This window comes from Macrotis lagotis, chromosome 6 (genome assembly GCF_037893015.1).
Source record: "Macrotis lagotis isolate mMagLag1 chromosome 6, bilby.v1.9.chrom.fasta, whole genome shotgun sequence".
NCBI lineage: Eukaryota > Metazoa > Chordata > Mammalia > Peramelemorphia > Peramelidae > Macrotis > Macrotis lagotis.
In genome coordinates this window covers 174,174,264-174,318,442 of record NC_133663.1, presented here as the reverse complement: position 1 = coordinate 174,318,442, position 144,179 = coordinate 174,174,264, and positions in this window count along the sequence as shown.

Below are 144,179 nucleotides of genomic sequence, written 5' to 3'. Positions count from 1 at the left end.
AATATCTAATGTTAATATGGTACTTTAAAATTTACAATGAATTTTTCAAACACAAGAACAGTTTGAGACTGATACCAACCCTGTTAGGTTAATTTTTGTTGTTCAGTCAATTCAGTTGTATTTGACACTTTGTGATCCCATTTGGGAATGTCTTGGCATAGATACTGGAGTGGGTTGCTATTTCCTTCTTCAATCTTATAGAAAAATAACATTACCTATATTGTTATACCTCTTTACTATGTAAAAATTGAGGCCTAATAAAGTTAAAAATCTGTTAAAATTGGAACCCAGGCTTTCCTGACCTCAATTCCAGTGCATTTTTTTAAAAAAAAAATTTACTCCATGCTGTTTATTTGTATATAGACATAATATATAAAAACAAAATTATTTGTATTGAAAGGTTTTTGGAAATCATATGAAGGGGCTCTAAGCTATCAGACTGATTAATGAAAGACTTTTTTTTGTTTGTTTTGCCACGAATATGGATGCTTTGAAAATATTTTTTCTGGAAATGCATTTTCAATTTTACTTATTTTTGATAAAAAGAAAAAGATTACTCCCGCATCCAAACTGATTCCCAGTTTTAAGTGAGGCACCTTGGGAGGTTCCATTAGTTCTTGTAGGCCACCAGAGCACTATTTAGTAAATTGCAGCTTCAGTGAATTAAACAGAACTCTGGGGATCCCAAAGACCTAATGTAGCTTCCCAAGGTACTAAATTTATAAGCAAGGAGTAAGTGAACTACTGCAAGTGACTAACTCAACCAAAAGTATTAACTTCCTCAAGCTTTAGCAAAGAGTTCATAGTTTAAATCAAAGCATTCTGCTGCAAAGCAATTTTTGTATTTACTCATTTTGGCATATTCAGTTTTAAAGGATTGTTACTTTAAAAAAAAAGAATTGTCAACACCAACAGCTATTTGATTCCTTAAGAGATTAAGATGAAATATGCCCCAAATTTCCATCAATAATAAATCCTTAACTGGAATTATAATGAGCCATGAGGGAAAATCATTTTAGTGGAAAATAAGAAAGCTAAACATTAACTGCTAGAGTTGCTTTGTACCTTTTTTCCCCCTCCAAATTCCTCCTACATGATATCATTCCCAGTATATTTTCAAATACATATTTCTAAAGAAATTACTTTTTGCTTAATATTAAATCCTAGGCAATTAGATGCAAAACTGTGGGTGAAGCAACATTAATGTTGCCAATTTAAACACAGAGAAGCAAAACACTTCAGGAATTGAAATTCTGACAGCAACATTAACTCCACAAGCTGAAAATACAAATAGTGCATACATACATAATTCCCTTTCTATATATGTTGCATACATATATATATATATATATGTATATATAATTTTTATAGTAGCTAAGGAGATTTAAGCACTATCTATGAATTACAGATCTCATATCACCCTGTTAGTGATAGTAGCAGTGAAAACCCTCGTTTAATCCTGGTTTTCTGAGGTTTGGGGGTGGAAAGTAAGAAGCAAATCTTACAGTGTCCCTCTAGATCAGAGCTTAATAAGCTTTTTTAGTGTCATAAGCACCTTTGGCAGTCTGCTGAAGTCTATGGATACCTTTTCAGTGCATTTTTTCTAACATATTAAATTTAAAATGAAACCAATTATATTAAAATTAAACAATCAGAATAATAAAAAATGTATGATTTAATAACATTTGACCTTTTTATTAATGTATCATATAACAAGATGACATTTAAAAATAGATATGTAAAAGTTAAGTTTTATCTTTTAAAGACATATCAGCTGAAGGTTGTCATTGTTTGGCTTGAATAAGAACATTAAAATATAGGATGATCCTTTACAAGACAATGTGCATATATTAAGGTAATATTGGATATCTAATTAATTTCTATTTTTTGGTGGGGGGAGGTTAAAATTCTGATTCACAGGAGAAACTAGAATTTCATACAACTTTTTGAATTAGGTTGCCATAGTAATGTTTTTCCTGTCAAGATCAATTTGTATGAATCAAATAAATGAATGAAAACAAAACAAAACAAAAAAACAACTCTCTAATCACAGAACTTAACTTTTAGTGATATAGTTATTTCAAGGAATAGATTTTTTTGAAAATGCCTTGTAGCTCAAATGATTTTTTTTATTATAAAGACCTTTTATCAAAAAGAGTAAGGCATTTTCACTTTTACAGTTTTACAAAATGTGAACAGTAAAAACAACTTCTGTATATTGAACAAGAAGCGATCATGAATAGGCCATATTTGAAACTAAGATAGATGTCTGAGTAACTAATACAAAAAACATGATCCCATTTGGTGGAAAAATCACTTCTAGGCACAAGTAGGAAGAATGACTTATCTTGTCTAATAACTAGGGATTTCAAAATGCTGATGAATCTACAACCACAATATAGTAAGAAAATCTTGGTGATCTCTATTGGTGGAAAAGTCATGACTATTTCTCATACTATGGTAGATATTGCATTCATAATTGAAGAAACTAAATTTTAGTTTGATTTTAGTGAAATTAAAGTTTTTTTTCTTTTAAACTAAGTTCATGGAAATTTGATCTAGAACAAACTTCAAAACACTTTTCTTAGGTATGACAAACTCATTACTCCAAAACTCCTTTATATGCAGAATTGCTTCATAGCAGAGCTGAATTTTTCTCAGGTGAATGGAGAAGCGAGTTATTCAGCTATGTGAGAATTTAAAAAAGGATAATCAATAAAGTGTGTTACTCCTGTGACAAAAACAGATTACAAAGATAACATGCTTTAAAATCCAGAGGGGGTCTTTGGTGCCAAGATGGCAGAATTAGGAAGTAGTCCCTGCATCCCTCCCAAATTCTCCTCTAAACAACTACAAAAGCACCTCCTAGAAATGGTCTAGGAGCAGGGAAGCAGCTGATCAGGACACCAGGAAAGGTCTGTCTCTCTGATGTTCAGGGGAGCAGTAGCAGCAGCAGCAGCAGCAGCAGCAGGAAGCCTTCTGCAAACCAGATGCCTCCTAGGCAAGTGAGCTATCTGCATAGTGTGACATGTTCACACCCCACACTCCACACTTTAGCAGAAGTCACCATCCGCATCAAAATTATTCCTCCAGGACCATTGACCAGAAAGACTATAAACCATAGCAACACAAGCAGCAAGGCTGCAACTAAACCCCACAATCAAAAAAGGTCAATAAGAATCTCCCCATAAACCACTCCAGTACCAGCTAGAAGGGAAATCTAAAGTCCAGAGGGGAAAAAAAAACCCCAAAACAAAACCATGCAGCTAAGCCCTGAATTTCAGTGAAAGCCAGCATTAAGATCTAGAGACTCAGCATAAAAAGCATGGGACATTGCAGGATCAGACCCCAAATTTCACACGAAGACAACAAATCATTTTAAAAAAGCAGAAAAGTGAACCAAAAAAAATCAAAAATCAAAAAAAAAAAACTTAACTATAGAAATTTGCAATGGAGATAGTGAGGATCAAGGGATAAACTTAGAAGAGGATAATGTTGTAAAAATGGCTGCATGTTAAGCCTCAAGAAAAAAATGTAATTTGGTCTTAGTTTCAAAAGGAATTCTCTAAGAACTGTAAAAGAATTTTAAGATGGAAATGGGGGGGGAAGAAGGAAAATGGGAAAAGAAATGAGAATAATGCAAGAGATTCATAAAAGAAGAACCAATAATATGGGAAAAGATCTGCAAGCATTTATCAAGGAAAATAATGCCTTAAAAATAGAATTGGCTAGGGGCAGCTAGGTAGCGTAGTGGATAAAGCACTGGCCTTGGAGTCAGGAGTGCCTGGGTTCAAATCCGGTCTCAAACTGAGACACTTAATAATTACCTAGCTGTGTGGCCTTGGGCAAGCCACTTAACCCCATTTGCCTTGCAAAAACCTAAATAAATAAATAAATAAGCAACAAACTAATAAATAAATGAATGAATGAATAGAATTGGCCAAGTGAAAAAGAAGTAAAAGAAAAATCCACTAAGAAAATAATTGCTTAAAGTTAGAATTGAACAAACAGAAACTAATGATTCTATGAGATTTCAAGATACAAGAAAATAAAATTTTAAAAAGTAGGAAAATAGGAAAAAAAATATGAAATTTTTCATAGAAAAAAACAACTAATCTAGAAAATAGATCAAGAAAGGATTATTTTGTATTACCTGAAAGTCATGATTTAAAAAAAATCCTGGATATCTTTCCAAAAAATTACCCAAAGAAAGGTTCCCTGATATATTAGAACCTAAGGGCAAAGTAGAAATTGAAAGAATTTACTGACCACTGCCTGAAAGAGATCCCAAAATGAAAACTCTCATGGATATCATAACTAAATTCCAAAACTCACAGATCAAGGAGGAAGTATTGCAAGCAACCAAAAAGAAACAATTTAAATTTTGTGGAGTTACAGGTGGAATTACACAGGGTATGGCAGTTTTCAACATTAAAAAAAGAAAGGGCTTAGAATATGATATAATGGAAGGTAAAGGAGTTAGGATTATGACCAAGAATCATCTAGCCATCAAAATTGAATATAGTCCTTACAGGAAAAAAAATAGCTATTTAACAAAATAGAAAACTTTTAAGCATTACTAATTAAAAGATAAGAGCAGGAAAAAAATGACTTCCAAATATAAGGGAAACATAAAAATGTAAAAAAAAAAAGAAGAAATAGGAAAACAAAACTTCCATAGTTTAAACTGTTTCTATTTCAACATGGTAAGATATATTGATAACTCTTAACAACTTTATTACTTTCAGAGCAATTAGAAGGTGTATATGAAACCAGAGGGTGTGAATATAAGATGACTTTCATGGTATGATACTCCCTCAAAACAAAATAAAAGGAAAGGGAAGAAAATTGCATAGAAGAAAGAGGGTGGAGATTGAATGAAATTACTCCAAATTAAAAAGATTTATATAAAAGTTATTCTAACTTATACAAAAGTTTATACACATTCAAAAGCTTATATAAAAAATTGAACATATCTTAGGACACAAAAACATTACAACGAATTGCACAAAAGCAGAAATAGCAAGCTCATCTTTTTTTCAGATCATAATACATTAAAAATTACATTCAATAATGGACAGTTGATCAAGTAGGACAAAGAACAAACCATAGAAATATTCAAACATTTAATTAAATAATATGACAACAATGAAACAGTAATATCAAAATTGATGCTATGACACCAAAGCCTTACTTTGGGGAAAATTTATATCTCTCTAATTGATTACATCAATTAAATAAAGAAAACGATCAATGATTTGAGCATGCAGCTAAAAAAACACTGAAAAAAGAACAAATTAAAAATTACCAATAAAACACCAAATTAGAAATCTTGAAAAATCAAAGTATAAAAATTAAATTGGGCAGCTAGGTGGTCCAGTGGATAGAATACTAACCATAGAATCAGGAGGACCTGAGTTCAAGTTTGAATTCAGTCACTTGATCTCGGGCAAGTCATTTAACCCATTGCCCCAATAATTAAAAAAGAAAAGAAAGAAAAAAGAACTAACAAGTAAAAGTATAAGTTGAAAAAATTATTTCAAAAAGGAAAGATGAAATTCAAAAATGAAAGGGATGAACTACCACCAATGAAGAGCAAATTAAAAAATCATTAGGAGCTAATTTGCCCAATTATATGCCAGTAACCTTGACAATTTACATGAAATGAATGAATAGCACAAAAATATAAATTATCCAGAATAACAGAATAAATTAAATATTTAAATAAATTCTAATATTAGAAAACAATATTTGAACAAACCATCAATGAACATCCTAAAAAAATCCCCAGGATCAGATGAATTTTCAAGCAAATTCTATCAAATACTTGAGGAATTCATCCCAATATTAAAAAAAAAATTATTAGGAAAAATTGACAAAGGAGGAGTCTTACAATATTTCCAGTATAATATCTAAACTAGTAAGTGCCAAAACAGGGAAAGAAGTTTAACAACTAATTTCTGTAATGAATCTTGAAAGAAAAAAATTTAATAAAATACTAGCAAAGAGTGTGCAGCAATACATGACACAAATTATAAACTATGACTAGGTAGAATTCATATCAGGAATGAAGGGTTAACTGGATATTATGGAAATGATTTAGCATATCTATTTTCATGATAAAATCAATAGAAATAAAAAAATATCTCAATGGGTACAGCAAAAGCATTTGATAATATGCAGTAACCATTCCTCTTAAAAACACTAGCATTAAAAGGAGCTTAACCATCTATGAATGGGGATAATTTAGAAGCTTTCCTAGTACAAACAGGGTTTCACAAGGATGCTCATTATTAACTCTATTACTTAATATTGTACTATAAATGTTATTTAAAGGAATAAGAGAAGAAATTAAAGTAATTTGAATAAGTATTGAGTAAACCAAACTATTGCTCTTTGAGGATGATATGATATAATAGAAGATCTTAGAGAATCTATCAAAAAACTACTTAAAAGACTTCAACAAAGTTGATTTTTATATATTACCAACAAAATCTAGTAGCAAAAGATAGAAAGAGAAATCCCATTTAAAATAACTGTAGACAATATAAAATTTGGGGGAGTCCCCCTGCCAATACAAACCCAGGAACTAGATGAACACAACTATAAAACAGTTTTTTACACAAATAAGGTCAAATCTAAACAATTGGAAAAGATACTAATTGCTCATGGATTGGCAATGTTGGATGTTGAAGAATATGTGGGACAACTGGAGACACTTGGTAAAGTTCTGAACTGATCCTATCATTCTGAAGAGTAACTTGGATCTGTGCTCAGAGGGCTATAAAACTGTACATACACTTTGATCCAACACTACTACTGCTAAATGTATATCCCAAAGACATCCAGAAAAGCAGGGAAAGGACCTCTTTGTACAAAAACATTAGTTGCAATTCTTTTGCTGATGGCTAAATTAAGGAATGGCTAAACAAGCTATGGTAAAGTATGATGAAATGAGCAGTAAAAAATGGCAGGTAGAATGATTTCAGGGGAAAAAAAACCCTGAAAAGATGTAAACTGATGCATAGAGAAATAAAACATCTAGGAGAGTATTATACACATTGAACAGTGATATTGTTTGATGAAGAACTGTGAAGCTTTACCTCCCCTTAGCAATACAATGGTCCAAGCTAATTTCAAAGGACTAATGATGAATTTCTTCTTTCCTTTTTTAAATCAATTTTTCCTATATGCCTCTATAACACATTAAAGCATGCTATTTTGCACTTTCTTTCTTTTGTTTTTCTCTTTTAAATGTTTTACATGATTTTACATAATCTTTATTAGATTACTTTCCTTCTCAAGGAGGTGAGAGGGAAGGAACACAGGGAGGTATTGAATTTGTATTTTAAAAATTTTAAATAAATATTACAAAACTAAGCAAAAACACAGAGGAGACTATCAAACACATGGCTGTCTTTTATTTTCTTCAATATTCTTTTTGTGGTGGTTTGTTCTAATTTTTCTTTTAAAATTGCCTCAACAACTATAGTTAGAGTACAAAAAAGCTGAAAGGATAAAAAAAAAGGTGAAAGCCCTTTAAATTATATATATATTAATAGAGAGAGGTTATGATAGGATAGAAGAAAAAATAATCTGAGTTGAAACAAACTTCCTAGCTACTGTCTAAGTATTTTTGTTTATACTTTGTTTAAATATCACCTGGGAAGATACTCTGAAGCAGTCCATTTAATTTTGGGATAATTTTAATTGTTAAGAAAATTTCTTTTATTCAATCTCAATTTGATGTGCTAGTTTTCTCAACCATTTCTTCTAGTGATGCTCCTTAAAGTTGTAAAGTTTAATCTATTTTTCATATAACATCCCTTAAAATGTCCTTGTCACCAATCATCATCTTATTAAGCCTTTAGCTTTAATCTCTATTTCCTTCAAACAATCCTTGTATGACAAACACTATATTTTTATGTAAATATGTCTTCATTGATGTTTTCTATTTCTTAATCTTAATAATTATCCCAATTATTACTCTGAAAAATTCTTCCAAATGCCCTTCACATTTAACAAAAATTTATTTGAGGAAATAGTAGGGGTTTTTGGATAATAGTGTTTTTTCTCTTACTTTTTTTTTATTATTTTCTCAATTACATGCAAAGAGCAATTTTTAACATTTGTTTTTTAAATTTTTAACATAAATTATTTCCTTCACTTCTCTTCACCTTCCTTGAGAAGGCAAGTGATTTGATAAAGATTAAACCTGTGCAATCATGCAAACATTTCCATATTAACCTATATACCATGACCTCAAGACCTTTCACCATCCAATTTATTCTTTTGTGAATGTTCTTCTTTATATCAATAATCTTCTTAAAATTCCAAACTTCAAAGTCATGTTCTAGATGAAGTTTAGCTATTGCAGAGAATATTGTTCAAATTGTTCGGTATGAAATACACTATGAAATATATTGAATTGATAATGTACAATTAACATTTAGAAAAAAAGATTATTCAGGGGCAGCTAGGTGGAGCAATGGATAGAATAATGGCCTTCCTATCAGGAGGACCTGACTTCAAATTTCGTTTCAGACACAATAATTATCTGGTCTTGAGTAAGTCACTTAAACCCTATTGCCTTAAATTTAAATGAATTAAAATTGATTATTTGTGTATTGACTTGTAAAATTGACTATGTATAAAATATTAAAAATGACAGAAAGTCAACCCAAGATTACATGATAAGATATGTAGTGGCAATATCATCATTTATATCTCCTTCTATAAGATTTATTTATTGTTCTCTTCACAATGAGGGTTTCAATGTTTGAATTGATGGTGAAGGAGGAAGAAACAGCTGATGTCTAAACATGGTCAAATGTTTTTATTATCAATATTATTCAATGAAAATGAAAAAAATTCCTCCCTCTGTACCCCCCCAGCCCAAGTATGTAATTATTATAGTCCAATATTCAATGCAATGCAATTATAAAGAAATAAAAAAGAAGTGAGTAATCCTTTGAAATTCTATTGTTTCAAGATTTAACTTTTATCCTTTAATTGGGCTTCTTTTGAGTTTTGGAAATGTAATTTCAAATTCAACCAAAGTGGTAGAATTTTTTCCTTAATGCTTTTATCTATTTGAATGCAAGAACAAATTGTACTATAGAAATGGCTGAAAAGAAGTCTCATGAAATTTGCTTTTGTTTATGCTGATTCACTTATGCAGATACAAAAGATTAAAAGAAATATTTCTGCTAATTTCTTCCATAAATTTGTGGGACACATTGGCACAAAATTAGGGAATAATACATAAAATGTGTTATATGGCTGATGATAAACATTTATGATTAAAAGATGCAGTATACAATAGAGGAGAGATAGCTTGCTTTAAACCAGGAATACCTGGTTTCAAGTGCTTCCTCTTTCACATACTATCTGTGTGACCCTGGCATGTCTGGCAATTTCCCAATGCTCTAGGAAACTCTCCAGGATTATAAATAGTAAAGCAGTTGCCAACTTGCATTGGTAGAAAGAATTTTCTCAAGTTTACTGTAGTGATGAGATCACAAGTTCATGCTATCCATCTCCTCCTTCTCTTTTTCTCATCACATCTCTCTCTCTCTCTCTCTCTCTCTCTATGTATGTATATATATATATATATATATGTATGTATACATACACATGGCTATGTACATGTGCACATGTATACATTCACAGTTAAATAATCTATGCATGCTTAAACATAGACATGCATTTGTATATACAAATACATAATTATGGGTAGCACTACTATGCAGAGATAAATTATTTTGATTGCCTTACTACCACTTTTTAACATAAATTTCAGTTATATTTTAGTCAAAGTGTGGCAGTGCCACATAGCCGACAAAACTAAACACCTTCAGGCATCTTCAAAGCAAACTAATCCTGTCGTAGATTCAAAGAGAGTTCCAAGGACCAACAATATAGTTTATGTAAATGGGAATCCTTTCAAAAGAAATCATATGGTAAAGCATGTTGACCATCCTTTAGAGCAGCATTTCTGGGTTATCCCAGGTTCTTCCCTTAAAAAAATGCTTCTTGGGGGCAGCTAGGTGGTGTAGTGGATAAAGTACCGGCCTTGGAGTCAGGAGTACCTGGGTTCAAATCAGGTCTCAGACACTTAATAATTACCTAGCTGTGTAGCCTTGGGCAAGCCACTTAACCCCATTTGCCTTGCAAAAAGCTAAAAAACAAAACAAAAAATGCTTCCTTTATTTCCACAGTACTTGCTCTTGCCAAAGTCTGGGATGTGCTTCTCCAGGAACTGAAGGACTAAAAACCTGTTTTCAGGATATGACATATCAAGGTTCCATTTTGATGCACCCTAAATTATAATATTAGAACAAAAGTTGAGAATTGTTTTTGAACAAAAATAGGAAGATAAAATGTTTGTCTTTGAAATTAATGATAGCTAAGATATGGGAAAGCATTTAAGTTTTATTGAAAGGTGATTAAGTCATTCTCCTTATTCAATGGGTTATATACACTTCACTAGAATATGTGATAGGCCAATAAGATGCTAGTGTTAAATTTAAAGTGGCACACCGAGAATGTTCTTAGAATATTTGCATAGTCATGAATTTTCTTGGAGCACACTTGGGTAAATAAAATTTACCCAAGCTGAGGAGTGAAGTTGTTGAAGCAAGCCCTGCCTCTGGCTAACCATTTTCCTTTAATATACTTATACATATTTTGAATAGTTTCTAATTTTCTTTTCAAAAATAGGAAGAAATTATTTTTCAAACATAGTTATACTTTCCAAGATGATTTCATTTTATTTTCTGAAGGAGTATGTGTGATAGGTTTTGTGGTGAGAGTTGAATGGGGTGGGGTGCTGACTGGTACTCATGGAATTCAAAATAATTTTCTTAAAGGAGCTTCTCCCTTAAATGAGAGCCTATTTTGATTGCAAAGTGTGTAACAATTTTTTCCAGGTACTTTTTAATATACATGTTCAATCTGGCTTATAAATAAGGTTATCATTAAAACATGTTTGAAAATTTAATTGATGCTCTAATTGGGCTTCACAAGTCTAAACCAGCTTTCCCAAATATGCAGAGATTAAGCATTTCTGTTGTTTTGAGACTTGTTCTTTGTAGGTATTTGTGCTATTTAGTGACATTGTCCTGCTTTGTAAGAAGTCTTTTGGTTTTTTGCATCTCATTTATCTATAGATCACAAACCAAAAAATAGCCTTCAGAGATACACCACAGTTCAAATTTTAGATTACATATTATTGTTCTTTTGACAACAACAATAACATACTAGAGGTAAAATTCTGAAATAATTCTATTCACTCTTATTTTATAATATTTAAAATAAATTATTTGATTTTTATCAGTCCACAACTATAAATTTAATTATTTGCAATAAGGATAGGGGAAAAAAATAATGTATCCAATATCTTTATTGGAAAGGCCATCAGTGGAAGTCATCTAGGAGGCTCTCTTTATAAACAAGTATCATCTCTATGATTGCTCAGTAATTCATCATGTACTTTGAGGTTTTGAGAGAATTATTTTCTTTTTGCATTTGTCCAATTGTATTTTCTAATGATTTGTTTTCTTGTTGCAAGGTGTTAATTTCTCTTCCAAATTTTCCAACTAATTTTCCAGCTCCTTCCTTATTTGTTCAAGGAAGGATTTCTGTGCTGGAGAGCAAGTAATATTCTCCTCAGGGCTTCTAGGTCTTTCTGAGTTAGTGTCTTTTCCTTCCAAGAATTTTTCTATGGGTGCTCCTTTGCACTGGTCTTTTTTCATTATCCTAAAATCTTGTGTTGGGGAGGGGTTGGTTCACAGGGATTTGGTGTTGGGATACCTAGAGGCTTTACTCACTGAATGTAATGTCTCCAGATGGCAGTAGGGGGTGCTGGTTGCTTTCTCTAGAGTGTCTGTGATCTTGATTGAGGGCCTCTCCCTTGACCTAGAGCAAATGATTGAAGTTGTTAAATACTTTTGTCTTCAATTAGTGGTGGGCTCTACCCTGGGGTAAAGTCATCCCTCTCCCTATAGTCAGCTGAGGTGGTTCTGCTGTTTGGCCTTACCCTGGGGCAGAGGTGGACTATCATTGTATTTGTTCTGGGAAGAGGTGTCAGCTTAATTGGAGGTGTGGACTCTGAGTTCCTCAGGACCAGAGGAGTCCAGGGATCACTGTCTGCAGCTCTCCCACATGGGAACTTTCCTTCTAGCCCTGCAGGCAAGGTCTCAAGGGTCAGTGCTGACACCAATACTTCTGCTCCCTAGTTGACCCAAGCCCCCATGGTCTATCAGGCTCTAGCTCCAGGGCTCATCAAGCAGGTCAGGTTCTTGGACCCTCAGGCTCCCACACTCCACTAATCCACTAATCAGGCTAATCCTATGCTGATCCAGGCTCCCAAGCTCTCACAGGTTGGTTGATCCTGGCAGAGTGTAGCTTCTGTGCCCGGACTCACCCACGATCTTGGAATTCAGATTCTGAGGTGGATGTTCTTCTCCTTGCTTTTCTTTCTGGGTTTTGTCAATCGGATTTCTGTTAATAGGTTTGTTTCATATTATTTATAAGGGAAGATAAGGAGAATTTCGAACTGTGCCTATCTTCTTTCTGCCATTTTGGCCAGAAGTCCCCTCCTGATAATTTTTAAAGTTTTGTAAAGAATTTGTAAAACTAGATTTTCACTTCATCCAATCCTTCTTCTGTAGAACAACTTTAAAAATTATTGGGAGGACACAATCAAGTATACCACTCCTCCCCCCCAACCTACTTCTCTTCTACAGATTCAATATTTCAATACCCACATTTTCATCTTTCATTCTTCACATGAATTTGTCTCTTTATCAGTCATCCTTTGAGTTTTTTCCAGTTTGTAAAATCTTTAAATATGGCACCTATAACTGAAGGCAATAAGTCAAATATATAGATTGATAAGAGCAGAACACTTTATTTCTCAGACTATTTTTCAAATCAACCATTTTCCATATTCATATTTTGTATTAAATTTCCTATTCATATTCAATATCTAATAGAACTATATATGAATAAAATGGATTTTAGTTAATATCTACCCTAGGACTTCTTAATTTGAGGTTTGTGAGTTTTTAAAAAATATTTTGATAATTATAATTCAACAGAATTGATTGTAATTCTATATATTTTATTTTACTCATATTTAAGATAAGCAAAAGATTCTAAGAAGTGGAGGTGAGGTGGAGGAAATTCTAGGTTTAGAAAACCATTTACTTTAAAGCTGAAAGAGACAGTGGCAAGTTTGGGTAATAGTTTAGTTGCAGCAGCCAAGTTCCCAACTTCTATACCACCGACTCTAAACAAAAGCATCAGAGTTGAGTTTTAACAAATTTTCCAAAATTTGAAAGGAATTCAAAAACTCCTACAAAGTCTTTTAATCTTTTTATTACATAAAAGTTTCAAATTTTGACAGAAAGTTCACCATTTAAAGTATTCATATAAAACTCTAATCTACATGTATTTCATTAAATTAAGAACTTTATATATAAAAGATAAAACCATTGGAATTTTGTACCTCTATATGAAAATCAATTGTTTTTAATTAAGGAAAATAATTTATTCTAAAACCCAGAATTGAATTGAGTTCAGTGGATTGAATTAGCTTCAACTAATTGGTATTTTATGCCCTGCATTTGTTTCTGTTGTCTTTGGTCTGTTCCCACTGTGTCTGTAAAACCATAGATAAGCAGCGAGCAGCAGTAGTTTTAAACCACCACTGGAGACCAGAGAGAAGCTCTCTTTCTCTTCTTTGAAACTGATAACCTCTTTCCCTTAAACAGCAGGGATTATCAATTCAGCCCTTCCCCTGGCTCTAGATAAATTCAAGAAGGGCACAAAACTGCAGATCATTTAATGGGGAGATCACTTAATTTTATGCTTTGCCCTTCAAGTTCACCTGCCCTCTCTACAGTGAATTATAAACCAAGAGAATGAATAACAAACCAATAAAAAGGACCTTAGGGATTATCTCATCCAGGGCTTCTTAAAATAGGGTTCTATAAACTTGTTTTAAAAATATTTTGACAATTATATTTTAATGACTTTTTAAAAATCCTTTATAGTTTTATGCATTTGAAAGGATTCATGTAAGAAAGGGTCTGTAGGTTTCACTCTACTTCTAATAGGTTTTCTGACAGAAAAGAAGTTAAGAATCCTCATTTTTATCTCACCTGATTTCATAGACAAGGAAATTAGTACCAGAAAGGATTATAATAGAGTATTTATTTGCTTTTATTGAACTCTTTCAAGAGGGTTTATCTTTATAGATTAATTCTCTGATGGGTTCTTCCTCTCCAGTTTAAGGGGCAGAGGGATATTTTCACAGTCCTTTCAAATTATAAATGTGAAGAAATCCTGTGTGTCATCCAGTCACACACTGACCAACACTTAAGCATTATCTCCTTCATTCTTAACTACTACAGTGAAATATTGTGGTTTAACAGTGAACATTCTTTTTACCTGAAAATAACTTTTCATCCTTTTTTACCTAAAAATAACTCATATTGAGCAATGTATATCTATTACTATTGATGATAAACTAAGTTGCTTGTAGTTTACCATTACTTTGGCTGTTAAACTAAGTCACTTACCTTTTAAACCAGAAATCATAGAGGTCATGGGTCCTAGATCACAAGTTTGAGAGATTGAAGGATCTTAGAAGTCAACTAGTCCTAATCCTCCATTTTACCAACAGGGAAACTGAGTCTTAGAGATGTTTAATGATTACCTCAAGATTATACATAATTTGAACCCAGATCTTCTGACTTTAAGTCCATTGTATCATAATGCCCTATTGTGTGAAAAAGTTATGACTTTGCTCCAACATTTTTTGCTTCTGAAATGTAAGTCCTTCTTCATGAAGTTGGGTGGGAAAGTACGTAAGCAATTGTGCAACAGAACTAATATGAATCTCTTGCTAGTAAAAAAGAATAACTCCAGGTACATGCCTTATTGATACCACATTAATAATTTTCATTTTGTTTTTGAAAAACAAAACATGCTTAATTTGTGTTGTGTGTCGGTTGGTTCTTGTCCTTCACTATTGAAAGAGACCAAAATGACATCACTGTTTGAGACAAATTGTTATGTGTCCTACTGCAACTGATCAGACCAGTGCAAGCTTAGAGTGCTCTACCACAGTTTGGGCACAAATAGTCGAAGTGAGCACCTGGGGTGGGCACTCTTAACTTACAGATGTCCCTTGTGCTGCTTCCATTTCTGCCTTCCTTATAGAACACAGCACCCTCACTGATGAGGACATGCCATGCTGGGCTGTCCTGTGCCAATGTCTGCCATGCTTTACAGTCCATTTTAAAGTTCTTTAGCAAGACATTCAGGGTATCTCAGTGTTGCTTCTTCTGACCCTCTTGTGAGTACTTATCCTGTGTGAGTTCTCCTTAACATTGTTTTGTTTTGTTTTGGCAATTCTAACAATGTGTCCAGCACATTCTAACTTGTGCTCTCTGTAGTAATGTTGGAATGCTAGGCAGTTTAGCTTGAGAAAGGACCTCAGTGTCTGGAATCTTCTCCTGCCAGGTGATCTTCAGAATCTTCTTAAGACAATTTAAATGGAAGCATTTCAGTTTCCTGACATGGAGTTGGTAGACTGTCCAGGTTTCACAGGCATAGAGCAATGAGGTCAGCACAACAGCTCTGTAGACCTTCAGTTTGGTAGTCAGTCTACTACTTCTTCTCTCCCTTTCTTTCAGAGTCTCCCAAATACTGAGCTAGCTTTGGCAATGTGAGTGTAATTCCTTGGAAAGGACACTGCCAAGCTAAGTGAATGTGTCCATTGTACTCAAAATTCTCCATTTGCTGTAATCGATGGTTCCACAATTGGATGGTGTGGTGCTGGCTGATAGAGCACCTCTGTTTTCTTGGTGTTAATTGTTAGAGCAAAATTAGAACAAACAGCAGAAAATCGATCCCTGTTTTGTTGCATTTTAAATTCAGTGACTGCATTGAGTACAGTCATCAGCAAACAGAAGATAATGCATTAACACTCCCTCCACTTTGGTCTTGGCTTGCAGCCTTTTCAGGTCATCATCACAAAAACAGTTTGATAAAACCAGGTTGCAATAATCTGATATTGATAATGTCCCAAAAGGAGTAAGGTTCAATAGATAAACAGAGAGAGAGAGAGAGACAGAGAGAGAGAGAGAGAGAGAGAGAGAGAGAGAGAGAGAGAGAGAGAGAGAGAGAGAGAGAGAGAGAGAGAGAGAGAGAGAGAGAGGAGGGAGGGAAATAAGAGAGATGTGAAGAGAGAGAGAGAAAAAGAGAAATGAAAAGAGAGACAATAAAAGATAGAGAAGAAGAGAAAGAAAAGGAGAGAGAGAGATGGAGAGAGGGAATATAAAGAGAAAGAGAAGAGAGAATTTCAGAGTCAGTGATAGAGACAGAAACAGAGATAGAGACACAACAACAGAGAAATGAAGAGAGAGAGAGAGAGAGAGAGAGAGAGAGAGAGAGAGAGAGAGAGAGAGAGAGAGAGAGAGAGAGGGAATGTATGTGGATGATTGTATGTGTGTGGATATGTTTAGCTATCATAGCTTCTTATAAAAGGAGTAAGAGCAGGATGATCCTTTAAAATCATTTAGTCAAACACTCTCATTTTTAGAACTGAGTAGCCTGAAGTGCAGCACAGAACCATTGTAATGTAGAACTAAAGTTTAGATTTCTTCAGAGACTATAGACAATGCCCCTTATTTTATAAGTTAGGACACTGCAGCACAAGATAAAACAAGGCAAGCTATCCTTTGACTCTGCAGTTAGTGATACTTCTGCTATCCTAGACTAACTCTCAAACCTTACTCAAGGTAATACAGCTATCAGTTCCTCTTATTTCAAATTCATTCTTCTTTTCTTATATGTCATGGTTTCTTTCTATCTTGTAGTGTGTCTAATTTTCTCTATTTCTGTGCTTCCCAACTGTTTTTAAAAAAGACTCTTCTTCCCCCAACAAATTGATTAAACAATGTTCTTTAAAAAAAAGGTAAGATTTATAAATCTGTGAGTTCTAGGACATATCCAAACAAAGTATGTCTATTATTTTCAATTTATTCCATATTTAGCATATCTGTTCATATTTCTTTGCATGTTGTCTTCTCTTTTAGATTATGAGTTATCTGAAAGCAAGGAATGTCTTTTTTTTCTTTTTATCCCTAGATCTTAACCTAGGACCTGCCAGAAAATGGGTACTTAATGTTGTTGTTTCAGTCCATCCCTCTAGTTTTGTAGTGACTTAACTTGTGTGTGAATAGTATTATAATGAGGTGGAATTGCATAGTCATTAACTTCATACCTTCTTCCGGTGTGAAGTCCAGTGGCAGGACAAAAATCAAGACAACTGGTTATGGCCTGAGTTGCAGTGGATGACCTTTATTTCTTTGATGCTTAACCAAGCTCTAAATGTTCCATGAATCCTCCTTCAATCTCCTTCATGACCATGTTGGAACTAATTGTTCTCAAAAGCCCATTCTGAGATGGGGAAAGTCTCCACATGGTTGGGGTAGACATCCTCCTAAATCACTCATTTGAGGCTTATAGATTACTCTCAACTTGCTTTAACCTGAAGTTTACCAGTGACTACTGTCTATAATACAGCTTCTTAGAAATTCAGGCAAGGATTGAATGAAGGAGAACACTATATATATATATATATATATATATATATAAGCAACTGAAAAGACCTTGACTAGCCCTCACACCAGAAATACCAAACCTCTGTGAATATAGAGCCTTAATAGTATTTACTGACTGACAATGACATCATGAATTCTTGAGATCCTCTTCAAGAAAATAAAACAGAAAGATATTTCTTTCTCAGTCTTATTTTATGATGCCAGATGTCTAAAAATTCCCTTGTAAATATCTACAAGTCCCTGATATTTATCTTTAGTTATGGATCAATATTCTGATGCACTTGTGCCTGTTCAAAACCAATGTCCCTGACTGAAAAGAAAAACAAAAATTAAAAAATAAATTAACAAATTAAATAAAAATTGTTTATTTCATCTTCCAATGTGAAAAAATCAGCTCAATTCCTATAAAATGAATTAATTGATCAATAGCTTAAAATAATTAATTAAATTGTCTAGTTTTTCTAAGTGCTTAAAGAATCCTCAGTGTTGGATTGTTAATAAAGAAACCTCAGATTTGACACAAAATGATCTAGGTCAAATTCTCAAATAACCAGTTTGAGGAATTTATTTTTTTTTAATCTGAAAGTGACTAGCCTCAGGGGGTATGATTTATAAGAACTAAATTCACTTGAGATTGATTTGTAAAAGAGAATGACAATTTATTCTTATAAATGGAAATTTATCCAGGTTACTAACGCCCCATCTGCTATACAAAATATTATTCTCTTTTATCAGTATGAATTGAATGCAAAACTAATTATCTGAAGTTTTTTTAGTGAATGGAATGTTTTTTGAAGAATATTTTATACAGGTTGTGGAAATTTTAAGAATTGATCCTACTTTCGTATGGAAAATCAATCTGTTAAAATCAGATTCAAGCATTAATCTATTTTCAAGGACAAATACTGTATGAACACAGACTTTGCAATTAAACTAGTTCTAATCTGACTTATTAAAATTTATTGATGCCAAACTCATAAAAGAATAGTTATAAAAAAAGAATTCTAAGAATTTTAAGGAATTCTTATTAATTAAATCAATAGAAATTTTAAAAAAACTTTGAAATTGTCCCTCAGAAAAAATATACAATTTTCTTGAAAAGAAGGGAGATATGGCAACAATGTACAACATCAGTTCATAATATGCACTCTTCATGAATGTGTTATGGAAGAAGATGATGGAAGATTATGAGTATGATTTTATAAAAGTTTAAGACACTGGTGAGAAAAATTCAGTTTTCTAAAGCTTAATGAAGAGAATCAATTAACTTGAATCATACTGAATTTATTTAAGGTTTAATCAGGATAATAATCAGTTGAAAAATGAAAAAAAAATCCTTAAGAAGTTAAATAACAATCTCATCTTTTCCATGAAGGTAAAGGTGAAGTCATCATTCTTGGACAATACAAGTCTTAATTACTACACGAATGATGCCAAGAAGGTCAAAGACAGGAAGAACAACTAGATAGAAGAGTTCTATGCTAAAAGGGATACAAGTTTTGGAGTATTGATTTTCATAATGCCAAATGGAGAAAACAAAATAATGCAGAAAATTCAGTTATTATTACTGATAAAAATAGAAATTTATCAAGAAAATGTTAATAATATCAAAATGATATTCTTACTTTACAAGGTCCATAAAATTTTTGTAAGAATGACCTACACATCTATAAAGGACATTCCTAGCAAAGGCACAAGAGGAGAAAATAAACTTTTGAAAATGATATTCTAACCACAGAGGCAATATGAAATTGGATAGAGTGCTAGTGTCAGAGACAGGAACATCTGAACTACAGTTTATTTCTGATATCTATCGTCTGGATATTCCTGGGAGAGTAACTTAACCTCAAAGTAACCTAGGCAGAGTTTTAAGACTGCAAATTTCATAGCAAGTGACAATCTGCTCTGAGAGATTTTCCTCACTGAGAGTTCCCTACCCCAAATAAGTCACAGTTCTTGTACACCCAATAAACCACCCCCTTTGCTCAATATATATCTATTTCTTATCATATTTTGACAGTCACACCACTGAATAATAGTTGAAGAAAGAAGAAATTCTGTTGTGTCCATTGTTGGTTGATCATGTACATGCCCTTGATTTATTTATAAAGTCATAAAGGCTTTCCTCTTTCAGAATTTCTCTCTTATAACTGTGAAAACCACATAAGATTCAACAAAAGATTTTACAACAAAGACACCTTTGTTTGATGGTCTTCTGATGAGAAGTATTGAGAGAGTCATAAAACAAAAGTTGAAACTCAGTAAAACTACATACCTTGTCATGAAGGAAGACCAGTACTGAGTCCAAATTGGGGGAAAAAGAGATTCTCTGTGAAAACTGAGTTCCTATATATTCTTTTCCTTCCTTCCTTCCTTCCTTCCTTCCTTCCTTCCTTCCTTCCTTCCTTCCTTCCTTCCTTCCTTCCTTCCTTCCTTCCTTCCTTCCTTCCTTCCTTTCTCTCTCTGCCTGCCTGTCTGCCTGTCTCTTTCCCTCTCTCTCTCTTTCTCTCTCTCTTTCTCTCTTTCTTTTTTCCTCTTTTCCCTTTCATTCTTCCTGCTTTCTTTCTTTCTTTCTTTCTTTCTTTCTTTCTTTCTTTCTTTCTTTCTTTCTTTCTTTCTTTCTTTCTTTCTTTCTTTCTTCTCTCTTTTTCAAAAAAAACCCCATTATTCTAATTATTTCAAGACCAAGAATGCAACAGTCTTCTAAATAAGATACTTTATCATTTAATAAAGTTTGGTATAAATATACACATAGAAAACACAAAATGATTGAAGAATGCTTATTATACAGATTATCATACACAGAATGGTTAGTTCCTCAAACCATGCATTATTTCTAGTTGTTGTAATTGGACAATAAATTGGTCTCAGAATTGAATAGGAAGATGAGAGTGATCTATAACATTTAGGAGATTTTGAAGCACATCATTGTTGTCATTATCAGGAAATCAAAGCCTAATGAGAATAAGTTCAAAATAATTAACACCTATCTCTTTCCAAGTTTAACCAACTCTTTTTTGAATAGTAAAATGAACCAAAACAAGTATAGGGAAGTCTCCTAACAAAAATATTTATAATATTTAAAGTTAAATTTTATTGAAGTATTTTGCTTTTATACTGTCTAAATTTCCCCTTTTCTCCCTCCCACCCTAGAGCCACTTCTTATACCAAATATTTTTTGAAAGTGGAAAGAGGGAAAACAACAGCAAAAAGAAATTAACCAAAAAAAATGACTATATATATATATATATATATATATATATATATATATATATACAATGTTGCATAGTTGTGGACCTTAACTCTTCTGCAAAGAAATGGGCCAGTGGGAAAGTTATTTTCGTTCATATCTTCTTTGGGGTCAAACATATTCTAAAATTTTCAATGTTTATTTTGTTTTTATTAATCCACATAATGTAAATGAAACATAGGGCCTGCATCGTTCTATGACAACTATAAAAAGATTGGCATTTTCATTCATGTAAATGGAGGAAGACATTTAGAAGTGATGTCAGAATGTAAAATAAATATACAGAAAGACTTTCAGAACAAATAGGTATTATTTAAGAGTGATAATAAAGTCTAACAATAGACATAAGCATGAATAAAATGAAAAATGACCTCCAGTGGAGTCAATAGAATGTATAAGATCCAATAATGTATCAAAAATCCCTCCATATAAGTCATCCATGTGAACTCAAACTACAATATGTTGTTGACAAAGAAGACTCAATATGCATTATGTGGATTAACTTACAGAAATGAGATGATCTATAGCAATTCAAAGTAAAGATATCAAGGCCAGAAATTATAGATTATTCTTAATATTGAAAATGTACATTATGAGAGATACTGGTAGAATCTGTATATCTCATCCCTTAATGCTGTAAGAATTCTCACCTAAAAAGTATCCAGCATTACACAATGTTATAGTTAGAATTTTATACCACAAGCTTACAATCAAAAATGACAAATTCCTATATTTTAGATATGACATTCAAAATATCTTGGGAATTCAGCAAAAAAAAATCTCCCTGGAACTATAATATTATCATAGATATAATTATTAACCCCAATTTTCTATGTAAATTTGTCCATAAAAGAAAAAAATTAACATCAATTACCCATTGGACTGAATTGGACTGAAGATGGTTTCAATGGGTCTATAGAGGATGAACTGTTACATCCTAATATATTTTTTCAACAACACAAAACTGATTTTTTTTAAATTCACATGGGCAAGAACTTATAGGACATAAAATAATAATTTTGTCCTTTCCCAAAGAAGACTATGCACATGAATTGGATTTGAGTGAGGGGGTGCTGTGTTAAATCACAAACCTCATTTTCTCCTCCAGAGTCAACTGTATCCAGATATGAATCAAGATGACTGGAGATGGTCCTGGATGTGAGACAATCAGGTTTAAGTGATTTGCCAAAGGTTACACAGCTAGTAATGTTTGAATCTGTATTTAAACTTCTGTAATCCCAACTCCAAAAATAGTGCTCTGTCTACTGCATAATCTAGCTGTCCTAGGGTATGAAATGTAAAGGCTATGATGTAGAATAGTGACTCTTCTCAGAACTATTTGTATCTGAATCTGTCCAAAAAGGGATTTGATAGGTGTTTTTTGGATAACTGTACATTAGAGTTTGTTAGGTATGTTTTTATTTATAACCTTATCCTAAACTTCCTGAAATTCAGATCTTTTCTTTTAATGTTAATATTCTACTGAGGAGGTCATATGACAGAATTATGTAATGTCTCAATTTGTGAAAAAAATAAAGTTTCAGGCTTTCCAAATGTCAATGAGAGAAGTGGGCTGGCTTGAATAACCTATAATCATTTGCAGTTGAGCACCAAAATTTGTATAAAATATATCATCAAGAAATTTTAAAGAACAAAACAGAGTTGATCATGTGGTGAGCAGGAGGGACAACAGATGGACACCCCATGGGTCTTCTTGGTCCCCATATAACATTAAGGTATCCAGTGGAAGTTTTTAGAATGTTGGGTGCATTCCCTGTGGAGGATTTATGGAAGGATATTGTCACCAGCCACATAGGATAAGAAGCCTTGAATGGTTTGCTAGCTGTGCTCCATGGGGAAATGCCCACATCAATGAGATCACAGATCCTTTGAAGTGTCAAAGGACTGAATGCTGAATGAACACTGACAAATCTCTTTCTGTGGTCCAAATCCTTCTTTTTTTCTAGAAAAATATAGTTTGTTTAACTGTGATAGAGGATATCATGTTTTCCTCTGTCTCTGTCATCTGTGTCTCATTTTAATCCTGATTTTGATCTGGTTTCACTGCCACTTCTCTTGTGGGTGTGTGAGTGTGAATGAGTGAGTATCTGTGAGAGTGTGTTTGTGTGTGTGTGTGTGTGTGTGTGTGTGTCTGTGGTGGGGGAGGACACCAAGGAGGCTTTATCATCTTCCTATACTCTATCACACACTGGGATGCTTCCATTTTGATCCACTTTACCTTCCTGCTTGAAGGGTCTTTGGATGTTATTCCCCTATCCCTACTCCCTATGTTATCCCCCATCCCATTCTGGTGTGTGTGTGTGTGTGTGTGTGTGTGTGTGTGTGTGTGTGTGTGTGTGTGTGTGTGTTTAATATTTCTGCCTTCCCTTTTCCTTATAGAAAGCTTAATTTTTCCTCTGAATGATTGCTGTGTTTATAGTTTCCACTCCTGTCAAATACTTAATAAGAAAAGGAAAAAAGGGGATTCTCTGAATTGCTATTTTCTGACTTTATTTTGACAACAGAGCTATTTTCATGAGTCATGCTTAACTTATTTGCTGTGATTCATAGATTTTTTTTTTAGTCTTGCTTGCACATGTTCACCCATTCTCCATCAGAAATTTATGCACACTAGGCTTTCTGTCTCTCAGAATATATCATTTTGTACTGATCCCTAAGAAAAATCATTCCTCCAAAGTTTTATCTACCTGCCATTATTCCAATTCCATGAGCAAGATTCCAATTCTATCATCCACATCATTTATAAAAATGGTAAACAAGATAGGATCCAGGACCAACTAGTCAACCAAGAATCTACATACACACTGTCTTGGAAATTGTGAAACACATCCCAGTTATTTGACAAAAATGTATCTACCATATTAAATTTCGATGATAGGCTTTGGAATATATCTATTAGGAGGAGGAGAGAGAGAGAGAGAGAGAGAGAGAGAGAGAGAGAGAGAGAGAGAGAGAGAGAGAGAGAGAGAGAGAGAGAGAGAAAGAGAGAGAACGAACAGAAAGACATACAGAGTTGCATAGGGACAGTGACAGAAACAGTCAGATAGACAGCCAGACATAGGCACACAGAGAGAGATAAACAGAGAAAGTATGCATGCACTTGAACACATAAACATATCTACATTTATAGAAAGAGCATTGGATTTGGATTCAGGAAAGACATGGCTTCTGGTTTTACTTATTGTGTCTACTAGATTTGTGTTTAAAGTTAAGCCATGTAACATGTAACCTCTCTGAACCTTAGTTTCTTAATCTTTTGAATACAGATCTACCAACTCATAGAGTTTTTAGGAAGGTCAAATGAGGCTATGTATGCCAGATTCTTTACAAATTTTAATGTTATTGATAATATCTCATATTGGTACTTTATATTAAGAGCTAAATGTGCTTTTAGCTATAGATTCCATTTTCGTTGGGAAATGGTTGATCACCTTACCATGACTTTGAAATGTCAGCATATTTGTGTTCTGTTCAGGGTTCATTTCTAGGTAAGGGTACATTCACTGACAGCAGCATTTTTTCAGAGTGGTTTGGCAAGGTCCATAACTGGAGGGACCCCAGCTGAGTTGAGAGGGTAGCAAGTCAGGTGTAACTGCCAATCAACTGGAATCATAAACCAATCAATCAGGTAGCACTTAGAGTTAGGAAAAAAAAATCTGTCAAATCATTTTTTTTCTGTTTTAATGAGGCATTAATCCTTTGGTTTTTATTTCATTTTTAAGAGTATAATAGTTTGGGTGGATTTGTTCTACACTAAGATGGACATTTTGTCTTGTGGATATATTCAATAATTACCATTTTTATTATTCCACTGTGTATTTATTTCTTCTTTTCATTTCTTTTCCTTTTATTTCTTTCCTGTCCTTTTCCTTCTTTCCCCTCTTGCTATCCTTCCTTTCCTCCTTTTCTTCCTCTTTTCACTCTGTCTTTCCCTCTCCATTCTGAAATTGACTTATTGTACATACAAAACTTTAGACCCAAATTAATGGTATTCATAATCAATCACATTTCAATATATGGTATAAAATTTTCACATTCTTTTCTGTAAAAATCTGGCTTTTTTGACCATTAGAGAAGCCTATGTAGTCACAAGGTTTTAGTATGTTTGTAAGAAAAATGAGCAATAGGAGTTCAATCAGAAGTCTACGAGAGTGCATGAACTGGGAGTGATTGTAAGTTTTGCTTAAATAGCAAATAATATACTCCATGTAAGTATCTGATTTGTATTTCCTTATTTGCTTTTTTGATCTGGGAGTGCTTAAAAGGACTAGGAGGCTTTACTGTTCACTTATGGGATCATTGCCGAAGATGAAAAGAAACAGTTGTCATGTTCATCCTCGTGCTGATTGTGCTATATATAGGAAACTACTCAGTTAACCTTGTCTGTCATCATAATAGTGATGGTCTTAGGAGAAAGGAACAGTACGTGTCAGAGGTGTAGAATGGGGGATTTATGCTTAGTTGCCCCAGTTCCTTTAAATACCTTATTAAAGTACACAGGGCATATATTTCAGTCTTCTGAGCCACTGTTTTGTGCAAAGTAAAGTTAGTTATCATAGACCAAGTGAGTAATTATGAATATTTAGACAACTGAGTTTGTTTGAAAATATCCACAAATGATAATATTATTGTGTCCCTTAGCAACCACCCCCAAGCAGTCTGATATTTTCATTTTGGCACAATTGAAAGATGTTATTTTGTTTAAACACTTGGAGAAGTTGCCCTTTCATATACATATATAATATATATGTACATATATATATTTAAAAATTTAATAAAATTTATAAAATTTTAAAAACTCATTACTGTTCAGTATATAAATTCACATATATGCATATATATATATATATAAATCAATGAACAGTAATGAACTTTTTAAATTTGTTGATCTTATCCTAATATCTTGTCATTCTTTCTATCAACATTTGCTAACATAAGTGAATCAAACAATTACAATCTTTTTATCATACCACTGGAATATTTAGCTATTTTCACTATTCCCAGTTATAGTTAGCATTTCAGTCTACTATATGAAATATTTACTTTTCTATATATAGATTCAGATCTGTATGTAAACGACATATATTTTCTACAACCTTGGAATAATTAATTTCATTTCTTCATTCCTAAACAAATCTACATATGATAGGCATGATTCTAGTCAGAAATTTTGTAAAGTAGCAAGGTCCCAGCTGAGGTGGGACCAGAGCAGAATGAAAATGTAAAATGATAATTTTGCTATCTTTATATGGTATTCCTGTGAATACTGAAGAGTGAATACACAGAGGTGAATGTAATATTACTCTCTAGGGATATGAAATATAAAATGATTCTTAGAACAATTCTTTCATGTTAAGTTTATGAGGATAACACAGAAAGTTACATGAGATACAAAGTCACAGTATTTCTCTGCTCTTCTCTCTTCTCTGCTCCTTTCTTTTTTTCTTTCCTCCCCTTCCCTCCCCTTCCCTCCCCTCTCCTCTCCTCCCCTCCCCTCTTCTCTCTTCTCCTCTCCTCTCCTCCTTTCCTTTCTCTGGATCTCCCATCTCATCCAGGTTAAAGCTCCAGTGATCATTTATGGACCACACTCCAATATTGATCAGCTTGGGAAGCTTTAATCTAACTAAATTTTTGTTTGTTTTACTTGCCTTAGTGCATTCCTCATTGGATAGTATAATCACCCTCCAATCTCTATCATTTATACTCTTGGGGGTTACCATATTGGTATAGGAATTACTGTGGACCCCTGGTTAGTTTTAGCTTGGTTGTTCAGAAGTCATGAACTGAAAGAGAAAAACCAGAGTCATCCTCTTATCAACCAGGATTACAGATGTGAGACACTAAGCCAAGCCTGTAATTCTTTTCTGATCTGTTTTCATATTTCACATTCAAGACAGCTATCACATTATTGGGGCATATTCTAATATCTTGTCATCCTTTCTATCAACATATATATATATATATATATATATATATATATATATATATATATATTTCATTTATCCCTACTTTCCTCTTCTCATATTTGGAAAAAAAAGAAAATTAAATCATTATCATTTGTTTTTGGAATGGCTATGGAAATTGTCTCATTAGCTAGATGGTGCAGTGAATGAAGTACAGAGTCTAAAGCCATAAAAGACTCACTTATCTCATTTCAAATTTGGCCTCAGGAACTTACTGTGTAACACTAGGCAGGTCACTTAACCCTTTTTTACCTTAGTTCTCTCATCTATAAAATGAACTGGAGAAGGAAATGGCAATCCACTCCAGTATCTCATTAAGAAAACCCTAAATGGGGTCACAAAGAGTCAGGCATGACTGAAACTACCAAATAACAATAAAATAAAAACTGATGCCACAATGACTCCACAAATAAGTCCTGTGACTTTTCCGAATAATTTCCTTTTGCTACCACTTTTGAAATGTATTGTTTCTTTCTATTAGAATATAAAAGCAAGCACAATCTCAATTTTTATTTATTTCTACAGTATCCTGAATATTTTTGGCACAGAATGTGTATTAAATTAATCCCTGCTCATTCATTCATTCATTCATTCTTTCATTGATCACATGGATTTTGCAAAATAAAACTACATTACTTTTCATATGGAATGAAATTGAGATTGCTATTTTTCACTTAACTTCACAATTTCTTGAGTACCATGATCATTTTCCCTTTAATAACTGAGTTTTATGTTAGGATAAAAAACTTGAGAAGAAAACAGAGAATATATTTCTTTTGTCATCACTGAATCCTGAGAAAGAGTGAAAACAACTTATACTGATTAGAATGTACATCAGATTTGTGATTCAGTGGGGAGGTCAAACAATGCTAACATCAGATGAGAGGTGTTCAAACCTTGTGTCTGATGTTTATTTACTATATGTATGATACAAGGCAAGTCATTTAAACTCGCTGAGTATTCATTTTCTCATTTGAAAAACGAGAAGTTGGAATAGATGGTGCCCCAGAACATTTTCATCCCTATATCTATGCTATAAAATGCATCTTTTTCATTGTTAAAGTAAAAAAGAATGAGCAGCTGTTATTATGCTTATATCTCTCTTATTTATACCATAGATTTGGTGTTAGTAAAGAGAGTTCATGGTTTCTGATATTCTTGGCCAAGGAGCATAATACAATTTGGCCAAGGTGTAAGTTGGAAATATTTTAATGGTGTAATGGTCGGGATGGAAATAAAAGTTAGATATGAGGCATCATTAACCCAATTTACTTCAGGTGTCACCCTCTAATCTTATCTGACTTGTACAAAATTTCATGGACCAAAGGCAGAATAGTAGAAATTTAGTCCAAACTCTCTTCTACGACCTCCCAATTTCAAAATGCATAGGGTTGTTCTATATACTTGAATATGTTAATTAACAGAAGGCAAAATAAAATTCACAAGTTTCAAAACTTTCTGTTGAAAAAAAATTCTGAATGGAGTCCTATATTGTCTTCTTTGGTTGAGTCTAATATAGTTCATAAAATATCATCTTCATTTGATCTGGAAGAAAAAATCTAATGTCTAGTTTTTGCTCCATGATTCATTAATGTAATTTCCTTTTATTAAAACATTAATGTTGTTGTTTTCAATTCTTTCCTTAGCAAATGAATATAATATTTCCTCTGTTTACTTTATAAGCCTTTTGTAACAGTAAATAGAAAAAAAAATGAAAGTACTGAGAACATTTGGAGTGCTATTTAAATTCATGTATGTCTGGAAGACATGGGACTCAACATTTTCCAATGAATCGAAAATGATATGATTTGTAGAGCAATGGAGAAGAGCATTCTTCAACCCTATTCACTCACTTCTAATTAATTAAGTGAAAAATAAATAATCAAGGATACAAATTAAATAAAGTAGCAACTGATCCAAGGATAACTTTTCATCTTTTCTATTTTATGAAGTCCATGAGTACTTCTTTTCTTCTCAGGCAATTTAAAGACCATTTCTTCTCCGACTTTTTTACTAACGTTAGGGTAAATAAGTACTTCTGTAGATTTGTGGCTGTTCTGGATGATTAGCATTTCCAGAAATCTGATTCCTGGATAAGTGGAGTTCCCTAAGGATTCAACTAAAGTAATCCCTAGAATGAAGTCCCTTTACACATAAACTTTTATAATCTTGCTATTAAAAAACAAACCAAAAAGTTTGTGTAGGGAGATGAGAATCATAAATCATGTGAAGCATACCTGCCAGTGTTTGTAGTTGCACAATAAAAATACCTTAGTGCATGATGTCTTTTTTTTTTACAATCCAAAAGGAAGGTATGTTCTTGGTCCTCTATCTTCTGGTTCTGCCTTTTTGTTTACCTGTAACTAGTGCTCCTTCTTCTACATCATTGACCATACAATCTCAAAGTCAAAGAGATCTTCCATATCATTTCTTCCCACTTAAATACAGGAATTCCACCTTCATCATTCCTCCTGAGATAGGAAACTTTCTTCTCATGTCTATTTCACTTTGGATTATTGTCACAAAGGTCTCTTCACTATTTAATGGAAACTCTTCTCTTAACAACTTCTACCCATTAGTCTATGAATTAATAAGTGCTCTTCAAATACGTAGATGCCATAGAAAGTGAGATCTGGATGGGACTTTATTGGATCTCACTAATTTTTACTGATGAGAAAAATCTAGAATTAGACAAGTTATAATTTGCTCTGGGTCACAAAGGAAAGTTCATAACAAAATCATAATTGGAATCTGGTTCTCCTTGATTCTCATTACTAAACTTTTTTCCCCTTCTATAACACAAAGATTATAGTAGAAACAACATTTGAGAAGGACTCAGGAAATCCAGGATTGGCTTTTTGATTTTTTCCACCTGATCACTGTGTGATATTGGGGCCTATCTTTTACTCTTTTGGGGGTCTCAGTTGGCTACTCAATAATGTGATGGGGTTAAATAAAATGATTTCTAATGCTTCTTTCTGCTCTAAAATTTCATGGATCCTAAATGATTTTCCTTTAAGTTTCTATTCTTTAGTTCTTTCAACTGATACCATTTTACTCCATTTACTCCTACTTAAGAAACAAGCAAAAATATCTGAAATCATCTATACCTGTCACTGCATTTTTAGGTTATACTTCAATTAGAACCTTCACAGAAGGATCTCCCATATTCTTGTGCTAGAAGAAGTTTCATTCAGGAAACCACAAGAAAAGATATTACATAATTGAATACTGATTAGATATTCTCTAGCACAGAGGTAGGGAGTGGTCCATTAGGCATGTGAAATCATTTGGTCTGGCAATGCCAAGGAGCTTTTTAGGGGTGAATTAATTAAATGTATGACCAAATATCATAGGCTAATTTTTAAGATGATAATTTTGTATGGCCTGTGAATAATATTATAACTATACAAATGTCAGAAAAAAAGGGTCTCCTAGATCTGCTCTAGTAGCTAGTTGGTGCAGTGGAGAGATTGTTGGACCTGAACTCAGAAAGACTCATCTCCCAGACTTAAACTCTGATCTCAGACTCTTACTAGCTGTGTGACCCTGGGAAAATTGTTTAACCCTGTTTGTCTGTTTCCTCATCTTTAAAATGAGTAAGGGAAAGAAAGGGCAAATAACTCCAGTATCTTTGCCAAGACAATTTCAAATGGGATCATAAAGAGTAGGGTGTGAATGAAAAATAACTGAACAACAACAAAGAACTCTCACTTCTTCCTCTCTACTCTGTTTCAATGAATTTATGACTTTTATGTTTTTAGGATTTCATTTTAATCAGTATTTAATACATTCTCTAAGGAGCTAGGTAGCACAATGAATAGAGTGTTTAATGGTTCTGGAGACAGGAAGACCTGATTTCTGACCTGTTCTCAAACACTTATTAGTGGTGTGACCCTGGAGAAGTCACTTAATATCTGCCTACCTGACATTCCTCATTTGAAAAATGGATATATATATATATATATATATATATATATATATATATATATATATATATGATAGTGTCTGTCATAAACTAAGAACTTAATAAATACTTTTTTGCTTATTCCCCTCTTATTCCTCTCCCTTATTCTATAATTCAGACCTGTCTTTTCCTCTTATTTTGACTTACTTCTATCAAGTTCCTGGCAAAGTGAGTCACAATGAGTAATGTTTATTCATGGAAGGATCTCTCCATATATTTATGCTATAAGAAATTTCATCTAGAAAATCGCAATAAAAGTTATCACCTAATACAGTGACTTGAATAGTGCAAAAAAGAAACACCTGTTTTGTTCTGTTCTGTGCTCTGTGAACTTCATTCCTTTTGAGAAATCAAAATCGAACAAGGGAAGTCTGCTAGTAGAATGCTTTGGGTGGATGGAGAAGGCCTAGGCTCCAGAGTAGCAATTTTACTCTGGCCACAGCTGCCTGGCCAACTCTGGTACAGGTATTAAGAGGCTTTGCATATACTACATTTGAGGTCAAAAAGTAATGATCCCATTCATCAACAATTGGCACAACACTTCTCTATCTATCTCTCAGTGAAAACTTTTCTGTCCCTCTGAATATTATTTTCCAACTGTATGACAATTACACTTAAAAAGTTCAGGTGTTTTTTTCCTTTCCATTTTAGTATAAATGGTTTTCAAAGTTATTAATTTTAATGTTTAATAAAGCAGTTACTATAGCAACAACCATATCGCAGATGTTTTGTAAGAGCTACAGTAAAGCATACACCTTTGTCAATATGTTATTTTGAATGTTTCAAAGGATAAATACTTGAAAAAGGCTAACACATCTCCAAGGTTTCAAGCTTACAATTAGCATTACTAATTATACAGCCTTTTAAGAGAATCAGGGAAAAATGGTATTTTATTTAAAAGAATGTTGATGAGCTCATTATAAGAATATAATAAAGGAAAAGGTCAAAATAAAACTTATCACTCTTGAAAATGAACTGCAAGAATAAGAAATGAAATAAAATTATGGTCATAAAGCATATGCTTTTTATAAATGTTAATTAACTTATTAAAATAAGTTCTCAAAGAATTAAGAATTAAAAATCTAATACCACTTATTTCTACCCCAATCATCTCCCTCCACAAAAGTGTAGAGAAATACCTCTGACTACTGAAGAAAAAAGTCCTGGTGTATAGATTAATGCCTTGGATATTGAAACTTAAATTTTATTTCTTCTTTTAAGTACTATTTTTTTTAAAATAAAGCCTTTACATCGGGAACAGCAATGTCTTTATTATTTTTAAGAAGATAAAGAAGGTGGCATCAAAGTAACAGATATCTAAACAGAACAGATTTCAAAATTAGTTTTTTGTTTTAATTTTTTTTCTTTGGTGCTTTATGTGACTTGGCAATGTTAAATTGTTGAGGTAGGTGGGTAAGGAGGATGAAAACTTTAAAAAGGGAGAAAGTCTACAACAGAACTCAGATTCTTAAAAAATCTGTATACTTGCATATAATTTAGTATATTGATACATATATAGTAATTTCATGCATTTTTTCTTGTCTTAGTATTTGCACATATTAAAGTTTACACTGGAATTATATTTCCTTCTAAGGATGGTAGTCTCATATGAATTATTCTTAATCCATTTAAAAATTATGACTTGAGAAAATGAAACTAGTTTAATGCCTCTGTTTATTCTACATAGAGTTGTATCTACTATGAATATTTTCATAAAACTTTCTATAAAACTATGATGAACATACCTTGAGTAGGGATCATAAAAGCCTTTAGATATAGCATTTCTCCTCCTAAAATTATAGATGGAATGATAGGGTGAATTATTAGAAAATAGAAAAGGAGAACTGAGAAAAATGATATATGATATTAGCATAAAGGTGACCTGAATATTGTCTGGATATGGCCACTAAACGCTGGTGACCTAGCACAAATTATTTACCTTCTCTGAAATGTATCTTATTTATCTAGAAAACCAAGATCTTAATAAGTATTCTGCCTTCTCCACTCTATCATAGTGGAGCTAAAATAAGATGAAAGTGTTTTGAAAGTAGGCAAGACTGACCATGCCAAAAAATTTAAGTGATATTTCAATTCTAATTGCCTTTATAATATAATCTCCTAATGTGATTCTCATAATCTGTCTGCACATTTCTAATCTTATTTCATACCATTCATGATATTTTCTAGCCACATACTATCATCATGTCATCTCCTGCCATTGTGTTCTTGTTTAAAATTTTGCTCATGACTGAAATGCTCCTTCCTTGCTATTTCTTAAAATTCATTAATGTTTAATTCAGGGAAAATCTGTGCTATAAAACCCTCCTGATCTCCCCAGCTGATTGTGCTCCCTCTTTCCTATAATTACGTTGGGTTTATATTGGCACTGAACATGCTAATCTATCCCTCTGTATTTTGAAAAAAACTCCTCATGAGCAGAATTTTCTCATTTTTGTCTTTTATCCCAGGTATCTAGTATTAATCACTTTACAAAGTGATTAATAAATGGCTGTTGAATTAAAAAGTCCAAAGAAATTGCATTAATACCTAGACCCAAACAAAATACATAGATAATATTTCATTTTTTCCTATATGACTATTAAATATATAAAGGTAGAGGTATATCTGTTATAGCTGAGTAATATTTGCTATATGTGTTAGCTCTAAATGATATTAAATGGATTTTGTTTACAAACTTGAAAGTTTTGTTTCTTAGGAAAGCACATCAAAAATTTAATACTAGTATTAAAATGTGAGTTGTCATCATCATCATCATCATCATTATTATTATTATTATGTTCCAAATTATGCTGTTTTTGTTCTTGTTGTCATCCATCACCTTCATTTCTTTTGGAATTGTTATCTCATTTGAAGAACTCTGGAATGGAAAACCAAGGAGCAATGAGTATCAAATTCTGCTTTCCAAGTTATGAGCTCTTATTACTTGGGGCAGGTCACATAACCACCTGGTTTTTTCATTTCTTCATCTCCCATATACAGAAGGTATTGCTAGTCATGCCAGCTGTGTCTCTGTTAAGATCATGGCCTTTTCCTTTGGAGAGGTAGGGCAGTGTATTGTTCAATCCCTGTTTTTATGGTCGATGTGGGGATAGATTATTAATGAATACATGCTTTTGGTGATAGGGCAAAGCAGTTTGAGCTTTTAATGGTGGATTTTTTACAGTTATGAATATCTAACCCTCATCTACCTCTTTGTTTCTATGAGAGCCAAGACAAGTGAGGCTTATGTCTCCTAAGGGCCTAGGGCTGGCTTTTTGTTCCTTCTAAATATGAGTCTGCTCTATGCAAACACCGGATGACTACTTTTCCACAACAGAAAATCAAAATCCATCTGGTTAAGGATGCATGACAAATTTCATTTAGTGCAACTGTGTAACAGTCATATTCAAATGTGAGGCAAGAGTGAGCACAAGGCCTTTTTTTGTTCCTTAAAAGAATATTATTCTTGGGGAAGTTTAAATCACTAGCCATGGTTGGGAGGAAAAATAAGGTATTTCAGTTTGGGCTCTCTATGATTATGTTCCAATGGACTTTTAAGATTTTCCTGAGAGATTACAGCCCTGCTCATTAATTTTACCTGTTAATCCATTGAATTTAGTTAACATGAATACAAGAATTTAAAGCAAAGCACTAAGGTAGACAAAGTAGGCCCCCTATCATCCGCAAAAGCCTTCAGGCTGTAAAAACACAACACAAAACCACCTTGTGCTATTTACCTGTGGGATTGGGATGGTCTATGGGCCCTATCATTTCATTTGAACACTGAGTTAATGAATTGGTTTCCTGCCAAGATTCCTATTGCAGCTGAAACCGAGCTATGATAATATGATAATCCTGTTTTCAATGTCTCATAGTTTGATGTACTTGTTGATAGCCCACTATTATAAATAGTATGTTCTTTGCCTTATTTTTCTAAAAAAAAAACCAAACAACCTGATCATCCCTGATTTTTATGATAATGGTATATTTTCTTTTTTTCCTGTTTTTTTTAAAAATTTCTGACTCTTATTTTTTAAAAATTAACATTTTATTTATTTTCCCAATTACATGTCCAGACAATTTCTGGCATTTACTTTTATAAGATTTTTGACCTTCAAGTTTTTCACCTTCTTTCTCTCCTTCCCTCTTCCTAAAATGGTAAGCAATTTGATATAGATTATGTATGAGCTGTCATGTAAAACATATTTCCATATTAGTCACAGATGTGAAAGAAGAAACAAGACAAAAGGGAAAAATGGGACAAATAATTAAATGGAAAAATATTACATTCAGAGACCATTAGTTTTTAATGAGTTTGTGCACAGAATTTTCCTCTCTGAGTCTTTTGTAACTTCTTGCTGAGAAGAGTCCAATCATTCATAGTTCATCATCACATAATGCCCTTGACACTTTATAGAATGTTTTCCTGGATCTGCTCATTTCACTTTGCATCATTTTTTTCAAGTCTTTTCAGGTTTTTTTTTTCTATAAACTGAGTGTTCATTCATTCCACAGTTGCTAGGCATTCCCTCAATTTCCAACATTTTGTCAGCCCTAAAAATGCTTACTAACTATAAATATTTTTTGTCCATTTTTGTCTTCTTCCATTTTTTTAATGATCTCTTTGGATTACAGACCTAACAGTGGTCTTTTATTGAAGAATCCATAGTTTGGTTGCCTTTTGTGCATAATTCCAAATTGCTCTCTAGAGTGTTTGGGTGAGTTCACAACTCCACTAACAGTACATTAGTGCCCCAATTTTCCCACATCCTCTCCAACATTTATGATTTTTCTTTTTGTTTTGTCATTAGCAATATGATAGATGTGAGGTGATATCTCAAAGCTTTTTAATTAACATTTCTTTTACCAAAATGATTTAAAGCATTTCTTCATGCCTATAGATAGCTTTGATTTCTTCATTTGAAAATTATCTTGTTCATAGCTTTTGGCCATTTATCTATTAGGAAATAGCTTATAACCTTATAAATTTGATTCATTTCTCTATATATTTGAGATTTTATCAGAGGTACTTGCTGTAAAGATTGTTTCCCAGTTTTCTGCTTTCCTCCAAATCTTTTTTTTGCATTGCTTTTATATTGTGAAAGCTTTTTAAATTTAATATAATCAAGGTATCTATTTTATATTTCATAATGCTCTCTATTTCTTGTTTGTTCAAGATTATTCCTTATCTGACAGGTAGATCCTAGATCTGACAGGTAGATAATTCCTTAGTCTTCCAATGTGCTTATGAGATCACCCTTTATGTCTAAATCATTTACCAATTTGTACCTTATCTTAGTATTTGAGAAGTTGGTCTATACCTAATTTGTGTTCTATTGTTTTCCATTTTTCCCAACAGTTTTTTTTGTCAGTTTATGAATTCTTATCCCAAAAGTTGGAGTCTTTGTGTTTACCAAAAATTAGTTTACTTTGGTCATTTACTGTTGTGTTTTGTGTATCTAATTTATTCCATTGATCCACCACTTTATTTCTTAGCCAGTAACAAATAGTTTTGATGATTACTACTTTATATAATTTGAGACCTGATATTGTTAGACTGCTTTCCTTTTATTTTCATTAATTTTCTAGATATTCTTCAACTTTCTTCCTTTATATGAATTTTGTTCTTAATTTTTCTAGAAATATACAATAATTTTAGGCAGTTTGATTGGTATGACCCCTATTAAGTATATTAACTTATGCATAATTGTGATTTCTATTATATTGGCTCATTTTACTGAAGGGCAATTGACATTTTTCCTGTTGTTTATATCTGACTTTATTTATGTGAAAATTGATTTGAGGGTCAGCTAGGTGGCATAGTGGATAAAGCACCGGCCTTGGAGTCAGGAGTACCTGGGTTCAAATCCGGTCTCAGACACTTAATAATTACCTAGCTGTGTGGCCTTGGGCAAGTCACTTAACCCCATTTGCCTTGCAAAAACCTAAAAAAAAAGAAAAGTGATTTGAAATTGTGTTCATATAGTTTGCAGGTTTGTTTTGGCAGATACTTTCTTAAGTTTTTTTTATATTATTTGAAGTTATTCAAAATGGAATTTCTCTTCCTCTTGCTATTGGACTTTGTCAGTTATATAAAGGATATTGATGATTTAAGTGGGTTTATTTTATATCTTGCAATTTTACTAAATTTGATAATTATTTTAAGTAGTTTTTAGTTCATTCTTTAGGGTTAACCAATACCATCATATTTTCTGCAAAAGAGCATTAGTTTTGTTTTCTCATTGTCTATTCTTTTTCCTTTGATTTTCAGAATTTTCTATTTGGTTAAATTTCTATTGGGAATTTTACATTTTCCTTTTTTCTAGCTGTTTTTTTAAAGTAGTATACCAAATTTATTAATCTCTTCAGTCTCTATTTTGTTGATGTATGAATTTAGAGAAATAATATTTCATCTAAGTACAGTTTGGGCTGTATCCCATAAATTCTGAAATACTGTCTCATCATTATCATTCACTTTATTAAAATTATTGATTAAATTATTGAATAAGAATTCTTTAGGATTAGATTTTTAGTTTCCAATTAATTTTTAATTTTTTTCTACTGTCCCTTGTTAAAATTTAATTTCAATTGCATTAAGATAAAAAATGAATACATTTCATAGTTCTTCCTTTTAAAACATTTTACTTTGAGTTTTTATGTCCTAATACACTTTCAGTTGTATTTTATGCTGCTGAGAGAAAAAGGTATTTTCCTTTCTATTCCCATTCAGCTATTTTAGTTTCTTTCTTGCTTATTTTAGTTTGGATTTATCAGGTTCTGTTATGGGGCAGTTGAAGTTACCTACTAGCACAGTTTTGCTGTCTATTTCTTCCTGTAACTCATCTATCTTCTCTTTTAAGAATTTTGATGTTGATGTTTATATTTTTAGTATGGATGTTACTTCATTACCTATTTATTTTATAGGAAAATGTAATTTTCTTCCTTATCTATTTTAATTAGGTCTGCTTTTGTTTTTGTTTTGTCTGAGATCAGGATTGCTACTGCTGCTTTTGTTACTTTAGCTGAAGCTTAACAGATACTCAAGCACCTTACATTTATTTTATGTGTGTTTCTCTGTTTCAAGTGTTTTTCTTGCAAATAAAATAATTGTAGGATTCTGTTTTTAGATTCACTCTGCTATCTGCTTCCATTTTAGGGAAGAGTTCATCCCCTTCTCATCCCAGTTAGGATACCTAACTGGGCATTTCTCCTATTCTATTTTTTTCCTCCTGTTTGTTCTTTCTCTCCTTTAATTTTTCTTCCTTAACAATATTTTGTTTCCTGTCTATTACCTCTCCTGTTTTTCCCTCTCTTCTATCATTATCCCTTCTCTTTTGTACTTAATCCACTCCCCTTCTAAAAATTTCCTCTTGGGTAAGACATTTCTATATTCAACTGATTGTGTTTATTATTCCTTCTTTCAGTCAATACAGATTAAAATAATTTTTCAAGAAATGTTCATTGCTCATTCTCCCAACTATTCCTCTACTATAATAGATTTTTTTGCCTTTTCATATAAAATAATTTACCACATTGTATATCTTCCTTCCTTCAGCAGTCAGTAAACTTCTCTTTCTCCACACTTAATTATTTTTTATGTAATTCTCTCAAATTCAGCTCATAACCATACTTTCTGTCTATGTATATTCCTTCCAGTTGTACTATTACTGGCACAATTTTTAAGAATTGTAAGTATTATCTTTGTGTGTATGTGTGTGTGTGGGGGAACAGTTTAGCTCCATTGAATCCCTTGTGTTTTCTTTACTTTTGGGGGGTTTCTCTAGGTTCTTGATATTAGAAATCAAAATTTTCATTCAATCCTCTTTTTATGAAAACTTGAAATTCTTTATGAAATTCTTGAAATTGAGTGCTTAATTTCAACAGGTAGGTGATTGTGATTCTTGGTTATAATCCTAGCTCCTTTGCCTTCCAGAATATCACTTTTCATGATCTTTGATCCTTTTAAAATGTAGCTGCCAAACCCTGTGTTATCCTAATTGTGGATACCTGATATTTGATTTGTTTCTTTCTGGTGACTTGCAGTATTTTTAACTTGACCTGAATGCTCTGAATTTTGTTTTTATTGTTCCTTAGAGATTTTATTTTGGAACCTCTTTTCTGAGGTGATAGATGGTTTTTTAACAATTCATATTTTGCCCTCTGGTTTCAGATATCATGGAAATTTTCCTAGTTAATTTCTTGCAAGATGTTGTCTAGGTCCTCCTCCTTTTGATTATAGTTTCCAGGTAGTCTGATGATTCTGACATTGTCTGTCTTAAATCTGTTTTCTAGGCCATGTTTTTTGTTTTTTAATTGAGATATTTTATATTTTCTTCCATTTTTTCATTTTTTTTTTAGAAATTGTTTGATTCTTGATCTCTTATAGAGTCATTAGCTTCCATTTGACCACTTTTCAGAAGTTTCTTTTCTCAATTAGCTTTGGTACTTTCTTTTCTGTTTGGTTATTGCAGTTTTTTTGTTTTGTTTTTTTAGGTTTTTGCAAGGCAATGGGGTTAAGTGGCTTGCCCAAGGCCATACAACTAGGTAATTATTAAGTGTCTGAGGCCAGATTTGAACTCAGCTGACTTCAGGCCGGTACTCTATCCACTGTGCCACCTAGCTGCCCCTACTGCAGTTTTTAAGGAGTTGCTTTTTGCAGTGGGTATCCCCTTTTCCATTTGACCAATTTTTAAGTGTTGTTCTTTTTGTCAAATCCATTTACTCTTTTCTCTCAATTCTCTTGTCACTCTCATTTCTTTTCCTAACTTATCTTTCACTTTTCTGATATGATTTTTAAACTCCATTTTGAGCTCTTCCATGAGTTCTTTCTGGGCTTGAAACCTCTTCTAGGTGTTTTGACATTATTGTCCTCTTCTGAATTAGTACCTTGATTTTACCGGCACCATAATAACTTTCCATGGTCATATCATTTGTTGTTGCTGTTGTTTTATATATCTTTTTTGGTCCTTTTCTTTTAAATATTTGCTCTTCTTCCTGAGTGGATGGGACACTGACTCAGGATTCTTGTTCCACGTGTTATAAACCCTGTCTATTTCCTTGATCTTGTAGTAGTATTGCCTGAGACCTGTAGGGGATGTTATTAAAGGTGGCTGGCAATGCTGGAAACCAGTGCTGGAATCTGGTAAATTATCTATTGCTGAATGGGGTTCCTAATGCTGATACCTGACATGTTTTGGGGCAGGTGGAGTGTTTTGCATTTTCCTAGAGATATGCTAAGCATTAGGAGTTGCTCAGGTCAATGCCAAAGCAAGTGTTGATCTGACTGCTAGAGGTTTCTTGCTTGCTCAAAGCTATGCTAAAGTACATGGTAGTTCTTGGAGTTGGAGTTTGGCCATTGCCTTGGCTGTGGGAATTCTGGTGTTGACATTTCCCTGCTCCACTGAATTGGAGCTCAGGATTTCCTGCTGCTTTGCTGAGGTGGGTCTTGATCCTGGCTTTCTGGGATACTTCTTGCCTTGGACTGTTTTTCCCTTTTACCCAATCTTCCAGGTTTCCTGGCCTACAAGATGGTTTAACAGTACCTTTTTGCTGGTTCTTTTATTTTAGAGTTTGTTTTGGGGGGTAGTATTTTATGTTTGTTTGGAAGTGAATATGGGAGAGATAAAGTGATTTACAGTTTACTTCACCAACTTGACTCTAGGACCTATAGCATGTGTTATTAAATGAACTGGGTAGGACAAGAGGAGCAACTTTATAGTCATAGGGCAAAAGTAGAGCCTTGCCATCAGGACTTTCCTGGTCTCTGACCACTGTTCTTAGCATCTTTGATTTGCTCGTTACTAGTGTTTTTTAATTTTGTTGTTGTTTTTGTTTTTCTCTACTAATGCACTTGATAGCTCAGGAAGAACTGAGATCGTCAGATCTAAGACACTTAAGAATTTTATGATCTTTAACAAGCATTTTGCCTCTGTTTCTTTAATTATAAAAAAGTGATGAGTTATTTTTTATCCTGCAGATTTTTTGGGGGTAGTAAAGAAAATATTTTATTATTTTAAAGAGTGTTTAGTACAGTGCCTGGCATATATCAAGCAATATATATGTGTGTATATATATATATATATATATGTATATATATATATATATATATATATATATATAAATGTTTATTTCTTTTTTCCTTTCCTACTGGAAAAAATAAAAGAAAATAAATCACAAGGTTGCTTCATTTCTCTATCTATACTCTGTTCTTAACCAAATTTAAATTTTTATTTATATTATGCTTAAGGATTTTGCACAACAATTTACAATGTCCTTTAAGCATTGTAAAGATTCTAGGTCCTACAGGATTATCATCACTTGTTTGCAAATGAGGTTCAGAAAGATCAACTAACTTATTTCAGTTTCATAGCTAAGGAGTACTGAAATCAGGGTTTTTTCTCAAGAAAGTGGTCACTCATTTTACTGTGACATACTATCTTTTAGGAATGTGTCTATTCATCAAACTGGCATATATTTTCTTATCTATCTATCTATCATCTATCTATTTATTTATGTCTTTATTTCTTTATTTTAGTTTTTACATGGCTCTAGGACCTATAGCTTTTTTTACAAGGTAGTGGTGGTAAAGTGACTTGCCCAGCAAGTAACTTACACAGTTAGGTAATTATTATGTCTGAGAACGCATTTGAACTCAGGTCCTCCTGACTCCAGGGCCAGTGCCCCATCCACTGCACCACCTAGTTGCCCCAAAATGGCATATTTTATAAAAATGATCTCTATAAAAATTTATTTCACAGTATCACATTTTAATTTTTTATATAAAATAATGGAACAATCTATAATTTTGCTAAGTATTGTACCAAAAGGAACAAAAAAGTAAGACTTGCTGGGCAAGCTAATGACACCTTTCATCTGTTTTATATGATTTGAAATGCCTCTATTCAACTTTAACTTTATATATATATATATATGCGTATTTATCATTATTATTATTATTATTTAAATAGATTGTAATTCCCTGGAGAGGCATTTTTTTAATAGAACATTTTGAGTAGTCTCAAATTGATAATAAAAATTTTTTCTAACTTAATCTAAGTGTCACTTCAGCTGCACTCAAACAATTTCTCAAAATTGTTGATGTTAGAAATAAATGACTGTTTTTGCCTGTAGACAGTTTGGGTCAATAATGTCTCAAACGAGACACTAATAAAGGATTCAATAAAACTTTTTATTCAAACAATCAATCCAACTTTGCAACTAAATCATCGGTTTACTAAAATGTAGACAGTCAAAACAGTCATATATATATATCTATATATATATATATCTATAAAATCAGCCAATTCATTCAATCAATCTGTAAACATTTATTAAATACCTATTGTGTACTGAGCACTAAGCTTAAGAATATAGAATTTGTTGTTACTACCTTGGCACTCACTGCCTTTAGAACCATATTTTTAAGGGTTTGGAGACAGTCTAAGTCTTCCCAGTGACTTCAGTCTCCACTGACAATATCTCTAAATTTTAGGGTTCCCTGTGCTCTAGTTTCATTTAATCCCCTAACAGATTAACTTTTACAAAGAATATTTATTTTTAAATTATATTAAAAACAAAAAAGTATATATGTCACTTCAACACAAAAGAAGTATATTTTCTTCCTCCTTTACCTCCTCAAATTCTGAGGAGGGGAAAGGAGATTAGGACCATAGATCCGCAGTACAATCTAACCAATTTCCAAATGCAAACTCATGCCATTGACCTTGAATCTCAGACAGTCTGACTTTTCAGGTTCTTCCTACTGAGTTGACTAGTTTGCATATTTGACCTGAAAAGCCTCCTTCAAGTTTATCATGACTTAAACAACCAGGTCAAGTGGGGATTCCACTGTCTGTACCCAGAATTAAAAAAGACAACAAAACTGAACAAAACCAAATGTAAACCTTTTTCTCTGGAACACAAGATAAAAGGGAAAAGAGGAAAAGATGTCCTTCCCTGAACTAGTCAGTTCTTGCCACCCATACTGTGAGTAAACAAGACTTTGACCCTCTTCTGAAAACCACAGAAAAAATGAGCATGACTGTTTCAATCTTGTAGTTTAAAATATGCAGCCAGTTCTAGCTACCTGGTCAATGGGAAAAGGTTGTTCCTAGCTATGTGGTAAGAAAGTACAGGTTATCTTTTCCCAGAAGAAGGGTAATTCCTGTAAGGTGATCTGAATATATGAAAAGCTACAGAGACATTTATGCAGAATATAAATGAGAAGTTGGGTGGTATGGTAGATTGAGTGCCTAGCTTGGAGTCATGAAAACCTGAGTTTTTGTGAACATCAAATGAGATAACATTAGTAATGAGCTTAGTACATGCCTGACAGATACTATGCCCTATATAAATGCTAGTGTTATTCTTATAGAATTCTTCCCCACACTCACCAATCCTGTGACATTAATGAATTACACATAACTCTCCCTCTCCATCCCAGTCAAATTAACCCTCTCATGGTTCCTCATACAATAATTCATCTCCTACTTCCTTTCCTTTCATAGACTTCTTTCTTATATTTTCTTTAAAGACTTTCTGAATCTTGACTTCTTAACTGTTTGTTTCCTACCTCTTAACTTAGTTTTTACACATCTTTTACTTATTTCTATACTATCTCTCTGTAAAATGTCTGTCTTTTTATCTCTGTCTCTGTCTGTATACTCACATGTCTGCAATTAGACATACATTTATGCACATATACACACACCTATTGCCCTTCACTTAGATTCTAGAAGATAAGATTCTTGAGAGTTGATGATTTCATTCTTTATACTTGTATCCTTTTGATCCTAGCACATAATTGATCCTTAATGAAAATTGTTGCCAATGGAATTGCTCATACAAATATTGTTGACCCGAGTTTATAGAAAAGTTAATCTGTCAATGGTTACTTTACTCATAGTATGTCACAGGAAAGTTACAAACATAAGATGACTAATTCTAATTCCAGAATTTTTTTTTCACTTCATCCACATCTCCTGTTCTGTGTTTTAGGACCCTAGAATCATCACTAACGTTCAGTTTCAGGCTCATGAGGGTTTTGATTTTATTAGGGTCACCTCTGCTATTTGCTTCAACAAACTTCCTAAGCCATTTACCTATCTTATGAGCAATCATTATTGAACATACAAGGAAAAGTGGACTCAGTTGTACCATATAGATGAAGTCTGTATACTTTAGGTATCATTTCATTCATGTCTGGAGTTTTCTCCAGACCTCTGGTTTCAATTGAGTTTATCCACTGGATACAGATGATGCTTGTATTCTGAACAGTAAGCCCCCTGAATAAACATTGAACCTCTTGTCTTTGGGGTTGCTGGGGCACATGAAATGTCAGTTAGCAATAAGACCCAGGAACATGACATTGGAGTGCATGTTCTGCTCTGTGAATCATGTGGCTTCCAAACTAAAAGGTCCTGGTTTAAATTGGCCCTGCATACTTCTCCAAGTTAGAATTTGACCAGAACCTTGGGGTTAATAGCTTTGCTCTTGTAGAGAAAGCTTGGAGCCATTTTCATTCCTGGGCATTTTTAAATTTACATAGTCCCTATCATGCTACTTCCAAGAAGTTTTATAGATAAGAAACAGATATTTACTTATTATATTTAATGGATATTCACATTGCTTTTTAGCCCTCGGTTATGTTTTCAGACAAGAGAAAAAACCCCCAACATATTTTCCCGGAGATATTGGCAATTTTGGCCAGAGAACAAAAAGTTGGGAAATGCTCTTTTCCCTAGATCTCAATCAAAAATCAGGCAATATATATATGTAATCTTTGAATGTTATATGAAATTTGAAAGGAGGCAGCATCAGAGTCTCACTAGAATATAGGTGGATTTTAAGGATTAATAGGAAACTCTTCTGACTAGCTTGATTCTAGGTTGAGAAAGTTAATTATGAGAATTTAGAAAATGTAAACAATGGTGGTTTGGAGAGGAAAAGTATAACCAGGGAGTCTGAAATTGTCAGAAACATATAACTGAATACTAGGGGAATTTAAATACATACATACATACATACATACATACATACATACATACATCATCTGAACTCATAGCTAGATAGGTTTCATTGAATTGGGCACAGCAAGTAGGGTGAGCATTATTGTAACAGAAAATTGTTATATCTCCAAAAACGTTCATAACATGAAGCATCTGGCCATTAACACCCCCCAACCCCCATATTTTCCTCCCTTCCTGAAGTTCTGGCATTGCTCTGTGTTACATTCCCTTAATTTGGGTTTCATTGCTTTCAAATTTAAGCCACGATTTCTTGTCTAGACATATGTCTGCCATGTCATGGATACATTTCCTAATTTGACCTGTAGACTATCTTATCCATTGCTCATTTGATTCCAGTTTTAGCATATTTCCTTGGATACTATTTTTAGAAGCTTGCTGATTCTTCCTTTTTTAATCATCTATTGATCCCCATGGAGTAGGAAAGGCCATCTTAATGAACTAAAATAAAACAAAGTAAGATGAATAAACCCCTAGAACTGACAGTGGCAGAAGAGTTTTCTGTTCTCTGTACATTCTAGGAGCATACAGCAATGTTAGGGACATGCAATCCCAGGACAAAGCATTCTACAACAAATAAGCAGAATTGTAGATGAATTCATCATTGCCCCAGTGTTCAGTGCTCTGACCTTATGGAAAATATAGGAAAAGGTGAACTTAGGCTTACTTTACCCTTGATAAAACAGCAAGTATTCAGAATTGTTTTGAAGTGACCAGAAGGTTTCTTAGTTTGTCTTGTACAAGTGAAACTTCAATGGATTGTCCCTTCATGGACTCCTAATAGCCCAGAACCAAAGTAGCATAAGATCCATGATGGGGGGGGGTGAGTTGGAAGTGTTTTGTCCTCTGCACACAAAAGGAAACATAGTTCTTGAGTTCACACAATCTCAGTGCTTGTCATGGATGAAGGGCTGACCCCAGAGAGGGGATCAAACTTGTCTCAAATTATTTGAATTATTATGCACCCACTTTGAGAAGTACACTGCTAATCTCTTAGGCAAAGTTTAGGTTTGACTCATGTTGAGAGTTTCTTCAAAAAGGATTAGCAGAATCTCTAAAGTTATTCAATTTATAAAGTAATAGATATCATATATCATTCACAACATAGGTATTTATTTTTCCACCACAAAGAAATGCTTAAAACACAAAAGACTGAGAAATGAACATTAATAAATAATTAAAACATTAAATAATAACTCATAACTCCTATTATGCTATGGGTGGTTAATATTGATGCTTAAAACATGAAACACTGAGACTGGTGAAAAGGAATTTTATATTCACCTTAGATAGACACTGTCCAAGCAAATCATTGGAAGTCCTAACTTCTTTAAAATCAAGACAATACATGACTTGGTTTTTCTAAATCCTCTCATTTGTAGCATGCACCTGGTTTTCTTTTCGACTCCAAGTTGTTGAAGGACATTACCTTCCAGGAAATCAACATTTGGTTTCAGGGTCTCCCTGACTCTCAGTTTCAAAAAGTAGCTGCCAATACACGCACACACACACACACACACACACACACACACACACACACACACAAATATACACACACATACATACATACAAAGCAATCATATTTACATTATTTTTTGATCACTGACTTTCAAGGAAACTAAAATAAATCAGAAAATATATTCTTGGACTTTAGGTCCAAGAGGTATGACTCCTAGTCTAAGAAACCATGTGCCCTTGCTTTCCTCTTAATAGAAATCCAAGAGTTTTAAGTTTTACATCATTCATTCAAAATATGCATATGGGAATGAGAGAGACAAATAAAGACAGGCAGAGATAGAAGGAGACAGAGACAGTGACAGAGAACCCAAAAGACAGAGATAGACAGAAGGAGACAGAAACAGAGAGACAGAGAAAGAGAACACTGCTTTTAAAACCTACTGAACAAGGAGTCACTCCTCATTTAAGTAAAAATTCTCTTTGCCTCAAACCATTTAGCATAAGATCAGAACATGTATTATTGGAAATGGTTCAGTCATAGGGACTATGGAAACACCAAGGTACAGCTAGACTCTAAACATGCATTATGTAATATTCCCTTCATATTCCAGAAGAGCTATTCAGTGGTATTTTTCTAATGAACTCTATTACGTGAATATTTATGGTATTAGACCAGACTGGACAGGACATCTCCTAAAAGATTCCTTACCTCTTCTGGAATAGCTTACTTCCTACTTCATCAAGTGAAGTGTGCTGTGTTAAGAGGGATCTTTGATTTAATTCTATGATAAAAATAGACAGATACTGATTACTGGCTCAAGAAGGGGTAGAGCATGATGAGGCAAAACTTATGTTATCAAGGCAGGTCCAATCTTTTTAGAACCTTTCTCCAGGTCTATTTGAGTTGAATAAACTTAATCATCATTAATTCAGAAATGTGTCAGTTATGGATTTAATCATCAAATGCATTGTTTAATCTTATGCTGAATTTTCCAGACCCAAACAAAATTAAAAAAAAAAAAAAAACGGAAAAGATGAGAAATTTTTTCCCTTTGCAGGGGTAAGGAGGAAAGGCTACTAGACATAGTACCTTTCTTATACAAATCAGGCAGTAAAAACCAAAGTTGATATATCAGATAGTACTCTCTTCAATATCCATCTAAGGAATTCTCTAGAAAAAATAGGGTTATAAGGAGAGGAAAAAGTGGGGAGAGGATATTAAATTCCAGTATTAATAGTTTCATATACATATATATGCATATATATATATTAGAAGAATACTTAAAATATAAATTATATTTTATTGAAACTTAGGTGGTAACTGGATTAATGGATGAATACTTCTAGGATCTATGAGATCAAAATGTTGAAGTTGCTAATAACTTAAAGAAACTTGCCAGCTTCAGAAATAGATTATGATATTATAGTATTTATGCCTCTTGAGAATTGTACTTCTCTCAGGACAATTAAAAAGAAAATTTGTTTTTTTAATCATTACTAATTTGATTTTAAATTTATGGAATAAAAGAAAAAATTCCATAACAATAAAAAAGATGATTGAATGATGTGGAAACTTCAATCTACAGCACAGAACTTTCTATTCGTTTTAATTGTACAACAAAACTATCATGTGAATTTCTTTTATTTCTTTCTCCCCACCACCACTCCTCCTCCCATCATTAATTATTAACAAATCAGGGTAGATCTCTACCTGTCAGAAACACCTATTTTTTATCTTAACAGTTTTTTCCATTGATATGTAAATGTAGCTTTTGGTATTAATTTTTGTGAGATTTTTTTTTTCTCCCTCTCTCCTTTTTTTTTCTTTACCCCTCTCTCCTTCTCCTTTTCCCTCTTCCTAAGAGAGCTGGCAGTTTGATGTGTCTTTTACATGGGCAATCATGTTAAACATATTTCTACCCACTTTTTCAAAGATATTGAAGGCATTCAAAGATAGCACTGACTTGATTTAATTGATTAGTTGCTAATCTAATTCGTAAATTGATTATTAATTACTCAGAAACTGCCTCTTGAACTTATCTAATTAGCCTTCTTATGACCCTATAGAATCACAAAATAAATCTTAATGTCACTATTCTCAGTGATAGGTAAGTGTGGTTGTTACCTCCTTTATCCCCTCTATCACTGGAACATTGTAGGTGTTTAATAAATACTATCTATTGATTGTTAAAGGAGTATAATGTGACAGAAGATGTGGGCACAAGACAGGTATAAAGCAATTAAGATTTAAAAAAAACAGATTATACTGGGAGAAGAAAGTAGAGGTATTAAAGGATATAGTGGATGGAAAGTAGGGAGAGTGTAAACAATGAGTAAATCTTATTCTCAATGGATTTGACTCCAAGAGAAAATGATCCAATTCCCAATTGATTTAGAAATTTATCCTACCCTACAGGAAAGTAGAAGGAAATGGGAAAGGGTAGTGTGAGGCAAACAACAGTCAAAAGTAAAATATTGGTAAGGAGGAATAAGGGGAAAGGAGAAAGAAAAGTACAAATGAGGGAAGACAGAATAGAGGGAAAGAAAAAATGCACAAATAAAATTAATGGAAACAACATTAGAAAGAATGCAAAAAGCTGGGAAATTACTTTCCCTGTTAGTGTTTCTGCAAGAAATAATGAAGGAATGGACTTTGGAAAAGCCTGGAAAGATTTGCATGAACTGATGCAGATTGAAGTGAGTGGAACCAGGATAATATTATACACATTAACAGCCACAATATGAGATGATCAACTATGATGAACAGTTACTCTCAGAAGTTAATGATCAAGGATAATCCTTAAAGTCCTGTTATAGGAAATGTTGTTCACATCTGAAGGGTGGTGGGGGGAAACATGAAACTATGGCAACTGAATGCAGAGAAAAGCATACTATGTTCACTTTTAAAAGTTTCTTTTAGGTTTGTTTCTCTTTCATGTTCTATTTTTCCTTCCTTGGTTCTTACTCTTCTTTGACACCATGCCCAATATAGAAATATGTTAATCACAATTGTACATATACACCTATATTAATTGTTTGATGCCATAGAGAGGAGAGAGGGAAGAGAGGGTGCTAGAAAAATGTGGAACTTAAAACCTGCAAAAGAATGAATATTGAAAACTATTTTTGTTTGTAATTGGAAAAAAATAAATGAAGGAAGGAAAAATACATATAATGCAAATGGACTCATATGAATTCATTGTGAAAGACTGAAACAACTTATGTATCACCTGAGTCAACAAACAAATAAATTGTAATAATAATTTTAGATGAAATAATAGGATGCATAGATACCACTGAGTGATATGTAGTGAAATTACATTATGCTTAAAAGCACAATGGATATGAAAAATATGAGTATTTACAAAATGACATAGTAGATAGCAGTGAAATTTATATAGATAAAAGACAATTGAAATGAAAAATCCCAATTTGCAAAGTTCTAATTTTATTTTTTTCTTCTTTTAGAACTTGACCAATTTAACAAAAAAAAAAGCAAAAGACAGGACAGAGTGAAATAAGATACTGGAGGAAATGGATTTTGTATATCTATGGCAAATTTTGAATAAGAATAAAATCCTAGGTGTGTACTTTTAACAGTGTCAATTTGATCCCTGAATAAAAAACTTGTGCTTGAACCATAATCACCCAAATTCTATGGGTTTATTTATTTTCTCTTGGTATTAATTGTTCACTAAGCCCTAAAATAAAATTATTTGAGTTTCTCAGCAATAAGAATAGGAGCTATTGATGCTTGAAACTCTGATTTTAACAATCAAAGACACATACCAATTTAGGAATATGAATAGGAAAACTAGAACCACATTACTAGGACCAATACTATGAAAATTCTAAGCAAATTCTCTTATACATGAATCAGTGATGGAATATGTGTTCAAGGCAGCGTCATTAAACTAAGTTCTTTAGTGAATCAATAGTGAAGATTCTGAAGTTATTGAAACAGTCTAATTTCACGATTTTTCCTTTTTTAGTTTGATCAGTATTACATAATTAATAGGGATAAGATTCAGTATAGCGATCACTGAACAAGAAGGCTACTCATTCACTATGCAATCACATGAGAACAAAACTATGGCTAACCTATTCTTTAAATGCCATGAACTATACCTTAGTCCCTACCATATGTAGACTATGTTGATGGCCATAGCTGACTGATTCCTCTGAAGCTGGTGACTCTGTGGTGCTCTATGTATACTCAATTCCATTCTGCTAAGAAAACGTCATACTAACATGAATCCTGAAGTTAATTGTACCTACCTGTACAATTTCTACCACTGCTGTAGTTAACTGTGTTGTAACCTTAGTAGTCAAATTCCCAACATTCTTCTTTGGACATCCAAATTCCAATCAGCACCCATGTGTCAAGATTTATCTATATAACACTAATGGAGAAATAAGTAACCTGCATAAGCTTCCATATCATAATCTGGATCTAGGCCACACATGATTGGAAATAGAACTTGAGATAAAATTGGAATTCTTTCTTATATAATGTAAGGGAGAAAAGGCTAATATTTCCTCCCTCTGCAAAATAAAGCACTGAACATGAACCTGGACTAGACTTGAGTGAAGTAAAACAAACAATAGCATTTACTGAATTAAGCAATGATGTTTTCAGTTCCTGTCTTCAAGATCTTTTGTATGAAAATATATGTATCTAGGGTTTGATAAGGATCTGGCAATTCTGGCAGGAACAAATAGAGAGAGAGATTAAATATATAATATCAATTAGTGAAATGACATTTATGAAAATATTATTTATCCTACCACCTTAGATATGGGCCTTTTTGAAGGTAGCTAAATCCTTATTAGCCTAATTTTAAAATAGTATATTTATTTTTAAAATTTCAATTCAATAAATATTTATTAGCTGTCTACTATGCACAAAACACTGTATTTTAGACCCTAGGGATGGGGAGATGAAGGAAGAGAGTCTCTGCTCTCAAGGATATTTATTAGATTAATACAAGGTCTCCCTATGCAATTAAGCCATGAACACATTTAGATAATTTAAAATACACACTGTAGCAATCAGTATTATCCTTAGTGGACTCATGGGGATATAACTTCTGCTTGAATCTTGATCTGGCAGTCTAATACAGAAACATACTACAATACAACAAAGCAATTTTCTTTTACAAACGAGCTCCTAGATGGCAAAGAATAGGCATTTGGTCTCTGGTGGCAAAAATAGATTGTGTACAAGTAAAACAACTTTTCAAAAGTACAGTTCCCTATTCTATCATTGCTTGTTTTATAAAGAAATGTCAGGATGCTTTAATGTGTCTTTTTTTCTGAGGATGATGATGCTATTCTTGAACTGCTACTGGGGAATGTGAATGAGAACTACAAAGAAGGAAATTATTTTTTCCTTAGAAAAGGAAACATGATATGAGAAAGTAGATAGAGAACTGACTTTGGAAGACATGGTTTTAATTCACATTTTTTACTCACAGTAATTCTGTGATCACAAGCAAATCACTTAACCTTTCAGCATCTAGATAACTCTCTAAAACTGTATTTTACGAAATTATTATTGATTTTTATTTGCTGAAGGAGTTAAGCTACCTGCGTGTCCCAAACCAATGAAACTAATAGAATCTTAAAAAAATTTGAAAATACTTTAGAGAGGATACATTTTTTCATTCTTTCTTACAAATACTCTTGTAAGGAGATATTGATTGCTATATCTTCAACCAAAATTTAAAAGAAACATTTTTTTGGGGGGGAAGGAAGAGGACATTTGAGTATATTTTTTTGTGAAAAGAAAAGAGACTGAAATCTGGAGTTTACTGTCAATAATGAAGCATTTATTTTGTGCTCACAATGTGAAGGATACTTGCGGTAGACACTAGGAATAGCTAGAAAGGGAAAAAACAGTTCTAAAGGAGATTAAATTTTAATTGTGTAAAAAAATATGTAAGAAGATAAGAAATGAAGGAAAAATCCAGGAACTTTAAATGCAAAAAGAGTTTATATTTGATCCCAAACATAATAAAGAATAGCTAGAGAACATAGAAGAGTGACATTGCTTTTTTTAAATGAGAGCAAGTATTCTGATATAACTTATAAATGTCATGCATGATATATTTCCACATTATACATGCGAAAGAAGCATCAGAATTAAAGGAAAAATAGAAATAAACATAAAATAAGTTTAAAAAAAGTGAAAATAGTATGCATTGGTATTCAGATGCCATAGTTTTGTTCCTCTGGATATGGGTGGCATTCTCCATAACTCTTAAAATTGTTCTTTATCACTGAACTACTAAGAGGAGCCAAGTCCAGCATAGTTTATCATTATACGGTGTTGCTGTCAATGTTTACAATGCCCTTCTGTTTCTGTTCACTTCATTCAGCATCAGTTCATGCAAGTCATTCTAAGTTTTTCTGAAGTCTTACACACTACTTTCTTATAAAACAATAATATTTTATCACATTCATTTACCATAATTTGTTCAATCATTCACCGAATGATGGTCATTTCTTTATTTTCTAATTCTTTCCCACTACAAAAAGAGTTGCTCTAAATATTTTTGTATATGTGTTTCTTTTACCCTTTTTTTATGATCTCTTTGGGATCCAGACCTAGTAATGGTATTATTGGATCAAAGGGTATGCACAAATTTATTGACTTTTGGACATAGTTTCAAATCACTCTCCAGAATATATAGATCAGCTCACATCTCCACCAATGATTCACTAGTGGCCTCTCCAACACTGATAATTTTTTTTTATTTTGTAATTTTATTCAATCAGATAAGTGTAAAGTGGTGCCTCAAAATTGTTTTAATTTATATTTATCTAATCCATATGATTTAGAACATTTTTCATATGACTATAGATAATTTTAATTTCTTCATCTAAAAACTTTTTAAATCCTTTGACAATTTATCAATTGGGGAATGACTTATATTATTAAAAATTTGACTCAGTTCATTGTATATTTTAACGAGTTCTTTATCAAAAACACTAGCTGTGAAAATTTCCTATCTTCTTACATTTCTTCTTCTTCTTCTTCCTTTTCTTCTTCTTCCTCTTTTTCTTCCTTTTCTTCTTCTTCTTCCTTTTCTTCTTCTTCTTCCTTTTTCTTCTTTTTCTCCTCCTCCTCCTCCTCCTCCTCCTCCTCCTCCTCCTCCTCCTCCTCCTCCTCCTCCTCCTTCTCCTCCTCCTCCTTCTTCTTCTTTCTTCTTCTTTTTCTAGTTTTTGCAAGACAATGGGGTTAAGTGATTTGCATAAGGTCTCTTAGCCAGGTAATTATCTGAGGCTGAATTTGAATACAGGCCCTCCTGACTCCAGGGGCAATGCTCTATCCATGGTGGCACCTAGCTCCTCCTCTGTATTCACTCCTAATTTTAGTTTCATTGGTTTTATTTGTATAAAACCTTTATAATTTAATGCAATCAAAATTATCCATTTTGCATTTTATATTCTTTATATATTTTGCATTATATATTCTTTATATCTTGTTTGGTTATAAACTCCTCTCCTTTCCATAGACCTGACAGAAAAATTACTCATTGTTCTCCTATGGTATTACCCTTAATGTTTAAATCCTGAAGTCATTTTGACCTCACTTTTGGTAAAGGGTATGAGATGTTGCTCTATTTTCCAGTTTTCTCAGCAGTTTTTGTCAAATAGTGAGTTCTTATCCCAGAAGCTAAATTCTTTTGAGTTTATTAAACAATAGATTACTATAGTCATTTTCTTACTGTTTCTGTTATACCTAATCAATTCCATTGATCTACCACTCTATTTCGTAACCTCTACTAGTCAGTTCTCGTGATTGCCATCCTATAATATAGCTTAGTTTTTTTTTTAATATGACTAGGTCAACTTCCATTGCATTTTTAATCCATTAATTCCTTTAATATTCTTTATCTTTTTTCCTCTAGATGGATTTTGTTCCTATTTTTTTGTAGCTCTGTAGAGTAATTTTTTGAATAGTTTGATAAGTATGGCACTGAATAAGTAATTTATTTTAAGTAGAATTGTCATTTTTATTATATTAGCTTAGTCTATTCATAAACAATGGACATTTTCCCAGTTGTTTAGATCTGACTTTATGAGATAAAGTATGCAAATTATTGTATGAAATTGTATGAAAATTATTTTGTAACTGTTCATATTGTTTCTGGATTTCTCTTGGCAGGTAGATTGCCTAATATTTTATGCTGTCTACAGTTACTTTAAATGGAATTTCTCTCTCTGTCTTTTGCTGATGGATAATAGACAGAAATGCTTTGTGGGTAATAGAAATGTTGATTTCTTATGTGGGTTTATTTTATATCCTGCAAAGTTCCTAATTGTTTCAGGTAGTTTTTTTTAGTTGATTTTCTAGTATTCTAATTCTATTTTCTACTCATCATATCATTTGCAAAGAGTGAGAATTTTATTTCCTTATTGTCTATTCTAACTCTTTCAATTTCTTTTTTTTCTCTTATTTCTTAAGCTAATATTTCTTTTTTTAAAAAAATTATTTAAGGCAATGGGCTGAGTGACTTGCCTGAGGTCACCCATCTAGGCAATTTTTAAGTGTCTGAGGTTGGATTTAAACTCAGGTCCTCCTGACTCCAGGGCCAGTGCTCTAGACACTGTGCCACCTAGTGCCCTTACAGCTAATATTTCTAATAAAATATCGAATAAAATACTGATCTTGTTGGGAATGCTTTTAGCTTGTCCATTTTGCAAATAATTCTTGATGACGGTTTTAGATAAATATTACTTAGCATTTTAAAGAAAATTCCATTTATTCCGATGCACTGTAGTGTTATTTTAAACACAAATAAGTATTTTATTTTTGTCAAAAGCTTTTTTAGCATCTGTTGAGATAATGACATGATTTCTGTTTTGTTATTAATATGGTCAATGGAGCTCACTGATTTCCTAATATTGAATCAATCTTGCATACTTGGTATAAATCCTAAGTGATCATTATTCACTTTCCTAGTCATAATTTCTTCCCTATTTAAAAATTTTGCATCAATATTCAAATTGGTGTAACTCTGTTTTGTTCCTTCTTGGTTTAGGCAACTGAACCATAGAAGGCATTTGGCATAACTCCACCTATTTTTTCAAATAGTTTACATAGAATTAGAATTATTTATTTTTGAAATGTTTGATAGAATTCACTTGTACATTCATCTGGCCTTGGAAATTTTTTCTTAGGGATTTCTTTGATGGTCTTTTCAAATATTTTTTTCTGAAATGGTGTTATTTAAGTCCTTTATTCATTTTTTGCTAATTTCAACAATTTATATTTTTGTAAATATTCGTCCATTTCACTTAGATTGTCAGATTTGTTGAAATACAGTTGGGCAAAATAGTTTTGAATTATTACTTTAATTTTCTCCCCATTGATGGAGATTTCACCCTTTTTATTTTTAATACTGGTAATTTGGTTTTCTTTCTTCTTTATATTTTGAATCAAATTAACCTGAATCAAATTAACCAAGGGTTTATGTGTTTATTTATTTTTTCATAAAAATCAGCTCTTAGTTTTATTCATTAGTTCATCAGTTTTCTTACTTTCAATTTTCTTAATCTTTTCTTTGATTTTCAGAATTTCTAATTTTTATTTAATTAGAAAAATTCTTAATTTGTTCTTTTTCTAGCTTTTTAAATTGCACACCCAATTCATTGAGATCTTTTTTAATTCATATAAGCATTTAGATAGATAACATTTTTCTTAATGACTGTTTTAGGTACATCCTACAAGTTTTGATATGCTACCTCATTTTTCTCATTGTCTTGGATGAAATCATTGTTTATTTCTATATTTTGTTGTTTGATGTACTGATTTTTTTTTTATTTTTTGTTGGCTTTTTTTGCAAGGCAATGGGGTTAAGTGGTTTGCCCAAGGCCATGCAGCTAGGTAATTATTAAGTGTCTGAAGCCAAATTTGAACTCAAGTATGCCCAAATCCAGGGCTGGTGCTCTATCCACTGCACCACTTAGCCACCCCTAGATCCACTGATTCTTTAAAGTTAGGTCATTTAGTTTCCAATTAATTTATAGCTTTCTATCTTTCCATGACCCATTATTACATGCTTTTCTGTATTTGATTATGATGTTTTTATATCTTAAAAGCAGTTCATTTTTTAGTGTAGGTGCTCTCTATTATGGAGAAAAAAGGTATATTTGTTTCTATCCCATTCAATTTTCTCCAGAAGTCTATCATATCTAACTTTTCTAAAATTCTATTTATGTACTTAAATTAATATACTAATCAAAATTGTTGCAATCACTAAGTGAGATGATGTAGAGAAAAGTGTCTTTCACAGATTATTCTGGAACACCATTGATTAATGGGATGAACATGGATAAAGAAATTGTAAAGGAGACTGAGAAATGGTCAGAGGAAGGAAGGAATCAAGCATTTATTAAAAACTTATTGTGTGCTTTCAGGCATTGTGTAAGCTATAGGAATAACTAGAAAGAACAGAACCATGTAAATCTAAATAAGAAGGGCTATGTAGGAAAATGTTATTAATAGTGAGAAAAGATAATTTAGAATTGAATTATAACTTTGAAGAGGATAATTTTAGTTGAATAACAAGGTTGGAAGTCATATTGCAGTAGGTTTAGGAGAGTGTGAGAAGAGATATAATGGAATCATTCATGGAGTTTAACTGAGAAGGTTAGAGTGATAGAATGATAATTAGCCAGGATAGCAGGGTGAAATGAAAAATGTTTAACCATGAATAGGATAAGAATGTTTAACTACTAAGGAGTAGAGAATGATCTAGTAGATTGGGGAGACTGAAGATGTTGAGTGGAAATGAAGGAGAGGGCAGTATTTTAAAGAAGATCTACAAAATTAGAATACAGAGTACATGTAGTGAGGGGGGCATGTATTTATCTGAGAAAAGAGTAAGGAAATTAAGAAAGATTATGGATTATGTGAGAAAGAGGAGAAGAGAGCAACCTCCAAGAAAAACCTCAATTTCATCATTTAAGTATGAGAGTTAGTCCTCAGTTGATACAAAATTTTATGAGAGGTTTGAGGAAAGAAGAAAATTTCTGAAACAACTTTTAAGAAGAGAGGAATAGAGAATCAACTCAGAAGACATAGACTATTTTTCTACTTATAGAGTTGGAACAATTGAAATCAATTTGCTTTGAACTCAGTCTACAAGATCACATCTGTGCTTTTCTCTGGCTTTATTCAGAGGTGCATGAATAGAGAGTTAATTCAATTAATCCAGGATAAAGAGAAGTGATTACAGTCACAAGAAAAAAAAAGCCCTACCTGGGAAAGGAGCAGAGTATGAATTTGTAGGCCAGGTAGGAAGGTAGGAAAATGAGAAAACAATAACAAAAAAGAACATGATCATGTAAATTTATAATGTTTACAGATAAACTTAAGACACAAGCTCAGCAGCTGATTTAAAAATATCTAAAAGGAAAACCTCAGAGAAAAAAATGCAGCTTGAACATAAGTCCAGCAAGAATACTTAGATGAGGGTGTGGGGTAAGGGGAAAAAAATGGGAAGAAAGGACTGATAAATGGTAAGGCAAAGGTATAAATGAAACTTTAAAAGAAAAGCTGAAGGGGAAAGGTAGTAAAACCTTGGTGAAGAGGAAAAAGGGGAAAGAAAAGAGAAAACTATAAATGGGGAGAGATAGTATGGAAAGAAATACAGAAGTAATCTTAAACTGCAAATGTGAATAGAATGAACTTTCTCCTAAAACAGAAATGGGTAAGAAAATGGGTTAACATTTGAAGCAGAGAGATACATACAGGGTAAAGGTAAAGAACTGGGGCAAAATAAATTATGTTTCAGCTGAGATTCTGATTTCAGATAAAGCAAAAGCAAAAACTCAGAAAAAATACAAAAAAAGGGATAAGGAAGGAAACTAAATCTATTTTTGATGTTGATTATATATTTTTATTATATAAATAATTTGTTTTCCAATTATATACAATAGTAAGTTCTACACATCATTTTTGCAAGGTTTTGAATTTTATTATTTTCCCTTCCCTCCCTTTCCTCCCCCCCCAAAGAAGGCAATCTCATATAATCTTTCTATTTCTTTCCATGGTATACATAGATTAGAATTGAGTTGTTGAGAGAAAAACATAACCATAAGGAAGAAAGAAAATATTAGAAATAGCAATATTATGTAGTACATAAGATAACTTTTTTTTAAAAAATTGAAGACAATAATCTTCGGTCTTCTTTTAATAATCTTTTAATCTTTAATTCTTTTAATAATCTTTAATAATCTTTGGTTACAGATGGTATTCTCTATCATGGATCTCCTAAAATTATCCTTGATCATTGCACTGATGGAGTTAGCATGACCATTAAAGTAGATCATCACCCCATGTTGTTGTTAAGGCGTACAATGCTCTTCTGATTCTGGAAACTGCATCTTCTTAAAAGGTACCAGAAGCAATGAAGTTATATTAGTATTAAACATCTTAAGCATACAAATTCCTAGAGTTATATAGAGCATTCAAATTCCTAGAGGAAAAGCTAAGTGAATTACAAGGAGACATAGACAGCAAAATTTTAATAGTGGGGGACCTCAACTTCCCTCTCTCAGAACTATATAAGTCTAACCTCAAAAAACAAGAAGAAATTTAAGAAGGGGAATAAAATCTTAGAAAACAGATATGATAGGTTTGATGTGGATAGAAAAGAATATACCTTTTTCTGTGCAGTGCATGACACCTATACTAAAATTAACCATGTACTACGGCATATAAATTTTACAATCAAAATGAGAAAGGCAGAAATAATACATGCATACTTTTCAGATCATGATGTAATAAAAGGTCATGGAAAAATAAACCAAAAATTAAATGGAAACTAAATATTTAATTTTAAGCTATTTAAAGTGAATCAAACAACAAATCATAGAAATAATAAATAATTTCATACAAGAAAATGATAACAATGAGACATCTACAAAAATTTATCGGATGCAGACAAGGCAGTTTTCAGCATGAATTGTATATTTCTAAATGTTTATATGAATAAAATAGAGAAAGAGAAGAACAATGAATTGGGAATGCAATTAAAAAACTAGAAAAAGAACAAATTAAATATCCCCAATTAAATACAAAATTGGAAATTCTGAAAATCAAGGATGAGATTAATAAAAATTGAAAACAAGAAAACAATTGATTTTAAAAAATAAAACAAGGTTAGTTTTTAATGAAAAATCCAATAGCATAGATAAATCTTTGGCTAACCCAATTAAAATAAAGAAAGATAATCAAATTAACAGTAACAAAAATGAAAAGGGTGAACTAACCACTGATGAGGAGGAAACTGAAGAGATATTTCAGAGCTATTTTGCCAAAATATATACTAATAAATTTGAAAATCTGAGTGGAAATGGATGAATATTTACAAAAATACAAAAAACCCAGATTAACAGAAGAGGAAATAAAATATTTAACTAACTCCCTTTAAGGAAAAAGAAGTTGAATAAACCATCAATAAACTCCCTAAGAAAAATTTCTCCAGGTCCAGATGGATTTACAAGTGAATTCTACCAAAGATTTAAGGAACAATTGAATCTGATCACACATAAACTATCTAAAAAAATAGGGTTCTGCCAAATTCTTTTTGTGATAGCAAAATGATGCTGAAACTTAAACCCAGAGGAACCAAAACAGACAAAGAATATTATAGATCAATCTGCCTAATGAACATTGATTCAAAAACCTTAAATAAAATTTTAGCAGAGAGATTATAGCAAGTTATTACAAGATAATACAATATGATAAGTTAGGATTTATAGCAGGTAGGCAGGATAACCAATAAAAAAAGAATACTTAGTTGAATTAATGACAGAGATAAAAAAGCAAAAATCAATAAAAAATCAATAAGTATCTATAATTTAAAAAATCACAAGATCATAGCAATAATGCAGAAAAGGCTTTCTGGTAAAATGCAACATTAATTTCTATTTCAAAATATAGGTATGAATGATTTTTTCCCTTAAATTTATAAAAAAAATGTATATACCTAAAACTAACAACAAGCATTTTTTGTAATGGGGGTGTCTTCCTAGTAAGAACAAGTGTGAAACAAGGGATCCATTATCATCAGTATTATTCAATATTGTATTGCAAATACTACCAATAGTAATAAGAGAAGAAATCAGAATAGAAATGAGGTAATAAAATTTTAAAAAACCCATTTCTCTTTTTGTAGATTATTATGTTGATATATTTGGAAAATCCCAAACACTCAAATGAAAATTTAGTTGAAGCAATTAACAATTTTAGCAAAGTTGGCAGATATAAAGTAAATTCACATAAATCATAAGCTTTCCTATATATCACTAACAGAACCTTAGAAGAAGAGATAGTAAGAGATACCCCATTGTGAAATACTTCAGGAAATACCTGTCAAAATAGTCCAGAAACAATATATATATATATATATATATATATATATATATATATATATATATATATATATGGGTATTAATATTGTATAACCCACAATAAAAGAAATTGAGGCAGAGCTCTGAGATAATGAATCTTTACTAAGGCATTCATGGTCCCCTTAATGAAGTGGATCTCAGGTCTTCCTCATGATCTGAGATTTTCCCTTCTTTCAGGATCTTGTTTTTATAGGATTTAATATCCAAATATGCAAAAGATGCATGGTAAAATACAGAATTTCACTGGTTGAAAAAGCTTACTCAGTCATATAAGACATTTTGCAAAATCTATAAGAACATGAGTCATCCTTCAATTGATAAATGGCAAAAGATACCAACAGAGAGTCCTCTGATGACAAATTACAACAATTTATAATCATTTGAAAAATTCTCAGAGATTCAAGAAATGAAAATTAAGCAACTTTAACTCATTTTATACAAAGCAAATCAACTAAAATGATTGAAGGGAAAGTGAAAATATTTGATGGAATATGGAAAAATTGGGACACTAATTCACTCTTGGTGGTGCAATGAACAGGTCTAACCATTTGGTGGAATAGTCTAGAATTATACTCAAAGGGTTTTTCAATTGCTTATACCTTCTAACCCAAAAATACCCCTACTAGATCTGTTTCCCAAAATGGTTAGGGGAAATGCAAAAGATGTTCAGAATGGGATTCTGGGAAAATTACAGAGTAGGTTAGAAAATTCCAAACTTCAAATTTCCTCCACAAACAAGAAAACAAAAAAAAACAAAACACCTCAGAGTGAATGTAGAGAGGTAAAAATGAACACACATAAAGGCAGAGCAGTAGTCCTCCTGAGACAAGCAGGAGGCTTGAATGATAGTTCAATAGTTCTATTGAAACAACAAGCAGAGAGCCTTGGAGTAGCTGGGTCATAGATACCCTCAACATCAGTCACAATTACTGTAAGAATAGAGTAGATCTACATTCATCTTCAGAGGAAGAAAATGAAACAAAAATCAAAAACAACCACAAAATTTTTTTCCTTTCCCAAAAAGTAACATCACGTGGTTACCTCTCCAAAAGAAGAGCTCAAAAAACATTTTAAAAATCAACAAGCAAGATTGAGGGAAAAAAAATTTTTAAATAGAAAAGTCTAAGAAAAACAAGATTGTAGAGTGATCTCAGGACAGAGCCAAGACAGTGTCATGAGCACAAGATTTCCCAGTAATTCTCTTCCAAAATACTCCAAAAACCTTAAAATTATGACTCTAAATTTTCGAAAGACAGAACCCAGAGAAAGGCTCAGTGAGACAATTCTCCAGCCCAAAGTAACCTGGAAGATCATGGGAAGGCTCTGTTCCATGGCATTGGAGGGTGAAGCAGTATAGCCAGGATTGCCACGGGAGCAAAGGAGCTCCAGCTTTCCTGGAACAGCCCTGGGTCCCTGGGAGCACCAGCTCCTGGCAGCAGAAACAGTTTCCAGCTCTCCCAACCCAGGGAATACTAAGTACAACTTGGAAGATCAGTGGAGAAACTTCTGCCAGAGTGAGGGTGGAGCCCAGGCCACTCTGCTGTTCAGCACAACCAGATCCTCAGTGCAGCCACAGTCCCAGGAAATGGAAGCAGGCCTGTGAAACTACCAGTAGCCCTGGGAGGGTATCTCTGAAAATACTTGAGCTGCCTATGGAGCTTATTATTGGACCACTACAGCAAGAACCTCAAATGTTTATTTAATGTCTTATGAGAGGTTTTGACTACTCTTCTGCCTGTGCTCTAGTCTGTGAGTGACACAAGCATGTACCCTGGAGCTCTGAGGAGGGTTTCTCCTCTATGGCATTAGGAGGCCCCAGATTACAACTGGGGTTGAATATGGATAAAGCACCAGAATCCTGTCCCAGGGACAGAGGAGAGACCTTGACAGTCCCCCTACCTGCAATGGGATGAGGGCTTTTGGAGCAGTTGCTGGAAGGCTCCCTGCTTGGGCAGCTCCACAGGCCTGATTCCATTTCCCAGGGCTGGGGTTTCACTGAAGATCGTGGCTGTGCTGAGTGGCATGCTGGCCTGGGCTCCATGCTCACTCTGACAGAGGTCCTTGCAAAAGTATCCCAATAATACTGAAAAGTTCAGGAAACACACCCCCAAAACCAGGGCACAGGCTGGGGAAATAAGTAAACAGGAAAAAAGGAACCTGACTATAGACGATTACTTTGGTCCCATGGAGGATCAAAACATATGCTCAGAAGTTGACAAAGTCCAATATTCTGAATCCAAAACATCCAAGAAAAATAGAAATTGGCCTCAAGTTATGACAGAGTTCAAAAACGATTTTGAAAATCAAGTAAGGGAGGTAGAGGCAAAAATAGGAAGAGAAATGAGAATGATGAAAGAAAACCATGAAAACCAAGTCAGCAGTTTAGTCAAGGAGATCCAAAGAATGCTGAAAAAAAGGACATGTTAAAAACCAGTTTAGGTCAAATGGAAAAAGCAGTCCAAAAAAGTTAATGAGGAGAAGAATGCCTTAAAAAGCAGAATTGACCAGATGGAAAAGAAGATAAGAAGGCTCTCTCAGGAAAACAACTTCAAATGGAGAATGGAGCTAAAGGAAGCTGATGACTTTGTGAGGAATCAAGAAACTGTAGAACAATACCAAAAGAATGAAAAAAAATAGAAGAAAATGTGAAATTCTCATTGGAAAAACAAATTGACTTGGAAAATAGATTCAGGAAAGATAATTTGACAAATATTGGGTTATCTGAAAGTCATGACCAGGAAAAGAGCCTTGACTTCATTTTAAAATAATTTCTAAAGGAAAATTACCCTGATATCCTAGAAGCAGGGGGCAAAATAGAAATTGAGAGAATCTACCCATCTCCTCTGGAAAGAGATACAAGAAAAAATAAATCCCAGAAATATTATAGTCAAATTCCAGAAGTGCAAAGAAAAAAATATTACAAGCAGCCAGAAGGAAACAATTCAAAATATCATGGCACTTCCATCAGGATTACATAGGACTTAGTAGTGACTATATTAAGGGCTCACAGGACTTGGAATATAATATTCCAGAAAGCAAAAGAGCATGGAATGCAACCAAGAAGCAACTACCCAGCAAAACTGATCATCCTCTACCAGGGGAAAAGATGGACTTTCAGTGAAACAGGGGATTTTCAAATATTCCTGTTGAAATGGCCAGAGCTGAACAGAAAGTTTGATTTTCAAGTACAGGACTTAGGTGAAACATAGAAAGTGTGGATGGGAAAGGAAAATTTAATGGTTTTGAACTGTGAGTATTCCTGAATAAGAAGGTGATGCTCATAATACTCATATGAATCCTCTCATTTAATAGAGCAGTTAGAAGAAGCATATCTAGACAAGGAACAAGAGGGAGCTGAATATGAAGTTAGAATATATTCTAAAGATGGAGTCAATGGGCAAAAAGGGAATATATTAGGAGAAAGGGAAAGGAGTTGTAGAATGGGCTAAGATATTTCATGTAAAAGAGTAAAGAAAAAGATTTTTGCAATAGAGTGGAAGGGGGGAAAGGTGGGGGAATGAATGAGCTTACATTCTCATTGAAAATGACTCACAAAGGAAACAGCATATACAATTAATAGGACATAGAAATCTTTAATCCTAGAGGAAAAAAAGGAGAGGAAAGTAATTGGAGAAAGAGGATAGGGGGAGGGAAGGGGAAGTGTAAGTGATAGAGGAGAGAGTAGATTATGGGAGAGGGTACTTAGATACAACACATTTCTTTTTGTTTTGTTTTTTTGCAAGGTGCTGGGATTGGGTGGCCTGCCTGGGACCACATGGCTGGGCATCTGGTTGGGATGTGGGCTCATGGCCTTGGCTACCCCCCAGTATCTTTTTGATGAGGGATAAAATGAAAGGAGAGAGAAAATAGGATAAATGGGAATGTGGAGGAATGAGTGGAGGCAATTACAATCAGCAATAGCACCTGTGGGAAAAATATGGAAGTAGCTTCTTTGATGAATTTATCTGATGGTATCTGAACACAAACTGAAGCACATTTTTTCTTTCTTTCGTTTTATTTCTCATGATGCTTTTATTTTTGGGGGGGATTACATTTACTCTTAGAACAAAACTATTTTAGTAATGTGTAAATAAATAAAAATGTAAATTAAAAAAACAGAAAAACAAAATTATAAAAAAGAAAATCAACTAACTGGAAAAATGAATCCAGAATCTTAAGGAAGAAATGAAGAAATTGACTCTATGTAAATTATAATTGGACAATAGAAAGCCACTGAAATTCTAAGAGACCAAGAAATAAGAAACCTAATTCTAAAGAATGAAAAAAAATAGGAGAGAATGTGAAACATCTCATAAGAAAAACAATTAATTTGAAGAAGATACCAAAAAGAGAAAGCATAAGAATAAACCAAGTTTTTGAAAGCTATGATCAAAAGAACAACCTTGATACAATAAAACAAGAAATAATTAAAGAAAACTGTCCTGAAGTATTAGAGCAATAGAGGAAAATAGGAATAGAAAAAAATTAAATAATCACACCCTAAAAGAGATGTTAGGATGAAAATCTTCAGGAATATCATAGTCAAATTCTGAAATCCCCAGGATAAGGAGAAAATATTTTGAGCATCAAGGGAAAAAACAATTTAACTATAACACAGAGCCACAATTAGAATTACACAAGACCCAGCAGCAGCTACATTAAAAGACTGCAGGTCTTGAAACACTATATATGGTAGAGCAAAAGAACTGGGGTTGCTGCCAAAAATATCAAACTGAGCAAAGCTAAATCTAATTCTGAATGATAACAAAAAATGGTTGTTCAACGACTTGCCAGACTTTCAAGATTTGGTTACAAAAAGACCTGAACTTAACAGAAAATTTGACATACTAGATCCAAGAGAAATATATTGCAAGTATCAACGACTAATTACAAGGGATTCATAAGGACAAATTGTTTACTTTTATATGTGGAAATGTAAGCCTTATGTCTAAGATTGTCATTAGTAATCGGGTAGTATGAAAAAAGAATTGGAGTAGAACTGAGTATGGTGTGATTCTAAAAAAGCAAACTCAGGCAGGAAAAGATAAAAAAAAATTCATACAAATGAGGTGCTAGAGGAAAAACTAATAGAGTTAAATTTGATGGGGAAGAGTACTGGTAGTTCTGAAACCCTACTCTCTTTGGGAATGGGTTTAAGAAGAAGTGAGATTATATATATTATATATATATATATATGTATATATATACATATATATATATATAAAAGTCTTCAAAATTTAGAAAGAATAAAGAAGTTAAAGGGAAAGGAGGGTGAAGGAAGAGAAAAGAGAAGGTATAGAAGGGTGTGTAGATTAAACAAAATGGGGAAAAAGGAAATAACATACATTTGAAGGGTATAAACATCTTTTAAATTCAGACAGAAACAAATGGGTAAAGGAATAGGATGGAGAGGATAAAGGGGGGGTTTCTTAGGGGGTTAAGTAATGGGGAGGCAAGGAAGCATGTAGAAGTAAAACAGAGGAATGAGGAGGGATAGGAATAGGATGAGACCACACTGAGGAAAATAGTAAAGAGGAAAATAAACAATTATTAATTATGGTTTAAACTGTAAATTAGATGAACTAACCATAAAATGGAAACAGATACTAGTTTAAGAATTAATTTGCCAATATTTTGCTTTCGGGAAATACTATAAACATGAGAGATACACACAAACATAAAATAAAGAACAAGAATAGAATTTATTATGGAAAAAAGCAGGTGTAGTAATCTGGATCGCAAATAAAGTTAAAGCTAAAACAGATTTAATCAAAAGAGAAAAATAGGGAAACCACTATATGTCAGTCATATTAATAAATATTTTTTTTAGAAAATTTAAAATAATTGGATAGTATAAGATTAGAATTTTTGTGGCATTGGATTTGATGAGGTGGTAGATTTAGAAAATTATAGAAAGGCTTGAACTTATGAAGAAAGATGAAACACCTTCAGAGAAACAGGACAGGTATGGTCTTAGATATGTCTGAATGTATATGTGAATGCTTATGATTATAGTTATCTATATATATATGTAATTATGCATGTATACATATATTGATAGATATATTTTTTAATTTTAACCTTTGGGGAAGGGGAAGGGGAAAAATAAAGTTAAAAAAATGCACAGTAGAGAACAAAAGAAAATCTATAAGCAAACACAGAAAAGATGGACAGCTTTCGACACTATCTGTAGCATTTATTCTACAGGTTTTCTTGAAATGAATATTTTTTGTTGTATATTAAATCCTCTCTTTCTTTCTGTTGTGTATATGACAATTATTTTTCTTAACTATTTTCTATTTAAATTTTAAAAATTCATATAGGTTCTTTTTCTTGGTTATTCTAAGGCAATGGGGTTAAATGGCTTGCCCAAAGTTACACTGCTAACAAGTGTTAAGCGTCTGACACTGGATTTGAACTCAGGTCCTTCTGACTCAGGGCTATGGCACCACCTAGCTGACCTGATATATTAACATATTTCTAGCAGGTCTCTTTGTGTTGACAAAGAACTGAAAATTATAAGGATGCCCATCAAATGTGGAATGACTGAACAAGTTGTGGTATATGATAGTGATGCGATACTATGTACTAGAAGAAATTATGAGCTCATTGATTTGAGAAATGAAGAGTGAAATGATAGAATAAGAAACTGCTGTATAGAGTAAGAGCACGTTTAAGAACAACTTTGATGGTCATTTGATTATAAATACTCATATACCAAAAAATACATATGAAAGAACTGATAAATAGGAGTATATATGCTGTGTATATACCCAAACATGCATGTATGCACACACATGCAGACATAAATATATACATATATATCCAATTGTTATTTTTAGTATAGGCAAAATAAAAGAAAAAAAGGAAAAGTTGCATGTAAATTTTATCATCTATTTAAAAGAAATAGCAAATTATACATAATAGATATAATTGCATGTTTTAAAAAATTCTATGTCATGGAAAAGCTATATTATTTGACATATTGAATTATATATATATGTGTATATGTGTGTTTGTTTATATGTATCTACAGAGATATAGATCTAAACACATATATGATGAATAAGAGTGGTAGAAGAAAAGTGGGAAAATAAATAAAAGCTGGGAAAGAAAATCATTTATAAAAAGATTAACAGCTAAGTGAGATGCACAAAAATACTAAAGAAATAATGACTTAAAAATCAAAGTTGGGCAAATTGAAGAATAAAATATTACTGAAAAATTATGACTTAAAAATTGAAATTAGTGGAATTGAAACATTCGAAACATCAAGAAACAATAAAACAAAGTCAAAAGACTGAAAAAAATGGAGAAATTTTGAACTATTTCATAGGAAAAACAACAGACTTGGCAACTATTTTGAGGGGAGATAATTTACTTATAGGACTACCTGAAATGCTTTATTAACTGATTCTTAGAACTAGAGGAAAAAGGAAAACTTGAAAGAAATTACAATATAAAACCCAACAATAATATAGTCAAAACTATAAACTCCCAGTTCAAGGAGAATATATCACAAAGAATCACAAATAAATGATTCAACTATAATGAAACCATATTCATTATCATACAAGATTTACCACCTATTAATACAATGGATCAGAGAATTTTCTATGATTTTTTGGAAGGCAAAGGAGCTAAGATCATATCTGATAATAATTTATCAACTAAAAATATGTATACTTATATAGAGGTTTAAAAATCAATATTTGATGAAGTAGAAAACTTTGAAGTATTCCTGAAGAAAATTCCTAAGTTTAATAGAAAATTTGACATTCAAACATAAGTCTCAAGGAAACCAGAAAAAAGATAAACATGAAGGAGAAATTATAATGGGTTAACTTGGTTGATATTCCTATAAGGGAAGATGACATGTAATATGTAAGAAAATTATTGTCATTAGGGAAGTTAGAAAGAATCTGCTTAGAGTTCTTGGTTCTCTGTGTATTATGTTAGAATCATTTCAACGAAGAATAGAAATATGAAAAAGAGGGAATCTTTGAGAGAAGGGGAAAGGAGTAAAGGAATGGGGAACATAATATCTCATAAAAGAAATTTAAAAGGCAGAGAGTTTTACAAGGAAAGGGGGAATTAAGGAGTGAACCTCACTCTCATCTGAATTGATTCAAAGAAACAAGAGTATATATATGTACATATATATATATATATGTACATATATATGCTCAAAATTAAGTGCAGTATTTCATCTTAATCACTAGAGAAATAGGAGAATAAGGAAATGAAAAAATGCAGTCAATAAGAGGACTGTTAGATTAAGAGAAGCAGTGATCAGAAGCAATACAAAACTTTTGAGTAGGTGACAGGATTAAAAAAAGTGTATATATATATATATATATATATGTATGTATGTATATATATACAGTTAACCATCAGAACTGTGTATGAGGATGACATGAAGTTATCCATAAAATGGAAATGGATAGCAGAATATATTTTAAACCAGAATCAATAACATTTGTAATCTAAAGAAATACTCTTATAAAAAAAGACACAGTTACAATTAGGGGTTGGTGCATGATCTCATGCTTCAGATGAATTAAAAACATCAGGAACAGCAATCATCATCTCATTTAAAAGAAAGGCAAAAACAGACCTTATTAAAAGAGGTATTCAGAGAAACTACATGTTTCTAATAAATAGCATAGACAATAAATTAATATCAATATTGTACATAAATGAACCAAAAGGCAAATTCTTAGAAAAAAGTTAAATGAGTTACATGAAGAAATAGTAAAGCGTTACTCACAGATTCCTGAATTTGCTCTTCTGAGACATAAATGAATCTAACCATTAAATAAAATAAAAGTAAAATTAATATTAATAGAATTTTAGGAAAATTAGATATCACTGATTTCTGGAATATATTGAAGGATAGAAAGAAGAATACCTATTTCTCATGTACATGCTATTTTTCTTTTCTTTTCTTTTTTTTTAAAAAACAACTTGCCTTTATTTTACATTGCAACAGAGAAAGGGTAAAATTAAATGAATGACAAACTTTTTATTAGTCAAAACATATAGTCTGTTCCTATAAGCTGTCATAATATTGACATAATAGATACAATGTTGAATTTGGAATCAGGAAGAGTAGAATCCAAGCCTTGATTCACATATTAACTAGTCTGTCTGATTAAATCTTTTTTATTATATTTATTTTTACTTTTGTACAAATGTTTTTTATACATTACTAAAATATTCTTGTTTAAGAGTAACATAAAGCCCACTCCCCCCAAAAATATAGACCCTCATAAGCAATAAAGTAAAGGAAAGAGAAAAAATAAATTAAAATTAAAAAATAATAATAATAATAATGAGGGCAGGCAGGGTAGCGCAGTGGACAGAGCAACAGCCCTGGAGTCAGGAGAACCCGAGTCCAAATCCGGTCCCAGACCCTCAACAATCACCCAGTTGTATGACCCTGGGCAAGCCACCCCAACCCCATTGTCCTGCAAAAACCAAAAACCAAAATAATAATAATAATAATAATAATAATAATAATAGGGGTGGCCAGGTGGTATAGCGGACAGAGCACTGGCCCTGGAGTCAGGACCACTTGAGCCCAAATCTGGCCCCAGACACCCAACAATCACCCAGCTGTAAGACCCTGGGCAAGCCACCCAACCAACTCCCTCTATTCGTACTACCCCACTACCATACACTATATTTTCTCTCTCTTTTCACACTGTCCCTTTTCTTAAATGTGCTGTAGGGTAGCTGAGTGGTGCAACAGACTGATCACTGGCCCTGGGACCAAGAGGCCCTGAGCCCACATATTACCACTAAGGCCTAGCAACCACCCGGCTCTGTGGTTCTGAGCAGGCCATCCAATCCCAACCCTTTGCAAGAAGTACAAAAGAAAATGTGTTATATCTGACCACTCTCTCCCATGGTCCACCCTCTCCTCCATCACTCACATACCCCTCTTCCCCCTGTCCCCCTTCTCTCCTTCTTACTCTAGATGTCTATACCCCATTGAGTAAATATGCTGTTTCCTCTCCGAGCCACCTCTGATGAGAGGGAAGGTTTCTTCATCCCTCCTCGCCTTCCCTACTTCCATACCATTGCAATAGCTCATTGTAATAAAAAATCTTATTATAATGAAATATCTTAGCCTATTCCGCCTCTCTTTTCTCTTCCTCCCATTACATTTCCCTTTTAGCCATTGACTCCATTTTTACAGTATATTATATCTTCAAATTCATCTCTCCTGTGCTTCATCTATAAAAGCTCCTTCTACTTGCTATATTAAATGAAAAATTTCTTACGAGTATTATCAGTATCATTTTTCTATACAGGAATACATGTAGTTCATCATCATTAAGTCCCTCATATTTTACCCTTCTCTTCCACTCTCTATGCTTCACCTGAGTCCTGTATTTGAAGATCAAACTTTCTGTTCAGCTTTGGCCGTTTTAACAAGAACATTTGAAATTCTCATTTCTTTGAAAGTCCATCTTTTGCCCTGGAAGAGGATGTTCAGTTTTGCTGGGTAGTGGATTCTCAGTAGCATTCCGATCCATTTTGCCTTCCGAAATATTATATTCCAAGCCCTACGAGCCTTTAATGTAGTTTCTGCTAAGTCCTGTGTGATCCTGACTGCAGATTCATGATATTTGATGTGTCCTTCTCGCTTCTTGCAATATCTTCCCCTTGACTTGGGAGTTCTGGAACTTGGCTACAATATTCCTGGGGGTTGGTTTTTTTTTTTGGATCTCTTTCTAGGGGAGATCAGTGGATTCTCTCCATTTCTATTTTGCCTTCTGCTTCTAGGATATCTGGGAAATTTTCCTGTAGGAATTCTTTTAAGATGGCGTCAAGGCTTTTTTCCTGATCATGACTTTCAGATATTTCAATAAATTTTAAATTATCTTTCCCGATTCTGTTTTCCAGATCAGTTGTTTTTTCAATGAGATGTTTCATATTTTCTTCTAATTTTTTATTCTTTTGGTTTGGAAGTATTTTGTCTTGACTTTTTATAAAGTCAGCAGCTTCCTTTAGTTCCATTCTATATCTGAAGGATTTGTTTTCCTCAGAGAGCTTTCTTATCTCTTTTTTCCATCAGGCTAATTCTGCTTTTTAAAGCATTCTTCTCCTCAATGACTTTTTTTTTAGATTTTTTTTTTTTTGCAAGGCAATGGGTTTAAGTGGCTTGCCCAAGGCCACATAGCTAGGTAATTATTTAGTGTCTGAGGCTGGACCTGAACTCAGGTACTCCTGACTCCAGGGCCGGTGCTCTATCCACTGTACCACCTAGCCGCCCCCCCTCAATGACTTTTTGAACTGTTTTAATCCATTTGACCTATGCTGGTTTTTAACATGTTATTTTTCTTCAGCATTTTTTGGATCTCCTTGACTAAGCTGTTGACTTCTTTTTCATGTTTTTTTCCTGCATCTCTCTAATTTCTTTTCCCATTTTTTCTTCTATCTCTCTCACTTGATTTTCAAAATCGTTTTTGAGCTCTGTCATAGCCTGAGCCCATTTATGTTTTTCTTGTAGTCTTTAGATTCAGGAGCTTGTACTTCCTCATCCTCAGATTGAGTATTTTCGTCCTTCTTGGAATCATAGACAATGTTTTTCTCAATGGTGTTTCTTTTTTTTTCCTCCATTTACTCATTTCCCCAGGCTGTGCCTGATTTGGGGGTGCTTCCTGAGCTTTTGAGTATTATTGGGACACCCACCCCAGAAGGATCTCAGTGTGTGAAGCTCTGTCTTTCCTCCTGGTTTGTGAATGACCACAAGGCCACCCCGCTGGCATGGGGCTGAGGTGGGGGGTCCCCTGTTCTATGGGGGGCCTAGACTGTGATCAGGATCTGAATGTGGTCAGAGCCCCAGAGTACTGTTGCAGGTACAGAGGACAGACCTTGGAATTCTCTCTCCACTCCCCTACCTTCTGTGGGCTGAGCACTTCAAGGCTCAGTTGCCTGAGGGATCCTGCTTCCCGGCTCTGCCTGCTTCTGTTTCATGGATCTGGGCTGCCATGGCCAGGCCTCTTGCTGAGGGCCCTGAGGACTGGGCTTCACATGCTAGCTCTGGCAGAGGCCCCCCCCCCCCAATCTTCCAAGTTGTGCCTGGTGCTCCCCAGGGTATAGGTCAGGAAAACTGCCCCCCTATGCCATGAGCCATGGCTCCCAGGCACCTTGAGGCTGCCTCCGGGAGGCTGAAGTTCCTTCACTCTGGTAGGCTGCCCCTCTAACCCCATGGAGTGGAGCCTTTCCACTATTTTCCAGGTTACCTTGGTATGGAAAACTGCCTCACTGGATTTTTCTGTGGATCTGTCTCTCAAAACTTTAGTTAGAGTACTTATTTTATGAGTTTTGAAATATTATAGAGAGAGGGCACCTAAGAGAGGCTCTTCTCCTGTCCTACATGTCATTTTTCAAAAAAATGGATATGAAAAACCATCAAATGAAAGAGCTCAGAAAAAATACAGAATAGCAAAAATATTAAATCTACTCTTTTCAGATAACAAGGCAAAAAAATTTCATTCAATAAAAGGCCTTAGAAGCCCAAATCAAAAATTAGTTGGAAACTAATTCCTAAAAATGAATTGATTGAAGATTAAAGCAAAGAAATAACAATGTCATTAAAAATGATGACTAATATACTAAACAAGTACTGACTAAGATGACAGAAAAGAAAGATATGAAATGTTGGAGGCAATATATAAAACATTTGATGGAGCTTTGATCCAACCTCTCTGGAAAATAATTTGGACCTATGCTCCAAAATTTATTAAACTGTGTATACCCTTTAACTCCAGCAACATAGAAATTGAAGGCATACAGATTTATTAGACAATAATTAAGCAAATTATGTTAAATGATTGACTTGTAATATTACTATGATAGGAGGCATGATGAAGACAATGATTTCTGAAAATTCTGGTAAGATTTAATTGAATTGACACAAAATGAAGTGAGTAGAACTTGGAGCACAATATACATACTAGCAAGCAGTTTTGGTGATCAGTTGTGAAAGACTTAGCAACTGTATTCAATGCAAAAATTCACAAATTCTAAGAATCATAAAGAAAAGTATCATGCACTTCCAGATAGAAAATTGATGGACTCAATGTCTTGAAGTATATTTATTCTTTGACTTTCTTTTTTTTATTGGCTAAAATAGAAATATGTTTTGCATGACTCTCTATATATATAAAACGACCATTGAATTTCTTCTCTTTTCAATGGGTAGGACAATGAGTCAATGAAGTGTAAGAATTTGGAAGTAACATAACATTAAGAATTGATAATATGATATAATTTTTAAAAAACACACAAAACAAATTATAACCAGTCCTGGGTAGGTAAGCAAAAGAAGTAATGACATCAGATTGTAACCATGTCTCAGTAAGAGACAGGAGATGAAAAGACTGAAATTAGGAGAATTAGGAGAATTAGGAGAAAAGGTAATTTTTAATGAGTTAGTTTTTAATATGCCTTTCACTTGTTATCTCTGATTTGTAGAATAACTGTGATTTGTTTAAAGGTCTGAGAATGCCTAACATTACTAGGTTGACCCATATTTTAAGGAACAGAAATATTCAGTTTTCCTTCCATAGGGTTTTCCTCCCCAGATTATTTAAATAGTCAAATAATTCTATATTTTGTCCTATGTCAATTCATTGTTATCTGTACTAATAAACAAACTGATGGAATTTGGGCAGTGAAAGCCCATTGTTTCTTAATGCCTTTGTTTAAAACTTCTCATAATTCATCCTCACAAATGGCCTTCCTAGCAATTAGATATTTTTAATGTCTTCATTTTCATTTAAATGCTCAATGATCAGGATAATTAGAATTAATTTGGCTTTGTCATTTTATGTAAATGAAGCTTCTGCTACTTATCATAAGCATCCTACAGGCACAATGTTATCAGAAAAAACCATGTGACTTGTCCACTTTGTACTTTGTTTTTATAGTCTTTGGTTAAAGTGAAAACATTAGGACTTGGCATTATTCCAGTTTAAATTTAGGCAATTTTTGATGAAGAACTATCTGGAGCCCAACTGTTGTCCTTGATTGCTCAGAAATTCAGTCTGTTTTTAATTCTCTTCTCTTCATATTAAATAGATTTTTTAAATCTATATTCATCTTTAGGCTAGGATTCATCTGTTTATTATTATAAAAGTAAATTTTGCATTTAGCTAATATAAAAAATAATCCATTTTTACCACCTTAATAACCTGAGAAAAGTGGTAAATTTTGATTCAAAAAGAATTCAATAAAGTGAAAGAAAGAAGAGTCTATATCAAAACCTGCCAGAAACAAAATTAAGATGCAAGTGAAAGTGTCTATATGACCCTGTTCCTTTTTCCTCTGTTCTGTAATATCTATTTTCTATTAAGAAAAATCTATCTTCAGGTAAGAATCAGATACAAGTAATTTATAACCTAGAGTGAATTTAAGACAATTTGTTGTCTCTCCCAGGGATATTTAACTTTCAGGCTTATCTTTAATGCTGATAATATATTTGATGAAACAAACATTAAGTTAAGGATATATTTTGGATTAGGTTGCTCTTTCTGGAACCTGTAAAATAAGTAGTGGATAGACTATCTATTTTATTTATTTGGCCAAATCATTCCTGAATTCTCTTCTTTTCATCTTTATCTCTTCAAATGCAAATTCTGAGACTGCCCAAGCAACATAGACTGAAGACTGAGAAGCAAGCAGACCCTTATTTTGCCTTATTAAGTCTACCTTTTGTCTCCATCATCCACAAATCTTTTTGCTCCTGTCTACATAACACAATTTTTTAGAGCACTTTGAACCTGCTTTGCAGAGAGTCCTATTGACTTACAATCAACTTACTTGCTAATGTCCTCAGCCTATAAGTATAGAAGAATAGATGGATTGGAGTACTTCTTCAGATCAGACTGCTAATTTTTATCAATTATATTCATCTTTGTCTATCCTATTTGTTGCTAACACACTGACTACTGTTTATTACCATGTTCATTGGCATTTCTTCAGCATGCTGATATCAATTCTTTTACTCATACAGACAGAAAAGTTGTACAATGGATCATGCACTGGACCTGGCATAAGAAAGAACTGAGTTCAATTATGATATCAAACATTTAATAGTTATGTAACCCTGGACAGATCACTTAACCTCTATTGGCATCAGTTTCCTCATCTTTAAGATGAAGATAGTAATAGCACCTACCTCTCATAGTTATAAGGATAAAATTAGATAACATATGCAAAGTGTTTACGTACTTTTACAGGGCTAGTGCATTTTACTGGTTATTTTTAATCATCATTTTTATCATATGCCATGTTGCAGAAATAAGACCCTTGCATGAATAGCAAAGAGAGAAAGACAATTAAGGGATTTTGTTGCTCATGCTAGATGTTGTAAACAGTGGCAGAATGTAAGATGGCATCTCAAGGATGAGGTTATTTATAACAAGGAAAACTGGAGAGTAAGCACTCTGAAAAGTAATTTCCACTTAGAATATTAAAGAGAAATATGGCAATGCTTTCATGGCACCTAGTCACTCTTTGCTTTAAAGTTCCCTATAGTCCATCAATACACTTAGCCATAACTTACTTTTATATAATCCTTTAATGTTTCTAAGTGCTTTCCTATATATTATCACATTGATTATCACAAAAAACCTGAACTCATTCCCACTTCATTTCTAATACTTTATCCCAAATTTTCTGTGTTCCCCTATAAACTTGAACTCCATATTCCCATCCCAGACTTAAATCTCTTGTGACTTTGTCCCCTCCTGCTCCCAATACCATCTCTTCTGCTAATACTCTAATTGTATTTTATTTTTGTCCAAATCTCAGAAATACAAAGGAAGCCAGGTTCCCATAATAAGTTCATTCAAAGAATCTTAGATTTATAGCTAGAAAGAACCTTAGAGGACATTGAATATAATTATCTAATTTTACAGATATGAAAACAGAGGTAAAGAAGACTAAATAACTCAAAGAAAATCACCCATATAGTAAGTGTTTGAGGGAAGATTCAAACTGAAGTGCTCTCTGTTCCAAGTTAAGTAATTTACCAACAATGATTCATAGCTAACTCATATACTAACATGGTACCCTCTTTCCCTCTCTCATAGAAAGACCCACACCTACATACATACATATACAGCTACACTCTCCACCTAGCACACACTAGCCACACACACACACACACACACACACACACACACACACAAACACACACAAACCTAGCACTCACTAGATTAGCTGTTTAATAATGAGCTTATTTGATTTATCCAGGTACCCAGGAGCTACACAGACTGTAGGATTCCCCTATCCTATGCATGATGGACCACTGCCACAGCCTGTATTTCTGAATTATTTTAGCTCTGAAAGATAAAGAGATTTTTCTTAAGGTCAAACTATTAGAACTGGACAGAGTCATTGCCCCTAGGCCACTGCTCTTTCCACCTTACCACATTACTCTTTATTCTTGCACGTAATTTATCTAAATCTTCAATAATATTGGTCAGTTAAATAGATCAGGTGTTGGATTGGGTCCCAAAACTATGATGATATACTCAATGGTTAAGATTCTGATGAATCTCCTATTGCCCCGGGCTGCAAAGACATTATTTCATCATTATTTAAATCTTGAACAAGAGTTTATTGTCTGAGGTTAGAACTAACTCAATTTGGAGTGGGGGTGTTAGGTTGAGCCATAGAAATATAGTATCTGAAAACAGAAAATCATGGGAAGAGTGAAGTCCAGGAGACAGGTTAGAGCATTGGTGGGCAGGGTGGCGGGGGAAGCTTAGAAACAAACAAATTGGGAAAAAAACTCCTAGCTAAGACTGTATAGTGGGTCAAAGTCAAATCAATATGTATTAAGAATTTACTTGTGTATTAAGTACCTGCTTTGTGAAAGGAACTTTGATTAGCACAATGAAATACCCCATGAAATAAATTGTGTTATTCCCATTGTACAACTGAGAAAACTTAAGCAGGAATAAGTGAGTTACCTTAGGATCACTAGATTTGAATTCAAGAATTCCTGACTCCAGTTTCAATCCTGCATTCATTAACAAATTCACACAAAATTTTACACCATCAAATCCAACTAAACCAGAAAGGAATAGTCATTATGATAGATAAAGACTTATATAGCAATACATCTAAGATTCTGATAAGAATGAGTTTTGTAATTATTATTATATTTTTCATGTTATGTTATTATTTCAAAAACATCATGAATTGAAGAAAAATATACATGATTATAGGGATTTTTAAGGAAGGTATTTTGTTAGTAGGTAAGAGATAATCTATCTGTTTAATGAAGCTTCAACAATTTCTGGTGGGGTTGGTATAAACTTTATTTATTTGGTTTTTGCAAGAATGGGGTTAAGTGACTTGTGCCCAAGGTCATACACCTAGGTAATTATTAAGTGTGTGAGACTGGATTTGAACTTAAATTCTCCTGACTCCAGGGTTGGTGCTCTAGCCACTGCACCATCTTGTGGCCCCTGGTCTAAATATTAAAGTAATTTGTTAAGATGAGATATGAAGTGTTTCTGTTTATTTTCTGCATAATCAAAATATCTAATCAAATCTAATAAATAAATGAATTATAAATCATTTTTTAAATGATCATTTTTGGAGGAAGGAAGAGGCAGGAAATGCAACAGGGTAATTTTTTTTTTATTTTAAAGGAACCAGAGAATTCATACTAGAGGAATTTTGCCTAATCCTGGCAATACCTAGGAAGGGCTGTTAAAAAAAAAAAGCAATTTGGTTTCAGGAATGAAATTTGTTTTTTTAGGTTTTTGCAAGGCAAATGGGGTTAAGTAGCTTTCCCAAGGCCACACAGCTGGGTAATTATTAAATGTCTGAGACTGGATTTGAACCCAGGTACTCCTAACTCCAGGGCCAGTGCTTTATCCACTGCGCCACCTAGCCGCCCCAGGAAAGAACTCTTAATCAGATTCTGGAGTTGTTTGAAGCATTATTCACTGATCACTGCAGCATCTCTATCTACATGTCTTCCCGACATTTCTGAAGTGAGTGGCTAATCAATAAGGTCTGCACCCATGGCTCAAAGAAGGGAGATCTTTGGAGGGGTAAAAATTTCTTTCAGGTGTCTTCTAGAAAGATCTATTTAGGATTATAAAAAGTTGAAATCTAGAAAAGAAGATTATGTGAACAGTGAAATTTATGAAATTTATGAAAACAACTTCATGGATAGACAGTAGGTAGATTCATTTTGGACATAGATAACAGCACAGAAACCATTTTTCTCCTGGTTTGCAAGTTGCTATATAAATGCCATCTTCTACTGCCCTTCCAGGTTTTTTTTTCCCCAAGGAAATGGGGTTAAGTGACTTGCACAGGGACACACAGCTAGATAATTATTAAGTGTCTGAAGTTGGATTGGAACTCAGGTCCTCCTGACTCCAGGGCCGGTGTTCTATCCACTGTGCCACCTAGCTGCCCCCCATTTTTTCTTAAATAGCATGCCTCATTTGTTTCTTGGCTTCAAATTATGATATGTCTTTTGCCATTTCTATGTTTCTGAATTTATTGCTGAAGTCTAAGTCAATGCCAAGTAATCCTTGGCAAGTCTCCTCAAGCTAGAAAAACTTGGAGCAAGTGTTGATGACAGACAATATCTGGTGCCAGTCTATCTGAGTTCAGAGATCCTTTTGGGGTTGGTCAGGGAATGAGGAATGGTTAAGTCACTGCCACTCTGGCAGTCCAATTAATAAGTGGGATTTGCAGTCTACATTGATGGAAGAAGGATCCACACCATTCAAAATGTACAGGGCATTATGTTGTCCATTTTGGGATTTTAATATATAAATTTTAAAATCAATAATTCTCACATTCCAAATTAGTATAAAATATAAATAGTTTCTTGATGGGGTTCTCTCTTTATAGTTCTGTATTTTATCTTAAAATAAACTCTTTCACAGAAAACAAAAAATATACTTAAGCAATTTGAACCTGTAAGTGATTTGGTGGATGTATAAATCTGGATTAATACTTATTTGATTTTTAATTATTCCTTTCCTCTGAATTTATGTTTTGTAAATTATCTATCTTCTCTGCATGTTGCTATTTCCTTGTTGTCTTCCTTACTGAAATATAAGCTTCCTAAATTTAGAGACCATGATTTTTGCCATTCTTTGCATCCCTAGCATTAGCACAGTGTCTAGAACATAATACGCACCTAATAAGTGCTTATTTCTGATGTATAGAGGAGTAAGTTGTGTTGTGTGGATTTTCTATTACCAAGAAACAAAATTTTAATGAGACAGTTCTTTAATCCTAAACAGCATAAATTTAAACTGGAAACATTCCAGGGTCCTACTGTCATCATTTTAACCAGTGACTATAAAACTAAAGTATAAATTGGAAGAGTCATTTCTCTGATGACATGGTACCTGGAGAATACTCATGATAAATGGTAGAATGTATCAACATAAAATAATAGTGTCAGATTGGGTGCACTTATATAGTTTCAGGTGTAATTGAAGCATAAAATGTGAACCCTAATGTGTCATAAAAATAGAAAGTTCTTTCCTACTCTGCATTTGCATTTCTTACTTGTTTGCAGTCACAAACAGGAGAGATAGCTCTTATGCTGATCAGACTGATTTTGGACAATCATGATGATTATGTGAAAATCAATCAAAAAATTCCTTTTGGAATACATTATGTCTGAAAATATTAAGCAGATAATATTTTTTAAACATTTAGTTTTCCTTTTTTTACATGAATTTATTTTCCTGAAGGTCACTATTGAAGTTCTTCCTGTCTGCATATATTAGAAAAAAAAAAGACAAGATCACATTTAAACTTTGCTAATTAAATACCTTCTTTCCTCCTTAATGTATTCAGGAGGAGAATGTAGGTGTTGCCATGGATAAAGTACCTGGCCAGCAGTCAAGAACACATATCTTAAATGAGTTCAAATCTGACCTCAAACACTTACTGTGTATGAATCTGCACAAGTCATTTAAATCTCTTTGCCTCAGTTTCTTATCTGGAAACTGAACTGAAGAAGAAAAACACTCCAGTATCCTTAAAAAGAAAACCCAAAACTAAGTCTGGAAGAGTCAGACACAAGTGATACAACCCAATAAAAATAACAAAAAATGGATAAAGAAACTTAAACAATTATATAATTATAATATAATTTTGCTTTTTGGAAGATTTTTTTCTTTATTAAAGATTTTTGTTTGAGTTTTACAATTTTTCCCCCAATCTTGCTTCCCTCCCCCACCCCCCACCCCCCATAGAAAGCAATCTGTCAGTCTTTACTTTGTTTCCATTTTTCTTGGAAAATTTTTAAAAGAATATTTCCAATTTAAATATTGATAGTTTTATTCTCATTTCCATAGACATTTTAAATATCTTCAGATATAAAGAGAATTTTAGCAATCCTTGATTAGAAGTTATAATTCATTCATTCATTCCACAAACATTTTTATCATGTTGCTAATGATAGAAAAGTGAGTTTTTCATATTTTTGAACAAAATTAAAACTTGTAGCTTTTGAAACTAAAACCACTTCCCAATTATCAGTTGCTTCTTTTGCTATTATTGACTCAATTTCTAGAATGATATAGTCATTTTGGTTCTGCTACTTCCTTTTCTTCTTTACTAAATTTAGTTGAAGTTATATTTCCTGACCTATTAAGTTTCTAACTATTAAAGTGATTTAGTTAATCTACTAATAAGCATTTGTTAAACATAATATTTTTTCAGGCCCTTTCCAGGTGATTAGGACATAGAAAAGAAAAAAAAAAGAAAATCTATGAACTCAAGAAATTTTAATATTATAGTGTGTCTTCTGCATTGAATCATTTTTATTTGTTTGTTTAGTTTTTTTTTTTAATCTAGACTGTGATTCAATGACAATGGGATCTCTTTGTAAAGAAATCCCTTTCATGACTGAAGATCAACCCCTGGTATGCATCTTACAATTAATTGTCTGGAGCATGAAGAGTTTATGACTTGCCACAAAAGGTTACACAATTCATTTTCACAATTACATTTTCAGTTACAGGACTAGAACCCATATCTTCCTGAATTATACTTCAGTCTACTGAAAACTCTATACTACTATGCTGATCTAGACTAAACCTGACTCATGTTTGCATCTTGATAGTTTGTATTTGACATGGGAATGAGGTGAGATGCTCACTAGTCACTCAACAGTTAATAAAAAGGAAATTTGTATGGTCATAGCAAGAGAAGGATATTCAATATGGATAGGCATATTGAGGACAACCTGAGTTAATTCAGTTGACAGAAGCTCCTCTGCCTGAGGATCCTCTTGTCTTGGTCCTCCAGCTAAGTATTACAAAATGACTGAAATGCCTTATAGTTTTTTTTTATACTGAGGCCACAGTCATATTAACAGCCTGGAGATTTAGGCTCTTATCTATAGACATCTCAAGAATGATTTTAATAACTCCGAAGAGAAAAAAAAATAGTCTAATTTTCATGGTATTTGAGTTTTTTTCAGGATAATACCTTCACAACTCATTCCCTGCTATGATACATGTCCTCCTTTTAGAAAGAAGTGAATAAATATACTTTCATGGATGATCAAATTATAAAGAAAATTACCACTTTGTGATTTCTGTGGGACCTTGTGTAATTCATTTTATTAGCTCTTTAGGCTTTAGTTTTCAAATTTGTAAAATATTACATAATTCTTAAATCTCTTCATAATATTACAGGGGAGCAAGTGAGATATGAATTTAGCACACTGCAAATTTTAAAACAATATAATGCAAACTATTTTTTTTACTATTTTTGTAATAATAATGACAATACTTCCTTAATTGATTCAAATGAAATATCAAAAGTTTTTGTCCCCCCACTGGTCCTGGAGTCAGGAGGACCTGAATTCAAATCCAACCTCAGACACTTAATAATTGCCTAGCTGTGGTGTGACCTTGGGCATGTCACTTAACCCCATTGCCTTAAGTTAAAAAAAAAGATATATTCTTTGAATTAAATAGGCTCTTATATTTTGTTGTGTTCTTTTCTTTTTTCCTTTTTTATTATTTTTATATTTATGTGAGAATGCCGGATAAAAGTGTTGAGCACCTTCTGCTAATTTTGAAGACCTATAATCACAAAATTTAGCAAAAAGGTAAACTGAGACAATTCTCCATATAAGTTATTATTTATTAATGTGTCATCATACCTTTTAATAAATGTGTCTTTGTTCCATCAAACATTTGTGCCAAAAGACCTGGAGTGAGGGCTAACATGGTTTTTTAAACCTAGATTTGTCTTTCTTCTGATTGGTGTGATAGAACATCATTTTGGACCTGGCAAAGGTAAAACAATCCTGAAGGGTGCACATTTGAATGAGGAGGTAGGTCTCTCAATTCTTCTCTATTACTTCATCTCTGAGTGTAGGGGAAGCAGGGCTAATCCCCAGGTGAAGGAATTGGTCTGCATCTAGAGAAAGTGAAATGGCCTTCAAATGTGGTGCATTATGCCTCTCTCTCTCTCAAGAAGTTCTAACCTTTTTATGCCTAGCTAACTCTAGAAATCTTGGCTAGGAAAAAAAAAGCCTAATTAAGATTTTTCAGGCTTGGTATATCTCTTATAAAGTAGGTCACTCCTAATTTGATGAAGGAAAAGTAAGAACAAGGGAGATATACCCGAGTCCTACGTCAAACTGAGTTCAGTTTACTACATAAATAGAAGTTGAGGGTCCTACTTGGGAGGGACTCAACCTTAGTTGGTTTGAAGCCTGGAAGTGATTGCATTAATGAATAATGCCCTTCAGAAACTGCCAGTCTTTCAGAATGAGGGAAAGGCTGGATCACAGGTTAATAAAGGTAATTAAATAATACCCACAATATTAATTTTCCTCTCTAATATCGACTTCCTTACACTGAAAAAAAATCTTGGGTTTAAGATAGGACAACTTTACATTTAAACATCATAATTAAATTTGATAGACATTTGATAAATGTTTGTTAAATTTAGTCTGTTGCCTAGCAATAATTTTCAGCAACATTTTTAATATATTAAGACCATGTCCTACCTTAAATACTTGTGATATATTACTATATTTTCTTGATCAACCAAGAGGCAAAGCAGGTACTTGAAAAGAACTAGAAAATGAGCCCCATTAATTCCTCTATGGATATGTCATCTTGCTGACATGTTACTTGTATACATAAATATTATCATTATGAAATTAAATGTGCCTCTATTATATTTTCTAACATCTGTTTTTTGTAAACTAATTAATTATATTAATTGGGATATTCCTGTAATTTGGACAAAAGACTGTTAACTTAAAAGAAATACTTGCATTGTCATGTTTTCTCATAAGAACTTATTTTTTTGCTTAGTGTTAAAGCTATTTTTTTTTTAGAATTAAGCATACATGTCACTTATCTCAAACCAAAGTAAATGTAAACAAGAAAAAAAATGAGATGGCTGTCTATTGATATAGAAACTTTGCTTTGGTGAGCATTTCATTTACTTAATTTAATTAGGTCTTTTCAGTAAAATAAGACATCTATTTATGTTTACCAAATGCTTGTAGAATGTGTTCTGTTCAGACTACAAATAGTAGTTGGATGGTTAGTTTAGTACATATATCAAGTAACAAAATGTAAGGAACAAATAGAATACTAATTGAATGTTAGTACTTGAGGCACAAGTTGTTTGACTTAATCTGCTTTTACAGCTTCTAATACTGTGTTTGTAATTCTGTACTTGAAGTCAGAAAGATTCATCTTAGTAAGTTCAAATCTGTACATAGACATTTACTAGCTGTGTAATAGTGATGAGTAAGTCATTTAACCCTGTTTGCCTCAATTTACTCCTCTGTAAAATGAGTTGGAGAGGAAATGGAAAACCACACCAATATCTTTGCCAAGAAAACCTTAAATAAGTCACAAAGAGTTCAATATGAATAAAATCTAAATAGCAACATGTGTTTAACAAATGGTTTTTGATCAATTGAATGTAAATTGCAGGTAATTGCAGAGTTGAAATGAATGAGAAAAGCAGATTCTATTTTAAGAATTATTAGGAAAAGAAATAAATTAGAAAAAATATTTTTTCCTCCACTTTTCCTTCAGGGAAGTCATATGACTGTATTAAGGAGTCCTACAATCTTTGTAAGTTACTCAAATTATAATGGAGAGTTAAACTGATATTGAGGTCTTCCCAGTAAGAAGTATCATTACATATATGATCTGAAGACCCCAAAAGAATTTCAGTAAATTCTCATTTTAATAATTTTTAGGGGGAAAATTAATATAAGGAATACCCCAAGTTTTCATATTTTTAAAAATTAAAATTATCACTTAATTTTTTATTTTTCATATTAATTAAAAATGAGTTCCAAATTCTTCCTTGTCTTCAGCCTCCCCTCTTGAGAAGTCAAGTAATTTATCACTTATACATATGGAAACATATTTTCATGTTAACTTGGTTGCAAAAGCAAAATATTGCTCAGTTCTCTTTCTGCTACACCGCAATTGACTATGAATGAAGTTTGAAGATTCCTACTCAGGCCTTCTTCTTGATTAATTCAGGGTTACTTCAGAAGACTTGAGTAAGATTTCCTAAATTAGTGAATGCATGATTAGAATTTTATTCATTAAATATCTGTTTTGAATGATAATAAGGCAGGTGACAGGAGAGCTCCTAAGTAAAATGTGAGGTAAACAAAGCCTGACTTTAAATTGTCATTTTTTTCTTTTCCTCTGTTTGTCATTATCTTTATTTTCTATTCCACTTTAGGTCTTCTATATAGTAGTGGAGAAAACTTGGCTTTCCTCCTAATTTATTATTGGAAGATTAGTCAAACCTTCTGAGCGTTCTCATCTGTGAAATTATGGTGTTGGATTTAATTAGGTCAAAAGTGCCTTTCAACACAAGTTCTATTATCCTCTGACCTATGATTCTTCTCACCCTCACAACAAATATATACCCTTTGACTAAATTCTATTCACTGAGTCCACAATGTAAATGGCTAATATATTCAAATGTTATTTAGAATAGAATTCAAAGTCTTAAGATAAATAAATCAAGTCTTAATGGTATGGAATTTCAGTAAGTTAATGGGAATGGTTTAGAGGACAAATATGACCTTTTATGGTCCCTTACAATATACCAAATAGATAGTTTTGAGATCCATATTTATGTAATCTCAGAATTTAACAGAATATAAGGAATGTTTTATGAGGTCAATAACCTTGACCAAAGTTTCAGAGTAGAGTAAGGAAAAAAATCCTGAGAGCAACAAAAAGAATAATACCATGAAGAGATGCCTATGCAATGATTTAGAAGTACAAAAGGCTATGAAAGATAATCAGCAGACTACAGTGGGAAAGAAGCTGTTAAGTGAAAACTGGGATTACCATTGGTAAGTAGGAGTTGCAGGTATTTAAAATTCAAGATCAAAACATCATGCTGTATAAAACTATATTAACCTAGTGTTCCGTATTTAAAAATAAATATGTGAACATGTAAATCTTCTCATTACATTACTATCAGTTCTTATAACATTAGAATCTGTCTATTAAGTGATATACCATCATTTCATCTAATGCATATTTTTAATTGAGTCTCTACTTCCCTCCCATATTCAACACATTTAAAATCTATGGGGACATCTTAGTACATATTTATGCAGATGACTTTTTTATTTATGGAAAGGGATTGGTTGTTCCCCAGGTGGTTGTAAAACTGCAATCCCGTTTTGACAAGATACAAATTGGTTTGGCAAAAACAAATTATTCTAAAGTCTTTAGAAACTGAAATGATTCTGTTGGAGCATAGTAACTGGATAAATAAATCTAGGGGATGGTGATTTTATTATTCTTTTGCTAGATACATCTGTACTTGATCATGTTTCTGAATTTAGGTCACTGATTTTATTCTGAGATGGTTTTTGAAAACTATAAGGAAACAAAGACCAAGGTTTTCAATATATGAACCTGTTCACCTCTTAAACCTAATTAAGTATATAGACATAGATTTTACAATATATTGGCGAAAATCATTTTTGCTGTATGTCTAAATGCCAATCAAAAATATTTTTGAAGTAGTAATTTTTTTTGGTTTATTTGTTGATATAAGTTCATATTCCTGTAGTATGATTAAGTTATGGAATCTCAGGTAATTGCCTGGACTTGAGTGTGGTATATAGTGCCAGCATGCAATTCATATCACCAATAGTTACATTTCCAAAGAACTGTTCTCTGGGATTTACCCAGTTTCATTTATCATCCAGAGAAATCTGACATAATGGCTGGAGCACTGAAGGAGGAAGGGTGTAAGGAGAAAGGTTTTTAATCTGACTTTTTTGCAATTATGAACTGTATGACTAATTAAGTCACTTAATTTCTCCAAATCTCAGGGCAACCCGAGGATAAGATTTGTTTGCTTAGCTGGTGGAGGGAATTACAAAGTCAAGGCACTAGTGATATATAGTCACTATCTAATCTAATCAAGTATTTCTGATTCAGTGGAGAAATAATCTTCTACAATGAATGATCATGTAAATGAATATATTTCATATTTCTATTTTGAAAATTTTAGAATTGATTAATTTTATAAAGGGTGAAATTAAACCTAATAACTACCAAGACAATAATTTGACTTGTTTGCTTTTTAAAAAAATGTTTCTGAAAAATTTTAGAGATTTCATTTAAAAGTAGTATCAGTTAGGGTGTATGACTATTGCATAGTGGACAGAGATCTAGGGTTAGAGAAAGAAAGTTCAAGATTCTAGTTCTACTTCTGATGGAAATAATCTATAGTACCATGGACAAGTCCTTACTTCTCTTAACAAAGTCAATTTTTAAAGACTTAGTTATTGAATATTTCTTTGGGGGGGTAAGACAATGGAGTTATAAGATTTGCCTGTCATATAGGTAGATAATTATTAAGTGTCTGAGGCTGGATTTGAAACTCAGGTCCTCCTGACTCCAAACTTGGTGTTTAACTGCCCCCCTTATTGAATATTTCTGAGTTGCAAGAGGGAATTCCTTTAACTTTTCAGTCCTACATATCATTGCCCAATTTCCCTCTTTCTTGGGGAAATATAAGTTACTTAAGGGAGAAAGTGATAATGTTTGTCTTTGACTCTTCAGTGTCTCATTCATTGTCTGACACAGAATGGCATGTAAAAAGATGCTCTGACACATATTGTTAACATTTAGGACCCCAGCCTTCACTGGAAATATACTCCCTCTAAAAAACAGACAAATATATAATAAGGAATATATATATATATATATATATATAATATGTAATATATTATAAGGAATAAAATATGAGACATCCAGTGGAATGGTCTTTACTTCTTTTTCTGTCTAGCTTTAATCTAGAAATACCTTTTATGTTTTCAGGTTAAAAAGGTACATAGCCAACATCTATTAATGTTTCACTAATCTAGTGAAATTTCAGGCATATTATAGTTTTTAAAAAGACATTTATTAAATAGCTTAATTGTTTGTACTGCCTACTGTTAGGCAGCTTAATAAGGAGAGTTAATATTCAAATGGTGCTTAAAGTTTGCAAGGTGCTTCATATAAAATGCATTTTGATAATGATTAAACTGAGGCAGAGAAAAATTTCAAATGACTTCCTCAGTTACACAATGAGTAAATATAGGAGTCTGATTTAGAACTCAGGTATTCTTGGACTACAAAATGCAAAACTCTGTCCCTTAAACCTTGTCTTGAAATTGAGACCATTTATCAAGACCTTTCTCTGACAGCATTCATATATCTTTGTCCATTATTTTTTTTCTCTTTTTTCTTGTCCCAAATGAAAATGTCCTCTTTTTCCGATACCATCCTTCCAACCTTGATCCTATTCCTCCCTTTTTCTTCATCAGACTGCCTCAACTTTTTTCCCTAGATTTTCTTTCAATCTTCCTGTACCTATTGATTCTTTTCCAACTGTTTATAAAATTCCTGTCTTTCTTATCCAAAAATTAAACACAAAGCAAACATCACTTAGTCTGACAATCCTCTCTGCCTTTCTATATTTTTCCTTTCCTCTGGCAAACTCTGTGGATATCATCCATCCTTAAGATCACTCCATTCCTTCTCTCCACACCTTTTAAAGCCTCTGAAGTTAACTTTCATACTCATCATTTAAGTGAAAATACTTTTTCCAAATTGCTAGCAATTTCTATCAAATCTATTGGTCTTTTCTCAACTCTTATTTTGCTTTCTCTGCCAAACTTTTGTCACTCTTGGTCATCATCTCCTCTAGAATAATCTCTGCTCCCTAGGCTTAAATAATACCTCTCCTGATTATCCTTCTACTTGTACTATTCTTTTCATTCACACAGTAACTATATCAGTATAGGTCTCTATCAGTCCTCACAAAGACCTATGCTGTAGTGTAATAATTGGACTCCATTCCCTAACTCTCACTCTACTCCAATTCATCCTACATTCATTTGCCAAGCTGAATTTTAAAAAAAAGTCAGTCCATATTACCACCCTGCTCAAGGTGTGTCATTGATTCCCTAATTACCCCCAGGATCAAATATAAATTTCTTTGTTTGACATTTAAAACCCTGAATAATCTGACCCTTCCATAATTTTCTAAGTGTGTATCCCATTCTTTTCTTCATTGGTCTTGATATTCAAGTAACACTAGACTGTTTTTCAAACTTTTCATTTCATTTCCTATCTCTGTACAGATTGTCTCCATGCTTGGAATGTTCTCACTCTTCAGATTTGTCCCCTAACTTCTCCAGTGTCCTTCAAGACTCAGTTCAAATTCTCATTTTCTGCAAGAGGAATTTTGGAGTCCATCATTGGTAATATCTTACCTCTGAGAGAATCCTTCATATACATTGCATAAATGTTTAAAAACATTTATGAAATATTTACTTTGTATTAAATATACTAGGTGCTGGAGAAATTGATGCAAAAATAATCTCTTCTCTCATAGTCTTTTAGGAAATACAGTGTAGATATAAATCTATATATAGAACATGGATATAAATTTAGAAATAATACATGTGGATAAGTACATAAACATATATAAATATCTAATATATAAAATATACTTTTATATACGTGTTTATGTATATGTGTGTGAGTATGCAAAGGAGTTAAGTAGTGAGAATTTAACAAGGGAAGGCATTAAAGGTTTGAGTGATCAAGAAATGATTTGTGCAATCTTGAAAAAGCATGGAAAGACCTCTATGAAATAATGAAGAACAAAATGAACAGAATGAAGAGAGCATTATACATAGCAACAATAGTATCATTTTAAGGAAAACTTTGAATAATCAAATCATTTTATTCATTATTATCAATACCCAAATTAACCTCAAAGATATTGTGAAGGGAGATATTGTTTGATTCCAGAATAAACTCTAACTCTCTCTCTCTCTCTCATTCTCTCTCTCTCTCTCTCTCTCTCTCTCTCTCTCTCTCTCTCTCTCACACACACACACACAAACACACACACAAACACACACACATATACACACAAAACCAAAACCACACACACATACACATACATAGCAGATCTGTAATTTTAGGTGCTTGTTTCTTGTTTTGCTTGTTTCATTTCTCAAGGTCAGAATAAAATAAATAAACTGAATGATGTATGTAGAAGGGGATTTTTGGAATTAGTGAGGGATTCCATGTACATAATTGAGAATAGATTGAATTTCAGGTATAGGGGATAATACTTCAATGGCATAAAAATTGGTTTTGAAGTGATATAAGTGTGAGGAGCAGAGAATTGGTCACTTTGGCTGGACTTCAAAGTATGGAAAGTGGAGAAAAGGAAGGCCACACAGCAACTGGGTGTGTTAGACTTTAAAAACCATCTAGAGACAATAAACTATACATTTAATACATGTTTTATGTATATATATAGATATAAATTAATATATAATATTAATTAATAATCTATATATATTTTAGTTTGGAAGTGGTGTTGAGAGACATTCACATTAGGAAAAATTAATTTGCAACTTTGTGAAAGAAAGATTTTATATGTAAAATACTTAAGGAAAGGAGTCTAGTTTATAAGCCAGTGTTATTGAAATAGTGATTGTCTGAATTAAAGTGGTTATTGTGTGAGTAGAGAGAAAATGGTGAATGATAGGAATTCATGTCATAAGGGTAAAAACAACAAGATTCAATAACTATGCTTATTGGGTGAGAGAAAAATGAAGAGTCAAGGGAAATATTTAAATTTCTAATATGATAGACTGAGAAAATATTGGGGTCCTCAAAGAATGTTGGCATGTTTGGTAAAGTAGATAATTTATAGGCAGAGATGACATGTGTAATTAGACATGCCTATAGAATATTTACCTTGAAATATCCAAAGGGATTTTGTTGATGTGAAATCCTTTTTTTAAATTATTTTTTAGTTTTTTTGCAAAGCAATGGGGTTAAGTGGCTTACCCAAGAGCACACAACTAGGTAATTATTAAGTGTCTGAGGCTGGATTTGAACTCAGGTACTCCTAACTCCAGGGCTGGTGCTCTATCCACTGCGCTACCTAACTGCCCTGGTGATGTGAAATCTTAACTCAGGAGAGAGATTAGTACTGGATTTATGGTTCTGGGAATTATCTTTACAGATCTGAAATTTATGCTCATGAGACCTGATGAAGTCACCAAGAGAGTATTGAGGGAAAAGAGAACTCAGAATCTAAAGGAACACTGCTAGTTACAGGGATGTGACATGGCTGACAAGGTAACCAGGAATCTAAGAAGAAACCATCAGTAAAGAGTGTCAGAAGAATAGTGTCTTAAAAACCCAAATGAAGAAAAACTATCCAAGACCAAAGGGTAATAAGCACCATCAAACACTGCATACACACACACACACACACACACACACACACACACACACACGCACACAAACATACACACACACACATATTAGACCTGAGAACAGGTCCTCAGAATTTAAAATAACTTTTATAACTTTTGAGACAGCAATTTTTGATTAAGAGAGAAGGTCAGAAAACAGGTTAGAAAACTTAGTACAGTACTTCTTAATTGGGAATTTGTAATAATGTCAACCAATGCTAAATAATATTAGTAAAATATTTCACATTTACCTGAACATGTCTAAATAATATTTTCAGAAAAAGCAATGCAGATGAGGCAATACACATACATTACACATTTAACCAAGAAGTAAGGGAATTTAATAGTCAAGAAAAACTGCTTAGATTAATTGGGATTGTCAGTGTGATTAACAAGAAATGAGTTATTATTTCTTTCAATTGCTTAAAGTAATGTTTAAAGCTATGTTTACCTTGAGCCATTCCATTTCTTTTCTTCATGAGTTTAAATACTTTAGGAACTTTACCTACAGTGTTAAAGATCATATTTGTGATGGCATGTTGGGTCTCAGACATAAAGTAGAAGATTTGGGCAAAGAACAGAAGATATTGCATGAATCCTGATGGACTAACTCCACTCTTTTGTTCAATATTTGTTTTATTTCTATCTCTTCAATTTTACTTTAAGATTTTTTTTAATTGTTGTACCCTAGGATGACCATTGAAAAGAATGTCTAGTCAACAAATATTCTACCCACTTATGCCCTTATGAAAAAGTTTTGAAGTGTGCAGATGCAGTGTACCAATCAATATGTAAGTCTATTCATATTTTCAAATAACTGTTTGATAAATGGAAGTATTATAGAGATTTTAATCTTTCCTGATCTAAGTAAAAGACAGTGAGTTGGTAAATATCTTCAAATAAATTATTTCATCCTACATTAAAGTAATACATGAAGGCACTGTACTCTTGAATCAAAGTAATGAGAGATAGAGGAGAGGGAAAAAAGGAACAAAATGTGGGGCAAAAGGGACTGTGCACTTAAAATACCTTTTATGCCATAAAATATTACATAATTTACTTTAATGAAATACTACCTCTGTGACCTTGAGCAAGTCACATAATCTCTTAGTGCCTCACTTTCCTCATATAAATGAGTAGATTGGATTCAATGACCTCCAAAATTCCTTCTTACACTAAATCTGATTCTGCAATTCTTTTATTAATTAAAATTTATTATTTTTATGTATATATTTACATAAGTGAAGATAATACATATACATACACACACACACACACACACACACACAAACACACATACCTGTTTTTCCCCCTTGCATTTGCGATTTTATTTAAGGAAAGTCTAGAGTGGAAAATACCAAAATAAATTCAAATAAACAATTTCTTCACCTCTTGAGAGCAAAAGATCAAATACTTACTTTTCTTTATTCAAACACCTATTATTTGTCACTGTTGGCACATTTTGGAATCCAGGTCCCTTCTGACCTCAAGGCTATATCTTATTGCTTATTATAGTGCCTCTAAACAGTGAGTGTGTGTCCTTTAGATTATTTTTTAGCTTACATTGTTCCTTTGTGTATTGTAATAGTGCAATGAACCCATTATTCTGAAGTGATCCCATGTTTTAAATCTTGACCTCCTCACAGCTCTGAATATTTTCACTGAAACTCTCCTTCCCCATCTCTTTCTCCTGGCTTCCTTCAAATACTTAACTTTCTACCTATATTTTACCCCTTAGATTGTGATTTCCTCTATGGAAAGGCTGCTTTTCTCTCTCTTTGTATCATTGTCTCAAAAATTTCAAAAAATAGATACTTAATGTTCTTCCTTCATTTTTTTTAGGTTTTTGCAAGGCAAATGGGGTTAAGTGGCTTGCCCAAGGCCACACAGCTAGGTAATTATTAAGTGTGTGAGGCTGGATTTGAACCCAGGTACTCCTGACTCCAAGGCCAGTGCTTTATCTACTATGCCACCTAGCCACTTCCTTCCTTCATTTTCAAAGAACAATGAAAATAACAATGTTGGAGCCATGGTACCATGTATTTGACTTTGATTGATCGGTTCAATAGGTATTCAAAAGGCATTACTAGGACAGAGTTAGGGTTTGTTTGATGAAGAAGTCACAGAATGTCTGACCCTAGAGTGCAAGAGTAAAAAAGAGGGAAAAAAATGTTAAAAGTTACAGCAAGGGGCAGATAGGTGGCACAGTGGATAGAGCACTAGCCCTTCAGTCAGGAGGACCTGAGCCCAATTGTGACCTCAAACACTTAATAATTGCCCAGCTTTGTGACTTTGTGCAAGTCACTTGACCCCATTGCCTTAAATAAATAAAATAATAATAAAAAAGCACAAAAATAAGAGTTACAATAAACAAATAATAGACAATTGATAGAGAAATCTAATCAGTTAAATATCTTATAGAGGATTAAGAATTCTTTAATTGATGTGGCCTACATGAAAAACTTTACGGTAGTATACAGGGCAGCCTGCTGCCTGGTTGAGTCATATAGAAAAAGGGATTGAGCAGAGGACAAGACCCCCTTTAAATACACTTTCTGTGGTAGGAGGTATGAGGTAGCATGTACTATACCTGCCCCAAGGGTGAGTGTACATGACCCAGGTCAGGCATATGGCTAGCTACTTTTAAGTTCAGATATGTAAGGACATAGGGATGCATAGAGGGTGTCTATTGTTAGACTTGTTGCTAAATGGGATTTAAAAAGTTAATACAGAAAAAGTGACAAGATTTGTTTCCAGTACAAAAAAGAAAATAAGAAAATTCTTCAAGCCCAGAATTTCCTGCTTCACTACCACAGTTTAGGTACAAGTTGTCTCTTAGAACATTTGGAGTGGAAGTCAGTCTGGATTTGTACAGCTCATAATTCCTTTGTGCTATTTTTTTTATGGAGTACCATACGGGGAAGCCCTGTGCCTGTATTTCCCATGTCTCACAAAGACTTCTTCAGAGATAGTTTGTAAGTGTCTTTGTACAACTTCTTCTGATGTGAAAGCTTATCTAAAATAGTCATACATTTAACATTCAAACTACTTGGTCAGCTCTTTGGACTTGCAAAGTCTACAATGAAGTTTGAACAATTGGCAGGTCAGGTCTAGAATGGGAGCTCAGAATCTGTTACCTTATCTTGGCACGTAATCTTCAAGATATTCCTGGGATCTTCTTCCTAGTCATTCCTGGCAAAATCTTTGCCATAATCCTCCTTAATTGATTGATTCATTGTGTGGAAAATGGCCACCTGTTCAAGAATCAAAGTGTCTTTAAAAAGGGTGATACAATGGTGTTTTCTGCCCAATAACTCCAGGAGAAATCCCTGGAGCTGCCCAAAGGTCTTTATGCAATAACTGTTGAACTAGGGTCTCTGATACTGTCAGTTTAGAGGGAAGATCATGGTGAAATTGGGTCTCCCAGAGAAATTTGTCAGTAATGTACCAGGTTCAAAAGCAAGCAGAGCTTCCTCCCATAATTCCTCCCATACTTTTCCCCATCTTCCCCCCCCAATGTTGTCAGACTTTTTTCAATAAGATCAAAAACAGCATCAAGATCAACTTCTGTATTGATGATAAACTAATTTGAGAAAGATACAAGTCAAGACCAAAGTGGAAGGAGAATTGTTGCAGGTAGTTTTTTGTTTGTTCACAGATGATTATACATTCAGTGCAGCCTCTGAGGCTGTAATACAAATGAGTATGGATCAGTTTTTTGCTAATTTTGGACTGACAATCAATGCCAAGAAACAGAAGTCCCCCACAATCTAGCACCATGTCTGTCATATGTAGAAATTTTTTACTCCGCAAATTGAGAGATTTTGTTTGGTTTTTTTTTTTTAGGTTTTTGCAAGGCAAATGGGGTTAAGTGGTTTGCCCAAGGCCACATAGCAAGGTAATTATTAAGTGTCTGAGACGGGATTTGAACCCAGGTACTCCTGACTCCAAGGCTGGTGCTTTATCCACTATGCCACCTAGCCGCCCAAATTGAGAGATTTTGAATGCTGAAAAGTTTACTTACCTTGGCAAGACTTTTCAGATAGGTTATGAGGTTGATGTACATACTTCCAGTGTTAGAGTTTGGGAGGCTTAGAAAATGTGAGAAAGAAGAGGTATCAAGGCTGCATAGCAAATTGAAGTATACAGAACTGTTGTACTGATTATATTGTGGTATACCTGTGAATAGTCTCTATGCCAAAAGAATTAACCAACAAATAAAAAACCTAAGGTGATTAATAAATGCTTACTAACAGATTGTAACTCATCCATGCCTGCACATTCAATTCTATTCATCGTTCATCTCTGCTCATCTGTCACTGTCCTAACAAATCTTCATACACATAGGCAACTGCTCATATTTTGTGGTGAAGAGAGCCCATGAAATTGATGCAATGCAAAACAGTCTCATACTCTATGTGATGAAGTATTGGAATCATTTTCTATCCCAGTCTTTTAATGAAGAAATCAAATCAAATGTTTGCCCTATGAATTCATGTGATTAGATAATAACTACACTCTGTAAGTTGGGCTGAAAGGATTAAAATCTTCCACCTTGTAGTTGAGCACCTTGCAACACTACTCAACTAGTGATGATTTTTCCTTGGCAGAAATGAGGAAACCAGTGTGTCAGCTAGAAGAGAAGGAGCTAGAGTTTCTATGACCAGGTAGGTATAAGTAAAACTTAAGTTTCTAAAATCCTTTTTGGGAAGATAAAGACTATAATTAAGAAATGATAAATCTTGTAAGAGCCAAGATGTACAAGAAAATAAAGGCTACTTCTATAATTTGTCTTTGTGTGTTAACAAAACAAAGAAAAAACCTGAAAAGGATAAGTTTTGATTCTTAGAATCCCTGTTTTAGATTTTGCCTGAAACTACCTCACCCAGATTGGTAGAAGAATGGGTTGGACTTTATGCTATGATTTAGCAGTCATTTGGTTGCATTGCTATGATGAAGACATCAGGGTAAAGAGATAGAACATTATAGAAGGTCTAGTTCCAGTATTCTATTATCACTACTTTAGTGCTATATAACCCAGCAATTCAATGGAGAATGATTTTTAGATAATTAAAGTATAGGTATAGATATAGATGATAGATATAGATAGTATTTATATGTATACAGCTGTATAATACATGTACCAGTTCTTTATTCATATATTTTCCTCAATGTAAAGATGAATACTGGCAATTCAACACAATATGTGTTGTGGTAAATCTCCTAGATATTTTTAAAAAGAACCTGGGTTCATATAACAGCTTTGTCACTTACCGTCTATAAAGCCTAGGGCAATTATAGCCTCTCTAGCTTCCAGTTTTTTGACTTGTAAAATGAGGTGAATGAAATTGGATGATGTCTAATGTTCCTTTTAATTCTATATCTTTGATTTTGATCCTCAGTGATTAGTTTATGTTATAAAAGCAATATAAATGTAATATTAATATAAAAATCTGAAAATATTTGATTGCCTCAACTTTCTTATCTAAAATAATGAATGATAGAGAAGGTAACAATTTTTGATGATCTAAAATTTGTTAATTGCGATGACTGTCACTATTCAGCAAAAAAATAATTGCTATTGAATGAATGTTGGAGAGATTATTGTTATCCTACTTCCAGTAAAAATCAAGATTTCTTTAAATTATGTTTTTCATAATATATATTCATCTTTGTAGGTTTTGTATATTTAACTTATTAAAACTCTATACATATATATATATATATTTATCAATTTTTAAAATTAAATAAATTTCCAATATAAACCTGAATATGTAAGTGTATTTAGCCACATATATGTGGCTTCCTGCACACATATATACCCAATCCTGGTTAGAGTATAAAGTTTGGAATACAATCCAATAATATTTTTTATTTAAAGATTTATAGTCTCTCTATTTAACTTATATGCAAAGTACATCATAGAAATTGCCAGACTGAACAAATCAGAATCCAAAACTATTGCAAACATCTAATAAAAAAACCATTATGGGTAGCAGAAAAGTGAAGAATTAATTAGGTCATTTAATGGCAACAAACATGTATAGTCAGGCTTTGGAAGATAATGGATTTAAAAGTTCTGCTAATGTTGTGGTCCATGGGAGACAGACATGGAGATTTGCACATGACTGACTGAAGGTCAACAGCATAATTGACAGAAGACAAATGGTGGCAAATCTACATCATACTGGTTAAGTTTCTTAAGTTTTCTACTTCCCACTTATCATTGGTGCTCACAAGCGCAACATGTTTAGTAGCATTCAGCACTCTTGGTTCAGATCCTCCTTTTTGTTTTATTTTCCTTGAGTGGTTTAATAGCATTCAATAGTTTTTAATTCACATCCTGGGCAAGATCTCTTTATTTCCTCAACATGTTTAGTAGCATTCAACATTCTTGTTTCAAGTCTTCATCTTTCCTTTCATTTCGTAGGCGCTCCTGCAGGGCGGCAGCGGGCTCAGGAGCAGAGGCTTCCCGGGAGCCCGCAGCAGGCGCGGGACGCCAATCTGGCAAGGCCCTGATGCCGCTGGAAGCGTTGCGGCCAGAAAGAATCCAATAATATTTAATCAAATTATTCCAGTAGTCTACTTTTTTCTATCACCTAAATATAGCTTCATATTTTACCAAAAATCAGTTTTGCTATTTTTTAATATTGAAGAAATTATAGTAGTAATTTAAATAATAATGCTTGAAGACAGACATCATGTTTCCTTCAAATAAATTTTGATTTCATTTGTAAATATGCTAGTGTAATATTTTATTTATATCCATTTTTCTGAGATTCCTTTTTTAATTCCAAATCTACGGTTCTATAATCTTGGACTTGAATTCTCTTCCATAAGCTATACAAATGTAAATCCATCAGTCAGTCTCTATATGGAATGGTCATAATGTAATCAATTATGTCAGTTATTCTCCTTTAGAAATGATCACTATAATTTTCCTTGAATGAGGGATTCATAAGCTAATGGTAGAATTATCATTTATAGAAAATACTGTGTAATATAATCTTTTGACTGTTATTGAACTGATTATTTCCCTTTCATTCTTTTATTTATGTTAACATTTATAAATTCCGTTTTTTAAAAAAAGTTTTTACATTTTTCTATAATGATTTTTCATTTCAATAGTCTTGTCCTAACATTTTAACCATTTGAGATGATTTTAGAGCCTGTCTCTGATATGTAAATGTCAGTTTTTCAGTTTTATACTTCACAGTGGGTAGTGCAGTAGGTAGGGTGCTGGTCTTGGAGTCACGAACTTCTGAGTTCAGCTCTAGATATTTGACCCTAGGCCAGTCACTTAACTGTCTACCTCATCAGTAAAATGAGCTGGAGAAAGAAATGACAAAGCAGTGTAATATCTGTCACAAAGAATCAGACATAACTGAAATGATTAAACAATTATTACCACAATTATAAAATGAGGATAATTACAGCACCTAACTGCCCAAGGTTATTGTGAGAATTAAATGAAATAATAGTTGTAAAGAGCCTAGCACCTAGTAGGTACCATATAAATACAATCATCATTGCATGAAAATTTGATAAAAAATGTCTTTAATGTTTTACATTTAAATTAATGATAGAAAACATGAATAGAAACATCTGCCTGTGAAGGATGTGTCAGTTTTGTAAAGAGTGAAAGTAATTAATATATAATAGACATGCAAAATAGGATATGCAAAGTCAGAGATTTGGGAGAGTAACTATTTCTGGTCACCGAGTAGCCAAAATGGAAAGAGTGAAGAGTATATGTAGGGGAAGAGACAAAGATAAAATTGGAAATTGCATAAGGTCATGATTGTGAAAAATTTTCAAGGTGCAGATAAGAAATTTAGTTTTTATTGTGTAAGTAAAAAGAACACACTAAATACCTCTAGGGAAAGCACTTTATAATGAAACTGGTATTTTAGGGGAAAATGTTATCTTAGAAATTTGTTGTATATGTTGGATGCGGAGTGAGTGGAAATTTGGCAATTAATTAAATAATTTGAGATTGAAGGAAAGGAATTGAATTTTACAAATTGAAGCTCAGTGGTAGCCTTTGATAGTTTACCGTCAATATTTTGAGGACAAAAAGACAAATTGAAGGTGGTTAAAGAGTAAATAGATGTTACAGAAATGAAAGCAGTGGATTTATATTAAAACTTGTCCAAGATACTTGGCAGTGAAAGAAAGAAAAGAATGATAGCTTCTAGCTTGTAAGGATAGTGGAATCCAAAGAAGGTTTCTCCCATCTCCTGAACTCAATATGCATCCCCACCCCCACCAAGAGATGAATGCCACTTAGAAGAAGAATAGCAGGAGTCAGTAGAGGAGAATATGAAGATATTACAGAAGGGAACTGCATAATTCAGAGAATTTCATGGTAGGATTTTAATTTTGCGGCAGTTGTGGATGTTAGTAGATTGTGTTTCGTTAGATCCAATTATATGTTTTGCTTAGCAAGGAAAAGTATAGATTTAAAAGTATAAAATAACTACCTTCCTTAAAGTGAAATACATTACACATTTCCAAGTACTTGAGTTTATAGGAAGGCTCATTTGAACTTAGACTCTGTTGTTTAAAGTAAATCTATTTGTTTACCAAAACATATCCTCTTTAAAATCTAAATATCATATATAAAACCTGCATCTCTAGAGGCTATAGGCATGTTAATCTTTAGATTAAAGTAACTATCATAGAAAGCTATCTGTTATATAAAACTACTCAGGATTTAAACCCCAAATCCTCTCATTGAACTTAAATCTAAATGCATTTTCCAGAGTTATAGATTTATATATCCATTTAGTTTAGTGGTCTCTTCCTTGAAAAATTCAAACTTTTCCATTATGTTATGCCAATTAACAGTTTCCCTTTAAGATATAAAGCCTTTATTTACATTGATATATGGTGGTTTTGTCTCATTCATTGATTTCTAAACAAAAAAATAGACTTTTCTTCTTTTTTTTTATCTCAACCCCCCTCAAACAGAAAAATAGAACATTTACCATTTTAGAACACATTCCTTGCACTAATTTTTATTTAAGAGGTTAAGTTTTTTCACTTAGAAGAAATGATAATTATCAATGGTATAGTTTAAATAAATATTAATACAAATTAGTATAGTTTCATGTGAAAGGAACCAATATATTTACCTCTTTGTGTAGCATATTCTCCCCTAACTACACTGTTGTATGCAATTTGAATACCTGAGCAAACTATGTTGCAATAAAAAAAGAAGATAACCCTTTAGTGGTTATCCTGAAAAAGAGAACCTCTCTCTTTATTACAGCATCCTACCATTCTCCACCAACCACCAATTCTTCCTGAGGACTTAATATCAACAACAACAAAATAAGTCAGATGCATCCCACTTAAATACAAGTAACCAGCTGTGATTTTTTTTTGATGCTACCACATGAAAAAATTTTTTTCTCTTTTCTTGAGATATAGGTGTTAATTGGTATCTTTGTATCTTGCTAATTAAGTTCTACCAACACCTTTTCCCTCTTCCTTGCTTTGCATTTAATGAGTTCCCTTGTTGTATTAATTTATTAGATAATTAGATAAAACACATAAAAAAGTTGTTTCTTCGGAGCAGCTTTGAAAAAGTAAGCCCCAAAGACTCAAAATCAGGTAAAATGTGTACATAACAGAAGAAAAAAAATTATATTTAGCTCACAAAGGGTCTTGCTGAAATATTAACAGGTGCACGCACATATGTACACATAAATAAATTTTAGTTATGTTATCAAGAGCATGTATGAAAAATTGATACAAAAGCAGATACAGTAATGATTATATAGTGTAAGCAAAACAGTAGCACATATGGTGTAACAACATGCATGTCCCTGAAACCTCTGCATTATTGAAATGCAACAAAAATACTACCAGTTAAGCAACTAACCCTAGTATCTCAAGTATCATGTTACTTGAATGTTTGTTTTCCTTGCACAATTTAAAAAAAACATGCATTCATTTTATTACTGATATTTTTGGATGTAGCTTCTGAAATTATTTCTTTTAGATTTATTTCACTTAGTGAGAAAATTCACTAAAACCTTGATTAACTTGATGGTTGAGAATAAAATTGACTTGTGAGTCTACTAATTCTTTATTATGAAGACACTCCAATCATATGAGGTTTTCTCTTAATTTTAATTTTAATTTTTAATTTAATTTATATTTTTAAACACAAAAAGTTTTGTGAGAGAGGACTCCTGAATGATGGGATCTAGCTCATCTTGTTTCAAATCAAACTCTCAGGTAGATGGTAATAGTATTTTTCCGTTTTTTGATCTATAGTGGTGAGAGATTCCAAAATCCCTTGGTGTTTCCTGTTTCAATATGTAATTACTCTTCAGGCCCACACTGACTACAATTCTTTAACTAGTGAGTATTTTTTTAAAGGAAGCTCTCAAAATTTGGCATCAAATCCATACTTTGTAAGTTAAGTCCAACTTCCGGAACTTAACGACTCAAGTATTCTCTTTACTAATACTAAATAAGTATGCAGAAAACTGAGTCTGTATGAGATTATATTAAGAAAAAGCTCAAAGTTGCATTGAAGCCAAGTGTGGATGTTAGTATACAATTGAAAGCCAATTCTTCACTAGTTCCTAAGGCAAAGGAAACTACTTTCTCAGTCTCAATGAAAAACTGTGAGTTGCTGCTACCTGGCTGGGATTAGCACATTTTAATAAGAAGTCTGTGAAAAATGCAATAACTAATCCTTGGGGAGATGCTGCTGTCAATGCCTCTTAAAGGAATAGTAATGACACTGCCTGGTCATGTCTCTATTCCATCAGTACTGTGTTGAGGTGAGGAGCAGATTAGCTGAGATAGCCTTGAGCTTGAAAAATGGGGGGGGGAATCAGTTTGTCCCAATGGGATGTGTTAGTGAAGTATTTTGTGAAAGATAATCTTTTCACTTTCTGTAAGAGCTCAGGAAATTTGAAAGGAAAATAATTCTGTGTGTGCGTGAGAGTAGTGTCCTGGATCACACACTGAGCTGGGATTTAGGTTTTGTGTTTCTTTTCAGCTGGAAGATTTTATGATTCTGTGAACACTGAAACCAGGTAATTCTGCAGCAATGAAAAGTACATATTTTTACAGAATTGTTCAGCTCTAACACTTAATTGAAATGGTTTATAAGAGATATATGGGGGAGAAAAGTAACTGAGGGAAAGGAAAAGGAAAAAAAAGTAGAAGATCAGGGGAGAAAAGGAAAGAGGAAAGTAAAGAGTAGCAAAAGAAAAAAGACAGGGACAATGGAGAGAGAACTGTTTTGGGAAGTTCTCTAAAAAATTTTAGGGAAAAATGCTTCTCTTGTATAAATGAACCATTTGAAGAAAAATATCACAACAGAAAGTTAAGGAATGAAATGACTTATTAGCTCAAAAATAGGTGCAAAATTGTGTCAGTAAAACAAAATTTTACCAATTCAACATTCCCAGGTGGAAAAATAAACTTGTCATATTTTACTACTTACCTATTGATGCTTATTTTGGCTTGGTTAACTAATTATTCGTTGATAATCCTGAATAAATGATACAGATAGATACAAATATATAGAGTGACATATATATTATATAGAGTGATAAAAAGATAAATTGATAAAGAAAATATGGTATAAACAGATACACCTTGGATTGAATAGTTAAATATGGGTGAAAAAGTCACAAAGTTACCCTGGAATGCTCACAAGCAAACTAGTCTGCTTATAGTCTAGGACAGGAATGGAAATGATTTACTCTGAAAACCGTAAAAGTAAAATTATTAAATGAAGGCATGCTAGTGAGGCTGGAACTTAGGTAGGGCTCAGAGCTACATTCCTACAAATTATAGCCCTCTTGTCCCTTTATATCCATTCCGACTTCAGTCACTGCTTATAAAACTGAAAGGGTTTCTTGAATGTGCAACTAGTTATGAGTCTACCAGATTCATCTCATAGATGGTTCTCTAAGTTCTTATCCAGGCACAGAAAAGTTTCCATTTCTCTCTCTCTCTCTCTCTCTCTCTCTCTCTCTCTCTCTCTCTCTCTCTTTCTCTCTCTCTCCTAATGGTAAATTGGAATAATATGATTTCAAGTATTATCTTGATGTTCTGTTAAGAATACTAACTTGGGGGGCAGCTAGGTGGCAAAGTGGATAGAGCACTGGCCCTGGCGTCAGAAGTACCTGAGTTCAAATCCAGATTCAGCCACTTAATAATTACCTATCTGTGTGGCCTTGGGCAAGCCACTTAATCCCGTTGCCTTGCAAAATACCTGAAAAAAAAAAAAAGAATACTATGTTGGCAAGTCTTTCAATTTGAACAAACACCGCAATTAACCAGCTATTGAATTAAAACTAATTAGAGAGAAAATGTTGTTACTCCATTAACAATGGAAAAATCTTAAATAATGCAACAATAAAAATAGTTCTTAAAAGTAATCATACATATATGTATATATATATATATATATATATATATATATAAATTTGGTAGATATATTAAAAGGTACACAGAGACAATACTCAAAGTCATAGATTTGAAGTCTCAAGTAAAAATCTAGCTTCATGATAAAAAAAATTAATTTGTTTCCTTAGTTATTTAAAATGCATGGAACTAAGGTAAATAAATTAGAACTATCCATGAGTAAATATACTATAAAAACCTCTTGTCAGCCCTGCTAATGGTCCTTCTTGTATATTTTTGCATTACTTTTCTTTGATAACTTACAGAGTAATATAGCAATTTTAGGCTATTTATTCTAAATTTGGGGGTAGTTCCTCAGATTATTTAGTTTCAATGCAATTCAATTTTTAGATTTTTTCTTCTGAAGAAAGATTGTACATCCATTTTAAATCTATTGTTTTTTTTAAAAATACAACTAAAAAGCAGTTATTGTAATGTGGAACAGGGCAATCTAAAAAATATATTATTTTACACATAGCCTGGCATTGTTGAAATTTTGGTTACTTTTCTAAAAGGAAGACAGCTAGGTGGCACAGTAGATTGAGCATTGGCCTTGGAGTCAGAAGTTCAAAGCCCGCCTCAGACACTTGACTCTCATAAGCTGTATGACCTTGGACAAGTCACTTAATCCTGATTGTCCCACATCCAGAACCATCTCCAGTTATCCTGATTCATAGTGGTCATAGCTGACCACTGGACCCAGATGGCCCCAGAGGAGAAAGTGAGGTTGGTGACTTAGCACAGTAACCCCCAACTCAAATTCAACTCATGTACTTATCATGGCATTACCTCCCTGATAACATTGTCTTCTTCAAAAATGAAGTACAAAAGATCCCCAAATATTATTATCATTATTACATTTCTAAAAATGATCTAAACGAATTCATATTTTACTTAGAGAATAAAAGGTAAAATGTGCATCTATTACACTGAAAGATATTTTGATGGATAGAATGTGAGCTTTATCATATAGTGATATGGATAAAAATATTTATTGTTGTTGTTGTTGTTGCTGCTCCTGCTATTGCTATTGATGTTTGTTGGAGTTGGGAGGGGGGGATGACTGTAATATCATCCATGTTAGGAAACTCCCAGTGTTGAAAACTCCTATAGGAATATAGATCAACAACTTTCTGTAAATTGTAATTTTAGAAAGATTGCTATATCAATGAGAGGTTAAAGACTTTCACAGGCATGCAGCTAATTATCAGGATGCAAACTTAGTTTTCTAAGCACAAGAATTTAAAAAAATAAAAGCTCTTCTTTCTTTTGCTAATTCCTGGAATAATAATACCACCATAGGCCTTCAGAATTGGAATGCAGGAATTGAACAACTTTTCTAGTCTCTAAATTCTAGATGCATTTGTCTATACTTGAGGCCATTATAAGGAAACTGCAAATCTTCATGTTCACTGATCATTTTTAATATTTTATTTTTCTTTAATAAATAATAGAATGCTGATCATGCTTTGACTAATAACTTAGAAAATCACTTAATGGTATTCTTAATAGTTTTTTGTTTGTATTTATTTTCTCTCTCAATGGATATTGTCAGAATCACTTCTATCATGTGGGGAGATTTACCTGGTTCAAACCTTTTATTTAGGAAACTGAATTCCAAAATACTTGCCAATATCACATAAGTAGTAATTATCTAATCCTAGTTATAGCGTAGTACCATGAGGAAAAAGGTTACCAAACACCTTAAATGCAGTGACCTTTCCTACATTTCATCTCTCAGTGTCCCCCCCCTTCTATAATATTAATACAATACTAGTTATGCTAGGAGCCCTTAAAAAGACTAGACATTGGTGGAAGGTAGGGATAGGAATGAAGCACTTGTCTGTACTTTTAAATGTTATTTTTACCCAATTTTATTTTTTCCCAAAGTAGAATTTGCCCAAATGATTTTATTTTCACCCAATTACATGACAAAACAGTTGGATATTTAGCTGTCACAAGATATTGAACTCAAATTTTCTCTCTCTTCTTGAATCCCTCTCCCCAATTCCTAAAGTGGCTTGTTCAGCCAATCCTCAAATGTTGTGCATCCCTTCAATTTCCAATATTTTGTCAACATGTAAAAGGGCTGCTATAAATATTTTTGCACATATAGGTCTTTTTCTCTTTTTTTTAATGATCTCCTTGGAGAAACAGACCTAGTAATGGTATTGCTGGATCAAAGGGTATACAGAGTTTCATTGCCTTTATGGCATAGTCCAAATTGCTCTTCTGAACTATCCCTTCACAACCCTATCAGTTTTGCATTAGTGTCCTAATTTTCCTATATCCTCTCCAATGTTTATCATTTTTCTTTTTTTGTCACATTAGCCAATCTGATAGGTGTGAGGTGGTGACTCAGAGTTATTTTAATTTGCATTTCTCTGATCAAAAGTGATTTGGTGAATTTTTTTCATATTCCTACAGATAGCTTTGATTCATTTGACCTAAAACTGCCTGTTCATATCCATTGACCATTTATCAATTGGGAGATGATTTGTATTCTTTTAAACTTAACTTAGTTCTCTATATATTTTAAAAATGAAATCTCTATCAGAAACACACTATAAAATTCTTCCCAGATTTCTACTTTCTTTCTAATCTTGGTTGCCTTGGTTTTGTTTGTGCAAAATCTTTTTTAAAATTAAAAATAATCAAAATTATGTATCTTACATTTTTGTAGTGCTATCTCTTGTTTGCCCATGAACATTAAGTCAATTTCTCATTTAGGAATTTGAATGCTATATCATTTGGTGCTTATAAGTTTAAGATTAATATTACTTTATTGCCTATGGTACTTTTAATAAGCTGCAGTTTCCTTCTTTATCTCTTTTAATTAGGACATTTTTATTTTTACTTTGTCTGAAATCAAGATTGTTATCCCTGCTTTTTTTCCATTATCTGGAGCAAAATAAATTCTGCTCCAGTCCTTTACCTTTACTCTATGTGTATCACTCTGCTTCCAGGGTGTAAATAACATATTGTAGGATTCTAGTTTTTGACCCACATTCAATTATGATTACTATGTACTACCCTCTATCCCAGTCTTCCACATTATTTGCCATCTCTCTTTTTCCCTTTTTTCTCCTTGACAGTGTTTTACTTCTGACTACCATCTACTCCATTAGGGCAGCCTGGTGGTGCAATGGATAGAACACCAGCCCTGGAGTAGGGAGAACCTGAGTCAAATATTGTCTTGGTCACTTGATAGTTCCTAACTGTGTGACCTTGGCCAAGTCATTTAACTCTGATCACTTCACATCCAGGGCTATCATCAATCATCCTGATTCATGTCTGGCCAATGGACTAAGATGTCTGGAGGAAAAAGTGAGCCTGGTGACTTAACACACCTTCCTCTAATTCAAATCATCTCCATGATGCCATGTTCTTCTTGGAGAATGAAAGACAAACATCCTCCTCATCATCTCCTCCTCCTCCCTGTCTCTCTTATATCAGTTTCTCCCCCATCCCCATTATTTCTACTTAATATTCTTCCTTCCTACAATCCTTTCTGGTAAGATAAATTTCTATATTCAACTGATTGTGTATATTATTCCTTATTTGAGACCATTCTGATGAAAATAAAGTTTAAGTGATACCCATTGTGCATCCTCCCATTTTCCCCTTTGCTGTAATAGCCCTTTCGTGCTTCTTATGTGGAATATTTACCTCATTCTACTTTTCCCTTTCTTTTGTCCTCAGGGTGCCCTACTTTTCAATCCCCGCATTAATTTCATGTCAGTCCCTCAAATTCATATCATAACCATAACCTCTGTCTATGAATATGCCTAATGCTGGAGTCAGGAGGCCCTGAGTTCAAATTTGAATTCAGACACTTGATAGTCCCTAGTTATGCGACCTTGAACAAGTCACTTAAACATAATTGCCTTGCATTTAGGGTCATCCTGATTCATATCTGGCCATTGGTCCCAAATGGCTCCAGAGGAGAAAGTGAGGCTGGTGACTTGGCCTAGCACTCCCTCACTCAAATTCAGTTCACTTGCTTGTCATAGTATCACCTTCCTGATGACATGGTCTCATCTTCACTATTAGTGGTACAATTTTTAAGAATTGCCTGTATCATTTGCCCATGTTAGAATGTAAATAAGTCAGTTTTACTCAATCCTTTTTCGTTTGTTTGTTTGTTTTTTTCATTTTTCCCTTTTAGGCTTCTTTTTGTTCTTGATGTTGGCAAATTTTTGTTAAACTCTAGTCTTCTTATGAAATCTTGAAATTCTTCTATTCCATTGAATGACAATGTCCCCTCACTAGTATGAATAATATGCTTAATTTCACTAGGTAAGTGATTCTTGGTTATAGTCTTGGCTCCTTTGTTTTCCAGAATATCATGTTTCATGATCTCTGATTCTTTAATTTGTAGCTAGTACATCCTGTATAATCCTTATTGTGAATCCTTGAAATTTGAATTGGTTCTTTCTGACCTACTTCATTTGATAGTTCTGTTATTTGACTATAATATTTTGGGGGATTATTTTGGGACCCCTTTCCTAAGGTCCATTCTTTCAAAACCAATGATACTCTCTAGTTACAAGATATTATGGTAATTTTTCTTAATAATTTCTTGAATGATGCTGTCCTGGTCCTCTTTTGATTATGACTTTGATTATGAAGTAAACAAATGATTCCATGTTCTCTCCTAGATTAATATTCTAAGACAGTTGTTTTTTCCCCCAATGAGGCATTTTACATTTTCTTTTATATTTTCACTTTTGAATTTGTTCAATTAGATTCTTAATGTCTCATAGAGTCATTAGCTTCCACTTTCCTAATTCTAACTTTCAAGTAGTTCTTTTCTCCAGTTAGGTTTGGTATTTCCTTTTTCATCAGCTCAATTATACTTTTTGGGGGATTACTTTCTTCAGTTTATTTTTGTATCTCCTTCTCTGTTTGACCAATTCTATTTTTTAAGAAGTTATTTTATTTTTTTCCTCATAATTTATTGCAAAACTCATTTCTTTTTCCATTTTTCTTCTATCTCTCTTCTATGATTTCTAAAACCCTTTTTTGAGCCCTTCCATGAGCTCTTTCTGGATTTGAGACCATTCCCCATTTTTGATTGGGGTTTTGCCCAAATATAATTTTTGGAGATTTTAGACTTCTTCTGAATTTTTGTCTTGGTTTTTCCCTGTTACCTTAGTGACTTTCTAAGGTAAGATTTTTTTCCCTCATCTTTTTATTTTTATTTTTTGGCCTTTTTCCTTTCTTTTAAATTTGAATTCTATTCCCAGGATAGAAAAGGTACTATCTCAGATTTCTTGTACCAATGACTGAAGACCTTGGCTAATTATCTGGTGATGTTGCCCTCAGCTCATCTTCTGGGGGATAGGGTGGAGGGTATTTCCTGGAAGTGAGAAGATAGGTTATGTATGTAATAATTTCAGTTATTGACCTGTTCAATAATCTACTGGCATCTCCTATGTCCCACAATTTTGAAAACATTGCTTAGCATGAGATCTCTAATGGTATGTTCCAAAGAACTATCTTGGACTCTGAACTGTTCAACATTTCTATCAGTGCTATGTATGAATATAGAAATTATTTGCTTATCAGAATTGCAGAAAACATAAAGTTTGGAGGCATAACTAACTTATTGGATGACAATCAGGGTTCAAAAAGATTACAAAGGTTTTTTTTCAAAGAAGATGAAATTAAATATGAACAAGAGGTATACAGCACATTTTGGTTCACATTATTCAAGATGGAAGATATCACTTTTTTCCATGAAAAAGAACTGGGGTTATTAATAGACAGAAAATTCACTATGAATGAACAAAATGACATGGGATGGGAGTCAGGTAAGTAAACTACAATGAATTTTTACTTAATGAGGAATAATTTTGAACAATAATTCTCAAACTTTTTGGTCTTGGGATTCATTTGGCTTCTTAAAATAAAAGATGGAAAATTCCATCTCTTTGAAAATAAATTGTAGACCCATTATGCAGCTTTGAAACAGAGAAAGCAATTGTCTGAGAAGATCCATATCTATAAACAACTCAGCATTCTATGTGCAAAGGAATTATGCCTGCAGCTAATAATACATTTTGTACAAGAAATGGAGTAGAATTTAGGGAGTATTAAGAATTTCTATGAAATTGAAAGATGTAGGGGGTAGCTAGGTGGCACAGTGGATAGAGCACTGACCCTGGAGTCAGAGGGACCTGAATTCAAATGTGGCTTCAGACATTTAATAGCTACTTAACTGTGTAAGACCTTGGGCAAGTTACAATCCCATTGCCTTGCAAAAATGCCCCCCCCCCAAGAAATTAAAAAATGTGTACATTTCATAACAATAATGTCTCATGACTGATGGGCAGCTAAAATAGGATGCTTAAAGATACAAAAACCAAACCAAACCAGAGAAAGTTTTCTAGAATTCTAGGTATGCCTTCTCTGATAAAATCACAGAAACCATGAATATGTATTTATACATAATAGCAACAGGTTGGAATTTTTAAATTTTTTTCAATGCTGTGAGAGATTATTATAGATTTAGGGTTGAAAGGGACTTAAAAAGTAATTTTCTTCTACTCTCTAATTTTTTTTAATGGCAGATGAAATGACTTTCACAGCATCTCCCAGTTAGTACATAGCAGAACTGGGGATTGAACCTAGGTCCTCTGACCCCAAATCAGTTCTCATTTTCCACTATCATGGCTAGAGTATCCATATCAATGACTATGTTTTAGTATGCTGAATTAGTATTAAATTTACATTTAATCAAATGAAGGACTTTAAGACTGATTTTTCAGTCAGGATTCCATGTGTGAGAGGTTCCTGTCAAATTTAAATTATAAAATATTCTGACATTCATAAATGTTTAATAATAAATCAATCAAGTAAACTTGCATTGTAAAATTCCACAAATCAAACCCCCATTTTAGCTCTTAGGAAACAACAGCTTAAATCATGTACTAGAAATGTGTTCCTGGTATGTTAATAAATATGCAGGTGGTTCATTATTATACCACAGAATATGTTCTCTACAGGACTGTTTGCATTTGAATCTTTAAGTGCTAGCCTACCCAACAAGGAATTTAATTACTTCTTCTTTTTTTGAGCTAAAGATCCCTTAATTAATTTAAAATTTCTAATCTTTAGATCTTCAACCAGTAGAGAATTGTAAATTTAACATGCAAATTGATTACAAAAGAATAAACATAAGAAAAATTAAAAAGTCCATGTAGTATGAAAAAACAAGTAGATATATCAATATTTGTGTTATCTTGAATTGTCATTTTGTTTAAGGGTCATTGGGAGAAGAGTTAACATTTATGGTCATTATCTATAAAAGAAAAGATTATTTTTAATGAGGGGACAATGGAGTAAATCAATTAAAATGAAATGAGAGAGATGAAGGAAATATATATTTGTACAAGAACTAAGAAAGTCTTATGTGGGGGGCAGTTAGGTGGCACAGTGGATAGAGCACTGGCCTTGGTACCTGAGTAACTGAGTTCAAATACAGTCTCAGACACTCAATAATTACCTAGCTGTGTGGCCTTGGGCAAGCCACTTAACCCCATTGCCTTGAAAAAACTTAAAAAAAAAAGAAAGTCTTATGCCAATTGAAATTTATTTTAAATAAAAGAGAAAGAGAATATATAGGTAATACCAAAAGAAGTGTAATCATTGTAGAGAATGAAAGAAATATGGTGGTATTTGGGGTGGGGTGGGGATAATTTTAATTGGAGCACGGGCATGGAGATAAGAATTTGAATAATGATTGTTTCAAAGCATTTTGTAGTTGAGGAGCACTATAGTAGATGGTTTGAATCACTCTAGATCAATAGTAGAAGAGCTTGGATCCCTCTAGAGTCCTCAGATTTTGGTCCAGAAGTTTTTGTACTTTTCCATACAACATCTGTGAATTAAAGTAACTAGGTAGGGACTCCACTTATAAAAATCTTTCAAAGAGAGATAAGGAAGGAAGGCGTTGGATGTGATCCAAAAATCACAGTCTTAGCTGATTAAAAGAGAAAATTATCAATTTTTATTTTATGGACAATGTCTGGAATAAGACCTAGTACTGGTATTGGATAAAGGTGATAAAGATCATTTATCTTAATTTTGCAATTTTATAGATGAAGAAGTTAAATATCAAATAGAATGACTTTCCTAAATTCACAAGACAGCAAATAGTAAGGTATAGATTTGAATTCAAATTTTCTTACTCAAATTTGTTGCTGTTGTTGTAGTCATATCAGTTATGTCTGACTCTTCATAACTCCATTTAGGTTTTATTGACAAAGTTCATTTTATAGATGAAGAAACAGAGGCAAACAAGGATAAATGACTTGTCTAGAAAGACACAGTTATTAAGTATATGTCCATATCTGACACTATCCAAATAGTGTACCACTTAGCTGCCTCTCTGACTAATATAATTCACTCCAATTTCTGTTTTGCAATGATCCCTAAAACAATCACAGTGTTTTCAAAGTGCTGAAAGAAATTAATAAATTAAAAACTTTGTTGAATTAATTACATTTAAAAATTGGAGTAAAATGATATTTTATTAGGTAATTGATTTAGTAAAATCAAAAGAGAAAAAATAAAATATAAAAAAATCAAGAACAGTAAAATAAAAATGATCAGATTTATGAAATTGCTTTATATAAATCTCATCATAAAAGGTCAGAGATCTAACGGAACTTTATGTATATTTACATAGATTTAAAATGCTTAAATGAATTAAAAGAAGAAATAGAGATACTATTCATTACAAATCAGAATTTAAATGTCATCCATAAGTGGATTGTCTGGAGAAGGCATATGGAAGCAGGGGTGGGGGGGAACCCTGTATCAGGGTTACAAGTGAATTCTATCAAAAATTCAAAAGTAATTAATGTGAGAGTATGATTCTTCTCCATTGGGATTGTGTCATTCACCTGGTCAAGTTGTGAAGACTCTGAGCATGGCAACTGCCTACCATATTTGAAAACAAAGTTTACTTTATCTGGACAGGGGATGCCCATCAGAGGACTTTAAAGACCAGTATCATTACTTTTGGGGGACTTACAGTAGTCAAGCCCAGGATAATGAGCCTAGAGTCCACCCAAGGTTCTTTATTCCATACCTGAGATTTTGGTGATTCCTATGATGATCCCTTGTTGATTCCTTGGATCACTGAAGCATTTTGCTAAGGGATTCAGAGACTTTAGCTCTTGGTTTCCTGAAATTCTTTACCCTTATGACTGTATCTCAGGGTTAAAAAAGTCTGTAGAGTTTACTATAAATCAATACTTAAAGAGAAACTTGACCAGAAAGAGATTTCAAAAATAAAGAATGGTCTTATATCTGTATTTGGTCTATAAGTCCCCAAGTTTGCATCCTCCAATAATTTGAGCATCTTATACTTAGTAGGTACTTTTCCTTTACATAAATTGATATTTTTACAAAGTGAGAGACTGATATAAAAGGAAAAGAAACAATCCAATAAAGAACTATGAACTCTACATATAAAGCAATATTCGTTCAGATCCGCTTTCCTCTAGGCTGCATTAAGTCAGGATACAACAGCAATCTAGGTAAAGAAAAGACTGTATTTTGATATTTTTTTTGCTAAGTTGAATGACAAGAATTAAGAAAACTCTACCATCTCTACTACCTCCTTCCTTCCCAAGTTAATGATGATATTGAAGTATGCATACTTTTTATTTTTTGGTTTTATGTGACCTCAAATATACTATAGAAGATGCTGTGGATCAAAGGAAAATAATTTAAAGCACAGAAAAAGTTGGAAAATTCAGAGAGTAAATGAAAACTGCCCAGCAAAAATATAGAAGACAATGATAGTCTAAAATATTAATTAAGCATAATTTCAGAAAAAAAGATTTTCTGAAACTACCCAATGAATACTATGAAATGTTACAAATTTCAGAATTTTTTAAAAAATCATTATAGTTTTTTTATAGGAAAGGATTATATGACCTCTCTGAAGTAACAAAGGAGATTCATGTAAAATTAATCATTCTCAATTCCTTATCTCTGTTTTAGGATTTAAAAATAAAATCAGTATACAATGATATAATATAAATAATAGTAATCATCATCATCATTTTAGGTAGCTTAAATTATTCTTTTTTTTTTTTAGGTTTTTGCAAGGCAAATGGGGTTAAGTGGCTTGCCCAAGGCCACACAGCTAGGTAAATTATTCTTTAAAGAAATGTGCTTATGGAATATACATTTTCTGACAAAAGCACGAATCTGATATTCAAATTTTAGGAAAGAAAAAAACAGAAAATTAAGTGTTAATATAACAAAATTATCACTGTAAACATTTTAAATAAATTTTTAGTAAAGACTATCTTTTGTAGTTGATTTATTACAACAAATCAGGAATTATATCAGGGCTACAAGAATTCAACATTAGGAAAATAGAGCAGTTAACATAAATAAACAAAAAAAAGAATAAATAAAAAAGCAGAATAAGCCTTAGTGTGTATATATATATATATATATATATATATATATATATATATATTTATATATAATATATATATAATACTAAAAGACATGGAATTAAAGAAATACTATTAAAGAAGAATTAAAGAAGGTTTTTGCATAAGCAAAAGGCTTTAAAACTAAGAATAAACAATATTTTTGTTTGAGAAACACCAGAAAATTCACTTAAATTTGATAGAAGGCAGGTTTCCATTTCAATCCTTTTTGAAAAACGTACTGAAACTGCAGCTTAAAATAGACAAGAGGTTAAAAAAGTCAATAAGCAAAATGATCCCAACTAGATAGAACATGATGAGATTTCTTATATGAATTTATAAAATTAACAAAGATAGTCTTTGAATAATATTTGTGAAAAATATTTGAAAAATAATGTTTCCAAGAAATTCCTGGATTCCCCAAATTAATTATAATTTCTGAATGTGTAAAATATAACTGAACCCTCAAAGTCCATTTATGGAATTCTTCACTTTAGTGAATATTGATTTCTAGAAAAATGCTTCAAAATGAGAGTTTTGGAGAAGATAAATCCTGATCTTCTGCAAGATAAATATGATCTTCCAATTTTGAGAGAAAACCAGCAACATTTTTAGACTTACTTCAGGCCATTGAAATGAAAAAAAAAATTCTGGGAAGAAGACATTGAGAGGAGCAAGCAATTCAGTTGTGTTCCTATTTTCAGCTTACTTTAAAGACTTTGGGGAAATTCATCCTTTTGTGATATCTGAGTCTTTCTTGGTTAAACTGTGTCACGTGCTGAATTGGGTAGCTCATTTTCACTGTATAATTGTCTACCATGTAATATCTTAGGTACACTTGTTCTCTTTTCTGTTATATTACTGATTTGGATAAAATGGTTTTATTCACTATAGGTGTTCATTGTAGAACTGTTATTTGGTGGGATGGGGGTCAAGTTTTTGAAGATAAAGCTTGAAGTACTGATCAGGATGTAAAAAAAATTCACCTAGAATTCCATTATTTAAGCAAGCCGATAGACACAATTCCAGTCTTGTACCCCCTTGCTCTGAGAAGAACAGATGACCACAACCATTGATTTCCCTCCTGGCAGTAATCAAAATCCTCCTTTAAAATAGTGTGATTGTAGAAGAATCTGGAATTATTTGTTCTTTTCTTCCTATCAGCCACAGCTAGACAAACCTTTGTAGTCAAACATAATGAATCAAAGCAAAATGAAACACACATCACCACATCTTATACCCTCTGCTAAAAAGAAAAATTAGAGGGAAATTACAGAAAGGGAAATTTAATTAAAATACCTGTATTTTGTGTTTTACTTTAAAAGAATTAAAGGAGTACAATTGACTTGTGACCAAGCCAATATGGCAGCATGAAGGCAGGAATTCCTGGAAACTCATTCCCCCAAAACTCCAAAATCCTTAAAATTATGACTCTAGACAAAATTTAGATGGGCAGAACCCACAGAAAGACTGAGTGCCACAATTTTCCAGTCCAAGACAGCTTAGAAGTTCCACAGGAAAGATCTAATCCACTGGGACCGGTGGTTGGAAAATACTGCAGCACAGCTAGGCTAAAGCAATCCAGCTCCAGCCTTCCAGGAAGTGATAGATTAGCACCTGGGTGCCCTGGGGGTGCCAGGGTCCATGGCAGACGCAGCAGTTTCCAGACCTCTTGGCTCAGGGATCACCAGGGACAGCCTGAAGGGGGTACTGAAAGAATTCTGCCACACCAGTGTGAATGTTGACCTCAGAGCAGCCCTACAGTGAGAATTTGCAGCAGGAATCAGGAAAGCTACCCAGCACTTCCAGAACTCTCAGCCAACAGAAGGTAAGGGGGTCAGGGGAGACTGCAGAGGTCTCTCTGCTCTCCCTGGGGCAGGACTCAGCTGTTTGCCCACCCTCTGATCCAAGTTGCAGTCTGGGCCCCCACAATACCAGCATATCCAAGCAGGGCCCCACCTCACAGCTCCAGGGTAGAGGAAAGTGCTTGTGGTCATCCACATACCAGAGCACAGCCAAGAGAACAGTCAGAGCCTCTCAGAAGACTTTGGAGGAATTAAGGGCCCTGTGATTTTTCCCTTGGAATTGTGGTAAATCAGTCATAGACCAGGGAAATGAGTAAACTACAGTAAAAGTAGAATTGACCATGGAAAATTATTTTGGTCTCATGGCAGATCAAAATACACACTCAGAAGATGACAAAATTGAAGCTTCTGTATCCAAAGCCTCCAAGAGAAATAGTAAATGAGTTCAGACTATGGGTTCAAATCCAGGCTCAGACACTTAATAATTACCTAGCTGTGTGGCCTTGGGCAAGCCACTTAACCCCGTTTGCCTTGCAAAAAATCCTAAAAAAAAGCAGAATTGGCCAGATGGAAAAGGAGAAGAAAAAGCTCCAAAAAAAATAACTCCTTCAAATGTAGAATGGAACTAAAGGAAGCTGATGACTGTGAGAAATCAGGAAGAAATTAAACTTACCAAAAGAATCAAAAATTAGAAGAAAATGTGAAATATTAGAAGAACATGTAGAAAAACAACTGACCTGTAAAAACAGATCCAGAAGAGATAATTTAAAAATGATTGGGCTACCTGAAAGTCATGACTAGGAAAAGAGCCTAGACTTCATTTTTCAAGAAATAATACAGTAAAATTGCCCTGAGATCCTAGAAGCAGAGGGTAAAATAGAATTTGAAGGAATTCACTGGTCACCTCCTGAAGGAGATCCCAAAAGAAAAACTTCCAGGAATATTATGGCCAAATTCCAACACTCCTAAGTCAAAGAGAAAACACTAAAAGCTGCCAGAAACAAATAATGCAGCTACTATGGCTTTATAGTCAGGATTACACAGGATCTGGCAGGAACTGCATTAAGGGCTCATAGGTCTTGGAATATGATGTTCTGAAAGGCAAAAGATCTTAGTTTCCAACCAAGAATTAACTACCCAGCAAAACTGAACAAGCTCTTTAAGGAGAAAAGATGGATTTTCAATGAAACAGGGGACTTTCAAACTGTCTTATTGAAACAACCAGAGGTGAACAAGTACAGGACTCAGGTGAACCATAGAGGGGGTGGATGAGAAGGACTAACTATGAGGAACTTAATGATGTTGAACTGTTTGTTTTTCTGCATGGGAAGAAGATATTGATAACTTAAATGAACTTTTTCATTCATAAGAGCAAGTAGAAGGAGCATAAATAGACAAGTCACAGGAAGTAGTTGAATATAATTGTATAATATGGTAAAAAGTAGGAGTCAATGGGTGATAAAGGAAAGTACTGGAAGGAAGGGAAAGGAGAGGAAGAAGGGGCCAGGATATTTCACATAAAAGTCAAGATAAAGCTTTTGCAATGGAATGGAGTGGGGGAAGGCAAGGGGGAACGAGTGGGCCTTCCTTCTCATCAGAATTGTTGCAGAGAGAAAATAACATGCATACTTAATAGAGTATAGAATTCTATCTTATTCTAGAGAAAAGTGAGAGAAAAGGGATTAGATTAGGGGTAATGGTGGGGGAGGGAAGGGGGAGTAGGTGATAGAAGAGAGGGAAGATTGTGGGAGAGGGTGCTCAGATACAACACACTTCTGAATAGGGACAGGATGAAAGAAGAGGGAGAATGGAATAAATGAGAGTGGGGAGAAATAGAGTCAAGGGAAATGCAGCTAGTAATAGCAACTGTGGGAAAAATATTGAAGCAACTTCTCTGGTGGACTTAAGATAAAGAAGGCAATTCATCCCAGAGACAGAGCTGTTGGAATCTGAACACTGACTCAACACAGACTTTTCTTTTCCTCTCTCACCATTCTTGAGGTTTTTTCTATCTTTGGGGGGGTAGTTTACTCTCAGAACAAGATTATTGTAATAATATAAAAATAAATAAAACTCAATAAGTATAACTACCAAATTAGATTTTTAGTAATAAAAGAAAATATAAATAAATAGAGAAATTATTTCATGTTCATGGCTAAGTATAATAAAACAAAAATGTCTTAACTAAATCCCAACTATGAAGTGTTTATTTCATTGAATAAGACAATAGCAAAGTTCATAGTGAGGAATTAAAAAGTGCTTATATATATATATATATATATATATATATATATATATATATATGTTTCAAGAGAAATAATGGAAAAAAGAAATTGAAGGGCTATCACTTTACCCTTGTCAAATTAAAGTTGTATTTATCATTTCCTATTTGTGGTGAATAATCATTGTTTACCACATTGTTTAGAGAGATTTTGAGCCTGATCAACTTGTGAATACTTAGAATTAAAGCCCTGAACCTAATATTAAATATGAGTAATACATATTGCCTAATAGAGATGCCATTTTGTCAGCTGTTTTTTTTTCTTTGATTTTTTAATAAACTTAAGAGCACATGCTCCAATATGTTGGGAGATGATCTGAATGATCAAAATCATAGATTTATTCAGTTAGAAGAAAAGAAAAATAATACTAATGAGAAGAGAAGAGTTATAGTAGTGGGAAAAAAGATGAAGTTACTCTTTGGAAAGATGTCAAACCTATACATATATGCACTAATTTAATTGCTCCAAATTTGTCAGGAGATGGATCCTCATGCACTCTAATATATCTATAATTTACTGATTTTTTAAAAATGGTTTTACTCATGTTTTATACCATTTAGAGTTTTAGATTATATCTAAAACTTTCTCCTTCCATGTCCATATAACTATTCAATTGATTTTGGGTTTACATAATTATTTGAACTTTTATAATTCAGAAAAAGAAACTTGATACTCTATTTTGATTTCCCATGATTGGGCCAAAAAAAAGGAAACAGAAGGAAAAAAAATTCTAACAAGGTTGGAAGGTTTAGATGGAATCTCAGTGAGGTATATCAAAATCAAACCATGATTTACTGGTTTCTTAAAATAACCTTGAATATTTGGTAGTGACATATGTGCTGTTAGCAATTTTTATATAATGAAGGCAAATATGGTAAATTTCAACAGAAGTGATTGAAGTATTTTTAAAAAGTAGTTTTCATTTAATTTGAAAATTAAATTCTACAAGAACTTTGTAAATACTAAAACACATACAGTATTTACAAAATCATATCACTCATTTTGATTCACCACCATTTTGAATGGCATGTGAGTGTAATTCTACAGATTGCATAGGACAAGTGTGTTGCAAACAAATGTAAATCAGCAACATGTTTTATAATCAATCCTCAACACAATCCTAAGGATCTGTATCTATTTCACATTCATTTACAACATGGGAGAATCAAAATCAGTAAATAATTTAAAATGTGAAAGAGGGAAAAAATGCCAATAAAGGATAGTGTGACAAAAAAAAAAACAACGCTGTCAATATTTTTTTGGAGAGGAAATAGATTTGTAATTATAAGACCCAGATTTTTAATCCAATTCATATTTATTACTGACTTGTGATCTGAGTAACTTTTCATTTTATGAGAATTAATTTCTTCATCTGTGAAATGAGAAAGTTGAATGTAAACTCAGCAAGGAGGTATATTAATTCTGTAGCTGATTTTTTGTCCAATTTAATGGAACTGATAATCTCTAAAATAATTTCATTTTCAGTAAAACTGTAAAAAATAAGATATCAATTAGTTGTGATACTTTTTAAGCAATATTTGATATGATTATTTCAAAAATCATTTTTACTGGTTGAATTCAGAAGGTTGAATTCAGTCTGATGACTAAAGAACAATTTCAAATAATCAATTTACCAAACTTTCACTAAATTGTTCAGTGACTCCATTTGATAAGACCTTCTAATTTTATACATTCAATCACAAAAATCAAATGTAATACCTTTAGAATGGTTGATAGCAAAGTCAGATTATTAATTAACATTCTCTTTAGAAAGCCATATTGATCATGCTTATTTAGTTGTTTTGGTCTGCGAGAAGTATTGTCAGAATATTCTTGAAATCATGGGCACATTTGAATTAGCTTTTTAATATTAAATTATAGAAAATTTATTTTTGTTGCTCACTTAAATCAGGTACCAATTCCTTAAAATGGTTCCTCCTGTTTTTTTAGTCTTCAGGTAGTTTTCTCAAACTTTCCAACGCTTCTATTATTGTTCTTCTGGAAGAAAAGTATTTAAGCTTTTACTCTGGTGGATGGGGGTGGTAGGAGGGTGGAGAATAAAAGAAAGTTTCCCTTCCACCAACCAGGACAAATACAATTGTAGGACACTGTCCTAAACAACTGAGTTTGCAATTTAAACATTTTCAGTGTTTTGTTGTTGCTGTTGGGAATGGAGATAATAAAGAGAGGATGCAAAAACTAAAATGTACAAAACCTATAAAAGGATAAATGAATGACATGAATGAAACTTCATTATTATAGAAATATATTGTAAAGAAATTGTTTGATATTTTAGGTGCCTTTCTATTTAATTTATTCTGGAATTATACTGAGATAACATAAAGAAAGCAAAGTCATTCAGAGTTTCAGCACAGGGAAATGACTAAACAGCCACAGTTTAGTTCTGTACCTTAGGGGGGAAAAGGAAATAGAAGGGGAAAAAACCTAACAAGGGGTGGGAGGTTTGCATGGAATCTCAGTGAGGTATATCAAATCCTATTAGTCCAGGTAATTTTCCTAGGCTGAATATTGGACAGGGCTCTTATTGTCTGGCTATCTCAGCTGAAGTTTTTGCTCTATCCTCTCTACTTATTTCATTCAGAAGTAATTTTATTCCTGTTTCCACATTTGCTATATTTGAGTCATTTTTGATCCTGAACTTTCTTTTGAATAAATGTTATGCTCACAGTTAGTATTTAAAACTCTCTTACCACCATCTCCTGGATTTTTTTAGTCCCTAGCTGATAACATCACACCAAGGCTTTCAAATTTCTAAAGCAACTCAGAGAATTTCACTAGTTGGAGTTTATTTTGCCTATAAAGCTTAGGCTAATTTAAAATTAACTAATTTACACTATGATTAACATTTTACTATTCATTTTGAAATCTGTCCTCTGAATTGGCCTTTTGAAGGAACTTTTAACTGACTTCTGGAATTCACTTTTTATCATTAAAAGCCTGTGAGATAACATTATCTATTAGTTTCAGTTCATTCTAATATACTCATTTTTTGAATAAATTAAAGATGTGTAATAAAATTTATTGTTGATTTGTTATGTCCAGCTCTTCATGACGCCATTTGGGGTTTTCTTGACAAAGATACTGGAATTATTTGCCATTTCCTTTTGCTCATATTACAGATGAGAAAACTGAGGCAAAGATAGTTAAATGAGTTGCGCATACATAGCCAGCAAGTATATGAGACAGGATTTGAATGCAAGTCTTCATGATTCTGGTCCCAGTATTCTATTCACTGAATCATCTAGCTATCCTGTAATAAAACAGTTTACTAATGTTAGTTAGCAGTAAGCAAAAATTAGAAGATTGATAAAAGCAAGAAATCTGAGAAAAATAGGCAAAAAACCAAGTTGAATGTTAGTTTCAACAGAAGTGATTGAAGTATTTTTAAAAAGTATGTTTTTTTGATACTGGTAATTTTTTCTTTTTTTAAAATCAAATTAACCAAAGTTTTATCTATTATTTTTTTAAAAACCAACTGTTTTATTTGTTATTATTTCTTTATCAGCTTTCTTTCTTTCTGTCTTTCTTTCTTATTATTACTTTACCAGTTTTCTTACTTTTGATTTTATTAATTTCTATTTTGATTTTCAGAATTTCTAATTTGGTATTTAATTGGGAATTTTTTTTCTTTTCCTAGCTCTTTTTATTTGCATATTCAATTCATCTATCTCCTCTTTATTTTATTCATGTAAGCATTTAGAGTTATAAAATTTTCCCTAATAACTGCTTTGGCTGTATCCCACACATTTTGGTATGCTGCTCCTTATTGTCATTGTCTTGGATTAAAATGTTAATTCTTTGTATGATTTGTTGTTTGATTCACTCATTCTTTAAGATTAGGTTATTTAGTTTCCAATTGTTTTTAGGTTTATCTCTCTCCTTGGTCATTCATTGCACATGATTTTTTTATTGCATCATGATCTGAAAAGGATACATTTAACATTTCTACTACTCTGCATTTGATTATTTGGTTTTTTTATGTCCTGATATATGGTCAATTTTGGGGTAGATGCCATATATCACAGGAAAAAAGAATATTCCTTTCTATCCCATACAGTTTCCTCCAAGAATCTATCATATTTAACTTTTCTAGCATTCTATTCACCATCTTAACTTCCTTTTTGGTTTATTTTTGGTTAGATCTATCTAATTTGGAGACATCCTCCATCACTATAATTTTGCTGTCTATATTTTCCAGTAGTTCATTTTGCTTGTTCTCTAAGAATGTGGATGCTTTAAATGGTGCATACACATTTAGTACTGAAACTACTTTATCATCTATGGTTTCCCCACTTATCCTTTTTTAATGAGATTTATTTTGCAATTGCTTTGTCTGAGCTAAGGATTGCTATCCCTACTTTTTTCACTTCAGTTAAAACATAATATATTCTGCTCCAGCCTTTTACCTTTGTTCTGTGTGTATCTCTCTGATTCAAATATGTTTCTTGTAAACAGTATATTGTAGGATTTTTGGTTTTCAATCCATTCTGTTTCATGAGAGAATTCATTCATTCCCATTCATAGTTATAATTATGAACTCTTTTTTACCCTCCATCCTATCTCCCCTCTAATTGAACTTTTCCTCCTTCCACTCTATCACTCACCACCAATGTTTTGCCTCCGAATACCACCTCCCTCATTATTTCCCCTTCTCAGTCATCTTCCCTTTTCCCTCTTTCCTTTTCCCCTTCTTCCTGCCCTTCTTTCTATCAGTCCTTCCTTTCTCCACTTTCCATTCCTTAATACCGGAAGAGTAAACTACATTTCTATACCCAGCTGAGTATATATGTTATTCCCTCTTTGAACCAAATCTGATGAGAGTAAGATTCAAGCTGCTCTCCCTACCTCTTCTTTCCCTCTTCTGTAATAGGTCCTTTGACCCTCTTCACGTGGTGTAATTTATCCCAATTTGCCTCCCCTTCCTCCCATCTCATTAGAATCCTCCCTTTTTAATGGCTTGCTTTTTTAAATCATCCCATCAAAATTAACTCATGACCATACCTTCAACCTAAAAAATACTCCCTCTAATAGAGTTACTATTCTCTCAAGAGTTATGAGAATCTTTCTCCATTATAGGGATGTAACTACTTTAATCTTATTGAATAGCAGTCTTTTTCTTTTCCCCATTTATCTTTTCATGTATCTCTTGAGTCTCCTATTTGAAGATCAAATTTTCTGTTCAATTCTGGTCTTTTCATTAGCGAAGTCTGTAACTCACCTATTTTGTTAAGTGTCCATCTATTCTTCTGAAAGTGTTTGTTCAATTTTGCTGGGTAATTGATTCTTGGTTGTAATTCAAGCCTTCTTGCCTTCTGGCTTATCATATACCAGGTCCTTCATTTTTTTAATGTTGTTGCTGCCAGGTCCTGGATAATCCTGACTTTGGCTCCTTGTTATTTGAATTGTTTCTTTGTGACTGTTTGGAGGATTTTTCCCCTTGATCTGCTAATTTTAGAATTTGACTAACAATATTTCTTGAAATTTTCATTTTGGAATCCCTTTCAGGAAGTGATCCATTAATTCTTTGAATGGCTATTTTGTCCTTTGGTTCTAAGATATCAGAGCAATTTTCCTTGATGATTCCCAGAAAAATAATCTCCATGCTCATGGCTTTCAAGTAGTCCAATAATGGTTAAACTCCTCTCCTGGATCAGTTTTCAAGGTCAGTTGTTTTACCAATAAGGTATTTTACATTTTTCTTAGATTTTTTTTTTTGATTTTACTTAACTGACTCTTGGTGTCTTATGGAGTCATTAGCTTCCAGCAGAGTCCCAAGCAATTTTTCAAAGAGATGTTTTCTTCAGTTATGTTTTTTATCTTCTTTTCAATTTGATATGTTTTATTTTTCCTTTGCCAATTGAATTTTTACAGGATTTGTTTTCTACTGTCACATTTTGTTGCAAGATGTTAAATTTCCTCAATTTTTCCATTTAATTTTTACAATCCTTCTTGAACTCTTCCATGAAATCATTCTGGGATGGTCACCCTCTGCAGCTACTTATGTAGTACCCCCTCTGCTGTCCTTTTCTGATATAGTATTTTGCCCATCCTAATTACCAAGGTAATTTTAAATGAAACCCAGTTTTCCCTAAATCTTCTTATTCATTTTGAAATTTGTCACTGAACACAATTATGAGGTTTTTATGTTGAGGGTGGGGCTCATTCAAAGATCTTTGGTGTTGAGAACCCCAGAGGCTTGCTTACTGGCATGAGGCCATCAGTGTTAGAACTCCAGGAACTGGATTGGCTGAAAAAAATGCCAGCAAGTTTCTCTCTGCACTATCTTTGTTGGGGAGGCCAGCCATCTACTCCCTAACCATTGGGGATGGTAGTAGCACTTGGTACTGTCTCTGCTCTGCCTGTGCCTGAATACCAGTAACTTAGTCACTGGGTTAGGACCTCCAGGTTGGGAATGCCAGGGTCTCACCTCTGGATTTGTTTTTCCAGCACAGCTGCATTAACTGAATGGGGGTCTGAGGCACCCTTGTGGGAGCTTTCCTAGTCAATCAATTCCATAGCTGACCAATCAAGTTCAGTCTGTAAGAGACTCCATTGGAGATCTCTCCCTCAGTCAAGGACTCCAGTTTAGTCTTCACCTCACCCTGCCACCCATGCACTGGATTTGTGTTCTCTTCCCAGGATACACTAATTCTCCCTCCAATACATATCTTGCTGGAAGATGTTCTATTCTGTTCTATTGTGGGTTCTATCACTCCAAAATCTCTTTTAAAGCTTGATTAATGTAGTTTCTGAGGGGAAACCCTGGAGAGCTTAAGAAGTTCCTGGTTTCTGCTATCTTGGTTGGAAGTTATCTTTTCATTTTTTTAATTGGTATTTGACTAATACATTTCTGGGTGAGCCAAATATGGATTTTTTTTCCATTATAAAGCTGTATATTCTCTTGATCAATCATGTACATATTAAATTCTTCTGTCAAAGTGTTATAACTATGGAATAAAAGAACAAAAATTAAAGGATTCATTGTCATTAAAGAGCTTGCATTCTACTATGGGAACATAATATATATACATAGATTAATTTAAAAAGTGTGCACAGCAATCAACACATTCTTTCTAGGAAAATCACTTTGACAGCTGAGTGAAAAAATACAATGAAGTAAGAAATGATACAAGGAGGCTAGTTAGGAGATTATTGCCATAGTGATGAATGTCTGAGTTTCTGTAGGTGATTGAGGGTCTGGAGAGAAGGGAAGGATGCATAAACTATTATGTAAATAGATATACAAATTATCTGGAAACTATTGAGATATGTGAGGTGATTGAGAATGAGTCATTGAGTGTAAAATGAGTGCTTTACAACTGTTATGTAGTTTGATCCTTTCAATAACCATGGAAGTTAGGTATTTTTATTATCTCCATTTTACCATTAAGGAAATAGGTGAACAAAGGTAAAATTATTTGCCTAGAGTCAAACAGAGGTTATATTGGAACTCAAGTCTTTCTGATTTCAGGTCCTAAACTGTATCCATTTTGAAAGGGTACACATCTAGTGACTGGAAGGAAGATGGCTCTTTCTATAGAAAGAGAGAAAATTCCAAAGAGGAAATGAATTCTGGAAAAAAGATAGTAAATTCTGTTTTGGATCTACTGATTTGAGTAACGTATGAGATATCAGGTCAAAATATTGACTAAGCAACTTGTGGCGAGGACTGGAATAGGAAAAAAGAAAGGGAAAAAACTGTGGGCTTCAGCATTTACCTCAAAAATCAAAGACTAGAAAGAAATGAGAAGTAAATATAATATAAAGACACCTTTTACTGTTGTGTTTGGTGTGGTGGTGTTGATAAAACTCTGGTGCTTGGAAAAGATTTCATATAAGATATAGCATTTGAACTAAGTGAACTTTGAATGAGTGAGGAATTCCAAGAGAAGGAAAAATAATTTTGGAAAAAATTCTTTGCAAAAAAAGATCAAATTTTATGAAAAGGACCAGAATCCTATATTAAGGGAAAGGGTTGGTGCATGGAGGGGAGGAAGAATATTGGTCAGACTGAGTCACTGGTATAAAAATATCTTTATGGAAAGAAAGAGGAAACCTAATAATCCAAGCTCAAAATGTGGTCATGAAAAGAGTGTTGGACTGAAAAAGTGCATTTTATATATACCTGGAGATAGTGGACTGATAACAATACCTCCAATTGTTTTTGGTGTTCCCCCCCGCCACAAAATTTTCCCCTTGTGTGTGCTTATAATTTCAGTTTTTTAATTTCATGTATTTTTGTTTGGTTCTTTTGAAGATGTCAGGGAAAGTAATTTTGCCAAGATATAATGATCATCATTATCTTTGGTGACGTTTAACTTTTCATGATAATATTTCAAAATGAATCTTTGTTTTAATTATTCATTCATTGATTCATTACTATCATATGTAATATAAAATGATAAATACTTTCATCATGAAATAAAACATAGAAAGAAACCAATTTTGTTCATTCTTTTGGCAAAGATACCTCAGCTTTCCATTCTTTACTTGCATAGAATGTTAAGTCCAGAAAATGAAATAACCATTTTACTATTTTCAACTTTTTAGAAATGTTTCAGTATTTTTGTAGAAAAATATTTAAATGTATAATGTGCCATAATGTAAGTTTTATTGGATTTGGAGTTCAGTCCAGGATTCTAGTCCTGGCCTTGTTTCTTAATGTGTGATTTTGGGCATGTATTTTACCTAACTGTATTGTAGTTTCTTAGTCATAAAATGATGATGGTATTAAACTAGATGATGATATTATTATAGTCTTATGAAGTTTGAAATGATCTTTTATTCAATTTTATATAAATTATAATTTCTTTGGTTCTCTTCAACTGGTTAGTGAAGAGTTATATTTAGCTGATTTCCAGCATGTGGTAGATTATCTAGAATGCATTGTCATGTTCCCCTAATTCAAATGTCTTCACTCCTACTTCTGAACAAATCCTAAATATAATTAGGAATTTTAGTCTTCAGAAGAGATAGCTCAAGTAATACAATGGTATATTCAAATATTAGACTCTGATTTGAAAGAGGAATTAAATTATTTCAGGATATTTATCAAAGATGAAAGTTTCCAAAAGAAGAATTAATGATTGATATCTCTTACTAGGCTGCTTCCTATCAAAGAGCTGTTCAAAACTGAAATGAGTTGTCCAAGGGAATGTTGGGTTTTTTCCTCCTTCTTTTACATATATTTTGATATTTTGTAATGGGTATTCCTTTAGGAATAGAAGTTGTACTTAATGACCATTGTGATTCCTTCCAAATGTAATTCTGTGACATGAATGTTTCAAACACACACAAAACAATCATGTATTTGCATATTTTTCACATTTTCTTCCCTTTCCACCCTTGCATTTTCTCAATTTAATTTTTTCCAATATATTATTTATTTTACATTTTTTTGAAATTGTGTATTTTCTTCCCCACAAATTTTCAACCACCTATGGAAAGGACAAGCATATTATGTAAATTATACATGCAAAGTAATGTAAACATGTTTCCATTTTAGTCATGTTGCCACTTATAATGTGAATTCATACAAAACATATTTCCATATTATCCATGTAAGAAAACAAAGCAAGAGGGGCAGCTAGGTGGTGCAGTGGATGGAGCACCGGCCCTGGAGTCAGGAGTACCTGGGTTCAAATCTGGCCTCAAACACTTAATAATTACCTAGCTGTGTGGCCCTGGGCAAGCCACTTAACCCCATTTGCTTTGCAAAAAACTTTAAAAAAAAGAAAACAAAGAAAGAGAAAAAGAATGTGAGGAAAATTTTACTTCAATTTTCATTCATAGTTCATACATTCTTTCTCTGGAGGAAGATAGCATTTTTCATCTTGAGTTCTTTGGAAATGTCTTGATCGGAATGAATAATCTTTCACAATTGATTATCATTATAATATTGTTGTTGCTGTGTCCTGTGAGGTAGTGTTTCTAATCACTTCACTTGGCATTAATTTATATAGGACCTATCAGGTTTTTCTGAAACCATCCCACTTATCATTTTTCATAAGATAACAGTATCCCATCATAGTTATATAGTACTACCCCTTCAGTCATTTCTCATTCCTTCAATTTGTAATCACAAAAAAGGAACTAATATAAAGCTTTTTAAATATAGAATCTTTTTTTTTTCTTTAAGCTCTTTTGGTTAAAGATCTGGAAATGATATTGATGGGTCACAATTCTATTGCACTTCAGTCTAAGTTCCAAATTATTCTCCAGAAAGATTGTACCAGTTCATAACATCCATCAACAATTCATTAATGTTGTCTATTTTCCCCACATTCTTTTGAATATTTATCACTTCTGATATATTTGAGGTGCTTCTTCATTGTCCTTTTAAATTTTATTTCTGTAACCAATAGTAATTAACTATAGATAACTTTGATTTCTTCTGAAAAGCGACTGCTCATATCCTTGGACAATTTATCAATTGAGCACTGACTCCTATTTTTGTAAATATATATGAGAAACAAAGCCTTTAAGCTTAGTTAGTTTTTTTGTTATTACTTAATTGTCTTTGGTATCTTTAAGCAAAATCACATTTCCTTCATTATTGCCTTTTTATTAGGTCTTGTGTGCCTCTTCTTTGAGAGATAATTTCCCCCATTCTTTCTCTCTTTTTCCCCTTTTTCTATCTCACTTCTCTTTCTCATCCATAATTCTGAAGATCATCCCTACATAATCAACTTATACTCTATGCCTACTGTCTATGTAGACCATGTCTAACTTCCCTAATAATTGATAAAGTTCTTAGGAACTACATGTATTGTCTTCTCATATTGGAATGGAACCAGTTTAACCTTGTCAAATATCTTATGATTTCTATTTCATGCTTACTTTTTTTATCCTTTCTTGAGTCTTGTGTTTGAATGTCAGATTTTCTATTCAGCTCTAATCTTTTAATCTTTAATAATTGAATGTTCCTTATTTCATTAAATATATATTTTTCCTTTAGAAGGATTCTAATTCAATTTTATTAGAGATTATCTTTGATTATAATCCTAGCTCCTTTTATAGGATTTATAATCCTAGTCTCTTTTAGTATGGGAACTACTAAATCCTGTGTGATCCTGACAAATAGTTGAATTTTTTCTTTCTGGCATGTTTCTGGCTGCTGACAATATTTTTCTCCTTGCACTGGGAACTTTGAAAATTGACTATAATATTTGTGCGGATCTTTGATTTGGAATCTCTTTCTGGGGATGAAAAGTCGATTCTTTCAATTTTAATCATAACTCTGGATCTTAAATATCTGGACAGTTTTCCTTGATAATTTCTTGAAGTATGATGTCAGATATTTTCCATAAGAAAAATTTAATATCTTCTTAATTTTTCATTTTGAATTTTTTTTCTTAATGTCTCATGGAGCCATAAGTTTTCACTTGCTCAATTCAAATTTTTAAGGATTTTTTGTTTTCTGAGCTTTGTATCTCTCTTTTTAAAAAATTCAGTTTATTCTACCACTTTAGAAATCCTTTTTTTCTTGGCAATTTTTTATGTTTTTCAAATCATTTATCCAATTATATTTCTTCTCTAATTTTTTATGTCCCTTTGACTCAATTTTGTTTCTCCTTTCACAATTTTCTTGGACTACGCTCAAATATTTGTCCAATTTTCTTCCACCATTCTGATTTCTCTTCTCTTCAGGAATTCTTCTTAGGTTTACATTTTCATTGGTTTTGGCATTTCTCCCTATTTCAGGTTTTGCTTGTTACTCCTTTCACATTATTATCTGCTCAGTTTGTGTCTTGGTCTTACTACCACAGTAGCTATTTACGGTCAAGGTTTTTCTTGTTGTTAGCTCATTTTTTCTGACCTATTTCTTTAATTTGCATTTTATTTTGAAGTTAGAGTCTACTCACATTGGGGTTGGAAGGCACGACATGTCTGAAGATTCAAGAGTTTCCATGATGCTGTTTGCAAAGTTTTTTTGTGTGTCTACAATTTTCTAATGCTTCCAAGATGATGTGATTTGGGGAGATGTCTGGTCACTGCTTTACTGGTCTGTGCTATGTCTTTACCCTGCCAGGACCTCTGCTTCCCTGAACCAAATTCACTAGTGTTCCTTTCAGCCCTGGAGCTGTGACCCCAAACTTTATATAATTAGTAGAATTCCCAAAGATCTCCAGGTCCTACCCTCAAAATCAAAAAAAGGGGCCTATGTATTCTCATTCTAACTAGTTGTCTGACTCTCTCACTATCTCTGAATTGAGAGCTCACAAAAATTATTCTGCTGCTGCTGCCATGGTCATGGCTGCCTCTGAAGTCCATGGCTAATATTGTAGCTGTAAGCATTTGGGATTAAGCTCCATTCTGGTGAAACAAATCTGTCCTGTTGATCTCCTAAATTTTCTGAGGTTGGAAAATGTCTTACCTTGACCTTTTGTTGACCTTGCCTTTTCAGAATTCAATCTGAGGCATTACTTTAAAGTTGCTTGAAAGGGAATGTTGGGATAGTTTGAGTAGGTTATCTCTACTCTGGCAATTGCTCTACCTATAATCTCTGAATTTTAATACAATATTTTTAGGCAATTTTAGCCAGTACAATTTTTATAATTTCCTTAGGAGAATAAAATATAATGTTAAAAATTATAAAGTTCCAATGAACAATATTACTAAAGTCCATTAGATAGTGTATTTATTCTTTAGAGGAATACTTTCCAATAGTGATTAGTAAATTAATAGACTGTGTCTTTATTGATCACTATGCAAAGCCTAATTGTTTGATTATTGAACAACATCTGCATTAGGTAGTATAAATGGATCAAAGCCATTTATTTTGTGTTTCAAATCATAATTTGAATTTCCAGGGTTCAGGTACAATATGGGCACTGAAGATAACATTAGATATGACAAGATGTCAAGGCATTTTCACAATCTACAGAGATGCTATTCCTTAGAGTGAATTTATTAAAAGAAAAACTGAACCACAACCTTAAAATTTACATAAACAAATTTCTTTTAATTGAGAGATATATGCTTTACCTTACTGATCATGAATGAAAAGAAAAAGACATTTATTAAATGATTTTTAAGCACTAGAGACACAAATAGAAAAGCAAAGCAAGGAGTTCATATTTTTAATTGCGGAGATAACATATATAGCAGTCATATGTATAGGCTCTATGGTCCTTCAGGTATAGTAGCAAAAATGGTTTGTTAAAAGAAATGTTTTCCAAATAATATATAAAGATAATATTTACCATTTAGTTTTGTAAAGTTTTCCCCCTTCCCCTTCCTTCTGTCTATCTTGGGATAGCAGTAATCTGATATAGGTCATAAATGTCCAATTGTGGTACACATTTCCATATTAGTCATTCCATGAATGTAGAATCAGAACAAAAAGGGAAAAGCCACAAGAAGGAAAAAACCCCACAAATTTTAAAAAAGTGAAAGTAGAATGCTTTGATCTATATTCATATTCCATAATTCTTTCTCTGTATGTCAATGGCAATTTCTGTTGCAGGTCTTTTAGAATTACCTCTGATCACTGTACTGAGAAAAGCTAAGTCTATCTTAGTTGATCATTGCATCATGTTGCTATTAATTTGTACAATATTCTCCTTCTGCTTCACTCAGCATCAATTCACATAAGCAACAAAGCAGATTATAATGTCTTTACAGTAATATCTTTTCTATTGATAAAGTCCAATCAGTTTCTAATGTTGAGTCAGTTATCACTACTAAGGACTTGAGAGGCAAGATTGTTCATATCTGGGTCTTTGATATCTGTGACTATGGTACCTGGGGCAGTAGTTGTCAGTCTTATACATAGTGGCTACTTCCTAGAATGATGGATTTTAGGTATAGGACCTTCAGTTGCCTCCATCTTGGTCTTATGGGTTATGATTACCATACCATTGGTGATTGTTTGACTTTGTCGGAATGTACTCCCTCAGTATTTCTTTTCTCTTCATATGACTTGCCTACCGATCAGCTGTTTGGTAGTTTTAGAGTATGGCTCATCTTTCCTTCATAGTATTGCTTCACCAGATAATTGCTGGTCTGGTGATGGTGCTGAAATTGGTCTTATGATTATCAAGAGCTTTCCTTTTCCTAAGGTTCCACATAATTAATTTTCCCTATTGCCTTTCTTAAATATCTAATTATTTTCAAGGATCTTCCTTATTTTTTCCCTCTAACAATAAACAACATAAACATAGATGCTATTCTACCAGTTTGATGGGGGGGGCACATGAAAAGCCTTGTCATGGTCCTCATATTGTTTCTCCATGAATTGTTCATGCTTGCTCCCTTATCCATAAAACCATGTGCTGTTTCAAAGTTAGTCTTCTATCTATCAGAAGCCTTAGGCTATTGAATAATTGTTGACAGGCATGTGAGGATTAGTCTTTCTAGAGCAATTTGAAAATCAAAAGTAATGCTATATTAGTGCCAAGAATCAAGTGGTGCTTTTGACTTTCAAATTGTTTTACAAATACTAATCCTTCAACCAGTGGTTTTGCCTCACATAGATTAACTATCCTTGAGATTAATTTAATTATTGATTGAGTTGGCTGAAATAAATATTACATTATTATAATAACAGGTAGATATGGTAACTAGAGTTACAGAATTTTAAAAGTGGAAGAGAATTTAAGAGTTAATTTTCTAAATCAATTGCTTCCTTTTACTGATAGGAAAATTGAGACCCAGACAAATGGAGTGGTGACTTGGACAGGGTCATTATCTGGGTAGCAGATCTAGTCTAAAATTCATATTTCCTGAAATTCTGCTTACTGTTTTTTCTAACAATATGTGCTTCTACAATTGACAACTACCATTGACTTTCTAGTCCATTAATTATAACTGTGTTAATGATGGATGGTAATAGATGAATGATCAATTTGGTCATGGTTATCAGCATTGAGCATTAAGTTTCAAAATGAATAACTGTTTCCAATCCAATTCTGTCAAATAAAACATTACGCTAGATAGGGACTGCATTTACAAAAACCAAAGGAAAATGAGTTTTGAACTCAATTAGTTTAGATCTGGGTTGTCCTGTATAGAAAGATTTACAATAGAATGAAAATAACTGAAACTGATGCATCTGTAGTTCTCCTGTAGAAGAAGGAAAAAGTGACAAGAAAATGTAAAGAGGAAGGTGGAAACTAAGAACAAGGAGAAGGAGATGGAAAAGGAACATGAGGAAAAATGTTTCTCTTGCTTTAAGTTATATATTTGATAGATATGAAAGGTTATTATGATAATGTGTCACACATATATTTTAGCAATGTTTTTTGTCAAGCACTTTTTGCATCCTATCTTTTCATAATCAATTAGGTGGGATGGTTTGAAAATGGACTAGCCATTCTTTATTTTATTTATTTATTCATTCATTCATTCATTCATCCATCCATCCATTTATTTATTTATTTATTCATTCATTCATTCATTTATTTGTTTGTTTGTTTGTTTGTTTGTTTGTTTATTGCAAGGCAATGGGGTTAAAGTGGCTTGCCCAAGGCCACACAGCTAGGTAATTATTAAGTGTCTGAGGCTGGATTTGAACTCAGGTACTCCTGACTCCAAGGCCAGTTCTCTATCCACTGCTCCACTTAGATGCCCCCCATTCTTTATTTTCATGGAGGAAAAAAGTCATCTAAAGAATACATTGTCTTTGAAGTGTTCTGTTGTGTTTTATTGTTTTTAAATATTGACTTGTATTAAAGATTCAAAGAATGCAGAGAAATGCTTGTTAACTCACTGGCTCTGAAATCCAATAAGTTCATTTCACATTTACACTCATGCTTCATTTGTTTCTTTCCTTCCTCATTGAATCTGATTTGTATTCTATAATCTTAAAGCTCATTGACTTAAATGGAGGAAGAAATTTTCTTCTTAATGGGAATTTACAGGGAATATAAGGTCTGAGGATTCTGAAAACTTTAATATTGCAATATTAAATTGGTGGATATAGGAGGTAAAAGAATGATTCATCATTTTACTACATAAATGAGAGGAAGTTATCATGATACTTGACTTTCTTTTTTCCCTAACATGAAAAAAATTCTCACAGATACATGATGACCCAAACCATTTTATTTTGTAACTTGTTAAGCAATCTGAGGATAGGTTGAGAGCTTTGATTCTGGGATATGGTTATAATTACTAACTGAAAAATTCTTGTTGCCTTTCATTAAGTAGATATAACATTTAATTGAGACTACAGGGTGTCTACACACAGAAGAATACCCTGCATAATTACCAGGATACATAAAGGAACACCGAGGGTACTTTTAACAATGAAACATATTATAAAAATATATTTTTAATTTAAGTTTTGACTTTAATCTTCTCCATGATTAAAAACACATCTCTGCATATTTCTCTAAATGAGGACATTAAGCAAAATAAATGAACCATAAAGTGGGGCAGCCAAAAAAATTGTTCTGTAATATGAACGGATAAAATAAATCTAATGTACATTAACAAATTGCAGTTTGTCTTTGTAGCTCATTTTAGACTAATAGTCTGAGAAAGGAGCAAAATGTTGAACTTGTTGCCCTCAGGGTAATGTGGTTCTCCAGAAACCACAGGAAAGATATAGTCCCTACCTAGCAGGCAGGCTCTTTATCATATATTCCCTTGTATATTGGGCTTTGGGGAATAACATTTTTAAAGAAGTCACTTCAACCTTTGTCCTTGCCCCCTGTACCTGCATCTTTTTTTTTCCAAAAAGGTGAGACAAAGTTTATTTAGGGGAAAAAAAGCTGATAAAGGAAAAGCAAAATGGAATGTGCTAAAGGTCCTCTCCCTGACTGTGGGGAGCTCTTCTCTTTTATACTTTTAAGGTAATATGGAGATCAGGAAACTAGAATATCAAGATATATTTGAACACAGAACTATTTATTTGCCCTTCTTTTCTCCTTCTACCTCCCTCTATGCTCCATCCCTATATCCCATAACCAATTCACCATGTTATTCCTTGTAAAGAAATGCAGCTTTGAAAATGTCCCTAACCTCTAATAAACACTAGAAACAGACCACCTTTGAATCTGAATTCAATTGTTTTATTACAATTTAGAAATTTTACTCCATTTTGTATCTGTAAAGTGATTTATAATAATCTATTAACTTATCTTCTCTACTTTAGCCCCCAGACACTGATAAAGTTGATGTATAGAGAGCATTACTATTATTTTTTCAATGAATATCCTGATGATTTTCTGTTATAACAAATTTGCAGTATATACACTATTCGGAAAAAAGAGTACATTCATCTAAGAAATACTGTTACATTTCTTATTGTGCAGTCATCTCAACCATGCCCAACTTTTTGTCAACGTATTTGGGAATTTCTTGGCAAAGATAAAAGGAGTGGTTTGCCATTTCCTTCCTTAGCTCATTTTCAGATGAGGAAAGGAGACAAATTGGTTAAATAACTTGCACAGGATCACATGGCTATTAAGTGTCTGAGGCTGTATTAGAATTCAGGTGTTCCTGACTCCAGGTCTGGCACTTTATCCACTATGCCAGATACCTGTACATCACTATTATATATATGACTAGCAACAAGCTTTTGGTCCTTGTGAGGAACTCCCTGAAATTTAATGGCAATTGTTAGTAGATACCTAGAAGTACATAGGAAATACCATTTTTTGGATGAATAAATTAACAGCTGAGTGTTTATTTGGGGAAATAGGAAGGATATACTAATAATAAATTACTTTTGGAATTTTTGAAAATTTGACATATATCATAGATTCTTGATTAAAAGGTAGGAGGGACTTTAGGGACGATCAAATATAATTTCTTCTTTTTATAGAGAAAAAAAACTGACACCCAAACAAGTTAAATAATTTTTCGATGGCATACAATAGTAAGTAGTAGATTGTCTAGCCCAAATTCGAAATCCAATTTAATGAGCATTCACTGATATTTTTTAAAACTTCTGTTTCATATACACATAATATGCATAGACATACACACACACACACACACACACACATACACACACAGACACACTCACAGACTCAGGCACATACCAAGTGCAAGGAAACTCAAAGGAAGAGTGGTATTAGAGTCAAGAAGACCTGAATTTAAATCTGGACTCAGACATTTACTAGTTGTGTGACCCTAGAAAAGTAACCTAACCTCTTTTCACATTAGTTTTCTCAATTATGAAATTGAGATTATAATATCACTAACTCAAGGCTTATTATGAGAAAAAATGAGGCAATATTTATTAAGCAATTGGCATAGTGGCTGGCACATAGTAGGCACTTAATCATTATTTCTTTAATATATCTACATACAATTTCAAATGTAAAAAAAAACAACAAAAAACTAATACTCTGGCAACTCAGATATCCTGACTGAAACCAAAAGAAAAGCAAAATAATATAAACATTGAAAAAATAAGAAAATCATTTTCAGAAAATGATATGGCTACACTCTTAATTACACTAAAAGGGGATGGAGCTTTAAAATAAATAAAAACTATCATCAACCAAAAAAATGCTCTTGAAACTTGATTCTATTTTCCATAGATGCTCTCTTCTGGAAAGAGTTACTGGGTCTAAAAATAGATTATGGTTTATGAAAGATGCCATACTATCTCCAACAGGAATTTTTCTCTGGCCCCATGGAGAATCTTCACTCTGATCCCAAATATATAGGGCGGTGTTCTGATTTCACTCTGAAAGTTATATATTTCCCAACCCCAGGACTATATATATATATATATATATATATATATATATATATATATTATGCCAAAATATCTTGTTCAATAAAATCTACCCAGTTTCTAAGATACACTTTACTTTTATAAAGGTGATAATATTTTTTACTATGCCATGGGACACAGAGTGATTTAGGAATAAATGCAATGACTTTTGAATCTGAGGTCTTGTTTTCAAATCTGACATAGCTCATTGCATATGTGCTCCTAGACAAATCCCTTATCATTCTAATTAAATCAATTTCTTCAACTGTTAATGAGTAGTTCTGATTTGCTGTTTATGAAATCTTTTGTAAATTTATTCCTATCTTCCTATAATATTTAGCTCAGTTTTCTTACTTGTAAAATGAGAGAACTGGGGTTGGCTAGGTTGCATAGTGGATAAAGCACTAGCCTTGGAGTCAGGAGTACCTGGGTTCAAATCTGGTCTCAGACACTTAGTAATTACCTAGCTGTGTGGCCTTGGGCAAGTCACTTAGCCCCATTTGCCTTGCAAAAAAAATACCCTAAAAAAATGAGAGAACTGGACTAAATGTTCTCTGAGGTTCTTTCCAACTTTAGAGTTATGATCTGAGGTGGTATAATCAATTGCTAACTTGTGAATTTTAAAACCAGTGCAGAAAGACAACATCTTAATGTGTAGATGCCTTCATATATATGCTATATAAATTGTGCATCAATGTAATGTAATAAAACTTAATTTTTAGTCATATAACAAAAAACCCCTTATATTTATGAAATCATAATGAGAAAAACTACACATATTCTGGTGATGGTGCCATCATTCATTTTGGGAACTCTTTTGTAAATGAACTTTTGAAATTTATTGTACAATCTAGACACATACATACAACACACACACACACACAGACACACATAGGCACACAGAAACATTCAATTCATAGTTTCCCAGAATCAAATTTATATTTCAAGAAAAGATTTGCCATCATGCAGGACATTAAAAAGACTGACCCAGACTAGTCTGAAGAAGTTTGAAAATCACTATAGCTTGATAAGATGATAATCTCTGTTGGGTGGTTTTAATTATTTGTTGCATTTGTCACTGTATTTTCTTACCTAATAAGGATGACACTAGTTAAACTCTATACAATCTTTTTTTTTTCATTTCCTTAGTGGAAATAAATAAAGGGGGGGGGGGGGAATCCGGGAACCAGTTCTTAATCAGCTTTGTAGAGTCAATTGTTAAATTTTCAGTTGGAGCATTTAGCCTCAAAAATTGTCAAATCTTACATATAAGTTTTTGGTTTACTGTTTTATTGCTTGCTTCATATTAAGAATAAGGAGAAGAAAGTGCTAATGATACAGATTAAAACTTCATAGTATTTGTTTAAACATTTGTCTCCCAATCCCCCAAAGAAAAGCACACTCTTATACATGATATATGATATCTTATACATGATATTTACCTGGTATGGTGATTAAGGGTTAACCTCTAAGCAAGAAAAATCTTAGTTCAAAACTTGATTCTGATATATAATGTCCATATTATCTCCAGATAAATCACTTAATCTTTCAGTACTCTTAGCAACTCTTAAAATATAAATTGCAAGGTGCTGACCAGCATACATAGCAGGACTTCTTATCAGAAGTTTCCTGAACAGAAGATATTGCAAGTGCAGTGCCTCCTTGCATATAATATGATGCAATAGAAAGATAGCTGGATTGGGAGTAAGATGACCTGAGTCAGAATCATGACTCTGCTGCTTATTCCCTGAGGGAATGTAGATAAATCAATTAAGCCCCTCTGAACCTCAGTTCCCTGAGGTTGACTTAGATTATCCAAAAGGTCCCTTCCAACGATCGATTTCTAAGTTACTCTAGTTTCTTCCAATAAGAGCTCTTATAATTTTGTCCATAACCCAGGAATTTCTAATTTTTGGAAGTCCAAGCCTAAAATACAATGCTTTGTTTGTTGAAGTTAATTCAATTTGAAGTTAGGCATTCTCATATTGTAATGTCCCAGATTCGTTTAAAAACCAGGACACATGTATCATTATCTAAAGATGTTATGTCTAGCATAGCTGACTGTGTGGGGGAGTGAGGCTGACAGAACCTGTGCTCCATGTGGGAGAGAGTGGGTTGTTATTTCTATGGGATTAGGAAAATGGTTTCTTAGACCCCATATGTTAGAGTGTTGCACTTAACTGTGTACATTCCCTAGTGCAAAAAGATAAAAGAGAATGATAGGAAATGAAGACTAGATGTAATTGGAGACTTTTCTATTCTTCTGGTCTTATTGTTACAGTCTAAGTGAATTTTTTTGAAACTGGAATAACTCAGAAAAAGAGAGTTGGAAGGGACCTTAAAGATAATCTAAGTTGGCCCATCCACCCCTCTCCTTTACAGACAAAGAAACTGAGGTTCAGAGAGTCTAAGTGACTTATTTTACTCCTCAGGGAATAAACACCAGTTAAGATTTAGACAAAGATTGTCCATCTCCCAGTCCTCTTATCTTTCTATTGCATTGTATTATATGCAGAGAGGTCCTGAACTTGTAGTTCCTTCTGTTCTCTCTACCAATGCTACTTAGCACTTTATCTGCAATTTATAATGTTAGTATTTGGCACTTTTTTGATTCCATAGAGATATCATCTCTTTAAGTTTTCATGTAGTTAGGTGGAGAGATGAAGTGAAAAAAAAAGCATTATAGAATAGAAAGTTTTAAAATTCTTCTCCCGGGACCGATAGGTGGAGTAGTAGATAAAGCACTGGCCTTGGAGTCAGGAGTACCTGGGTACAAATCCGGTCTCAGACACTTAATAATTACCTAGCTGTGTGGCCTTGGGCAAGCCACTTAACCCCATTTGCCTTGCAAAAAAAAAAAAAAAAAAACACCTAAAATAAAATTCTTCCTCATTTAATATTTTAACGTACCAGACAGCTTTCTAAGCTTGCAATGTTTATCTATATACCAGGATCTCTTCAGTGTTGAAAACACAGAGCTGCTTTTTCCTCTTCTCCCCTCTTCCAGTCTGTTATTCTTATCCTCTAGGAGAGAGAACACTCAATTAAGTGGGGGGGAATCAAACAAACAAATGGATAAACCAATAAAACTGGTAGGAATAATGATAGAAAGAGATCTGGACTTGGTTTCAAGAAACCTAAATTTAACTTTTGAAACTGACACTAATCTGTGAGATCCTGGGCTCATCACGCCATTTTGCTTCACCTAAGTTTTGTAAGGGGGGGGGTAATCACACTTCAAAGAGTTGTTAGAGGGGTTTAATGAGATAGTATTTATAAAACAGTTTTATGCCCTTAAGCATTATACATATATGTGTATAACAGTGTTCATGCCCTAAAGCTTGTGTGTGTGTGTGTGTGTGTGTATTGTGTGTGTATATATACACATAAACTTTGTTGTTGTTGACATGTATCATTGGAGAATCCCATTTTGATTTTTCCTATCAATTATGTTTGATTTTTTGCTGTGCTGTTTTATATATAAGAATATTGTATATTGACTTTATATAGCATTGAGCATCTTTTCTTTTTGTCCCATAGAAGCTTGAAAATGTTTCATGGATCTGAATGTGACTTCTCACATTGGTTTACTGAAAATTGAAGAAACCTTCATTGAACTATGTCTGAAAGTGAATGTTCTTCACCAGAACCCCAAAACAGAATGGAACAGGGCAGGGGGGGGATAATCTGATATTCCTGCAGCACATCCTCCATGCAATACTTTGTTCACAGTTATCCAAGGATTTAGAATCATAAAGCTGGTTAGCATATTGGAAGTAACATCTATATTAAACAGGGAAAGTATGGCATAATAGTCATTGTAACATGAAAAACATGCCTAACCCTGTGTGAGATTCTTTACTCAAGATGTTTCCATTTTTCAGGATGTATTTGTCCCACATATATTTAATCCAAATAATATACAGAGATTTCAGTTGCTCTACTCTGCAGAAGTTTGGGAATTTAGTCTATTTGATCTATGCATAGAGACTTAAATGAAAATCATATGAGTATTATTTTTTCCTTCTTACAAATATGTTTAAGTCTCCGGGGAATGTGACTTACTGTGGACCTTCCTATAAGCCACAAAAATTGTTTTATTCAGTTTGAGAAAGGTGAAATTATTCTTACTTTTCAGACTCAATATGACTTTTAATTTTTAATTTGGGCAAATATTTTGAAATCTCAAAGCAAATTTTGATTTGACTTACCCTATTGTATTTTTTCTTCATATAAGTAATATTTACATTCAAAAGGATCAGAATGTCTTTTTTTTTTTAAATAAGGGCAATTCCTAGGTCTGAGGTAAGGAGAAAGAAGAAATAGGAAAATAGAGGTAAACCCTGAAATGGATGAATATTTATCTTTTATTTATTTCCAAAACTTGTAACTTATCTAGGTTGAGAAATTATTTAGCAATATCTAGAAAACAATTTAATCTAACGTAATTCAAGTTATGAAACATTTATTAACTAGGGTGTTTGGAACACTGTCACACTCGGTCAAACATACACAGTTTAGATGATGGAGTTACTTCCTATAAGGAGATCATAGCCTAGAAAAGGAATATAGCATCTGCAAATAAAAGTAATAAAAATTAGAAAATGGTAATTTCATTTAAAGAGTTAGCGAGTTTCAAGGACAAAAACATGATCAAATGGTGGGGGGGAAGCAAGGTTCTTGCAAAATAGCTTCTTTTGGCTTTATAAAATTTAATAGCAGATACAGGCAAGAAGATTTCAGGGACAGGAAAAAGGTATACAAATGCACAAAGACAGTATGTTGATAATTCTAAGGTATAGTGAGGAAATCTCTTTATAACAATCAGAGTAAATTATAAGAGATAAGCCTTAAACATTAGATTATCATCAGATGATGAAAAGTCTGATTATTTGACCAAAAATTGATTTTGATTTTTGATAACTGGCATGATACAATCACATCTCTGGCATTGACATAAAAAGTAGACACTGATTCAGTGGATCTACATGTTAGTAATGTTATTGAACATGTTCAATTTCTTTTTTGCATTTTAAAGATTTAATTTATTTTGAGTTTTACAATTTTTCCCCTAATCTTGCTTCCCTTCCCCCCAGCACCCACAGAGGTCAATTTTCCAGTCTTTACATTGTTTCCATGGCATACATTGGTCCAAATTGAATGCGATGAGAAATTATATCCTTAAGGAAGAAACATAAAGTATAAGAGAGAGCAAGATTACTTAATAAACTATTAGTTATTTTTTCTAAATTAAAGTTAATAGTCCTTGGTCTTTGTTCAAACTCCACAATTCTTTCTCTGGATACAGATGATATTCTCCATCACAGATAACCCCAAATTGTCCCTGATTGCTGCACTGATGGAATGATCAAGGTTGATCATCACCTCCATGTTGCTATTAGTGTGTACAATGTTTTTCTGCTTCTGCTTATCTTGCTCAGCATCAGTTCATGCAAATCCGTCCAGTCTTCTCTGAATTCCCATCCTTCCTGGTTTCTAATAGAACAATAGTGTACCATGACATGTCTATCTATCTATATCTATATCCAATCTATATCCAATCTATATCTATATCTATATCTATATCTATATCTATATCTATATCTATATCTATATCTATATCTATATCTATATCTATCATCTATATCTAATGTATCTCTATACCCAACTCTATCTCTATCTCTATCTCTATCTCTATCTCTATCTCTATCTCTATCTCTATCTCTATCTCTATCTCTATCTCTATCATCTCTATATCTATCTAAATCAGTATCTGTATCTGTATCTGTATATGTATCTATATCTATATCTATCTATCTATCTATCTGTCTATCTATCTATCTATCTATCTATCTATCTATCTATCTATCTATCTATCTATCTATCTATCCCATGATTTGTTAAGCCATTCCCCAATTGAAGGACATTTACTTGATTTCCAAGTCTTTACTACCACAAACAAGGATGCTATGAATATTTTTGTACAAGTGATGTTTTTGCCCTTTTTCAGCATCTCTTCAGTGTATAGACCTAGTAATGGTGTTGCTGGATCAAAGCGTATGCACATTTTTGTTGCCCTTTGGGTGTACTTCCAAATTGCTCTTCAGAAAGGCTGGATGAGTTCACAGCTCCTCCAGCAATGCAATAGTGTCCCAGATTTCCCACATCCCTTCCAACATTGATCATTGTCCTTTCTGGTCACATTGGCCAATCTGAGAGGTGTGAGGTGGTACCCAGAGATGCTTTAATTTGCATTTCTCTAATAAGGAGTGATATAGACCAATTTTTCATAAGATTATGGATTGCTTTGATTTCCTCAACTGTAAATTGCTTTTGCATATCCTTTGACCATTTGTCAATTGGAGAATGGCTTTTTTTTTGTTTTTTAGGTTTTTGCAAGGCAAAGGGGGTTAAGTGGCTTGCCCAAGGCCACACAGCTAGGTAATTATTAAGTGTCTGAGACCAGATTTGAACCCAGGTACTCCTGACTCCAGGGCGGGTGCTTTATTCACTGCACCACCAACCGCCCCCCTTTTTAAAATTTAATTCGATTCTCAGTATATTTTATTTTGGTTTTTTAGATTTTTTGCAAGGCAAATGGGGTTAAGTGGCTTGCCCAAGGCCACACAGCTAGGTAATTATTAAGTGTCTGAAACCACATTTGAACCCAGGTACACCTGACTCCAAGGCAGGTGCTTTATCCACTACGCCACCTAGCCACCCCTCTCAGTATATTTTAGAAATGAGCCCTTTGTCAGAAATACTAGTTGCAAAGATTGTTTCCCAGTTTATTACATTTCTTTTGATTTTGGTTACAAGGGTCTGTTTTTGCAAAAAATTTTAATTTAATGTAATCAAACTCATCTAGTTTGTTTTTAGTGATGTTCTCCATCTCTTCCTT